Genomic DNA, 121449 nt, shown 5'->3' with positions numbered 1-121449 from the left:
TTATTATTATTATTATTATTATGTGTTATTGTAAACAAATATTATAAATGTTTAGACTTCAATAGACGCATTAATTGATACACAGTTATTTCAACAATACGTCATGAGTCATGACGTTATGTGAACGTCATAGGTATCTATTAAAATAATTAATAATGCCATTAATTATTATAGTTTTTATGTATTTTGAACTTTATATTGTACAAATATCGATTCAAGTTATTTAGTCTATGGTGTGCGGAGATGATCATTTTCTAATTTCTAGGTTGGGAAGGCTTCTATGCATAATTGACAGTTGTTTACTTATTTTAAAAACGAACTTCTCCTTTTGATTGAAGTTGTGAAATATTTAAAATTTTATCTTGATCATTCAGATTGATACGTGATGATAGATAACTGACACTGCTCGAAAACTGTTTGTGCTTAAAGAATATAATCAATATTATTTTACATTTTTAAATTTCTTAACAAGCTAGAAGTAAATTAAAATATATATATTTCTAGGTATATTTTTTATATTTATAAATTCAAAGGAATATTTGTTTAATTTTTGATTTATTCTAGTATTGTGACATTATACAATATCCATATAATTAAATAACAAGGAATAACTAACATCTCGAAAAGTATTTTTTAAGCAATGCTTTACGTTACATGATTATTCAAGATTATTTATCCGGTTTAAAAAACTTAAATAATTTTAATTTTTAGTTTTAGAGTAATATAATGTGATACCTGAAGAAATCAAAGAGATAAGATAATATTTTAAATTTATTTAACGGTAGGTGCCATCTTTCCTGATTTTTGATTTATTTTGAATAACCTTGTATAATACTTGTATAGTTTAAATTATGTATGTACATTAATATATAATATTATTATGTTGATTTTTTGTAGGATAAATATTGTAAATCATAATATAATATCTATAATATTGCCTAATTTAAATATTTTACCTAGATTAATATGTATGATGTAAAATAAATAAAATAATATATTATATAGGTAGTTACTGTACACAAATATATATTATGACGTCATGTGAATAGTATTTGTTATTTATTTTTAACAGTAACGATGATATTTACGTATTTATTATTTATAATATAAAATTATACATACATATTGTATTATTTTCCTGTATAATATGCATATATGTATATAATATATATATATATAAGATAAGTTATAAGGTCTAATGTTCATATGATATATCTTGATAATAATATTATGATACAACTTGTGTACCTAATAATCGGTAAAATACAATTGAGAACATTATTTTTGGTAGCACGATAGAGAACGCTCGAGTTTTTTTATTTTTTCCAACGTTGCCAAATGTAATCAATTGATAATAATATGAGCACACTATTACAATAATCGATTGATATTTATTGGACTTTCATCAGATTAGCCGAATGGCGGATATGCCGGATATTAATAGTAACTTAGATACCAAATACGAGAGAATGATATAATGGTCAATTTTACAGCTCTCATCCAACAATATAATATATAGTTATTAAAGTTCTAATTGAAACTCAAGCAAAAACAATATTGAAAATAGCTACGATACAAAGTAAAAAAAAGAAATGGCAAAATAACAAAAGGATAAAATACTTAATATTCATAGTAAATCTTTGTAGTATGTGGGAAATAAAAATACTAATAATTTATTAAATTATTTAGAGTATGTTGGCTTATGCTATTCCACTATAACTGATATATAGGTAATTAAGTTTTCATTACAAAATATTATGATTATTTTATTTTTATACATATATATTTCATAATTTTTATAAGTTTTGCATATTTTACATTTTTTATATATTTATATACTACACAGGTATTAGATATTTTTATGATTTCTACATATTTAAAATTTTTATTCTTATTATATATTATATATTATTAAGCGCTTATTTGTATACGATTATAGTTTTCAAGAATATTTATTTTATGTATATGGAATTTTCAAAAGCCAAATAAATGATATTATACGTACGCAACGTCGTACTTAAATACGTCTCAATCGTATTGTTTTTTGGGTTTTTTTTTGGGGGGGGGGGCAGCGGTGAGTTATTTATTAATTTGAAGTGTTCTCAATCGTTCAATTGCCCTAATATTATCATTATAAATAACCTATAAATAGATAGGATAGGATAATTAAATAATAAAAACTTAACACCGGATGTTACTGTTAATAATATTTTTTATTGGACTATATGATAAATGTTTACGGGTAGGTATTATGAAATCATCGAAATTTAAGTTTATATATCTAAAAAATACCAAGGTTATCGTAGTAATTTATCAAATAAATATGCAAAGTAATTTATCGCTTGAATTCTCTCATATTTTTTAAATTCAGTAGGTTGGATGCAGATGATAGTTATACTTATATACATCCTTCATTAAGTTATTATTCTTGTACATAATAAAATTTATTGAGAATTTGTACATTTTCCCGTTTAGTACTACATATTATTTAATATTAGCACTTCATTATTTAAGTTTCTTAGTGAATGAGCGATGAATGTATTGATTTTATAATAATGTATTTATTTTTTGTGTCTTATGAGTTATGATACTATTTTGAGCAAAATTTGCTGCTTCAATGTTCAACATAGAAGATGGAGTATAGTAGTAAATTTGATATATAGTTTGTATTTCGAAGGGTTAAAGTACCTACTTTCAAAAAATAAACTAAATAATTTAATGAGAAATGAGAATATTTACGTAGGTAACACCAGCTACATTTTACAAAAAAAAAAAAGATTTTATTTTTACTGTAATTCAATAAAAAATAACTGTGGAGACGAGAGACGAGATTTTCAACGAACCAATGTTTTATAAATATAAGATTTTTTTAAATGCTATAGAATTTAAAATTTTGAAATTTTTAATTCTAAAGTTCATATAAACTGCTAGTTTTTATTTGATAAATATTTTTGATTTTGATTTCTCATTTATTGTTTTTACACAAATTTATGAAAATTGAATAACGAAATGGTATTTTTTTATGGTTTTTCTTTGTTTAAATTTCAAAGTTAAGATATAGCTGTATTATTTTTTATTTTTTTATATATATTATGATAAGTATCTTAAGTGGTTTAATTATTTTAAATGTAATGTCACTAATTATAATAATATTTTAATTATATGATTATAAAAATTGTCATTATTCATATTCAATGTCATCAGTTTAATTTAATTTAATCTTATTTTAATTTAATATATTGTTATCTTTTTATATATTAAAATATATAATTTAAATTAATTTAGTTGACGAATTATTTATTTTTCTTTCAATTTTTAAACTATTGATTAGATTAGGTTAAATATGACCTTTTGAATATTTTCAATTTTGATTAATACTATATTATGTTTGTCCTATATAATTTTTTAACACCTGTAAAAACGATTTATTCTTCTTTTTTTTTTTTGTTGCAGGAAATGGAATTCGATTGGGATGAAAAAACCCAAGGATTAATATTAAGTTCATTCTTTTGGGGGTACGTTATCACGCAGATGCCAGGTGGCATGTTGGCCGATTTATACGGAGGCAAAGCCACGCTGGGCTTAGGAATGCTGTTTAGCAGTATCGGTACGATCATCACACCTTTTGTGGCCAGGAGTTATGGGCCATCAGAACTGATTATACTGCGATTGATCATTGGACTCGCTCAAGTATGGACTTCATATTTTTACAGATTATAATATTAATAATAGTCAGTAGCTTAGGTCATGCATAATAGTTAATAGTACAAAAGTAACGATTAATATATTCAAACAAAATATTTACAACATATTGATGAATTCATATGGAACACGTAGCCATGTAGGTAAAACTATATGGAATCAGGGGACAAGCATCCACCCACCAAATTATTTAACAATGCTTTATGTATTGACAATTAAAAAAAAAAACATGGATATCTTATCTCTAATAATCAAGTATTATTTAATTATAATATCTCTATGAGAAAATAAAAAAGTATACTCCTTAATCCAAACTTGGTTTACGTTTGACCGAGTAAAAACCATTACACATCATGTTGCGAACGTGATACCAGGGATGTTCCCATAGGGTATACTATATATACGCCGTATACTCTCAAGATTTTTTTTCAATATTATGGATGTAATACCTATACTCTCAAGTCTCAATCGATTTGCAATTTTAACTCTTAAAATATTTTTACAAAATTATGAGTATACTCAAATCATATACAAATGAAAAAATAAAAAAAAATTTAATTAAATAATTTTTCCATATTTACATTATTTACATATCTTAAATATTAATTTTAATATTTGAAAATATTGACGAAATAATATAAAGAGGATATTTAAAAAATCATATTTAAAACTTTTCCATTTTAAATAACATGCTCTTTACCGGCTTTACTTTTATAAACTATAAGAAAATATTTTTATTATATTAAATGTTTATATTTTGGTATTTGATAACTTAGTATACTCTCAAAAAAATTAATGGGAACACCTCTGCGTGATACGTATTATTTTTCATCATCACGTGAAAATATAATTGTCGAAGTATTATTTATATTAATTAAAACATTTAAAACTGTACAGTTGAGATTTAAATAGTTGAGTGTTATGGATAATAGTTATGGATTATGACTTAAAAATATATACATGTACATACAATTGCATAGGCCATTCTGTGATAATAGGAATAAAATGTTAAACTAGATTAAAAGTTCCTATTTGTGAAACTGGCTGTAATTATTATAAAAATATATTTAAAGCAACTCGCAAATCACAATCTCTAAATAAATTTTAAATTAATAATTGCTTTTTTTTTCATTCATTCATTTATAAAATAATTTCATAATAAAACTAGATAATTATGAGTTATTAGATTATAACTAAATCATAACCTATGTCCTTTTCGTAATTATTTATTTTTACATGGGTGATTAAAATAATATTAAGTACCTAGGTGCGTAGTAATGCAGTTTATGTTATGTGACTGTGCAACACTCATTAGTTACTTTAGTAAAAATTAGCGAATGAATACTTATAAAAGTTTAGGTATTCTAGTCTTTAGTCTATATTTCATTGTTTAAAAATAATTATACCTATAGGCAGTCGTAAACAATAAAACGTAGATAATATTAATACCCGAATACGATTTTTCTGTTTTACAATTCGTTTGTAGGTACCTATTCATTATAATACAACAAATTAGTATTTTGACGAATTAAATATCCAATTTTGTATTGGTTACTGTTAATAATGTTAATATGAATATGTTGTAAGAGTGAATTGACCTATTATCAAACTTAAAAATAATACCTGGTAAAAATAATAATTAATAATTATATTTTATACGTACCTATTGTTAAGTCGTAAGTAAGTGTAGACGTGTAGTATCTATTTAACCGTGGTTTCCATTTTTAATTAAGTCTACAGATAATTTTTAAATTGTAATATTTTACATAAAGTACTAAGCGGCTTATGATTTAAACATAAATCAAACGTTAAATAAATTATTTCGTTTTAGGAATTCAAATGGGGGTTGTACAGTATTGGGTATGTATTTAATGTAAAATACTAAAATAGTATAAGTAGCTAAAAGTTAATCTAAATATTAAAAAAAATAAAAATAATTTTGTATTGTAAATTATAATACATGAAATGACAAAAAGTTTCAAGTCCCTACACATAATACTTTTTAGATTATGATAAAATAACTAAAATCATTAATTTCATTAATACATCCAATTTTATCAAAATTTGAAATCCTAATATCTACTTAAAAATTAGAAAACGGTGCTTCATATTATGTATTATTGTGATTTTAATGATTCTGTAGTGAGAAACCCAGTATCAAGTCTTATTCATAAAAATTTTAAAAAAATATACATTTTTAAAAATTTAAAATTTTTACAATTTTGCTAAAACTTGATTTCAAATTAAAAAAAAAATGTTTGGTTATGTATTTTCTAAACTTTCAAAGTGCTACAAGAATAACTTACTACTTAGATATATATGATCTTTCATTATATTTTTAAGCTTTTAGACTATACTTAAAATATTGATCTTCATTCTGTAGAAAAAAAAACAAAGTACAAATACAAGAGTACAATATTAAAATAGTTATAAATAGAACAAAATTGGTTAATTATTTTGAAAATTTTATTGTTTATATAGAAAATGTTAATTTTAATAATAGTGTAATTTTACAAGTTTCTATAATTAATAATTTTCACTAACATTATAATTTATAACAAATCAAAAATCATTATTTAATGTGTCATTTATCCAATGTCATCAAGATTTTTGAAATTCAATCACTCTTAAAAAATGTGTATTGCTTTAAACTATTTTTTTTTATATATTAATTTAAAAAAATTACAAACAATATTGTAGCATATTTTAAAACCTTAGATAGATTATTAAAATTAAAAATTTTTTAATGCTAAATAGTTAATACCTACGCTTTTGAGATTTTAGTAAATATTATTCTTATATAGCTAGTGAACCTATTGATTATTATAAAAATTTAATAGGTACTTTAATTTTTATTTCAACATACAATTTTATAAATGCAAATAGTAAATATTGTTATTGTTTGTTAAGAATAGTATACTTACTTATTTTCATAAGCATCATAAAAACTTTCATAATTACCTATATCAAAGTTTTTGTTGTATAGATATAAAATAATTTATATTTTTTTTTACTGTTTATAAATGATTATCAGCAGTGTTTATTTATTTATCTAACTAAAATACATTTTTTTAGGGACCATTATATCCTGCAATGAGCAGGTTACTTGCCACATGGGTACCAATTGAAGAACGAGGTCGATTGGGATCTCTGGTATTTGCCGGTAGGTAGGCAACACACTCTTAGTTTTTGTTTGATATGAATATTTATTTTTACACGCATATTTGTTTATTTTTTTTAGGAGCACAAGTAGGTAACGTTGCTTCCATGCAGTTAGGCGGCTTTCTTATGCGGTATACTAATAGTTGGACTAGTGTATTCTATGCGTTTGGAATCTTTGGTATACTTTGGCTCATGTTTTGGTTTGTATTGATATACAATCATCCAAGTCGTCATCCATTTATCAGTGCAAAAGAAAAAGAGTATTTAAACACAGCTATTAACGCTGTTGATCCAGAAGAAGTTTGTATAATTATTATATTTTTAACAATAATAATAAATGAATTACATGTAATAATTTACTCAATATCCAGGGCAAGTTATCAATTCCATGGAAAAGTATTGCAACATCAGGACCAGTATGGGGATTAATTATTGTTCAAATAGGTCACGATTGGGGTTTGTTCACCATAATTACAGATCTGCCAAAGTATATGAAGTCAGTGCTGAGGTTTTCAGTAGTTGAAGTATAAAATATAATCAATAATGCAGTATTTCAATGTATATTGTTTAAATTTTTATTTTATTTTAGAATGGTTTATTGTCTGGCTTACCATACATAGTAATGTGGTTGGTAGCTATGGGTTCAGGTTTCATAGTAGACTCAATGCTATCATCAAAATATTTTACTGTGACTTGCATCCGTAAAACATTTGTAACCATAGGTAAATCAGTTTAATGATCAGAACTAAATAGTTAAAAACAAAATAAATAAAATATTATTATTACTTTTTAGCCAGTGTAGGGCCAGCACTTGGAATTATTGCAGCATCATATTCTGGATGTGATAAGGTTTTAGCAGTAACTAGCTTCACAATAGGCATGGGACTTATGGGTACTTTTGTGCCCAGTCTGAAAGTTAACGCCTTAGATCTCAGTCCAAACTTTGCCGGAACATTGATGGCCATCGTGGGTACAATTGGGTGTTTATCTGGAGTTATTGCACCTTACATTGTTGGCGTTATGGTTCCTAATGTATAACTATTAAATTAAAATTTAATTTTATATTATTGGGTTTAAAATAATTGTTATTGTTATTTTTGACTAATTTAGAGTTCTATGGAAGAATGGCGAGACGTATTTTGGCTGTCTGCTGCAATACTAATAGCCACCAACTTGTTATTTTTACAATATGGCTCAGGAAATGTACAACCATGGAATGAAAAGACAAACCGCCAGTATAAGAGTAGCGATATTAATAATGAAAATAATACAACATCAATACTAAAACCATTGTAAAATAATAATCCAATAAGTTTTGTACAGTTAAAACTTTAGTCTTATAATTTTTATACTAATTATACTTAAGACATAACATAATATTTGTAATAGTTGATTCACATTGTATCAAAAGAACAATAAATAATTTAAAATTCTGAAACAAATCTTAAAACTTTTCAAGAAGTCCTGGATACCAGTTAAATGTGAATGAAAGACTAGTTTATAATGTGAAATATATGGTTTAAATTTTGATGATTTCAACAACTTAAACCATATATTAGTTTCTTTTTTGAAAAATAAAAACCAAAAATAAACATTACATTTTTTTTAAATGTAATCATTAAAACAAATTCTTAGTTAATCATAACTTTTCAAATTTATTTTAAGGTTATTGGTATCCAGATCTTAAAATAAATACTTAGAATAAAATTGACAACATTTATGAATTAGCAAAATTTGTCATAAAATGAACGTATGTAGAATGTTAAATTCAATATTACTAAGTACATAAAATAGACACCTAAAATGCCATTCATCATAATTAGTGTCATGCACGAATAAAGAACAATAAATATAATATATAAATAGAATTAAGTATATATATATGAAATTAATGAACACCAGCTATTCCTTTTACAGCAATGTTATTGGCATTTTCTCGTTTCACTTTCCTTCTCCTACTTGGATTTTCTCTGTTATATTGCATATTGCGGTTGAGATCAATAGTATACATGATACCACAAATTAGTACATCAAATTTTGTAACATTAAGTTTGTAGCGATGTTCAATTTCTTCAGAAGTTCTTTTATCATATTGCCACCAGCCTAAAATATTTAACATGGAAAATCAATACTAAAGTAAGTGCATAATATTACTACGATTTTTGAAAAACAATTTAATACACACCATTTCTGCCTTCATAAAACCATTGGTAACCATCTTCAAATGTTTCTACTTCTTGGCGTTCAAGAATATCAGGATTTTTGTCAAAATCAACAGGTATATGCTGACGACACATTGGACACCTGTTAGCTTGTCGTGCTGCTCCTTTCACGCATAGGAAACAAAAGATGTGACCACATGGAGTACGAACAGGGAACACAACTGGTCCCAAGCATACAGGACACTCGTTAAATTCATTTTTTGATTCGGTCGGTGTGTCATCTATAATAATTTAACATCACATAACTAAGTTTTGATTCACATAAGTCCCAAAAATGGTTCTAACTGCAGACTAACCCTTTTTCATGGATTTTTTCGAGATAGATTTCTTTTTAATTTCTGATGTTGAGCCTTCCTCGTCGACATTAACATCAGTGCTTGTCAGCAAGGCAGAAGCAACAGATGAAAATGCATCTTCTGGCACTTCGGCTGCACATAAAAACAATGATGTAATAGTTAGTACAAAATTGTTTGTTTATTATAATTATATAGTTAATTGAATAGGTGAAACATACAACTATAAATATTATAAACATAGACTAACCATTTTTCTTGGATTTCTTTTTTGGCTTCACATCGTCCTCGGACTTAGTTGTTGATGCACAATCAGCAGACGACGAAGAAGGATCTTCTGACGATTCAGCTATATATAAAGATTCATAAGTACACAACAGTTGACCATCAGTATAGAATCGTTTGACAACAATTAAAACAATATAATTACTAGGAAATTTAAAATATTATACTTTACACCTGCATAATATTAAATATATTTAGTAAGAATAATAACATAGGTTATAATCATAGACATACTAATAAATGGTTAAAACGTCTAAAATAATTATAATTCATCTTACAATCGTATTCATTCTCCTCAGACGCGTTATCATCTTCGAGACGTTTCAGAGACGCGGCCATGTCTCAGAAACGACAGAGACTGTTATGTTTGACCGTACTCGACGAACGCTAGACGTAACGACTTTAATCCAAACCGATACGTAGTGGCGAGTGGCGGATTTGCTGAATGTTTACTATTCCCAAAATCGATAAAGTGAAATGTCGAATTATCAACAAATTTATTTAGACAATATAGAAAGTGGAAACCGTTTGTGTGTGATAATGGACGGTCGTTACCACAGACCATACGACCGTAACCGTGTATGTGTGTGTGGGTGATGGGTGTGTCGTCGATGTTGCGAGTTATTCACCGTTAGGAAGCGCTGGCGTCAACTGTCCGTCGCTCTGTAATGTTGATCCCGCGCACGGTACAGATCATATTATTATATAGTAATACGGATAAAATGATAATACGAATTAAATACAAATTTAATATTATACGTTATGGAAATTATTTTAATAGATGCATGTCGTGATTTCACAGTGCAACAGTGTCACGGGAACGCGGGAAATTGGTTTTTGATGGGCGCGATTGGTTTTTTTATAGTTCAAATCAATATAGTATTGCAACACTATATATAATATTTTCATCCATTTCATCCTGTACTCTGTCCTAAACCGCGGTATGGGAGATAACCTACTACCGGTACCGTGTTAAAATGACGAGAAAACAATTATTTGAAAATGATGACATTATCCAAGTGACTCACCCAGCGGCCAGCAGCTCAGCATGCTCAATCTCTTATTTTTTCATCAACAGTGTTAATACACAGTTAATAGTTATTAAAAATCTCCTTTCTTGTATTTCAAATACACTTGAAGATCGTGTTTTCAAATTTTTAAGATTGTTTATACTCCGTAAAAGTGTTCTATGAGATACGAACTTCTGTTTTTCAAATGAGGACTGTTATTTTTTACTGTATATTATTAAGCGGATATTTTTATTTTTAAAACGTTGATTCGCCTAGTTCGAGTATTATAACACATATATACTAGTAAGTACTTATATCGTCTGGTTCATACGTTTAGCTAGACCTATCGTTTATAGTACCTATAGCCGCCACTGGTTTCTAGTATTAGGATAATTAAATATATCGTCGTATAGCAGTGTTACAGCTAGGGATTTGGAGGTCTATCCGTTTATAAAATTGTTAATGTTAAATAACTTGGTGTCTTGAGAACTTTCTCGTGAAATTATTAGGCTTTAGGCTTTATTGGGATATAATTTATCTCCAGCACTCATGCAAGTTGCGGTACTGTTCTAGTGTTATGTAGGTATGTTATAATATCACAGTTAACACATATTACCTACCTATTATTTTGTAAAATCGTTTACTCTTAAAGTTGTATATTTATAAATAATTACTGTAATAGTAAAATATTTAAAATGAGAAAACACACTTTTTATTATTGTCGTATTAATTATTATTATAAGATATGAATATTACAGCTGTTATGATTCGATATTATAATGTGTGTGATGTAGGAATAAGGATATTTATAGGTAGGCATGTGAGATTTTCATTTTGATTTAAAAAAAGTAGGTAATAGGTACAGTTTAAAAAGAGCACAAGTATATACGAAATTAATTGTCTTGCTGTACAGTTAGTAAGAGTTGAGTATATCTAAATAATTGTTGAGTAGCTTGTTGCAGTGATGAATGAGTATAAATTAAATTCAATAATAGAAAAAATGATTTTGACATAAAAAAACTCAACATAGTAAAATCAATAGATTTATCACTACTCTAAAAATCTAAAATTTAATGTAAAATATATATATATACATTTAAATAAATATAGATTATGCTTAGGTAGATATCATTAAAATAATAATATTGCAAAAATTAAATAAATAGATTACTTGTTGTTCATTTTTGCTAAATACTCATGGAGTATGAGTATATGACAGTCATTGTATTAATCTTTATGTTTTCGATTGGCAAACCAATACAGTCTTAGTGTAAGGTAGTATCCGATCTCGACAAAAGACAGAACGCTACAACCAAGGAAAAATGACGCCGTACCTCCAAGGGAAACTGAAATATTTAATGCAAGTATACATTATTGTAATATAAAAAATATTTTTGAACTACAAATCTAAATATAGCTTTCGTTGTGTTGTATAACAATCAAAGTAATAAAAATGTATACATTTATGTGCAATTTATTGTGCAAGTGCTCATTTGAAAATTATTATACAAATAATATAATATATTGAATAAATATTGTATACGGGTATATCTACCTATTACTCAATCGTATATTCGTATTATTTGTATTATACTAGCTGTGTATTAGGTTCTACAGTAAATAATGAGTATACATAATATTTTATTTTATTGGACGAAATAGAACGTCAAGACGACCGTGATGTATACTTATTATAGATAACAGATGCATTATACTGCACGTCTTCATTGTTAGCTATAGGTATTATATTTATTTTGTGTTAAAAGCTATATTTTATGAAACTATAATAAAATTTGACGAATGGCTTGATTATATTTTATTCTACTTAAAATGGTTTATGATGTGTTTGAAATCATATATATACAATTTTTTTACAACCAAACGGTTTCTTATTATAGCCGCATAAGCGTATTATATTTTAACCTAACCTAACCTATGGCTATCCTTAGTCCTTACGGTATGTATATAATTTACAATAATACAATATTATATACACCTGCATTATATTATATTAATATCCACCGCCCTCATATTATTACGGTGATGTGCGCTCGAGTTTTACCGAGAAATACACTGTTACACACAAATTACATATTAATCATATTATACTCTGCATGATCAATAATTACGATCGGATTTATGTCCATCTGCGTATAAAACGATTTAGTAGATGAGGATTTATATAATATTAAATGTCTTCGTGCTGGGAAATTGTTGTCGGTACGATCTCTCGACATAGTGTTACGGAATTGAACAGACAAATGAAGAAAATGCTATACGCCTTTTTTATGACATGCACCTTAGTACAAATTAAAATTAGTATCTATTATTATTATTATTTTATAATATTCTGTATCATAACACCCATAGCAGCCATAACCATTAATATGTAAAATATTAGATTATTTTAATACACTACATATCGACGTTTATTATATTATCAAACTACCAAAGTTGTCACGGAATTTATTTTTGTATTTTAACCAGCAGTTCAACAGTAAATCGCTGCTGTAGTAGAGTTAAGAAGAACCAATTCATTTTCAACTATTTGATGTATAAATATAAATATTATTTTTTAAATTTTAGATACTTGTAATAAAAATAACTACAGTAGTATGATAACGTATCATTATTGATTATAAATAATAGTATTTATATTTTATAATTAATTATTGAGTGGTATAATCTAAGCAATTTCGGAAAATAAAAATATTATTAAAAAATTAAAAATTAAATTATATTTTAATAATTTAAATCATTAATAATTTACCAGTTTTTTTTCAAGTTATAATAGTTTCAAATGATAGCATTGAAAAGTGCTTTTTTAAATCAAATACTATTTGTTGTAATTATTATTATAGGTAGCTAGTATTGTTTAGTAAAATATTAAATATAGTTGTTTAATGTATTGCATTCGAACCGTGCAAAGTTTTCTTTGACGCTAACGTAATACCTAAGAATATAGTCGTGATAGTTATTATTCTCTAAATTCAAGTGATCATAATTCATGATCGCTATAATGGGAATAAATCGATCGACCTATGTAAATGGCAAATTTATATCTGCACGTGTGTAGTATCTGTATAACTATATAATAATAATAAATAATATATATATATATATATTATTCGTATGAGCATTGTATTTAAATGTTTTGTTTCTCAACAGTTTAATGCTCCCAAGTATAGGATACCTAAGACATGATACACACACGAAATGTCTACATAATATACCTACTATTATATATTTTATGTATAAAAACGTATTACAATTGGTATTCCAATAATACAGTTATAAAATGTTAACTACCCGTGTAATCGATGCAATAATGCGATTATGTGCGACTATCGGAATAATTTGTCCTGTTACGTTTCTCAAGAATAACTTACAAAAACCATATACGGCACAAAACATACACTATACACATTTATATACTATACAGGTATATGTGATATATATTGCATAATATAATATGTACTAGAGATATAATATAATATATTATGAAATGTAATAATCTTTAGGTTTATGTAAAATTAAATTAATTGATCTTTTAGTATTTTAAATATTTTAAATTATTAAACAATTATTAACTTAGATGATTAAAGCAAGAAATTATATTACATAAAAAGCCGTTTTTTGTTGTTGTGAACTCGTATAATAGAGTAATACCATGATTGGTTATTTTGAATTGCAGGTTCCTTAAATTTATTTTTTTAAATAATTTTGTGTTCATAACGTCTTTAGCGATTGATATCATCTTCAATCTTGAGGAATAACGAAACATTAGTTAACAAAAGTAATTTCTATTATTATAGATAGTTCCATTGATATTAAAAAAAAAAAAATAAAAAAAATTTGTAAAAAGAAGCAAAACAATTTAAAAATTACCAAGTAAATTAAAATTTCCAATTGATTTTATGATTTAATCATTTTGTCATGTTTAGTTCAATAAACTACATAAATAATAACAACATATTTTTCCATGAATATGTAATTAGAAAACATGTTTACATTTGTAGGTAGGTACTGTACCACTACAGTAAATTTCAAGCCAACTTTGACAGTAACATATTTTGTACATATCACGACTAAATAATAATAAATTAATATTAACAACAAATATATACCTAAGTAAAAATATCAAGTACGTATTTTTATACTTTGTTTTATTATATTAATTGGATAATGCAATGAATATTTTAAAAATAAATACCATTATTATTATTAATTAATTATTTTTAAAAATTGCTTTTTTATTTTTATAATGTTAGTTTATTTATCATCATCACTATTAATTGAAAATCCGTGATGCTTAAAGAAAAAAATACATATAGAACTGAAATAAGTTCCCAGATAACACAATAATACGTCTTATACGATGTTTAATATACCATGTGCCTTTGTATTGTCAATATTGTGTTTATTGTAGGTATAAGAAGAATACCGTTCATGATTGAATTGCAATGTATAGTGATGGTCCAAAGTAACAACGATAAAGATCATGCATTTTGAAAAACAATAAACTTACACACAAACACACTTACCCAATAAATCTTCAAAGCTGTAGATGACGTCGCGGCGCAATCGTGTCTTACTATATTTGACAATTGCCCAACGGTAACCGATGTCCCACTTCACTGGATTAGTCCTGTCATTTATAATATAACAACGAGAATAGCAATATTATGTGAGAAAATAGGTACGTGGCTTTAATTAATTTTAATTTTATTTGACCACGTCAAATGCGCGTGTAAGTATGTTACCATTCTCTTGCTGTATCTTCGTCCACAAACAGTTTAACATCTTCGCATTGCATCTGGCAATTGCATTCGATTGGCGTTCCATCATTTTTTTCTAATGTCATCAACATTTTGCTATGATTTGACAAACAATAAAGCCCTTTGATATTGCAAACTTTCATTTCACCTAAATCAGAATACTTACTATAATAGGGTTTTTTATTTTTGTTTATTTATCTAGAAGATAAAAGTCAAGTTTATGTTATTTAAAAGACAATATTCTTCTAATAAATCGAATAATACTAATAAAAAAAAAAAAAAATAGTCAAGTTTTAAATAACTGATTTTTTACATTATGATTAATTTATAACAATATTTCATAGGATTTGATATTTAAATACAGTATTGATATATTTGTTGCCTATATTAGTATTTGAGTAAATGTTTGCGTATTTAATCAATTTTATTTTATATAAATTATAAAATATAATGTACCTGGGTATGGATAAAAATGTGGAGTACATTTGCACATCTTCAGAGCCAGATTTCTTCTGCATATCATCCTACACACATTATAACTGTAAACAGGTATTGTGTCGTCCATTGGTTCGTCCATGAAACGACATCGACGTTGCGACGGGCTTAGCCGTCTCAATTCAAGAGCTGATGTCATCTCCAAAAATGTGAATGCCGTATCTCGTTCAAAATTATCTTGCACCGTGTAATATTTGTCTACTATATTTGGTACTTCTTTTGGATAATGCACGTAATACTGTAACGAAGATAATATGACAATAATTTAATTTTGGTATTTATATGTGAGCTATATTTATTTTACAATTTATAAACTACAGAGAAATTTAAAGCGAACAAGTTTAAATACATTCCTTATTCAATTTTTAGATAAAAAATATCGTATTTCTAATCATGTCAATTATGTATTTATGTGTTTAATGTATAATATATTAGACTTAAGTAAATATAATATATAGTATATACTATATATTATGATTTCTGTTAATTCTGCCTCATAAAATAAAATTATATTAATTATGATATTTTAAAAATAAATTATAAAAAATGTATAACTACCTATGATAAGTTTTTTTTAAAATGAATAACCATCAATGAGCATGCCATTATAGTAATTATAAAGTATAAACTATAAATCCATTAATGTCGTACAAAGATTTTTTTATAGTTACCAAAATACTTCGAGGTATTTCTTCTGTTTTTACGTAACATAATGAGTTGAGAAAGTTACACGATGGTGTTGGAGAGTTAGAATTTATGTTTTGCAGTTCACTACTATAATTATAAAAATAGATAATATAATATTTAGCAAAGAATTGATATATGGTGAAGGTATATAATTTAAGGTATGTAGTAATATTCATTGTTATCATTTTAATAAAAAGGTTTTATTTAGGTAAATCATAACATTGATTTTTAAATCATTATAAATAAATTATTTTTTTTTAAAACATTATTATGATTTTTAATACTCAGTCACTAGAATAATTAAAAAATAAACTGCTGAAATTTAAACATGAAGATATTATTTAGACGAATGCTTACTTTGGTGTTAAATAATTAGTTATTACTCCACTGAAAGTGTAACAGATACCCATTTCAGTTAATACTGGTTGAAAAGTTATATTTGCATAGTCATTACTAAATATTGTGGTTTTATAACGAAGCTTAGCGTGTACCTGTAAGATAATTACAGAATAATACAAATAAATGTTGACTATGTAATAAACAATGCTACACTTTAATCACTATACTGTAATAAGAATTAATTTAAAGAAATTATTTTAGTATTATTTTTCATTTTTATACCTAAGGCTTCAAAATTTAACTCAATGTTTCACGATAGTTACTTAAAGTTCAAATTTGCTAGGAATTTAAACGGAAAGTAATGAAATTTTGTAATAATTAAAAATCTATTACCTAAAAAGATTTAAAACTTAAAAATATCACATAAATTATCATTTTTTATCAGTTAAATAATAATTTTCAAAATAATTAAACTATTTTTAAGCTATTTATTTATTTATTTTATTTTTTGCTTTAATTTTAGCCACTGTACAGTACGCTGGTATAAATTTATAAGTCTTATGTGATATTTTTTGTAAAAATCGAGACTTACATTGTCTAACACACAATACTTGTGTTTTTCTATTTTTGGCTATCATTTATTACGTATTTATTATTTTCTTTAATAGTTATTAATAATAGGTAATACTTATAATGAGGTATATATTTTAAAAACCTTAAAAAAATTATAAATTTCAACAATACCTTTAAAATTAAGTCGATAATGTCAACATTAATTAATTTAGAATCATTGACAAAAGGTGCTAGATTGTCTAAGCTTTCATATGTAATATTTCCAATTTTTTTTACAAAATCCATGTAGTAATCAAATTTTTTGCCAGAATTTACTTTCCATTTGCTAGATAACGCAATGTTACAAATTAGATGAATATATGATTTTCAAAACATATCTCCACCCACCGTTGTACGTAATCTTTAGCAAAATTGATGTCCACGGGATTTACGTAACAGAATGTACTACTTGGAAACTGGAGGTACCAATATCGATAATCTTTTTGTACTGTTATAACAGTAGGATTTGTATTGTATCGTATCCAACTGTCATGCATCACTTTGTAAGATCCATAAATTGCTAATATTACACACAGAACCCAAAGAAGTCTGTATGAAAAAGGTCAGTATAATTTCAGTTTACATATTATGTTTATAAATAAAAAAAATATAAATTAGATTACTGATTAGTACCTATTTACCAATAACATAATATATATTTTTTTCGTATTGATACATAAATAAAAATGACAATATATTTGTATGTGGATATTTTTGAAAAAATAATATTGTTTATTGTAATCATATCATTTTTAAATGTATTTTGTTAATTCCTATTATTTATATTACTTACATTTCCATAAAATGTCTATTGGATAGGCCAATATGGCGTATACCATGCAGGGTTGTCGTCTCGGAGAACTCCTTAAGGTATAACAAACCGGACCTGAGAGGTCTCCACCAAACATTTATTTGTTTATTGTTTCTATTTTTTCTTTGTGTAGTATAATGCATGTTTGTCGTGTGACAGTATCAACGGACTGATGACATAGAAATTCGCATTTTTCCCACATCGCCATTGTCACGAAAGCGACCACTAATGCATGATACGCCGCCAGTTTTTTTTTAGATCTATGGTGATATCGTAATGTACGGTACTGTTATGCTGTTATTATCCTAATGGAAAAATTATTTCTAACTTTTATTTTTATTTTTTATACACGTTGAAAGTAAATTAAAGTAAAACTACAAATTATTTTTATGATTCATAAAATGTAATTTATTCGATATTGAAGTTGATATTTTTAGTTATAAAATAAATAGAAAAGTTTAGAAATAAGTATTACTATTTATTTCATACCTGAAATAGCTCAACAAATAAGTATAATAACTAAACCAAATATTTTATGCAGTAAAAAAACTACATTATACATGTATACAAATATACAAAAAAAAACCCTGTAATATGCGCAAAAATTAAATATAATAAAAAAAAGATATACTGTAATACGCATCTATTCTGCAATGCATGTAAAAATAACACCAAACAAAAATATTAACTATGTACAAACAATTCTCATCGTTAATAATGAATATTGATACTTATAATATATGAAGTAGGCAACATTCATTTATGACCAGTAATATAGTTCTCATGGCAATAAAATATTACTAAAGACGTCGCTATTACGATTACCAGTCTATAGATAAACTAAAAACTAAGGCGTTTGTTGTCCAAAATAAGATTGAATAAACAAAGTAAACCTTCATAGGACATTATTTAAAAATAGAAAATATGTAATTGTTTATTGTACGTAAAATACGCAAAATCTTATAAAAAGATTAAATAACTATTCACCTGATATGATGACAGTTAGAAACAAGTCTGGTACAGTGGTCATAGATTATAGAATTTATTTCTTGTAAAAAGGCGTTATATGTCATTATATCCACGAATCTGCAAAGTAAGAATTTCTTATGAAAAAAGGAAATGGATATAAATTTTCATAACTACATATTATGTAAATTGATATAACCCGCAGTCTAATAATAATATGAGTATCTCATAGATATACATATATGTATTAATACGATTAAAGTGTATTTTGTATTATGTTGCTTTTGATCAAAATTTAATCAGTGATTAACTACTAATGACATTATAGTGAAGATTATTTGGATTCTATTAACGGGTAATGATTCTGTAAAATACATTTTTAGTATTAACCTTTATTATTAGTTATAGATTTAATAAGGGTAAAATATGTTGAACATACCTACTATTACTGAAAAAAAGTATACAATGAATAAGAGAATAAATTATTTATAGTTAATTACACTTGAACATTACGTAATTTATTTTCGATGTTAGCTTAAAATTAAATAACTATGATAAAAATTAAATTAAATGTTTATAATAATAAAAATAAGTTTTTATTGTTATATCGTAAAAAACGATCTTATAAACCAGTAATCAAATGTTATCAAAGTAGCATTTTATGTATAGAATATTTACTATAATATAAATGTCGTTTATTTTAACAGTTTAATGTTGATTTATGTACATTTGTTACACTATATGCGTATTGTTTGTTAAGTATAAATTAATTTTTATTTGATTTTTTTTAAATCTATAAATATCTTACAAAAGTGTTCAATTATAGTGTTTATTACATAATTAAATGCTATTTAAAAACATGACTCATATTAGATAACCTGATTGAATTACATTAAAAAAATAAATATGTTTCAGAGAAAGTATGAAAATTGGAGAATCTATATGTTACACATAAAATATTACGAGTATCTATTTTGTTTCAACAGTCAAGAACAATCATTCTAGACTTAAAAATTTAGAGTAAGGATTATCAAAAATGGTCAGTGAAAATTATTTTTATGGATCTTGTAATACATTTACATACATTTCATTAAAAATGAATACCTCTACATATTATAATTTTTATACCTATTTATAAAATATTTTAAATAGGATAAGCGTTATCAATGGGTAACTTTTTTTCATTAAGCTATTCGTGGACAGCTTGTCTTAACCCATATATACTTTTATCGTTATACTCGCAGTTATAGATTATAAAACGAAAAAATGCTATTTTTAATTAAAGTTTCAGTTCACTTAAAATCTCAATTATTTGTATATAATTAGTTTAAAATTCCGAAGATTCTAAATAGAATCAGCTAATAAATAATATGTCTATAAACATATTATTTTAAGTAGAAATTTCCAAGTCTAACGAGTAACTTAATATCAAATGAACAGGCTTTCTTCCGTTTCCTCAAAAACTTACCAATCTAAACAAATAACCCTACCAAGTATAGTTTTAGCAACTCAAACGAAGTTATTCTAACACATCAACTTGATATTTTTATTGATGATTTTAAACTAATAAATATCCTTTGATTTCATTGCTCACTATGGTTATAGAAAAACTAATCCTAAAATATTTACCATAAAAATATTAAAATTCTAGCTAAATTATATACCTGTATTATAGAACACCAACGGTATTGTCAATGATGTAAAATATTGACTCTTACAGTGCTAAAATTAATCAATACCGTGGTTTGAAATGGCGCCTGAATCGTGCATGATTTAGAGACTTACTCAGAATATTTTCACTGACTATTTTATTTTATATAATATAACAACTCCCTATAACATAATATGAACAATAATTATTATTCTTTAAAGTTATATTTATTTATATATTTATTATAGTTAACGTTAAGTAGTCGTTTGCGGTTTGCCATCGAATAACATCAGTCGCTCAAGAGCAATAGCACGGGAATTGTCGTTGTTACAATTTATAGATAGATCTGAGAGTCCTGAGGTATAACCATGATCAAAAATCGATCGATAATCGCTATAAAGAAAAGTAACGTTCAATTTTCGTTTCGTACAAACGCGTTGGATATTCATATTCGCAGGACTGTTCCTATACCTATATAGGTACGAATAGTAAGATTATGCGCGTATTTTGATGTATGTTTACAAACAAGCACACTACACGTATATTGTGAATGAGAGAAACTGTCTTAGCCATCGTTTTAGTTTTGCCCTTAACTATACAAGAAGCGGCGTCAGCGGGTCGTGAGGATTCCCGTAATTTAATCAGACTCGTTTAAAGTGCACCGAAATACCATGCGATGGCGGTGCATATGAAAGAACTCGGATCAGATGGTACGTGACGCTCGTTAGGGACTGCCGCCGCCGCGGATTGTGTATACGACGTCGGGCCGCCACTGGCTCCCAGTGATACGCGCGGGGGGGGGGGGGCCCACTTCATAACATTATATAGGTGTACTTGTGTAAATAATAATCTGTCGCTACCACCGTGCGTCGCTGACGGTTCGAGTCCGTGGGACAGACAGACCTATGACGTATTACAAATAATTGTAATTTACAATGTATATATAATAGTATAAAGTTGGCAAATCGGTTTTAACAAATTTTGTCTACTATAAATATTATACCCATATGCTTTTAGCCGTCTAAGACTGAACAAATTTTTCGTTGATACGCCCGATTTTATTTCAGTCGGAAGTTTCATACATTTTATCTCATCACTCATCAGCCATCAGAAACGGATGGTGCATACTTATTCCCAACGTACTCGTATATATCACTACTGTTGTATATAGGTACCCACAATATACGAGCGCGTGTGTTTTCGCGTACCTATCTGTTGCAGCAGTCGTGTTTTGTGCACACGCAAAGTGATTATTATACGTACAATATTTCTCGCTACAAACACATTTCGATATAATGTCGCGCGTGTCATTGGATATCGCTGGAATTCACGGCAAACGTTTTCAAAACGTAAGTTTAACGGATGAAAAATTTCTATTATTCATTATACAATACAAAACAATGATCATTAATATACGTGATGTGATCTATAAGAGTTTGCTACAGTCTGCTGTATAGGTAAGTCCAATGTTGACATTATATTCTATTCCCAACTGAGATAATATGATTCGTGTACTACAGTGTTGACGGATGAGGTAAGGATTTTGGGGCAAATGTCAACGGGACTTTAGTCGTGTCTGTAGAAATTGAAAAAAAAAAAAATGTGTTTACTTACGGACCCATAGTTGCCGGGTGGAGAAAGCTCTCTTGAGATAATAAGGTAAAAAGGCCGGTGATTGTTATCGTTTCAGCAGTCTTCCCAAGCTGCTATAGGATCGACCTGCTCGGATCGAGAGCTGATCTCTTTGCCAAGTTGCCGCCGCTCAACGCCGTGTTTGTGTGCGTGCGAGAGAGCAGCTAATTTACGTGCCACGAACTGATGAATAGCTGCTTTTTGTAAAACCAGAACGACCGCGAATTTTACTCTTTTTCACGTGTCGGCAAAACGCGTTTACTATACACAAACACACATGCACACGCATGCACGCAAAAACCGTTCGCTTTTCCTCGTTTATTATTATCTCCAGGTCCAAACAGACTTACAATTTGTTTCCATGTATTTCGCGTAGTCTGAAACGTAAATTACTTGTTTTATTCATTTATTGGATGTCGGTCTGAGACTCAAAGTAAGCTTATGAGGGCAATATACACAGAATTACTTAAAAACTTAAATTAAATTTAACGTCTAGAGTGAGGATGAATGGCAATAAATCATGAAATGCAATTTAAATGTATTTAAAAACATAACTTCTATTATTACAAAAAAACCATAGGAAGTTAAAATATGATTTTTCTAAAGTATGCTATATAATATTTTATTTGCCAAATTATAATAAATATTATTTAACTATTTTTAATATTTTTATATATTCTACTAATTATATTATAAAGCTAGGATAAATTATTTTATAATTAGACCTCGAACCTTATATATATATTTCAGTTGTATTGTTGATTATACTAATATAACCTTAAAACGATTCTGTTCTGTTTATTTTATTATTATATTTGACTCATATTTTAAATTTTTAATAATAATATATGAGTAAATATTTAAAATTTAAAATATGATGATGTTAGGCTATGTTTATCTTTTTGGTCTTGTACAATTTTTTATGTTACAATAGGTTTTCAATCATTCTTTTCTGTCCTTTAATGATCTCAATATTTAGTACAAAACTGTTTATGCATAGGGAGATACCATATTTAAGAAAAATGTTTAACAAAATATTGATGGATGCTAAAATCCATTTTAATCTAAACTGTATGTAAACTTTACTAATGTACGTATGTTACTATCATACTAAAAATAATTTGATAGAATAATATCACGATGAATAATAAAAATTAATAAAAATAATTTTTAAAACCGTATAAGGACTTACCTAAAATTTTTTTAGTAAAACTCCCATGCACTGTTTATTAGATTAATATAATAATATTATATTTATAGTATAATTTGAAAATAAAAAAATGAAAAAAAACTTAAATGAGGAAATTAATAAACTTTTCAGTTTAAATTTGTCATTTAAATAGTTTAAAACAATAATAATTGTGTGTTTACACTTGACATAATATATTTTTTTAACATTACGTCATGTGCAGTAATGAAATTATCAACATTATATAAAATGTAAATCTTAACTATAATTTATTATATTGGTTCTTAAATACTTAAAAAAAATTTATGTGGAATTCACATACTATTAAATTGTTATTTGAAAGTGTAATAAATACCTGTAATTATACACAGATTTATAACGACGATTTGTATTTACTAGAAAATTAACAAATATAGATTTATGAAGTAATTTAAACTACCTGTCAAGTATTAAAAAATATTCATAAATTCCCGTTGGTTTAAAATTAATTCACATAAAGATGTATAAATATTAGCTGATAAAGCAATCAATTTTAAATATTGAATACATTTATTATTTTACACTTAAAATTTTTCATATTATCATTAATTTGTGTAATATAATTTGATTTCAGGAAATACGATAATACCAATATTTCGTATACCAGAAAACTATAAATTATTTTCAAACTGATGTATTTATAAATAAAAGTATAAACAAGTAAGAAAAATCAGACTTTATAATCGGATTATAGAGGTTTCTGATTTCTATGTTTGATTTATGAGTGAAATCTAATTTATAAGTTATAACCAAATAACATAAATATTATATGTTACGTCACCAAATCAAATATGTTAAAATTGACATTATGATAACATTAAGCGTGATATTATTCTAACTGTAATTATAATGTGATTTAAATACCAACTACACTTTATACCGAGTAGTGAGTATACTGTACTAACTTAGTAAAATAAAGTGTAATAAAACAATAATTATATATTTACATATACTTTTACATATTTTATACGTTTATTAATTTATTGTAATATGAGTCCGTGTAAAATAATATTATTACATTTTTTTTTTTATACATACGAAATCAACATTACGCAGCTTCGTGTCCGCATAAATACATAACGTTCTTAATCAATCCATCTGAATCAAATGCACAATGAATGTCACCAATCTATAACTCGTGTTGTCGACGGGTGACAACACTAACAACGTGACGACGGTCGGTATGTATACATATTATGTTACGGTAAATGACGTTATATTGGAGTTTAATATTTTTCAATATATATTTTATTTTTATTTTTTTAATATTTTTATTTTAATATTAGCCATTAATGTAATTTAGCTAAAAATATGGTGATTGCTGTAATTTTTAGGAAACCGCGTTAATAATTGTATGTGAATTAGGCAACGATTTTAATAACCAGATACGTTACATTTGGTGACTCCGGACTCGTTACTTAGCCTGGAAAGTAATATCCAGTAACAATTTTATTGATTCATGACATTTAATCTGATTAAAAAAAAAAAACCTGTACGAAAAATCAAAAATATCCAGCTAAAAAAACGTTCGGTATAAAAAATTAAAATATAATAAAATAACAATACAGATATATAGAATTTTTATTTTCAGTCATCTTTTATTTAATGTCTAGATAAAAATTTTAAATGTTATCTTTGAACTAAAAAAATAAAAATAAAAATATATTTAACCAATTATCTGTTATTATCTTTTCTAGACAATTTTTGGGTTATGTTTGTACAATAAATCACACATATTATATAACATTGCCAATGAATTACAACGCAACAGTAGACATGTACCCCGATACCCGTACAATATAATGCCACGGCCGGAAGACATCGACGTCAAGTGTGGATGGTAGACACCATAAAGTCATCTACGCAGTAGATATAGGTATGTAGTCTATAAAGCATATAGGATTTTGTACGCTGGAAAGCGCTGTGAAGCTTTTCACACGGTTAGTCGACTTCTTTTTTTTTTCGTCGGATATAAAATATAAGTTTTCAAAAAAAGCATTACGACCAGTCGCGTGGATACAAAACGATTCTGCCAGCAAAAGCATACCGAGCTTTGGCACGCACCCTCTTCCACTTCCTCTTACTGCAGACGAACGCTGCGCTTGCTCAGGAGGCCGAAAGTCCAATGAAATACCGAGACGCGCGTGGGGGAGGGTTCATAGGCATTACATTATGCGTAGCGCGTGGTATATTGCGCGCGTGCGTAATATATTATTTTAATGTACGTTGGCATCGGTGCAGAGAACGCACGGAGAATGAATAAAAAAGTATAAAAAAAAAAAAAAAACGTGAAAAATACCTCTTCTCACCGTAAGCTTGACCACGTGTGAATATCGTTAATTATAACCGCGTCGCCCTTGCCCGGCGAGTGTTCGCGAGCGCTCGTCGGCGCTCTCGCGCGTATCCGTCGCCGCGTCACCACATTATAGCCACCGCTCTGCAGCTCTTTCCACACGCTCATCGTATCACTATTACAGCGCTGCGGGTCGTTTGCATTATTTAAAAGAGAGAGAGAGTGGGAGAGAAAGAAAACGGAATCCTATCCGACTGATGATTATCTGCCGTGCGAATATATATTATATCGCAATATACACATATACACACATACACACACACACACGCACACACACACACTCGTGTATTATAATAATATACGTAAATCAGCTCGCAAGTTTAATTATTGATTCCCTTCTTCACCGCCGCCGCCGTGCCTAAGAGACCGGTCGACGACGCCAAAGAAGCGTATTTGTTCGGAGGGGTGCGGTTAATTGCGATTTATAAACACACACACACAGCAGAAGACTTCGTCGCGGTCGTATGACATATATACTTACATACTTGGATGTGTATACGTGCTTACATACGTACATACGTGTGGTGTACATGTATATCGCGTGTCCGCCGCCGCCGCCGCCACCGCGGGGATGGAGTAGCAACAGCAGCAGCAGCAGCAGCAATGCGGCTAAAACAACAGATCCGAATCTCACCTGCTGCACACCTGACGACGCGCGTCCTAATGAGACGGACACGCCATTATAATAGTAATAATAATAACGATAATAATGATAGTACGGTCGTCGTCTCCGCGTATATACGCGTATTGCAGTATGTGAGTGACCGCGTGGGCGACGACGACGACAACGATTGTTGCACCGCGAGACCGAGCGCGGGCTACCGGACGTGCGCTCGCGATCGCAGTGTGCCTTTGCAGTTTGCCGCCGAGTTCAAGACCATAGCGCATACATTGCAGTGCATAATTATATTATGATTTATGACGCTAAATTCTGTCGATATTCTATGGGCCATGGGATTTATGTTACACAGAATATATTTTGGATTTTCCACTCATCCGTCATTTGATCAATTACAGCTACCTGTATTCACTATATCGTCGTCGTATATACGTTTATATATACAATCGCGCGTCGTTATTATGGTTTTGATGGACTTGATTGTATTTATGTTTTTTTTTTTTTTTTTTTACGGAAGAGATGTGGGTCGTTTGATTTTATTCAAAACGATTTTTTTTTTAATTACATCACGTCCATTGTGTTGTTATACTTGTTGCCTGTTGGTATATAAGTCACTCAAAAATTTAAATGATAAAAAGCGGTCGAGTGCCGTATTGAGAAATTAATAATACCTATACATATACCATAAATACAGTGTTCTTGTATTGCTCATCTTCTCAGGTAAAGGTGCATACAGTGCAGTTTGTTTGGTTGCTTAATGAAACTGCATAATGCATCGTATCATATTTTTCTCAGTCAGCTATTAATATAATATTATAAACATAAATATTATGTATCACAATGCGATGAAAACTTGAAAACTACTAAATAGGCGCGATGATGCAGGCTTAAAACGTATATGCGTAATGATAATTTACGTGATTTTAAAATTTTACATATTATTTTCAACACGCTTTATTTCTTAATAACATCTTGTATAATACATGCAAGACGATTTTAACGAATGTTGTAATTTTAATGCATACACTTTTTTTTTAAATACACCTATATTTTTATAGACAGAGGTCAAGAATTCTTTCAAGATGAACCTGTATTTTTTTCATTCGTTTAATTGACTCGCCCAGTTCAAAACCCCCCACGCACCGATGTTGAAACACATGCAAGACGTCGGACAGTTTGATGACGAAAAGGATATTATGTATGTATCTAATCTCTAATTATTTCCTCGTATTCTTATCAATCCACATTTCTTTGGTACAGTCGTTAAAATGGTAATGTTGTCATAACGCATAAACAACTGTTCTAAATTTTCTTCGTGTATTACTTTTACTTGTAGCTAGAATTTACCTACACTCACGTACAATAAAAAATGCATAATATATACGGGGTGATTCACCAAGCAATTTCCCCCTTATTTATTCTAATTCTGATCTTTAGACATTTTTAAGTATATTTAAAAATCAAATTTTCGCATATTTAGATTTATTATATAATTGAATTGCATTCTTATTTGATACAAATTATGACAATTTATTGGCTCCTATTTTTACAGTAAATTTTTTTTTTTTAATTTTGATGTAATTAATTATTGAATTTCAATTATTATATAAGTACCAGTAATAACAGTCTATAATAAGAGCCATGATGATTTTAATATCAAATAATTAATATCTTATAATATTGTAAAGGTTGTCTCAGTAGATGCAATTAGTATTAGACTATATATTAAATATTATATTTTATATTTAATGAAAAAAATACTATTCTTAGGATCTATATCGAGTTTAATAATTTAAAAACTATTGTGAATTTCATTTGTATACATCAAAAATTATATAAAACATTAGCTTAAAAAAGATTTGTTCTCATTTAAAAAAAATAACGTATTCATTATGGAGCAAATTAGTTTATAAATGGCTTAAAAAATGAATATTTGAATAAATGATAATTAATATGTATAAATACATAAAAAAAAATTAAAATTAAATTTTATTATTAAAAAATAAAATTAGGGTTATGCATGGGTGAGTATGCATGATGAATCACCCTGTGCAAACTTTATTGTAGAAGTGCATTATACACACAAGACTAGTGCACATTTTATTTTAAATAGTTTTATTAATACCCGTTTCATTTCATACGATATGTATATATTTTAATTTAGTGCTGTTTGGTACCAACGTCATGAGCGAGTAATAAAATTATATTTTAACGGAGAAGTATGTACAGCGTGTATACACTATACGCATTCAACACGACCTCCGCAACATTCTTTTGGGTGGCGCGAAAAATCATTCATAACATTTACGCGAGGTCCCCAGACAGGCCAATCGTGCGAATTCTTATTGAATGTTCCGCTTATAAGATCCGTATAGACTATACACTGGGTCGTGAGATACACGCATATACATACATTATATCCGTTCAATGTTTCCATTATTGGTACGTAATCGTTTTAAGGATTATATTATACGTGAGGTTGTAAAATAAAAAGACATATAATCTCTATAAAAAATAATGCAATATATTGGTACGTATTATATTAAAAATATTGCAGGAATAAACATAAAACTCGAAAAAAACTTTTAATCATTTACTCACTTGACGGTAAAATGTAATTCTTTTTAGCCATTTATGTTGAGTACAAAATATAATACACGGTAAATATCCCATAATATATGTCGTATTAAAATTTATTTTTGCTACTTACTGTCCTAATATAAATGCTATAATATTATATTCTGTGGTTAAAATTGTATTAATATTTTGAAAATATTATATTCATATGTGGCTTTTATTTAAACATGTTATGTATGAAGTACCTACTATTTTTAATACGAAATTATTGAAGTGTGTTGTAAACGTTTTTTTCACCTGGAATACGGTTTATTATAAATGAATATGTGATATTGCTTTAGGTATATATCCTATACTTACATTTATAATAAACCATAACATAGAGCTAGTTTTAATGTATGTATGTATGTATTATTTTGTTAGGTATTTATTAGTCGTGCTGAATTGGTGATTTATGTATACAACAGAAATTTATAATTAAAGATTTTTAGCGCCGTTGCTTAACTTTAAAATTAATATACATTTATACTATATGTGATATACCTATTAGACAATGGTAAAAAATAATGTGATAATTTATAACAAAAATCGATAATGTTTATTTCGTTATCATAATATTTTATGTGATTACCTAAGTTTAATTTTTTTTTCAGCTAATATTGAGTTTAAATTTTTATCAGCTACACAATCGTCCTAAATTACATCTTTATAGTAAGTTACTAAAATAATTTTTATTATTAGTTACTAGATAAGTTAAGTCTTTCATAAGGTAAAACGCATATTATACTTAAATACCGTATTCGTATTTCCAATGACCGTTGTATGGCCAATTTCATGTAGCGTAGGTACATTTTACCACTAAATGAATTTTTCAGTAATCGCGTGCGTTACTTTCGGAAGTTACAGGTGATAAACAAAAACTTCACACCATTCTTATTTGTCATAATTCGCGTAAGTTATAATCATCTCCAAACGGCTTACATATTATGTTATTTTTTCGACATTAAGTTTCCCAAACGATGCAAGTCGACATTAATAAGTACCTACCAATTATACGAGGATTAAGGAACATGTACTTACCTAGATGTTAGATATATGGGAACTTTAAACTAACATGAACGTTACTTGTAACAAGTTATAATAATTAATAATGGTATGATTAATTGTATGTACCTAAATGTGCAAGGAATAGACAATACATTATTGAAAGATTAGAATTGTTACGTAAATAACCAATATTTTATAACTACAGCCGAAAAAAACTTGAGACAAATCTAGTGACCGATTGTTTTGTAGTTCGTATGCTTACATATTATAAATAAATATAAATAATTTTGCTATTCGCTAGAGTAGCCGTGAAAATACATAATGATGAGTAATTTACATGTTATTCAATAATACACACAAATATATTATGGGTGTATTACTACAGTTGATTATCAAAAATTCGAGTATTAAATACAATAAAACAATAAAATAAAATAAAAAACAGTAATAACTAGCATTTAGTTTACGTTTTTGAAATTTCGAAAAAATAATATTCTATAGAAAAGTTCATTGTATAATTCAAATTAAGTTCATTTTCCTCGAACTTTATTAAATTGACCTAATCTAACCTAACATATTGCGTACATTTAGGTCAAATATAACAATTATTCTCAAGTCGGCTATTATAAGTTCGTGGCTATAGCAGTGGTAACATACGTTGCAGGAAGTGAAGGATGTTGATGATGATGAGGTGAAAGAGGAGAAGAAGAAGGAGGAGGAGGAGGTTATGAAAGAACGAATATGGTATGTCGGTGTTTAGGAAGTAGCTGTGATGGAAGGAGGAAGACCTGGGTGGGCAGCGTCTAGGGAGGTGGCACTGCGGAAGGAGTGATGAGTCGGAAGAACAATGACCACGGGGCGAAGACGTCGCGACAGATAAGGAGGATTACGGAGAGGAAGAAGAAGACGAAGGAGAAGACAACTACGGCGGCTGCGGGAAGACGACACGGCGTGCGCGAGGTAGGAGTCGAAACCGGTCTGGTTCGGTTCTGGTTCCGTCTCGGGCAATCACACGTGCCCGGCGCGCTCAGTCCCATTATCACCGGCGATCCCGTCGCGGCCACAACGTACGCGCGATACTATCATCGCCGTCATCAGGCCAACGAAAACGACGACGTCGGACGCATCAAAGTTTATCCTTTTTAAAATTCCAATTTTTTTTTATCCGCACTTGAGATCGTTTTATGTGATTTCAGTAGATAACAGCATACCACTTTATAGGTGTTTCGTTTCGGAGGCGCCACCACCTAGATCGTAATAACATTTATACGAACACAATATATTCTAAAATAACGTATAATCGACCGCTGTTTTTGTCTTTTCGTTTTCCAAATCAGTATACCGTTTACCCGCGTAGCCGTTCATCCGATTTGTACATTTTATTTTTTTATTGTTTCACTATCTGTTTCGCGGCGTGCGATGGTCCGGTCGCGCGATCCGCCGGCAATCGGTTACAGGTGACGACGGGCAACCGTCAGCACACAGCATTCAAACGTCGCGCGTCCAACGATGACGACCGATGACGAACGTCGGACATGAACACTGGACCCGGTCAGGGTGCCCATGGGCCATTGTCTCTACCAAACTGGTGGCCCACCGACGCTCGTCACACCACTTCATCGACCTCGGATGTCGTAAGTACCTATACCTAAATACTACAGTTTTACTATGATTACACTTGATCCCGTTATCGTTAGTCGTCGGTATAAGGCATTCCTAGGTCATAGTTTTCGCATTATTGTCGATTGCAAGCATTTGGCCGTTTTTCTAAAACCCGAATACGCGGTCGAAACGATTCTGGGCGATCGTGCATAACAGCGCTGACATCGGTGCTATACATAAGTCACCCTGGTAAAATTCGTTGACTCGATTTCTTGGCATATCCACCGTACAATATTGCGGACTGCCGTGTAATAAAAATAAATATGAGTGATGATGGTTTTGGCCAGTGAATGTTGGATATTGATGGCACATTGGTTGCACAATAATATTGTTTAATGTCTCGCGTATAATTTTTATAAACAAAGATAGACTGCATAGATAATCTGAATTGTTAAATTCAACTATATTTTGGAAAAAAATTACTAGACAGATACGTATTATTTTAGCTAAGTTTAGTGCGCGATGGCCCACATGTAGCTAGAAATATAAACTATAATATTGTAAGAATTCGAGTAGAAACTAATAATTTTTTGGGAATAATTTAATAATCATAGTCACAGTATATTATGAAATAAATTAATCCGGAAGTTTACAAAATATTGATTTTCAACGATTTAAATTATTGGTGATAAATATAAAGAAGAATGGCAAATAATAAAAAAAAAAAATTCAGGAAAGACGAATTTACACACAGTATTGGGAATCAGTAGGCTTAAACGTCTTTGGCTTAAGGCCAATCGGGTTTGCACGAAGTAAGAAGATGAATAGCGTTTCTTTTATAATATAATTCAATAGAGACTGACAGAATGAATGAAATAACAACTGTATATAAAGAGAAAATGACGGGTTTCAAAGAACCCGAGAAACAGTGAAAAGTGGAAGAAAAAAAAGTCGCGAAGATGTAATACTTAAAAGTCGGACAAGTGGAATATACGGTAGACAAAAACACTTGTATTACAAATGTGTAATCGATCGTGGTTTGATATGCGTTTCTCGTTTATTTATTTATTTATTTATTTATTTATTTATTAGTTATTCTTTTTTTTTTCTCTCAGCATGCACATGTGCGCACAAATAATTTATTCACAGCATACCTGCAAAGCTGAACGGCGCCGAGAATCGCGAGTTTTTATATTTTATAATGAAAATAATTTTCTTATTTAATAAGTTAATAAAAATTATCGGTTGACAAATTCCAGTTATCTGTAAGATTCATAAATTATTTTAATTTTAAATGGTATTTCTTATTGTTCACATGTCCGTGACATTCAATTAAATCAGAGACTTATTATATCATATTCAATGACATAATTGTTTATATTATTTATTATAAAAACTTGATAAACGTATATAATATAATTAAAAATTTAATAGTAGAAATTTTTTATTATACAATTTTAATAAAATAGATTACGAAATGTATACATTGGAGTGAAGTCAACATCATTTCACAAATGTTCGATATTTTATATACAATTTTACTGAATATTTATGCATAAATATCCAAAAATGTAACGAATAGTTTACACAAAAATGTTTAAAGCAAAATAGCATGAAAATTATATGTAAATATTTAATCATGATGAAATAAAATTATTTATCTAACACAATTTTGATCCACCAAAAATATTTAAGATAAGTGTAAAATAAACAATATTTCTTAATAAAAGTATTTAAAAACTATTGGTTTATATTACAAACAATGATATATATATAAACAATGTTATTGATCAAAATATTTTTCGTAAGCAGCTTAATACCAATTTTAAAAATGATATGCACTAACAACCATACTATCACAAAATATAATATAAAAAGTATTACAATATGATAATTGGACAACTAACTTACTAAATTTTTATGGAAATTATATTTAAAAAATATACGTATCATATAAATATAATATTATATAATTATAGAAGATTTTATGAATAATAATTAAGCTATAAATGTTCTTATAATTTTAAGAAAATCTATTTTCTTTATATCATAAGTAAACATAAAATCAATATATTATATGTAGGTATTTAGGTATTTTGGATTTTTTTTTGTTTAAAATTTCATAAAATACCTTAATAACTCTTAAAATTATTTTAGTCATACTGTAAGGTTTAATTTATAAATTATTATGTTTACTATTTAAATAAAAAATAAAAACTAAGTCCCTAGTTTAAAATAATTGGAATACTTGGTATTACCATAATATTTAATTGTTATTTTTATTAGTCATGAAAGCATGAAAAGTATACTACTGCAATAGTTTAATTATTTTTGAATTTTTAGGACGATAATTTTATCTTATATTATACAAATATCAATAATATTTAATAAACTAATTCGAATTTTAGTATTTTTTTAAGTTTAAGTTTTAATATAAAAAAAAATAATATTTTTAAATTTGTTAAAGTATCGCAAAACAGTTTCCCTACTCATTATCTCATTAACCCATTTACTTATTCTATTTTAATTTTATGTACCAATAATTGTAAATATTATTTTTTTCTATAAAAAGTAATGATTAGAAAAAAAAATGTATGTAGTGTAATATATACATTAATATTGGCTTAAAATGTTTCAATTAGCATCATTATTAACTTATTTTCTTTGAATAATTCAAACTGTATGTAACCATTTGAATATATAAGTATATGTTATATTCTTGGAATATTCTTACCTTACTTTTAACAAATGGTTTCAAACTTAAAACTTAAACTTTTTATAAAATATTCTTTATCATTTTATTTTAATTTTCCAGAAATTAATAATAATTTAAAAGTTTTTTCATTGAGTACAAATTATTGAGTTTTCACATCTTTGCTCATTATAATACATAAAAAGAAAAAAATACTAATATATTTATTCTTTTGAATCGAAAACAATGGTTTTTTTTTTTTAAATACATTTTGTTATGAGTTATGACTGTATACTAATAGAGTCTAAGACAATATATTATGATGTGTTATATTTATAAAAACGCTAAAGTTTATAGTTATTAATAAAATATATATGTACATTTAATTAAAAAAATAATAGTATTATAATTATAATTTATCATACTTTTAAAACAAATATAAAATAAGAATATATATATATATATATACACTATAATAACATATAATAATATCTACATTCGAATTTTTAATGGTAACATGTTGATTATAATAAATTAAATAAATCAGTCAGTGAAATAAATTTAAAAAAAAAAAAAACGTGCGTACTTATATCTTTACGCGTATTAGCTTAAAAACTTATTATTTAACGATTGAAAATTTGAAAAAACTTTGTTTGCAATATTCGTTGAAAGAACGTGTATAATATACTACAATGTAGTAATATAAAACTATAAAACAATTAAAACTCAAACGTATTTTTTCATTACACGAAAACATGTTTGTTCGAAAGTAGCAAAGAGACATTATGATTGTACCATTTGTACCTATACGTATAATAACGAACGTTTTCATACGATTTAACGATTATGATGTGTACACGGAAAAATATGATCGTAAGGCCGGCCATTTCGGATGCTGTCAAAATTTCGTGTTGTAAACGTCGACGGGTTATGCGAAATGAGTATTTTTTTTACGGATTCACCTCCGCTATAAACGTCACCATCATCGTCGACGTCGTCGCCGACCCGCAAAATCAGTTTGTTATTAAGACGAATTGTGGAAATAATTACCCGATGTCAGAAATCCATTAGTACGATTTTAGGTGAAAGTCTGACGTGAATCACAAAAACGCAAAGACGCCGTGAATATTTATTTTATTTATTTATATTTCAAAACCACGCATTTAAATCCGTACGCGCGCGTGCTCATCTATGTTCGTGTATTTGTATATTATGTACGTTTTGTGCAGCAATATAATAACCGACCGCATTCGTATTTGTTTTAGAATAACAATTTCGTTTTATCTCTATTTATTCGTTTTTTTCTTTTTGTGAAACTAATTATTATAATCGTATGCGCGGGTACAAAGAAAACCGCTGCCGCTGCCGCCGAAGAAAACGTTCGTTTGTAGTCGTCAAATTATATCCGAACGAAATCGTTACGATTTGTTTGAAATGCGTAACTGTTTCGTATGAACGAACGAAACGATGACACGACAACGACTAAAACCGACCCGACTGTGTTTCGCTGTATAAAAATATATAGAATAATAATATAAAATATATCAAGTGTGTGATTTTTCGTCGGACGAGATTTTTTCTCCTGCATTAACCCGTCAGCAAGATTTTAATGTCTAAATATCTATTAAAAAAAAAAAAAACAACAACAACAACGATATATATATATAAATATAGTCTATTACATAAAGTATGATATAGATGAGTACGTAGACGCGCGACGGACGGTACACGGAAAAAAAATATAATAATAATTTAAATGATAAATGAAAAAAAAATGTACAGTAATAAGAAACGAGGCCAAAGTTCAACTCGGCATAAATAATAAGGACGTACGACGAGCTGCGCTGTATGCCTGTATACCTTTAATAGTAACTACACGGTTACATGCCTACCTAATATAATATCTATATATATATATATATATATATACATATTACATGTGTATGTATATTGGTGCCCGAAGATCCAACCGGAACACGACCACAGCCGCTCGCGTATTATAATAAACATATTATATATATATAAAATCCCCAACCGCCGCCGCCGCCTCCGACCGTATTATGGTATCATACAAATAGAGTCATAACAAGAGGGCATTTACATAATCCAATAATGGATTTACAAATGGTTCGCGTACACTTACACACGCACGCGTATTTATATATAATAATATTATAATATACAAGAGAGCAGACACCGGCCGGCAACGATATCAAAGACGGGTAGCTGATTATCATAATACAAGTACCTACGCCGCTGTAGCTATAGTTGTTGTGTATATATAGAGGTACACGACGCTGTCCGGTCAGAACACGAACGAGACGATATAATAATAATAATAATAATAATAATAATAATATCATAAAAATAAAATGGTGACAACAACGATAGTTAATTTATTTTTTTCGTACGATCGTGTCGCCATTATAACGCGTATCCATGGACAGGTATCCTTTACGTCCAGCCCAGACAACGTCGCCGCGATAAATTCGTTTACAATTAGTATATCCGGGCAGTTGCTGTTTGAGTCTTCTTTGAAATTCCTACGGTTCTTGGTGAGCAGCTAATACGATTTGCGAGGATTGCACGATAGAACACCTGTTTAGTGACAAAAGACGATCCGATAAACATAAAAAAGCGAAATATCGTATCCCGAGATGACATATCATATTTTATTATTGATAGACTGGAATATTATGATTTATTTTTGTGTGTGGATCGTCCTAAAGAAGTAAGTAAAGAGTGTGGTCAACAGAACCGGATTAAGAGTTTACCCGGCCTGGAGCCTAGTATTCCAAAGGGCCCTTAGTCCTTACAATATTTATTACCAATAGCTGAATTTTATTTATTTAAAAAAATGATACAATGTAAATTGCACACAAATATCTTTAATTTTTTTTAATATTTGTCAATAATTTTCATTAAGTACATGCTATTATACAATATTATTCATTAAATGTCAAAATATAAATATAAAATATAAAAACATAAAAATTAAAGTATATTATATTATATTTTATTTTAAAACTAACTTTACTATCTTATTTTCTCTTCTTTTTTTGAAACTCCACAATAATTTCGTCTGTATTAATAAATCTGTTTATCTGTTAATAAATGCTTGCATATCGAAAATGATCGTTCACAATTAACTGAAGTTATTGGGATGAATGTGAATTTAAAAAAGCTTAAAATCATTAGGTCTTGATATTAGGTCAGATTAATTTTTATAATATTTCTTACACATAGGATACACGGGATAGTAATAATTTTTTAAATAGCCAATAGCCTTACGTTATTTAGCAATATTTTCATACTTTCTTCTTTCTCTTTTTTAAGCTTTCGTTTAGCGGCTCCACTAGCATATTTTTGAGATATCATTTTGTAATCAGTATAATCACTAAATAAGTCAACTGTTGGGATTAAATCGTGAAAACCAAATGATGGTCGACGACAGACGTTCGTATGTTTCTAGCAAAAACAATCTAGATTGACTATATATAAATCAAAACCAAATCTACTAATAACAAAATATTGTCGAAAATAAGATAAGTAACGTAATATTCTAGTTGATGCATCGAATGCAAACAATTATTTCAATCCGATATTATCGCTCCGTCCGTTTGCGGATGGCATTCAGTACATGACGTAATAAAAATAATACAATGCAATTACGAAAATTAAAAAAATGTGTAACCAAAATAAAATTTGAACTTAAAATAAAATATTTTGAATTTGGTTTCAATATTTTAGGGCCTGGAGCCCGGGCTCCTAGGCTCCGTGCTTAATCCGGCCATGGTGGTCAACGCACCATGGTTTTATTTCTTTGACTCGTACACAACACATAAGACAATTTGGGTACAACAGAATCAATATCGTGTTGTTGCTTTGATATTAAAGTGAATTTACCTATTATCAAACTTAAAGTTAAGAACATTATTTGTGGTTTAAGATTGGCCTAATGATATTTAATATTAATTATATTTATTAAAAAGATATGAGCATTTTTAAATTGTAACACTTAACACATCCATGACTTGTATACAAAATTGAAATATTATAAAAGATAATAAAAATAAGGTTCTCAACTTTAAATTTGATAATAGGTCAATTCACTTAAATTTTAAAGCTAACAATATTAGATTGATTCTTCTGAACGAAAATGTGTTAATGATGTGCGTGAATTAGAAAAATAAATATTGCGCCGACATCTTCTTATTTTTCTTAATCGTTTTACTCTTGCTTAGTGATTTAATGTAGTTTATATAATACAAATAATAATACTATGCTTTTAACCTTTGTACTTCATATAGTAGTCTGAAAAGTTTATTATATAGATACTCTGATTTTATACATTGAAATCGTGTCTTTAAATTTTATAAAACATTTTACGAGACGCAGCATTTTTATATCGTGTATGTAACAAAGTAAAATTTATTACAAACATATTTTTTGAATTACTTATAATACGAACGCTGAGGATCGAATTGAACACATTTTATAAATTCTCTATTATAAATATTAAATTATTTTATTCATATACCTACGCTAACATGTAAACCAATTATATTGATTTTTTAAACCATAAAGCGTATGTCATTGTTTACTAGATTGACAACAAACAACAATTTGCTATTTATTATTATCATACTCAAAGATATCATTTCAAGTTTATATTGTTCTATAAAATTTGTCGATATTGATGTCGGTTCTGTTAACAATATAGGGGTTAAGTATTAAACACTCGGATGGCGGGATCCCAATCGGGTTAATAATACATATACTTATAAGAAGAAGTAACGAATGCATATACATGTAAGTGGCTTACAAGATTAATGACGTCAATAAAAAAATTAAAATAAGGTACGCACGCCAAGCCATCAGCATTATTAGGCCCGTGAGTCGGTGCTTTTTATTTTTATACACGTACAAAGTTAAACGTATATATACACACATATATGACAATTTAATATTTAGTGTTATGGGATGTTTACATCATACACGATACTATACAATGGACCAGTAGACTTGACCGCACGGGTTGGCATAGGTTAACTCTCTAATAAAATAAAATAAAAAATAAAGTAATATGTCAAGGGTCAATACGATCAAAATCTCCATACGGTACCTGCCTATACATACCTATCTAGCCATACAATATTTATAAATATATGTATTACGTATATATAAATAACTATACTTGTGCAATAGAATTTCAACGATATTGTTATACTGCTATTTTATTTTTAATGAACCGTATGTATAGGAATATAATAATATAAAAATAAAAGTAGGTTTTATGTGTCTCCGATGGCAATACAAATATATACGATGGCGATCGGAGAAGATCGGTGAATCTCGAAAGTCGCTGTGTACGGGTGAAGGAGTGGTCCGCTGCAGCAGATCATGTTCATATCCAATAAATTACACACACACACACACACACACACACATATATATAAAAGGATACGTTCGCGTATGTATATGTTTAATGATATTAATAATAATAATAATAATAATAATCTGTGGCAGATTCACCTCACCTTATCAATACTGCCCATCGAAACCAGCATCGGCATTATTTTATAGGTGTGTGAGTATGTGTAACTTGAATCATAACCATTTAAAATAAATACGGTAGTTATTATCCGGAGATTTTCATCTTCGCAACAAATGACACGCGGAGGGGGCCCGGCCGGTGTACCGGGATCACGGGAAGGTGGTCGGGTTGGCATCAAACTTTCAGATAGAACGAACGCGTCGTATGTGTGTCATTTTTATTTTATTTTTATTCATTATTATGCAAATTAATGGGATTTTAGACATTGCACAAGTAGATAAGGTGTATAGGTATATAATAAACGCCAAGTATTCAATAAAAATGAAGAAGAAGAAGAAGATCAATAATATACATAAATACCTGGCTTAAACAAACGTTTGCAGGACCATTAAAGTTTGTGATGGGTTAGGTCTTGTTTTTATTTTAATCGAGTTTTCGAACGGAGGTTACATTATCTTCGTGATAATAAAATATAAAATCTCGCGGATGAGTTTTTGTAACAGTTTAGCGTCATAAATAATGGTATATAACTATTAATTATATACGAAAACTGACTTGGATAATTTTAAGGATGCGGAGATTCTATAATTTCGCAATTGAAAAACACATTAATAACGTATGCAAATAATCGTTCGAGACGTTTATTTTTTTTTATTTAATTTAATAAAACACGAATTAAACGCGCGATAGTATAAAAATACGTATCGCGTTTTTGATCTCTCATTCTCATCGGGTTTTTCGAATCAGTAGAAATAATGTACAATGAACACAAACGATGGCGTAGCGTATTGCCGTATATATTTATAAATTTATAATTATATAAAATATATTTGGTACTGAAATTCTGTAGCATTATGTATGTATATGGCATATGCGTTGACATCGTCGCTGAACGCGGAAATTATTATAAGCTCTACACGTGCCTAATAACATATTATTATGTAATATAGTTTTATTTAATAAGTATATCGTATGCACATGTTATACTGTAATAACAATGCGCATATTTATTGAATCGTCGGCGGTTGTACACATTTTCAATCGAATTTATCATGTTTGCAGATGAGTCAGCTATGTCGTGTGTGCGGAGAACCAGCCGCCGGTTTTCATTTCGGAGCGTTTACGTGTGAAGGATGCAAGGTAATATTATCGTATTTTGTTCAATTACGATTTATACATATACCATATAATAATACTAATTTAATAATTAATAATAAAGTAATAAAAGACCGCTGTGGGTAGATATAATATGGGCACCTACAATATTATTAACTCGACTCAAAATCGACCGTGCGCTATTATAAAATGTATATTATACGTATACGCATTACATCGATAACCCCGCACGACCAATATTACCATTCGATATCCGTCTCGGACAGCGTCGTGTATCGACCGTTTTGTACACCGCAACGTTATAATACCCGCACACTATATTATGTATAATACATTCGCCAAAGTTTAATTAATTTACGTTTATATAGGCTGCCACAGCGACGAACAGCTGACCTTACCCGTTCGGTGCAATATAATATAATATCGTGTGTGAATCAATCTGGCCGGGATGAGAAATCCATTATGTCGATGACCAAAACCGTGTAATTATACATGATATTAGGTAGGTTACCCATTATTATTACGCGTTATATTATTATAACCGAATTTCCGATGGAAATACACAGTTTCGCGTGAGTCAAACGAATCGCGGTCGACGACGAACGATTCTTATTTAACCCTTCGCCTCGAAGTCGATGTCTCAACTTATAAAATATATAATTGTAATATGCAACTCAGACACATACCTTCTTACTGATATTTTTAATATAACGCCATTTTATTTTTTATCGTAAGTAATAATACTCAATAATACTGCAGGCTATATCTGTAAGTTAGGTCATCAATAAGTTAGAACTGTACATAGGGGAAAAAATAAAATACAAATTTTAAAATCGCTAAAAACGTAGTATGGTATTTTTTATAGTTAATTAATTAATTTCGGTTCTGGTTCCGGTTTAAGGACGCCTCCAGCTATCCGTCATTTAATTTGATTGATTCTGTTTGAAATTTTGGTTTTTAAAATGTTTACAATAAAAGACCTAGGTATATAGTATTATTTTAGTTCTATTTTTACATAATATAGGTATTTACTATTAAGGTCCCACAAATCCTGGTTCAAAATGTTAAAAAATAAAATAAAAAGTAGCAATTATCACGAATACCCACGACCCACCAAACACCATCACCGCTGGTGCTGCGGCGGTGATTTAAGAATATAATAATAATAATAACCGCATGCCCGTGTATAATCACGTCACCAAAGTTTTATGCGGCACGTATGACAGCATATTTTTTTGCACAAATAGGGTCATAAAAAAATTGCGCGTCAACCGTTTAATTAAAAAAAAAAAATTTTGTAACGAACGAATGTATCGTCCGGGTGGCTGCGAAATATAACGCGCGACACATTACGCGGGCACGATAGAACTAATCGAAATCCCATCACCGTCATATTGTGCGCATAATATTATTGTTGCGTTCGCGGACAAATGCGTTTGTCGTGTGTGTATTATACTTTTAGTTTTATCCATAATGTGTCACGTTAGATATAAATTATAATGATATCCGTCACGATGAACTATTAAAACGACAAGGTAACACGTTGTCGTTCACGGTTGTTTTCTTTTTTTAATTTGAAATCGAAGAAGAAGAAGAAGAAGAGTTAAAAGCGCATTCATCACACACACACACACACACACACACACACACACACACACACACACACATACACATACATACACACACATAGACTTCACATTGATCGAACATCACGAGCCTATTAGATCGTTCGATGTTAAAATAATAATACTAATATTATTATTGTATTACGGAGGGAATATTTCACAATCCGCGAACAATTAATAACGCGCTTACACGAATGAGGCACGGCGCAAAATGTTTAACGATCATAGATAATAATAATAATAATATGAGACTCACCCGTTCGACAACGCGGTTAATTTATGGTTTTGTATCTCTTACTCTTTCTCTGCCCAAGTCCGAGGCAATATAATTCGCTGATGCGTCGAATGAATAATATTTAAAAGACACTTTACACGATCTGTTCGATCGTTGTGCAACTACAATATTATTATAATAGTTTATATTTTATAGCAAGAGGTTTATAATACTTATTACATACGTCTTCATACATAGCGCGCGTTGCACCACAATTATTATAATATATTTTAATAACATTACGTACATTATTATGTTTTTTACCGTTTATCAGCGCTCGACCGATTGAATCGTTGTGGTGCTTTGGTCTGCAGAAATGGGAGGGGTAGTTTGTCGTTAAATGTTGTTTTTCATTTAAGTTTCCCTCAGATATCGCCATCGCATCGTGCCATAGCTGGTTGTGCGAGGATTTCAATAAACACATTTAGCTGGCTTGTCACGCAGTATTATTTCGTTCGTTGTATTGATAATAATAATAACAATAATAATAATAATAATAATAATTTTGATAATACTGCAGTCGACTGAACTCTCCTAATGCGGATTGCATCACTCCATTTCTAACAACATTGAAAACTTTTTTATCCGGTGTGTTGGTGCGATTATAGGTACTTATACAATATAATATTATACCTATATACACCAATACACCTCGATAGTAGGTATTTAGTTATTGCCGGATAAATCGACATTTATATTTAAATACAATATACATCTTCAAAAATGACGATTATCATACCACATTGCAATTGTGGTTATGTAATAATTCCTATTTCACACGCCCTCCATCTACCCACCGGTTAATTTGGGAGGAAAAAAAACGTAGTAGTTATACCTGTGTTTTATATCCTCTCGGAGTATTTCAAAGTCATATTGCAGGCCGCACCGATACAATACATAAATAAGTGCTTCCAGGAATCTCAATATAATAATACGCTCGTCTCCAATTACTGCGTCCGAACGGAAACCTATATTTTATTTTTTCTATAAGCGATTGACTCGGAGAAACAGACATTGGTGCAATATTAGATACGCAGCGACTCGCATAGGTCTTATATAAATTGTGATTTTCGACTACGTGAATTTACATAGGTCTAATAGACTGTCAATTTTTGTTAACTCGTTACGGCGAAGATTCGTTTTTATTCTATATACCTAATAAATATATATATATATATATATATACATGGTAGACCTCCGCCATGATCGCGGCACGTTGAAAATAGTTAGGAATATGATTAATGATTGTTCGGATCGGTCATCGTTTCTCTATAAAAATGATAATTTCCTATGATGATGGTCGGAAAAGGATTTATAATTTATATCATTTCAAGATAAACTGCGACGTTAAACGTGCAATAACTGTTTGTATACAATGCACGCATGTTTAAGAAGGTAATGTAGCTGTCGGTGGGAACGGTTCAATCGTCATCGTCATTCGTTTTCGTCGTCACCGTCATCATCGAGACCATACCAGATTATATTTTATAGTAATTTAAAAGTTAGAAGCGTGCCGAGTGCTGACAATGTAATATAGGTATACAGTATACAATATATTATACAATGTTGTTCAATATTTCTTATAGGTATATCTACTTTGTATTACTATTTATATTAACAATATTATAGTCACACATAAATCACAGGAGACTATAGACGCGCGAGATATAATTTAATCTAATAGATTTATAGTGAATTCATCTGATAATAAATAATGAAATAATAATTGTGATTTGTTCAATTTCGTTATTTATTCGAAAAAAAAATGTCAGAAACACTTAATGTTTTATAATATATTGTTTCAATTACTCGAAGTAAATTATTATAAGTCGTTTTGGGGTTGAAATAAAATATCACTATTCATTTTGTCAACCGTGTTAGAGAGAATAATATTATATTGGTTTTATTGAATGTGGGCTTACCAAAGAAAAAAATTATCCATTTGAATTCTTAAAAACAAGAGTGCATTACAAGTTGTGTATTTTTTTTTAACCAAAATCAAAAATATTTAAATTTTTACTAGAACAAATTAAAAACGAGTGGAAAGTAGGTAATTGATGTGCTAAGTCATTGTAGTGTATGTATAAACAACTTGAATTTAATGATAAATATTTGCATATTAAAAACAATTTTGAGCGACTATGGTTTGTCGGTCTTTAAATAATAAATTACTGAGTGTATTTTAGAACATATTTATGTTGCTATTTCAGTAAATTATTTTACATTAGTAATAAGGCAAATCGAATTATTTTTTTCGGAAAACATCGCATTTATTATAATTTGATTTATTATTATTGTTATTTACTTTTCAGGCGATACTGCTTCCGTAGCACGGTATGAATAATACCGTAAAATTAATCTTAACATTTTGAAATTGTCATTATGTATGAAAAATATAATAGTATACGTAAAAGTTTTGAGTCCTCACGATTTAACAATATGTTTGAAATACAGCAAAATGATTAAAATTGTTATATTATGCTTCGTTAAAATAATAACAATTTCATTTAAATTTTAACTTTGAATATCCATAAAAAAAATTATGTTCAAATTTTTTTCTAATCTAAGCTTTTTGATCGAGTGCAATTGTTTTAATGACATTTATTGAAAAAAAAAATCAAAAAATTTCATATGTCTCAGGAAAAGTAAAAATATTTTGATAACTATACCGTGTATAGGAAATGCGGCTGTTATAAATTTACGATCTGATTACGTGTGAAACTTCCTGTTTCTCGTTCTATGTTCGTTATTAAGTAACATACCTATATATTACATACTGAGAATACTTTTCACTGTAGACCTGTTAAACACCAAATAAGTTCACTTTCCTACCTTGAGATATAATGCGATAGATACAATCGTATATGCACTTTTAGTATTCCAAACAGCTGGTGACGACGGACACAAAAATAATCGAAAAACATATATGTTTCAGTCATTTTTCGGCCGGACCTACAACAATCTGAGCTCGATATCGGAGTGCAAGAACAACGGCGAGTGCGTGATCAACAAGAAGAACAGGACGTCGTGCAAGGCCTGCCGGCTGCGCAAATGTCTGGTGGTGGGCATGTCCAAGAGCGGGTCCCGGTACGGCCGGCGGTCCAACTGGTTCAAGATCCATTGCCTGCTCCAGGAACAGCAGCAGCAGCACCACCACCAGCAGCAGCACCAACAGCAACACCCGCACCAGCAGCAACACCAACAACACGCGCACCAGCAACAACAACACCGGCAGTCCGCGGGCCTGCATTTTCAGCATCAACAACAGCAGCAGTCGGCGGCGGCGGCCGGTTGCAGAGTGTCGCTGGACCGGGGCCGCACGCCGCCGCTTTCGCTTCCGCCGCTGTGGGCGGACGTCAAACACCACCTGCGCCTGGACGCGGACAACAACAACTCCGTGGCCGGTGACCTGAACAAAGAGTGCATCGGAGCCGGCGTCCGTGTTTATCGCCGCGGCCGCGGTCCGTCGGTAGCGCGTCCGACCGAACTGCTGCGTGGCCGCCGTTCTTCTCGGCGTTTCTTCCCGCCGCGCGCCGTCTTTCTGGCCTGCAGCAGCAGCAAGCAGCAACAGCAGCAACCAAGCAGCAGCAGCAGCGACAACAACAACAGTCGCCGCACCCGACGACGACGACGCCGCGCCGCGACCGCAGATGGTCACCGTCGCGAGTCCGTCGTACAGGTCGCCTGATCGGACGACGAGAGACAGACCGCGCGGACGACCACCTGGACGGGCCGCCGTCTTCCAGCGCTGGCCGTGCCGCGACTTGCCGCCGGTCCAGGGTCGCCGATGGATCCTGTCCGTGACCGCGGCCGCCGTCGCCCTCGGCCGCCGTCATTCGGTTTCCGTCGCTCGTCCGTACGTCGGCGCGCGGTCGCCGCCACAGCCGGACCGGTCGCGCTCGGCGCCGGCGGCGCGCGCAGGCGGATAAACGGTCGGCGAGACTTTGCTGGCACTCGCGCGACCGGACGTCCGGCTCGGACGACGATGCGCGGCGACCGGCGCGCCGGCGGCCGCGACCGAACGACGAATCGGCCGGACGGCCGGAAACGCGCCTCTGGACTTGACGCGCACCGTAGACGAAACATTACTAATATATATATTTGTCGTGCATTACGTGATAAACATGTTTTAGGTGTTTCTTTGCTTCTCATTCTCTCTATATATATATATTTATATTTTCCAGCGTTCATTTGTATTATTTTAATCGACAATTGTCGGCTAAAGATGCGCGCGGCATATATAGTATATCATCATTATTTCTACACATATTATATTATTAATATATTATTTATTATATATATATATAATATACAGTTATATATATAGTGTTATTGTTTGGTGTATCGATTGTGTTGCTGTAAACAAATTGACTAAACAATGCTGTAACTGATATGAGTATACGTGATAGGCTACTGACTCGACGTCTGCGTTTTTTTCCATACCGCTGATCCATATCTCCCAGAGATCACCAACGATGAGCTACTTTGTTTTTGTTTTATCAAGGGAGAAGGTATCAAATCTTAGATACGTTATCTGAAGAATATCAAATAAATAATTTTTATAATAATTCTTCCCTCGTCAGGCACATAAGTTCATCACAAGTGATCCCGCCGTTCCTATAATATCAGTGATATTTAGTTTCTTTGTTACATACATGCATTATGTTTACGTAAGATAAAATAATCTTGACGGAAGTAATGGATGCAGAGTACCGATGCCCGTTTTAAAATAGCTAATATATACTGACATTGTGTTTTAATCAAAGTTCAGTGACTGAAACTTATTTAACCTCATCAAAGTCTAAATATAATGATTGAGTACTGTAATACCTATTTTAATGTAAACGCAATTTACAACCTTAAAGAATGTCAAAATAAAGATAAGCGTTCGATTATTCGTTTGTCGTACATCAAAATAGTGACTATTATTATTAGCTGAAAATGGAGGTAAGGCTGTGTAATAGTATTTTATATACCACTTGATCTCGATGCAAAAGACATCTTGTACTTATTTCGAATGACCATTACCCGAGTGGGAACGGCGTAAATAATAATAAATAAGTATTTTTAATCAAAGAAAAATAATATTGTTTGGAAGAATATAATAAAAATACCAAGACGTGGGATCATGAGTATTTAGGTATATAGTCGAAGCAAATGTTTAGATTTGTATTTGTTTGTTCAACTTTACTTTTTAGTTTACATTACCGCAGGAAATTTACAAATAAATGACGCACAACAATTATCTGTAAGAACCATTAAATGAAAACGAAGTTTCAATTGATTTTTCAGCTGTCTCGTTCACAAATGGTGAGGATGTATAAGCAATCCTGCGTATAGCGTGATCATAGAAAATTATAACGCCAACGGATCGCCGTCCAAACTGTTAAATGTTATTATATACATACCAGGAGTTCAGATTTTACGCGAGTGTGTACACAAGTCCAGCATTATTATACCATAATGATCGAAACAACAATTTTATTTAGTGAACAATGGGCGGTCCTGCGCATCGTTATTCCGAGCCAACCAAACAGGCTGGGCGCATGTAAACTACCGACGACCTTTTAACTTTTTCATGAACTCCACCGGTACGTTTTTACTGAAAAATGTAAACTCCAAGTATATTTTTACCTGAAAATGTAAACTCCACTGAGTATGTTTTAAATTGTAAACAAGTCAATCTGATTAATAAGTTTACATAATGTGTGATTATCATTATATTTTATTAAGTATATAATTATTAATAATAATTAACAATAATTAAAAATCATAAAATCAAATATCAATAATAGAAAATTGAAAATATATAATTATTAATAATAATTAATAATAATTTAAAAATCATAAAATTGAATAAAATTTATTATTATATATATTATATTTAGATACTTATATTTTTACACAATATTAAAATAAATGATAATAATAATTAAGTGATCAATAGTCTCGATGTTTATACACAGTAAAATAAATGAATAAAAATAATTAATCAAAGAAAATTTAGTTTTAAAAATTTGGTTTTAAAATTAAGTTTAAATTGTTTGATAATGTTTAGATAATATTTGAAGATTGTATACTGGTAATATTGTTTGCTTAAATGACGAAAAATACGTATCAGGAGTTTTACATTTTCAGGTAAAAATGTATCGGTGGAATTTATACGTTATAAATCCAACTCAAAATCAACTCATACCTGTAAATCGGTGAGTTTAATAACGTTCCAGTCCTTTCCTAAACGCTTGTTTAAAAATGAAAACATTTTCAAGAAAAATATTGGCTCTGGGGTGCACTTCGCGTTTGGTATAGGATTACGATGGGATGTATCGGATTCGCACGTAAAACCATTAAAACCATTAGTGAGACAGACTTGGTTGCGGGATCACCTCTACACCCACACACACACACACACAAACAAACACACATACTACACACACAAGCACATTGTTTTTTATTAACATAGATTACGTCGTCGGTGCCGTGTCCATTTTGTAATGCGAACGGTAGCACAAACGTTGCGGTTACGACACGTGTGCCGAAGTCAATTGTTGGCGTAGGTAGCAGTCTATACGAGCCATTTGTTTACAATAAAAGTCTAAACACCGTCGTAACGCGTACTCGGTAATGGTTATGAAATCCGAAATCGACCGGTGTAATACAACTCGCTGCAGTGTATAGGAACGGCAGTGGCTTTCGTGTCCGGGGCGAAACGTGATGTTTCTGTTTTACGTGTGTAAAACGACAAACCGACGTGTAAAATCGGCCGAGGTACCTACGTAGGTATAATTACGAGGACGTTATCGTACATAATAATGTTTATGTCGGCTCATTATTTATTTGTCCAATAAATTATATCGTATCGTACGTGCGCAATAAAATGTTAGCAGTTCTCGCAAAATCATAAATGAAGATAATATTGTTCGAAAGTCGGGTGAAAAGTAATTTTCATGTGGTTGTGCACGCGTGCATAATTGTGTGTATGTTAAATAGGCGCACGCCGTAATTACGTATTATTCATCGTCGTAATCTCACAACGCGCCGTCCGCTGGAAAGGTTCCCAGAAAAGTCGGAAAACCATATAATATACGTACGCATGATATAATAACGATATAATGGTCGTATATTATGTGCGCGTTTAATAATAATTGACGTCCTATGGATAATACCTGAGTGTTGTTAATTAAATTAAACACTTATAACGTAGTAGTAAGTCATTTTTGTGTGATTTACGATCGGACAGTTAAACATATTATGTGAACACGTAATATAAAAAGAAAAATGATTAATATTATGTAATGTGTAACGACTTGAATAATGTCGAATCAAATATACCGCATTATCGCGGGTGAATAATTATTATAGAAATCAGTTTATCGACGACGTCTGCCGACTTTTCGACAATAACGACTACAGTACAACACCATTGTAGGTAATATTTTGGGTATGTACCTATAAAAATACAAGGTCCGCTAAACACATCATCCGTATAAAACTAGTCTTAAAATACTATAAGATATGATATTATCATTGTCATGTCCACCGCTAGTAGCCTGTACTGAATTTTCTTTTTTCTTTTAGAGAGGACCATCTGAATAATTAACAAAAACTTAGTTATATTTCTTGTTTTATAATCATTTGTCTCTAGTTTTTATTTGTGTGTATACAATCATTAAAATGCAACTTAATGCGGTAACTATATACTATATATATATATATACATATATTATGTACATCGGTTATCAACAGTAGCATATGTATTATGTACTATTATTATGTGTAAACACCGTATGAAAGCATTTGTGACATTTTTGTAACTGGTTATTGCGACTAATAAATACCTAACAGGTACACATGGCGATGATCACTCGATTTGTTATGTTTTTAATCGTAAATTTACCTATACATAACTATACATAATCAGTGAATCAAATACGGACGCTCCTTATAAATAAAAACGATTTACTTAAAATATTGTATTAACTAACGCATAAACTAAAGCTGGTTGTAAGCCACTTGTTTTTACTTGTTTTAAAATATTTTACATGTGTTCGTTTACTTTGTTACGTCTGAAAATAAACATTTCTTTATTAAATTATTATTACTATTTTCGTGTTTGTTTATACACGTTAAATAATTAATAAATATAAATTACTTATTTAAATCTCCGAGATTTCTTTGCAGTGTATATTTAATATTTAAACTGCCCATTTGTTCGTGTCATAAATGCTCAGTGCAGTCCGATGAGTGATAACAGAGATAATCGTGCTCGTTTCAGTGTATTTCTACGAAAAAACGTATCGGTGACTTCAGACTGCAGTCAATAAAAATAATGGAAATTCGAAGAAAATTTACTTTTTACTGATTAAGTATAATTTATAATTGCTAATGCGATACGTCTTAAAAATTGTATGTATCAAAATAATACAAATATTTTAATTCTACTAAAATAATATGCTATATAGACCATAAGGTCCTCGAACAACTTAAAGTTGGCTCTGGTGACGACCGATCAACAAATCTTGTGGCCAAGACGTAGCTGATCGTTTCGTGAGAGACGAATTTTACACAATGGCTTGAATAATAATGAGTAATGACCCATAAGTGTCGAAAAATCGTCAACTCGACTGCGCGACTTATCTGACCCGTAAGCATTGAACATGACGTTATCACGATATTATACCTACATAAAGTCGAGGCGTACAATGTGCCATATTATTACGCACGAAAATATTTCTCATTACGATTAGTCCATGGAAGTATGGAATACGCATCAATAATGTTCTACGGAATAGCATTGAGAAATCAAACAATCAAAGTAAGTCTGAAAACCAGAATGATTTACCGAATGGTTTAACAATCTATATCCCGGCACAGACTAACCATTAACTATCCCCGCACACTAACACTAACCGCTAACGGACCGCGGACGGTTGACGTTTGACGTTTGAAGTCATATAATAATACGATTAACCCAAGCCCAACGCGTATAAATTATTATTGTGATCGCTATTCTGCGTACAGCGTATACAATAATAATAATGTAATAAACGTTCACATGGTCATAAATATTATGTATAGGTACATAGGTACGCGGTACGTTTTCAAAAACGACAATATTACGGAGGTAACCACGGTCGGCTGATTTTCTATGAATATCTTCAATTTTATCTGCTGGTTCGTAACGCACGATAATATTAAGTCTTATTTTACTTTTAATTACACGACTACACTTTGACGGTAACGATACGATAATACCTACACGTGAATGTAGTTGTGTTGCGTGGGCGTTCTGTTTGACAATGCCAAGATTATATTTATTTTTTTCACGAAAACATCCGTTTTCAATAATTAATTAAAATTAATCGTTTGCGTTCGTTCGACCTTCATTCCGAGCGTAACAAATCGTACAAAAACAATAAATAATATTTATATTTTATTATTACAACCGAATTATTCCTATATCAGTCGATTATACAGATACAGAGATATTATATTATATCAGTAATCTGCAGTTGAGTTAGGTTATTGTACGTATGACATTGTTTGTCGTGATCACCGTTAGATTGAAATCAAAAACATTTTTTTGTAACAACCAAATATTGTATGCGTTCGAAATCATAATTCACATTATTATTACAAGTATAGTATTATGATCTAGAAATGTCTTGAGTTTAAGCGGCTGGCATAGAACGTACTAGGTACCCAAAATAATAACAGGCAGCACACTTTTGGTAGTATAATACGGTCTGTGTATAATATGCTTTGCAGATCTTTTATCGTTTACTGCTTGCTTTTTTTTGTCGTAACAGGCGTAATATTGAATCCAATCATTTTTCTGTTTAAATATCTTCAATGACAAACACAGACTGGTACCTACTCGGTTAAAAATATACCCGTATTAAATATCATAATTAAATAATATAACACGCGATATTTTAGTAATTTTTTTTTTAACCGTTTCATTTAACATGACTTTTATATTGTAATTACTTAATTTACATTGTTCTCTGTTTGATCTTGGTCATCATAATGCATTAAGCCATTTTTCCTGTTCATTACTCGTAATATTAATCTATTGTTTAATATTATACATTTATACCCTAAGGCTTGGGCTATTGGTAGTTATCAGATTCTCTACTGCTAACGATTAAAAAAGAAAAAAGTACTGTTTATCATATATATTTAAAGTAAATTGAACGGTTAAACATTTAATAACAATATTTTATATTAGTTTTATTTGTATGTTAATATATTATCTTTAGTCGGTATTTTTTTCTTTCGATAAAATATGTCCAATTTGTATTCATGGTAAAATGATTCTTAGTAAAATTATTTTTTTTTTTTAATAAATAAATTTGATTATAAAAATCCGTTTTTCCAAAAAAGTGTATCATATGACCATGTTGGCGATGTTTTCTACCTGTGCTGAGCCCATGTTAGATGGGATTTTATGCTATCTGAGGTCGCTTTAGTATATTGGTAGCATTCTATTGCTATACATGTTTAACTATTTTTTTTAACGCCGCGAGTTGTGCCACTGAAGAGGTTCCACTTTGGTAATTGAATGTCTATGTGTTGTGTATGTACTACTGAACTAACCAGAGACAGCTTATTATATTTTTTTTTTCATTAGACTCAGATTAGACCAGTCATCAAATTGTATTTTTGATTTCCTTGAGTTTCGTCTGTTGTCTCAACTAGTTCTGTGTTTGTTATTTTGTATTACGTTTTTATTATTTAGGTTTTGATTTCGGAGTCATATTTGATCTTTAGAAGTTATTGTTTGCGTGTGTCATTTCTATTGCTAACTAATCTGCCTCACCGTTTTATTTTTATATTATAACATTTATAATTTATAATTAAATACTTGTATAAATACTCGATGTCTCGATGTAACATATATTATTATGTATATTAGTATATTATTAAACTAAAGACAGGTTTAAAATTATTATGTTTTTTTTTTCTAACTGTAATCATCAAATTATACATTTGTACATTTTTGGTTAAATTACTATTTAATTGGTTTTCGCATTGTTGACATTTTTTAAAATTGGTTTTAATTCAAAAACAAATTTTATTTGTTTCAATATCGTCTTAAAAATTTAAAAGTAAAATTAATTTTTAATAGTTTTGGTTATTATCTCAGTATATTTAACAACTATATTCGTCGTTATATATATGTAGGTACAGAAAGTTGGCTTGATTTTTTCGAGTTATAACTTAAAATCTAAGCCTTAGATGCTCCACTACCAATCTACAAATAATATATCTAAACAGTAAATTTGAAAACATTTCGTACTATTTAAGTACACGAAAACTTTCTAGACAAATTGTGTGTACACATCATATATTAGTATATTACATTTATTAAATATTTAAATATAATAGAATATATGCGTAAAATCAACGGAATTTCGAGTAACACAAAAATTTTAAAAAATAATAAGAGAAAGTGATAAGTCTATCGTGGTCGCGGGGGAATGGCCAGTTAAATATATGATACCCAGAAGAGTCGTAGGACCCTATAGATATATTTAACCGTTGCTGGGAGTAGAGATGAATTAAAGGATCGTAAATATATTTAAATAACCACGGACTCAATGACAGTCATTATTAGTCTATAATTGATAGAAAACTTATAACATAGTACTCACATATGGTGTGATCTTCATATAATAAAAGGCTTTGTCGTAGTCCTACGGAGTCGTCCTTAAGTCGATGGTCTGATGTGAACCGCCTTCCTAATAATACTTCATGTGTGTTGGCCATAGGCCTTATGATTATATGTGTGGGTGTGTGTGTTAATATTAATGTATCGGTCAGCATTTAATCGTACATAAAATAAGATTCATATGAATAGGTGTATACATAGGTGCCATGCAACAACATATTATTTATAGGTATATTTATAATTGTTACAATAATTTTTTTTTTTTTTAATTTTCGTAAAGATTTTATTCGTATAAAAAGTCAAGTTGCAATAATGAAATATTACAATTTATGAATTATAATATATTATTGTTATTAAATACGCCAATTTATAATAAGTTTGTGGACAGCGCTGGACACTGCGGAACACTTATCATTTTATTTCAATTCGTTCTGTTATTCGGCACTAATGTATATTACACATAGGTAGGTATAGGTACATCATCGGATGTTTTTCATATATTATTTTATATGTTTAAATTATTTATGTACTTCCGATCGTTCGTTTATACGTGATTTTCATTTATATTTTACGACTGGCGACGTCCCGTATAATATAACGAGGATAATAATATATATATATATATATGTATATAGTGCCGTCTATATGTTATGAAATATTATGCTTTTGCATTTGACGTTATTTTTTCCCGTGCTTCGTCTGACGTCAATTAAACCGAAAAAACGCACAATAAAATATGATATATAATGTGTTATATTTATACTACATTATACGATATTCCAGACACCCTACGAATTTGTGACACACACACATTTAACATAATAATCATAACTCAACAGCGCGCGGCCGTCCACGAACCTATATCATTCGGTGGGATTATCTCTCGGCTCCGTATGTATATTTTTTATTATTAATACAACGGACGCAATATACCAAACACCTACGCTGCCGCCCGCAACTCCTCTCGCAATCAATTATTGATTTCCGCCGAAGCTCGTAAAACACGCAAAGCACGTTTGTTATAATAGCTACCCAACGCAAATGGACTACGTGTGAGCAAACAGCAGATAGGTACCTGTACGCGTGTGTGTACCTATATAATGTAACTTGGTTGTCCGTCGCGTCACTCATGATTCATGAACGAAACCCATCAATAACGCTATTATTATACGCTTTTTTGCGTTCGCGTTCGCGTAGCTAATGCCGTGAGTAGAAATTAAATTAAAACAAAACTAAAAAAAAAAAAAAAAAATAAAACCCTGTGTGTACAGACAGCGTATAACCTATTAACATTATTAATCGTACACAATATATTAATATAAATATTTCAGTATATAATATTATCTATACCGTAATGATATGTACATAATATATGCCGCCCTTAATTGGTCGGCGTTTCCGTTTTGAATGAACGACACGACGTGAAATCGGTTAGATTCCCGAAAAAAAAAAAATAAATAAAAATTAATTTCTACTCGCCGAATTCGTATTATCATACGAATAATATATTAGTATTATTATGAAGTATCGCGTTGATTTACAAATCGTTGCGTATTATATTATAGCTAGTGTGTATACCTATGCGTGCACGAGGCGGTGGTGATAGATGTGAAAGGAAATTAGTTTCTCGATCGTTTATACCCCGCGTGTGTGCCTTACAGCCCGTTCAGAATTAATAACGAACGCACAATGTGGCGTTAAAAAAAAAAAAAAAAATGGTCGAGATGAGAAAAAAAAAATTGATGAAGAAAAAGCGGCGGGTTCGTCGTATATTTGCATACGGTAATAACAGAATCGGACCTCCTGGGTGCGCGACCCGATTCATCAACCGGTATTGTTCCGTTTCGACCGAGCTGTGTGTAATGCGTTATAATAATATATGATAACACGTGCGTTTACCTATAACCTGCCTACATAATATATTACTATTCTCTGTATAAGATATTATAATATGTGTCGTCATGTTCTTGCGATTTTATGTGAAAACTTTGAAGATTTGATTTTGTAATTTGTACCCGTAGGAGACTTAACTATAGTACAATATTATATTGTGCGACTAATACAATATATATATATATTCATGTATGTGTGTGGTGCGTGTGCAGAATATAAGATTAGGATTAAGAATAATTTAGAATAAGCATACTGCAGGATTTAATCTAAATCAACTACTTGAACGTATAATAAATGGTTGACTGCTCGAGCAACCAGCATTTTCTTCTAGAAGAGACGGGCGGCTATTAACGCGCTTAACTATACTCTTAAGCTTAACTATAACATTGAAGAAGATGAGCTGTGATGAGTTACTTACCGTGTATAATAGTATTTAAGTGCAAGAGTATCTTAAGAGTTAAAAAAAAAAAAAAAAAAAAAATACATACAATTAACATCGATATTAGTGAATATAATGATATACCTACACATTATTTTGAAATTATTACATGCACATATTTTTTTTAGGTATAACATCATATTATGCAATATTCGAATTATTACTCGTACAAGTGTGAGTACTTTAATTGACACAGATAATTATGTTATAACTTCAAAAATCTTGTTTACCAGGGAAATTGATAAGAAGAAATTTCAGGAGGAGTACAATAATTTAAAGAAAACCTAAATATTTTTCCAGTGAAAGTATAACGTCCAGTGCAGAATATAATACATACACATTTCTCAAATTCGAAAATATATAATGATTGGGCTAAGACAGTTGTTTTTGTGCAGGCGACAATCGTTTAGACTTGGTAATTGTTATGATGACGCGGGTAGACAAAATCGGAATGAAGCGCGCTGTGATTTTACTTTTACTACTTGACGAGGCTATTATTGCCCATGCCGAAAATAGTGATGTGTATACGACTAAATAGAATCACCTGAGCAACTCAAATGGAAAATGGAAATTCATAAATTTCAATTTCCTACTAACATATCGCATTAATTTACGCGTGTGCTGGACGACGGTAAATTGTGCAGTGTGACTATTGACGCTGTAGACTTGAGTAGTGCGGGGAAGGATTGTGATCATATCATTCAAACGCATATCATAATAAACAGTATAGAATAATACACGTTACATAGATATGCGTACAGGACACGACTGCAGAGACCGTGTTGACGAGACTGCGCGAGTGTGTTTAAAAAAACATTATTTAAAGAGAGAGAGAGGAAAATCTTGTTTTTTTTTTCATCATACGCCGAGTGAATTTTAAACACTTTATCACGGGACGATTATATTAATTACGTGGCAAATTGAACGAGTTTCCGGCCGTACGCGTAGGTGGCCGCGAATATAGCAATTACTCGTTTGTTCGCATAAACAAACGTGAAAGATTTACAGCGATTTCAGTAAATTATTCTTGTGTATACGTATATATATATATATACATGTACGTGTGTACAATGTACATATTATATATTATAATACCTATAGTCGAGATGAAAAGTGCAATGCGATCTAATCGATTGGCGAGTGTATGATGATGTATTACATGTGTAGTACAGGTATTATATTATTATACCTATACACACGAAGAAAAATATCGCTCGTTCGATTTTTTCCCCTCGGTTCGCAAACTGTTCAAACCGTTGTGTATTTACAAAATGCATTAAACCATAAAACTAATAAGATAAATAAATACTATTTCATTCTAGACGCGGAACAAAATTATTCCATTTCGCGAAATCGAATTTAACACGTATACATATTTTAATAATGTTATTTATAAAATATAAAATATATGCAATTGCAGGTACAGTAGGTAGAGTAGAGACGTATTTATCATGGAAAAAAATTAAATGTTCAGCGAGATGATTAATTTTACTTGTTCATTAAAAACAATATATGTATATATATATTCTGCTTTTTAATTCCTATATATTTTAAGGCAATGCTATTATTTAATTTTGCAAAAACGAGGTTTTGGTTATGCGTAACTTGATTTATTTGTACCAATATATTTGTTTAGCATGATATGAAATCCGGGTAATACGAAAAGATTATAGGAGAGTTGAGTGGAATCAACTGAGTGGAATACTGGTTTAAGTGCCTTTAAAATATTTTGATATCGATGGAAATTTCGTCGCATTGGAAAAATAAAACTGAGTGGGAACTTGGCTTCCTATTCAAAAATTATAAACATTTCTGAGAAAAAACTGTTAGCTGAAGTCCTTTAACATAATTAAGCCGGTTAGTAAGTTCGGTAAGTTCGGTGCTAATGTAATGTTGTCTCGAAAATACACGTTGCGGAAATTATAACGATCCTGTCCTGTCAAATTTATCAATTTAGATTTTTTTTTTAATTTATACCTACAAGGTAATAAAGCTATAAATGTTTACAATATTAACCTATTTACGTATGTATATACATTAAACATATTATTACACACATAGTTTAATATTTTGTATTTTTACAGTTTTTTTTGTTGGTTTTTTTTTAATCAACATTCAGGTTTCAATTTAAATTCAATTAATAAAAAATCTGAATCGGATACCATCACACCAGACGGAGGACGTGTAACGTCTTCCAAGAAAAACCAAGGAAACCGCGTTCCGGTCGTGTTTTTAAATTTCTCGCAATTAAATAGTGGATTGAACGGTAATAATAATAATATACCGCTTAAGGTTCGGCCATAATTATTATTTATATTAATAACGCACAGACCACTAACTATATTATTTTCATGGCGTCAGTATTGATCGGTTGGCACTATGACGATTTTTATACAGGTACTATATTTTTTTTTTTTTAAAACGGTATCCGGGACGCGGTTTGTCTCGACACAAACCGCAAACATTAAATTAAAATATCGTATAATAATATTATGTATAATACACGATTGTGGACTTGACTTACCTATATTTAATGTAATAGCAATGATTATTTATAAATTATAATTTACAATCAATGATAATAATACATATATATATATGTGTGTGTGTGTGTGTGTGTGTGTGTGTGTGTGTGTACCTACCCATACACCCGCCGATGTCATTATAATCATTCGACAGCCCATCGTTTATAGAAATTACTATAATAATGCATAGGTGCCCGTAATGTGTCCTCTGTACTTTTCGCAGTACCTACACTCGCGTTTATTACGATTTAGCCGCAGTCCTCAATAATTGCTGTAACACATATTATTATAATTATATGAACCTATAATGTTTCATAATAATACGGTGTGCGGCGCTATGGACGTACCCACGTAAAATGTTTTTTTGTTACAAGTAAGTTCCATTGCTTTACGGCACGTCAGGAAAACTAATTTTTTTCCACTTCAAATACGTCACTCATTGCTTCACGATTGTCTGTACACTCCATACGCCTTCGTTATTACAATATACCTGCGATGTTCCACGACGTTCAATATACGATATGCGATCATTACAACCTAAGTCCTAAACGATATGGGTGCTCGTCGACAAGATACAGTAAAGTTATTAACAGGCGCGAGGATTTTGTCGTCGCATATTGTGATGAATTATTCGAGTCACAACTCATAATGTTGTGATTCTACTGCACGAACACACACGGTATATTATAAATACAATTATTAGATCTTGAAATTTATCGGGGGGGGGGGAAGTAATTTGAATGGCGCACTCGTATAAATTATATTTTCAATAAAACCACGTAAATAAATCACCGTCGGATTACTTAAAAAGTAATTTCGTTCCGGTATCTCGTTACTTAAGTTAATAGTTGTTAGCCAACACTGCTGCAGTATATTATATTATTATACTCGCGTGTATAACGCGCATCTCGTGCAATATATTAAACGACGTTTGCCATAAATAAACCCAATAAAATATGTCCACACGTCGTTCGCGCGGCGTGCCCAAAATATTAGGTACCTAGGTATTCACATCCGTCGGCATAGCTCGTCGGCTCGTGAGTATAGTATAGGCGCGCTATTGATATTTTAATATTTGTGGATGTTTTATGTTATTACACGCACTGGCAATATTATTATATTATGTGTTTGTCCAGTACTACGAACGCTCGAAACAGAAATGCGCTATTATGATATATATATATATATATATATATAATATATATGCACTTGGCGTGCCTCCTCGTACTCCGCTGCCAACGTCTACTCGAGTATAGAGTATATTATGTGTTATATATTATAATATATAAATTTCGTGTATTTAAAAAACGCTCGTAAAACACACACGACGGCCGCCGTAGTATTGGTAGTAATATATCGTGTATACTAAAGACTTAATCGATATGTCGCTGTAAAATCGATCGGCGATTATTATACCTATATAATGCTCGTAATAACGGGTCCTGCGTTGTAAATAATATATATATATATATATATATATGTGTGTGTGTAAGCGTAATATCCGTATATACCGGTTTATTTAATTTATAGTGACGCCGTCGTAACAGCTCAAGTACGAATTGCGCTCGAATGATGAATTTTTTTTTTTAAATATATTATATGCGTGTCAATGTGTCGACCATAACAGGTATATAGTTATAGGTTTAGCGATAGAGAGTAAAAAAAAAAAAAACCACTTTTATTCATTTGTATTGGAATAAAATCAATTTAAGCGTTCAAAAATATTATGATTGTAATACGTTATAATATCGTATATTATAATAGCGTTATAAATATGTTTATATGTAGATGAACCGTTTAAAATAATATATTCGCCTGAAATTCGATCGAAAAATCTCGTGCTGTAATATTCCATTTAAAATTAGGTATCTATACGTCCTATACGACTATACCATGTTATAATATCTGGAAACACACTTTGAGCTGCAACTTTAAAAAATAGATTTTTTAAAGTGACGTCCTTGTACAATACATCAATTTCACTAGAAATACACGTTTTAAATATTAATACTTAATAGTTAAAGTAAAAATTATTAGCAATCGAAAATATTTACTCGACCTTTTTGTTTTCATATCTTGGATTAGTTGTCGCAAATTGCCTCATAAAATGGATTACGATTATTTTTTTTTTATTTCTTGTATAAATGGGTGCAGTTTTCGTTATGTCACCTATCTGGCAGCGTAAAATAATAATAATCGTTAAAATTAAATTTTATTATATTCATAAAATTAAAATAATAGTTCTTTGGTTTTCAAAAGCTGGTCGAAAATACCTATTCACTATCTTTATTCGCGTTTTTGGCGCCTAACAAGGATATTAACCAACAGTCGCAAGCAAAAACGGTTAAAGATCGAAATCACTGCCGAGATTTATTATAGACCACTCATGTTGTATTGTCGTGAGCTACTCTTAACAGTCGTTTATTATACATTTATACGTAATATCAAACGTATATTATACTATATTATATTATTATTTATTAAACTGTATGTACACAATATAAATATAAATTATAAAATATTAAATCTTTATAATCACATGGCGTACACTGATATACAGGGCTTAGAGTTGAACAAAATGGTAATGAGAGGTATGTGATTTGTATTTTATTTTGAGCATTCCTCGTGTTCCATCATTAAGCGATAGGTAAGATAGGTTAATCATTGATTCTTAGAACATTCGTTTTTTTTTTAATATCAACACTGTCAATACAAACTCAAATTATATTATCCTAAAGGAAAATCATAAAACATTTTTCAATTTCGCCTCAGTTGATGATCATAATCATTTTTAAGTGCACTTACTGCAGTATAAACGACGGCGGTAGATCAACACTGAGATTCAAATTGAGAGTTAATGTTTGTCACACGGGCTATTTGAGCGAATGGCGAAAATATTTTTCTTATCAAACTGAAAAACGTATAAAATAACAATTATAATGATATTATATATAATAATAATAATAATGATCTAATTTTTAAAATAATTTTTTTTTTTAATAGGAGCGGAGAAGTTATTTTGATCAAACGTCGAGGTCACGGCGTACCTACTAGTAAATACTACTAACAAATACTAATTTTAATCAAATTCTTTACAAAGCATAATCAAAGGTAGATATAAGAAAATTGCTGAGTCTTACTGCGTGTTCTCCTCTTAAGCCTCCGTTTAGTATACATACATACACGTGCGCGGACGATATAAATAAATGTTCACTTATACCGTACACGTACATTTGTTGTGCATTAGAAAATAACCAATAATATTATATCTTTAATCTTTATATTATTTCACACTGTGAATTGATAATGTTCTGATACCAATTCATCCTCACGCTTGGGTGTTATCGTAGTACAATACGATAATACAAATAATTGCATTGTTTGAGTAGTACCTTTATAAATGTATACATTTTTTTTTTTTTTTTGATAAAAATTGTGCTGGTTATTAAGTGGCGATGAATACATTTTTTTTCCACGAACATATAATATATTATATTATTACAATCAGTAGTCCATTACTCATTTTTGTTCGGAAATCTCGTAAACGTTCTCGCTTCTCCGTAGGTACGCAGCTCTTAGCAGTATAATTATAATATTATTTTTACAGCGCCTTTCATGTGAACTGTGAGTAGGTGTGGATACTAGTTACCCATAATAATGATAATAATAAGGCAAATAGCTAAAAAAGATACGACGCATAATAAACCAAATACCGCAGCAGAATAATAATACATAGTACGCGCTGCACTTGTGCATTCGTACTAAAATATTATATCTGTGCGACTGTGCGTATAAACTAGCAGTAGAAGGACAGTATAGTCATCGCTTCGTGCGGTCTTCCGGACGGAAACGACTATAACATTCCATCGGAAGCACTTTTATATTACACTGCAATATAATTCTATTACACTCACACAGTCACGCCATTAGACGCGTTGGCAGAGCGAACGATTCTTAAATGTTTCGCCGTTTCGGTTACAATAGTAGGTACATAGAGAAATCATTGGGCTTTTCTTTACACAATTCTTTTCGTATTTAGTGCCGTGTTTTTCGATACAATCGTTTTTGGGGTTACAGGGCAAGATCTAGCTTACAATTTTTGGGACCAAGTACCTACATATGGTTTGATAATAACACCGTACCACGTATCTATATCCGATTATCCATAATAATATGATATAATAAAATCAATAAATTTACCCTTATCTTACGTACCCACGCTCTTATTAATTTAATATAATCGTAAATCACGTATGTTCTCAGTCGTGTGTTAGATCAACTATCGGTTCCGTACAAGCGAAATATATTATATTAAAAGTGAATTTTAAACTAAGTCTACCAAAGTCGTGTTGTTATTTAATACAAATCATTTTTGTCCACACAACATAAATAATATAACATCTCCTCAAATTTCGATTGCGTTTATTCTCGGGATGTCAACTGATCGCGCGTAGGTATGGAATGGGATAACGATCGGACCGTCGATATTGTGTCTGTCGCAGAGCACGCGGAACCGGCTACCTAGTAATAATTGACGTATATTATAATTTTATATGATTAAAATTTATGATGCTATTTTGTGGGGTCGTTTAAACATATGCGAGCCAGGTGATCAGACTCTGCAGGGTTTCGGTTATAGTATTATGAAATATGAAATATTTAATACTATTTTCACATTCTCATGAAATGCAATATAGCATCCAAATGTTTTGTGTTTTACGAAATCGATTTTCGAATAATTATACGCTAATTATTTAAGTACCGACTAAATATTTGAGGATGCAAAATATCATTATGTTTGAACGAATTGAAAAATATCTTATAATGTATCTCGTTCATTCTTTAACTCGACGAGTATATGCGTATAAATACACAATGTTTAACACGATCGTTATAATATAGCACGATGTGCTTACCTAGCTACGACAGGGATAACTTATATGTTAGGAAGAGAACTAAATCTATGTTATATCAAATTACGTATATTTAACGTGGTCTCGAAAAAGCTTCACAGAGAGACAGTTACACGAGTCTTGCAGTCGGTATGTGGTAGTTGTACAGCTATACATACTAATCGTAATCGTTTTTTACACATGTCTATACTCAAGGTTAATATACATATTTTACATAATAAACCAATTTAAAACGATTTTCATTACTGTACCATTACCATATATATAGATACAGTTTATAAAGCTATATAATGGATAGTATTATTAGATTTTTTTTTTTTTTTTGTTCATGGCGCGTATTGAGTTTAAATAAAAATAATAAATTTGTCATTAGTTATTTTTGTCTGCGCGGTCTTAATGATGACCACCTATTCGATAACTCTGGCACCTGAATAGGCATATTTTACGAGTGGCATGCAGATAACCGCTCGACGGGACATAATAATTTAGCTCGTCTTATATTTTTTTTTTTTTTAAGAAAAATTTAAAAATAGTTTTTCATTACGTATGAAAATTAAAACGCGTATATAAGTTTAATAGTTAATTTAATCAATACCATTCACACGGGCTTAAATTTTTAATTCTGGCGTATATTTTGTGTAATATATTACACTACGCGGGTAATATAAAATCGTGATTTATGAGTGAATTAAATGACACTACGGCTTTTAACACTACAAAAAATTACATTTATTCACACAGATTTGATATAATCATTATTTTTTAATGTATATTTCATGCCAACAAAAACTTCTCAAAAATAATATTATTTTAGAAGTATTCAATATTGCATAATAATAAACTAAATACTTTATTGTATGTTTTACACGTTTTATCAAATGAATAATATTATTATATAACTTTGAGGTATTTAAGTTTAAGATATTACATTCAACAACTAGATATAATTTAATGATTTTCACAGTTTTTCCTGTTTTTTAACAATTAATGTACGGATTAGTTCGATTCGTTCTAAAAGATTTTATCGGGACTCAGAAGTCAGTCCTGCAGGAAATCGGCGCAGACACTGCAGGTGTGTGCTTATCACTGTTTATTTATTTACTTTTAGTCCACAACCGTAATACAAATCGACACAATAATCTCTTTATAATATTCTGGGCCATATCCGATGTGTGTTTTGTATTAGATAAATAGGTAGGTTTACTATTAGGTACTTGTATTATAAACTTTTTTGTTTGCGCGTTTCGGGGTGTGTCAGTCGTGTACAATCGGAACGATATTATAATGTCATATTATCGGCGACCGGTTTGCGGTTGTGTTTGTTCTGAAATATGTCATTCATCGCGCGTAGACATGGATATTTATACATAAATATATATTATAATGTCTCCGGCACAAAAACGCGTCGTTGTTACGATGTTTTCGTATATACGTATATACACCCGGTGAGCGGTCTTTGGTTTTTTCGCGCCTCAACGGGTACCTGTATACAATATACGCATAAAAACACACACACATACTTACAATCTACCGTCAACTACAACAGCCGTCGTCTCGTCGATCTTCAACTTGACCACGCCGCCGCACCTATGTTTGCCCAGAGATGACGGGACACACTCAAAAAAAAAAAAAAACGTTTTAACAGGTACGGTTTCCTTTCTTGTTTGCACGGTTTAAATGACAGAGCACACATAATATTAAAATAATAAATATGACGACCACGACGTTCTGTTCTTCGCAAATAACCGTCGGCGGTGTTTTTCGAAAACTGTCGAAGACCGCGCGCTACGACGCCTCTGACGTTGCACACCTAAAGGACAGCAATACGTACAATATATTATAATATTATTTTGTTTACACCACCGCCGTATAATAATATGTACCAATAATATATTATGATATATACACTCTTAACAGTCTTAACGCAATCGTCGAAATCGTGCTCTGTCCGAAATAGTTTATGTGGCGTGACTAATCGGAGGACCGCGTCATATGCGCAGCTAGTGACTATAAATTATTAAGTCGCAAGCAGATATTATTTATAGACGCAAAGTCGGTGTACATCCGCTTTCTTTTGGTGTATGCGAATTATTACTGCAGAGTAACGATCTGTTTGACATTTCCGTCAAATAAATAAATGTATACGAAGATTTCGCTGACACCCATTACCGAATAGTAATTACGTACTTATAAATTATAAGTTATAACCAACTTTTTTAATACGATATTTATGATGTCTTGTTAAAATATTATTATTTACCGTAAAACCGATTGAATAAAAACACTAGATTGTTATCGTCAAAGTATCATGACCATTTTTCTGTTCGCGGACTACATTGATTATCAAAAATACGTCAGAATACTAGTCTCTTTAAATGCGTTCAAATTATTTGATGATCGATTATTCAAAGTACAGCACAAACACTCAAATGTTGGGACGTTAAATTAATAATCCGATTTTATTTCTATTTGCCCCCATTTTATGGATTTTTTAAAATGGATTTTTGATTTGCATATCGTTAAGTATTATTTTATACATAGCACATTATACGTAGTAATATTATTTTGTATGGTTGCTATTAATATTATAGGTCATCGACTGCAAAAAGTTTGTTGTAAACACCCTTGTAAATGATAAGTTGGAAATTCTAGTCAAGTTAATTTCGCAAACGATTACGATCGTAAAAATTTTATTCATAGTTAGGTTGTTTTTTTTTTATTTAAACATATTATGAGTATAATATATATATAAGTGTATTATAAAGTAACAGTACATATTATATATATATACACCTACCTACGTTTTTTATTTAACGCCCCGCATACGTGCGGATCAATGAGATCATCTGTTGCAGAATCATTTTATTTTTTATTATTATTTTTTTTTTTTTTAGGATCCGCTTCGATATATTACAAAATAATCGCGCGTTATTTACAACGAGATTATCGGTGACGAAAATAAATTTGCCAATGAAATAATTTAAAATCATATTATAATAATATGGCGCGTATTATTATACAACGAATGTTGGAATTGGTAAATTTATTATTAGATGAGCGTATAGTTCGCGGCCGCCGTGACTGGTTTAGTTATAATATTCGAATTTATTACTTGCGTGCGCGCGGGCGGTGTCATTCTGTATTTATAATATGTATGTATAAATTAATGAAATATATAGAAAAATCATGTATAATATGTACGCTGTTATAACAACATCGAGACGAAAAACTGCCGTTTATATTTTCAGTCGTATAATATTTATATATGCATATAATAATGTGCAAGATGATTCACCAAGCACCAAACATGCTTATCCTATCTCTTTTTATCCTTAACAATGTTTCCCTGTAAATTGTTAAGCATATGATTTCTATTTGAAAACATTGATGCGTTTTTTCATCATAATAATATAATTAAGAATTTACAATGAAAAAAAGAATAGTTAATAATTGTTTACCTATTTATTTCTACAGGATGCTCCTATTAAGTTCTTCAAATACTCGTAGTAGAAAAATACTAGCATTAAATACAGTATTTTACTTAAAAATGAGTATAATTAATATGAGGCGAGTATATCTGGCATACACCTTCAGTATATTATTAACTATTCTATGTATGTATATATATATATTAATATCAGATGGTTCATGTTTTAATAGTTATATTATGATATTACTATCTATTAAATAGCTGATTCCAACTAATCGGGTTAAAATTAATCTTTACTTCGTTTTTCATTTTTCTGCTATATAACATAACACTTGTAAAAATCCATTAAACTATTTCAAATCTATACGGACAGACGACTAAATATATAATCTGTGCGTGTTTCATTTACATGCAATATTATATATTTAATCGTATATGTCTGATAGTATAGAGTCAATTTTTAAAAATTATGCGGTAAACGATGTTTTTTATCACGCTGTTAGAAGAGTTTACGTATACATTTGTATGCGTGATTACTGTAGAACAGGCGGCATATTTATTGACCGTGAGAAAAGCAATATTTTTCCAAATAAACATCGCATTCCATGTTTATGTTTTATATCAAAAGACAAAAATTATATTCAACCATAATATTATTATACATAATTTATTTTCTGTAACCAATGGTATCTAACTCTATTATGTAAACAGTAAAAAATAAAAAATAAAATAGAAATGAAAAAATAATCGATTTTCGTGAGCCGAAACAAATTTTATGCGTGGGCCAACTATTAGGGTGGAATACCGGGATAAAAAGTAGTTTATAATATAGCCTCCGCAAGATTGTAAGGAAACACACTAAAAATAAATCAAAATCTGACCGGTAGATTTTAAGATTGCCTTGCACTAAAAATGCTTTTACAGTAGCATAATATTACATTAGTACCTACCTGTAGATATAGTATATATATATATATATACATTATATAGTATATGTTTACTCGTACCCGAAATAAGTCGTTTTAAATTGACAGTGAGCGTACATCATATACTACTAATCATATGTATATTATGTATATATACCCTCAATCCTACGTCATATATATATATATATATTATAAGTACTTACACACACGCGCGCATAACACATATGTATGGTAATATATACGGCGAACGATCGTGTCCGATGCGGTTTTGCTACCGCATGTAATCCCGTCGGCATATTTTTCATTTTTAGCGCCCACCAAAAAAAAATAAAAATAGAAAAATAAAAAAATAAGCTCACGCTCGGCCCCATCACTTCCCACCGCAATAATCGATCGATTAGCATAATGCGTCGGACCACGATATTATTATAATACCTACCTAATACGTACACACTACTGCAGCTATGCAGAGTACGCGTTAGGTTATCGTATGATATACTATATTATCGTTATTCGGCGGGACATTAACATCGAAATATTCATCATCGTCACAATAATATAATAATATAATGTATATGCGTGTACGTATATATGTATATATATAATATATATATAAATATATTAACGTGCGCGCATCACACATATTATGTTTCATTATAACACACCACGCGACGCCCGAAAGTTACGGTATTAGATTTATTTTTTTTTCGTGAATGAAAAATCGGCGGTCGTTGAGCATATAGGTATCTACTACACTTACACGAACACGAAATGGTGTGGGTGCGCGTAGTATATAGTACATGATATTATAATATCGTAATGTATACAGATGGGTATATTATATTACTGTGGATATATACCTAGTGATATTATCGTCCGCCGCAGCAACTGAACTACACATCCTCCGGGTGTCTGCTCGTGGTGCTGCTTCTGCTGTAGTTACCGCGTGTCCACTGCACGCCCATCAGAATATATTATATTGTTTATTCAATCACTGGTTTTTTTATTTTTTTTTTGTATATTTTTGTTATCTGCTGCAGCGGTCAGTGCTTCATGTGTATGCCTATATATATACAATCGTTATAAAATTCCTGTGACGCGAGAGTTATGATGTGATATTATTATTATTATTATTATTATTATAACTTATGCGTAAATTACCGTTCCGGTCTTCCGTTTATTACCCCGCGTGTCGCGTGCTACGGCGAAACGACAAATGCACACCACTACCCAATAGGTCGTAGGCACTTGGAAAGGATTTCCCTGTATGGGTGGTTGAAAAGGAGTTATTAAATGTAATTTTAAAAAAAATATATAAACGTTAAATTTACATTTAGTTGTATAATCCGAGAAAATATCGGTTGTCGAACCCTTAAAATCCTCTCGTACAGCCTAACGCATACATTCGGCTGCAGTGTACCGTGCGCTACTTACGCATAAAATATATCTATTATACCATAAAACTAGGGCTGAGGACTTCTAGTACTTAAAAATCTAAAAATATGCACTTAAAAATCAAAAACTATGCACTTGAAATATGCTCTGAAAAATTATTTTATTGCATTATTTTTTCTAATTATAATATTTATATAAAAAAAATTAATAAAAATTACATTATAATTAGTTTATTAATAAGTATACTTACTTGAAATTACATTTTTTGTCGTCTTGATCTTTTTGTTTTCTTTCTTCGTTTTTATCTCCTTCATTTTGAAATAAAAATATGATGGACAACTGAGGTTACTACCTATATACGCGTTTTGGTTTTATCGAATTTATCAGTCAGTTAATGAATATTACCTAACCAATAATAAAAATATTATTTTTCAATGAAAAATTTTACCGATTCATTTGTTTTTATCTAAGCTAATTTAAGAATTTGTTTCGAAAATTGCCAAATATGTTCTTAATTTTTCTAATATATGTATACTCATTACTCAAATATGTATTTATATGCAATAGTGATAAAATATGAAAAATAAAATTTTAAATTTGATCTCCTGGTGTCATGAAAATCACTTTTTGATTACTATAGAATTTTTCTACGATCTTTCTAAAAAAATATGAAAAAACTAGGAGTCTTCAGCTCCAATGATAACACACATATTCAACCGATAGCATGTATAATATTAATATGTTCATATATATTATAATATACGATGTGGGTTACATCGATTACCATGGGTCTACATTCATCTGGCTATATATGCTTTATTATTTATCAAGTCAATTTATGTGTTTTTGAAAAGAATATTTATTTTTTTTTTATTTAATTATACAGTATAATATCCATAAAACGATAGCACACTGCAGTCTTATAAAAAATAAAATAGAAATTACTGTTTCTATAATAGTAGGTACGTTTTTTTTAAATGTTCTCATTGACATCCTATAAAAACCGAAATACAGTTCAAATAATGTACTGTAGGTATATTAAAAACAGATATTTTAACAATTTGAGTGAGTGGATTATAAATTTTGTGGGTAATTTTTTTTAAATGTGTATCCTACATTCCTACAGCGGTATAGCTCAGATACGCACATCAAACAGTTCAAAGTATACATAAAAAAAAAAAAAAAAACATAATAATTTCTGTTTTGAAACCGCAAAGTTGAATAATTTTTCTAATGATTATAGCCAACTTAATGGGTATATATAGTTACATTGCTCAGTATCACATAGTATATATGCCTCTTTCGTCGATTCTTCATCGTCATCGTGAAATATACGATGAAATACCAGTATTATAATAGGTATTTATATACAGCGTTTGCAGTTTTATATGTAGTATAAAATAATATATCTAGGCATATAACAAGGCGCGGCTAATACGCGCGATAGCTCACTATAATCGGAAGAAGACGCGATCCGTACAAGTATATATATATATATAGATGCGCTTGTGTCAGTGTGCGTACAGCGTACTACACGTATGTACTATATGCGTACGTAAATGCGTATATGATATATATATATATATATATATATATATATAATGCGCGGTAGGTACTATTCGTTATTTTATACGTGTCGGCGTAAAGACGAAAAACATCAAAACTCAAATGAAAATCGTTCGTCTCCCGGCCGGTTATGGTGTACATGCGTATCTCATACACGGCGCATTATATTCGGTCGTATTCGTGTAGAAGAACATATTATAATATATTATTAAATTAAAAAGCGATACGTTAAAGGTACGCCAGGTAATCCTCGGCGCGGTCTCCATCACCCGCGTGCGGCCCGCGAAGTCACGCGGTTCGGAGAGGGCGTTATAGTCGCCGGTATAATGTACCTATACAAGTAACCGTATACGAACAAAATAAATTATGCAACTTATAAGTCTATAACTCTCTATTACATAATATTTTATATTGTCGTTGTTACGATTGCGAACGTCTGGTGATGACCGTCCTAACGTCGTCGTCGAAACCCGGCTCGATGTGGTTAGATAGCTGGAAAGGCGTGTGGGGCCGAATGGATGAAATAAAAATCAAGCACACACACGCGTAATATGTCTTATAAGTTATAATATTAATATATAACGATTATTTTATTAATATTATTATCGCGGTGTGTGTGTGTCGGAGGAGAAGGAGTAGGAGGAGAAGAAAGTGGGGAGGAAGAGGAGGAGGGGGATGACGAGGAAAATTATTCCCTAAGTGCGACGGAGGTCAATCGATCGGCGATTTATTACATACCACACTCTCGCGTATATGTTTTTAATTATTGGTATTGGTCGAAGCCGCGGTGGTGGAGCTACTCAGCCGCGGATCGGGCACGATACCGCACGTGACCAGCGTGCATATCGACACCCCCCGTGCGGTCCGCATTCGTTTTTTATACGCGCGCGCACACGCGCACGTACGTGCGTCGCAGGATTTTTTTTTCTTTTCGATTTTTTCAATCATTCCAATACCGTGTTAGATTTCAATTTTATTATTTCGACGTTATTATTATTATTATCATTATTAATAATAATAATCGAAATGGAAACGAGCCGCGGGTCAAACGTTCACGTAGTTTTTCTATTATATTATTAGCGCGTGCTCAGCGTGCTGAAGTGCAGTCTCCGGATATACATTTCCCATGTTATATTATTTATATGCGTACGATTTATACCTGCGTACGAGTGTACCTATAACGGATATAATATATCCAGCCGAATCATTCGCGATCGATCGTTTTGCCGAAATCGAATACAATATTTCGTCGTAAGTGCTCATCTTATAGAAACGCGTTTATGTGTATATAATGTATACAATATATGTGCGTATAATAAACAGTATTGGGCAGTATATAATATGTGCATACCGTATACTTCCAGCGCATACTTGTATGAATGTGTGTATTTATATAAACCGTCGCGTATACATATGGTTTTCATAAATTATGACTCGAAATAAACTGTTAACGGCCATTAGTATAATTGAAAGTTTACATTATTTTTTTTATTCATTATACGTATAATATACCTACTCGACGCGGGAGACTTTAACGAGTGTGTGAACATATTTCAAACGGAATTAACGAAACGAGATGGTTTTATTGCCATGCGTAATATTAAAATGGGTATACGTTTTGAAAAACGCGCGTTCAAACGACACGTTTCGTGAATAATATATTATACATTACGACCCGACGAGGTCTAAAGATTTCAAAATTCAAAATCAATATTTATTTTAAGTCCTCCGAATGTATGATTAACGTTTTTATAATACAAGGGCTTTGTGCATCCGAATCATTTATTGGGTTTCTGTTGCCAGATGTATTTCCTAACTGTAATAACAAATTTGAATACCTAAATGTTTTGGTGCTCTATTGATCTAATATGGTTATTAATCGGATTAATATTAATTAATACGATTGTTAAGTAGATAAGAAAAAATCTCAACTTAAAAAAAAAAGATACTAATTATCTTAGATTACAAGATGGTTCTTAAAATATTATTGACAGATGATATTACTCAACGAATAGATGAAGCGAATCATATACTAATAATATTGAGTATTTATAACAAGAAAACTTAATATTTCATAACAATTGGTAATTGATATTAAAACTATAATAATTATTAAGTACCTATATGGTACTTATAAAAAATCCAATTAGCTGTAAAAATAAAAGTATACGAAACACATATTATTGCAAGAAATGTGTGAAATAAAAATGTATTCGGGTTTTGGTGGAAATAGCAAGGATCATTTTACTTGGGTTTTGGTCAATTTTGGTGTTTTTAAGAAAACATTCGGATTGTATGGGTTTAGTTAGGTTTTTTTTTGGGGGGGGGAGGTGTTATGAGTTTTGATTAATTTAGATGTTTAATTTGGAATACTAATAGGCTATAGGTTTATTATAGATAAATTATCTATATACGTAAACCCAAGTAAATCATCATGTATGAAATCGATAATAATCTTGGAGTGTATCGCGTTTAATAATACTTGTGAAACTTATATGAAATAAAATGTTTTATTGTTGGTGTACACAAATAAATAACATTCAAAGTAAAATTAATAAATCAAATAAGATATATTTGTACAATTAATAATAATTTCAAAGAAGGAATTAAAAGTAATAATAAAATGATTTAAAATACTAAAACGTCTTGTTTATCAATAAAAAAATAATGTATTAATTATTAATAATATTCGATTAAATCGCAATATTGTGTATAAAAACATTGTACAGTATTAAGCAAGTATTAAAGTATCAGTTATTAATTATTTAATTTATGAAATCTCAAGCAGAGTTAATAAGTAATCATTTAGTTTGATTAAAATATTTCAATAAATTGAAATTTTAAATAAACCTAGTAATTATATTATCGATGATTATAAATTTAATTTAATTTAAACTGCACATATTATCATTGGTTTATTGCATACAATTTATTCAGATTAAAATTGTGAATGAAAAACATGCATTAAATAACAGTATGAATGAATAAAATATTTTTTTTTTTTTAAAGAGAACATAATTTTTAATTAGTAATAAATTATAATTAAAAATTAATTATTCATAAATCTATAGTGCAAGATACCTGGAAATAACTGCGATCATATTAAAACAGGTTTTAATATTAAAATCCACTTAAAAAAAAAATTACTTATTCTCTCATATATACTAATATGAAATAATTGTTTTACATATTATTATATGTATATATTTTTTTTTATTATGGCGGTATATATCATGTGATATATATAAATATATTTATGTATAATATTAATATGAACAATTTAAAATAAATTTAAAACATACATTATGCGTACTCCATACAAGTTGTAAAATACCTTAAAATGGAATTTCTGCACACAGTACATATTTTATACTCGTTCAATTAATAGCTGTAGTTCGTGTGGTGATAGAAAATATTCATTATTCATAAATGCATTGGTGCATATATTGTAATAATGTCATATAATATACAAAAGTATGTACGGTAAATTACATCAAGGTATAACGCTTATCAAAATGTAATCTCTACACAAACGTATCATATAGTGACTATATTATATAGTGTGACAATACTTCGGTTTTAATATATTTAACAAATTATTGTTTTAAATGTTGATTGGCCACAAACGGCCGTGTATAAAGGTTTTTTGTGAAATTGTACTGAATATGATATTATAATATTATTATCGTGGTTTTTTTTTTTTTTATTCTAAGATCTTATTTATACGATTACGCGCATTATATTATATTGTATATACCTGCAGCAGCTGTTGTAAATGGATCGGTAACTATATGGTCGTATCGTGTACGGAGATTCACACGCGTTTTCAAAACTCTGCGAAAACGACGATTTTTATGTAAGTTCTCATCGTGTAACTCGTTTAATATAACACGGTATAATACACGTATACCTATATAATATATACCCTGAAAACTGACGTTCTAATTTATATCTATATATATACATAGGAGGTAGGTACTCGGTATACGCAGTGCGCAATATCATAAATATTGTCCACCGCTGTTTCGAAGCAGATAACAGTATATATATATTATATATCCTACATCTATACCTAGATCTAATGCCTACTCATACATAAACACACGCATACACATACACACACACATATATATATGATAAAATATGTACGAATGGCCTTTATCTCGTTAATAACCATAAGAACGATCTATATACGTATGCGTAATGGCGTCATATATTGCAAAATAAAAACGTAGCGCGGTAGTATAATAATATAAGTATAGCTATAAGTATAATATACCTTCACCTGTGTGTCTGTGTACCTATACACATTATATGTATGTGGAAGTATCGGGTTGATATATAATGTACATCATTCTGTACACATTAATGCGAGTAATAACATAAATATATCATTGTATAGAACGGAGACGAGCGCACTAGTTTGTGAAAATAACGCGAGACGAATTACCGCCGACGGCACTGGAGCTGGATACATCGCACGGTGCCACGATGTGCTGTATATTACATATACACACATGCACATACACACACATATATTATAATGTCGACGTACGAGCATAAATCGATCGCTGGACTTATAATATTATTATTATTATTATTATTATTATTATCATCGTTACTATTTACTATTACTGTTTGTCGTAACACACACGACTTATTACACATGTCACAGCGTGTTTCGAGTCTGCGAAATATATAAATACCAACTTTTATAAAATAATATAACACGCAAGTCAGAGGCGTACTCAATATAATCTATATAATATCTATGAGTATATTAGGTGTACGTATATATGAATGACTGTAATCGGTTCCTTTCTCGTCGTGATATAATATATTATCATCGTTAAACATATTGTACAAAACGATGGACGGAAACTGATTTTCGCTCCGATATATATTATAATATTATAATATTAACTCCGTTAATTCTTCCTTTTTATTATTATAAACATTGAAAAGACTGCTTCAAAAACACGTGTTCGTATTGATTGTTATTCGTGAGAGGCTTCTATTTGCACCATCCAAAACTACCTACTATAACTTATTAATAACGAATATTCTATTATTATTATTGTTAAACACGTATAAACACCGGTGTATTGCGTAGACTGGGTAAGTGGAACCATTATTAAATATTACATATTTTGGGCACTTCCAAAGGCACTAATAATTAGGAACTTATCTACGACCTGTACCTATTTATAACAAAATCTATTTGTTCAATAATGACATGTAACTGAAACCGATTAAATTCACACATCATTTATTTTATTATGTTCTCATTTAGTAAAAAAAAAAAAAAAAAAAACGTGTCATTAAAATATAATTTTATGAATTAAAAAATAACTATGATATAATAATTTAATAACAACATGGAAAAAAAACAGATAGATTCTATTGGTTCCGCTCACCAAAGCGCAGGACAGCGGTATAATGTATACACTATATTATAATACACGCATACATAATGTAATTGTACCGTGTAATTATTTTTAGTTTAAACGATTACCCTCGAAAAGCGACGGGGTTCTTTGTACAGGTCTGGGGATTTATCCAAAAATGGTCAAGATATCCATGGAAACATAATTTAAAAAATCGGAAGGTTGCATACTATAATACGTATACGCATCTGTATAATAATATGACATGTATATAGTGAAATGTATTATTATATGAAACGATGGCGGACGTGCCGTACCTATAATATAATATTATTATGTTCGCCGACAGACGAGCGGATACGTATTGCAGTGCTTACCGCAATAATTATATTATACGCACTTTAGCCTAGGTGTAAAACGATTTCGAAGGTTTATTTCACTTTTTTTCCCTCTCATGTGCTCCGTAATTGAATTGCTTTTTTATGTCTTTGTTATGCATGCCGTTAAACATATACACGCGTACCTGTGTAATTACTAATTAATATCCTTGAGATAAAAAAAAATCAAAAAAAAAAAATCATAGATCAACCTGGATTGTGTTGCAACGAAATCGTGTAGAAATCTATGGTAGTTTCATCTTATATACATCATACACACATTCACGTGACACACATACATACACAAATATATGCGTATACACACACATTGTAATGTGCATCGCAGTAAAAACGATTAGTCATCTGTTTTTTTTTTCTTTTTGCACCGCGTGGTTTAGTCGTTTAGTGCAATTTCAGTGCAGTGTAATGAAGTTTACTATGCACTCGAGTGGAAAAAGTACACAGCGAACAAGTCTTCGACGTATGTATTAAGTACGACGAGTACATATTTAGACACATACACATACATGCACACTCACAACGCTCGTGGATACTATTATGAAGGGAAAATTATTCTATTATCGGTCGAACATAATATTATAATATATACAATATACATAGATACCGCGCGAAAGCAGAAAATAAGATGCGAGATGAAAAATCTTTAGTCGTATACCTATCTACCTACCGCTGCAGTGTGTTATTCGTATAGGTATAGTTTCTATGGCGATTATTAATTTATTCTCGGATATCACCATATCGGAGTCGAATGTATTATATTAATAATAAAGTATTTTTAAAACACACGAACGTATTTATTATGTACAAACGAGTACGTTTGTACAATAAATCTATCGAATGCCTATACGTACATACACGCGTGCAATAATATTATTATAAATACTGTGCCGAGAGCATATAGACGGAGACTTGTCCAGATTCGTTTTGATACCGGAACGAAATACAATCGCGTATACGAAGTATCATAATAATTTCACCGCCCAGTCGGAAAGCAAATAAATCAAGACCGATTAATACGCGCGTTCAAAACTGCCATTTTTTATTAGGTTAAATTATGATGACTAATAGGCAAATTAAGTGTGCAATTGCGGAGGATAATCATATTATTTATATAATGTAATTGTGAAATCGTCCATGTTCAGAATTGAATTATAGACATTTTTGTATTCTATGTCATAGCCCATGCCCCATAGGTATCCTATCCTACATAATATTATAATATAAAGAATTTATTATACATTTTATACGTGCTCAGGAGTACGAGCAGTTGAAGAGTTTAACATTCGAATAATTAAAAACACAGTGTACAATATACATATTATAATTTAATTCATACTATTATAGTAGTTATTATATTATTTATTTAATTTTATTTTTTGTTCATTAGAAAACATTTATGTTCTTGCAAAGTTATTATAAATTTTCTATATTTGAAAAAAACTTATTATTTAATTCTTATAAAAATAAATATTTTTTAAATAATATATTTGACCAACTCAGGAATTATTATTATTGTTTAGTTATTCTTATAAATCATAATGTAATTATATAAAAATGATTTTATTAATATTTATAATAAATTGTTTTTCAATACTATACTTAGTATTTAAAATAAACTTATTGTATTACAAGTTTTAATGATATAAAAATTGTTTTAGCGAGAACTTGGTTAATATCTCATTTGCTGGAAAAGGAAAAGAAACACTTTTGGCGGAAATGTGTTCTACCTGGAGTCAATAAGGATGATCTACGCTCTGATCATACTGAATATTCCGCCGTCGACATGTGCACGTGAAAAGTTCCAAAATTGTTGGATCTGCAATCTGCATCAAATTTACTGCTGCAGTGATTTAGCGACAAAGTCCGGTTCGTCTAATACAATTTATTTATGTTATTTACAAGTTGAAATTAGAAAATTTTACTCCATAATCTAGGGACGAATATCGACATAAATGAATAAAAAAAAAAAAAAAAATAAAATATTTAACTATAGCTGGATTTAAATAAAAATTTAATAAAATTATATTTAATGATATTATGCTAATAATTATGCAGATAAAAAAACAAAAGTAACTATCGTTTAATCAAAACTTTTGTGTAACGGTATAACTTTTTGACTCGTTTATATCAAACAGTGTCGATATTGTTTGTGCATCTGTGTAGATCAAGCATAAATGCGTATAATATAATATAATATATCGTATAGTTTATTACGCGAGTTTTTCCAGTTAGTTCGTTAAGTATGTGATATAATCGCGAGAATATCGTATTATTATAAAGTATGTGCATTTGTACTGCGAGTAAATCATTTCATTATCTGTAACGAACACACTCGGCACACGTGTTATCGTTAACAATGTACGCGTATTTATTATTTAGTTAAATATCTGCTATTATGTAACCGAGACGGATGTGTAGAAGATGAAAACGACGTGCTCATGCGTTTTATAATCTAGAGAATAGGAAATTACATGAGTATAGGAATATATTATATGTATAGTGATATACATACGTATGTATATATATATATATATTATAGTTAGGTAGGGACTAATATATCTACGGTGAGATATTATATATTTGGACAATAATTCACTCTCGGCTTTAAATCCGTCAAACCGCCAGCCGAGAGGTTGAAATATACACGTACATATTAAATTTATGGCCTGCAGCTTTTAAACGCGCGTATTTATGATAATTTTGTTTTACGAGTATTTAGATAGTTTCTGACAAATTACATATTTCATGTCGGTTGACGATTATTTAAAAGCCCTATTTATAGGCATAGTATAGTACTTACCTGTATATATATATATATATATTATGTGGTCTTCAATTTTTGTTCTGTTTCAACTATCGTCTGAGAATATGTATTTTGAATAACTATAATATGGTAACACATTTAAACACCTTAATGACGTGTTTGCGATGATACTTAATAACGCATGGCCGGCATAAATAAAAATGATAATTATATTTTTGAGTACCTACGCCTACGGTCGGTCGCATAACATTTGACGAATAAATAAAAAAGCAATCTAAAAGAATGTGCTGAAATCACAAAAGATTTGGTTCGGTAAATAATAATAATAATAATCATAATACTATTGAATATTTTCGGGGCTGTAGGCGTCACAACCACCGAGTAGATTTCGGTAAGGGGGTAGAAGAAGTAGGTATAGTGGTTGTGTTTACCAAAAATAAATAAATAAAGGTAAAACTTTGTGTGCGGCACATGACATCACACGTCGCAACCTTAAGCAAATAATTTATACTCGTATTATATTATTATATATTCCATATTGGGGTTGCAATCACAAAACGTATACACATATGATAATAATAATAATAATAATAATATAATATATTATGCGGTCATAAAATACGAGACGAGCGCAATATACCTACCGCAGCCTCCTGTATCTATAAATATATATAGCGACGGACAGTATATTATACGCGCACACAGACACCGTAATATTATGTAGGTATATAATATTTATATACTGCGCGGCGGCGCGTATTATGTATATATATTTCTTAGCAGTAGGTAATAATAATATATGACGAGAAACGCATTCGCACGTCGTGTAAATATGGTCCTTTTGTGCGACGAACACCAGAAACCATTTCACACGCGGTTATTTTTATTGGCACAATATAACAATAATAATAATAATAATAATCGCTGCGGCGGCGGTGGCGGTGGACAGTATAATAATATAATATGATGTGACTATATACCTAGCTATCTATATCTATCTGTATATTATTATTATTATTATTATTATTATTACGATGATGTGTTGGTTTCTGCGCCATTGACCGCCCCTGCAACGCCGCGTCATATGGTCATATGTATTATACACTTAGACCGTAAGTATATATATATTATACTATACGTTGCACAACTGCAGATTTACATTATTATTATTATTATTATTATTATTATGACTATAGTTTTTCTGCCAAAAAATAAAAAAAAAAAAACCATTTTAAAAGAAAAGTGACATGCGGGCATATAGGTTCCTGTATTATAGTATTATAGTAGGTATCGTAAAAACGCACCGAGTGTCATCAGATATCGCCGCGAAAACCGATTTCTGCAGTACAACAATGAGTCCGAGTCGGCTGCTGCTGCTGTTGCCGGTGCAAGCTGCAATAGCGGTTTGCACCGCGATTCGTCGTCGCGATACCACTCGCGATTACATTATTAAAATACTGTTGTGCTCCTCGCGTACACAACGATTATTCTTCTCTTTATTATCATTTATTTATATTATTTTATATGTAATAATATATTATTGTCATTTTATTTATTATCGTCGTTCGTAGGTATATATATATATATTATATCTACGTGGCGAACACCCAACACAAATCGTATAAAATATTATCTTGTACTAACAATATAATATATATATATATAAACACACATAAGTTTATACATAAAACGAGTATTATTTTTTTTTTTCGTATCGTGCTGTACCTGAAATTATCTAGCTGCACGCGGGCGGTGTATTTTAAACGTCAGGACTTAAACTGCCGCCGTTGTGCAGTAATAATACGATTTGAACGGTTGCGCCTTGCTCACGCAATAACGCATAATATAAATTATTATAAGATATACACGCGGAGATTGTTGTAACTTGAATTATACGTTATACGATCGAAAATAATAGTAAAATATAAATTTAGTTACAATAAAAATTCGCCGTTTGAAATTATATAAAATTATAGGTAAACAATCTGTGCGAACGATGATGACTGAATATGTCCTGAGTTTATAACGGTCGTAATTTTATTTATACGTTTATAATTTAAAATTGGTACATTTTGATAGATATGCATTCACTGAATTTATTTATATTATAATATGCTCCGGTTCGAGACGATGTATGTATTGTATATTATGATTAGTTATATTGATGGTAAAATCGTAAATTAGATTTTACACATGAAACATATAACAGTTCGTGAAATTAATCATAGTGTACGTCTAAAATTCATTTTGTTAAGCTTTATTCTTATTAATTATGAAATAGTTTTTGAATCATCACTATGATTTAATTGCCCTGCATATTATAGATACTGAAAAATTCGATGAGCATACCTATGTCTTAATGATTTATTTTTATTTTTACATTATAAATCATAGATAATTTTCAATGATCTTAAAATAAGATTCTTCAATGATTTTTATACTATTGGCGTAACATAATGGATCCTTGTTACATCTTTGTCATATCATAGAAATTTTTTGCCCAATAATGCAGATATTTTACGACCTGCGAGTACTAGCACCCGTCACAACTTATATAAATATTGTAGTGATTTAGCAGCTGCTTCCGAATGATACCATTAAAGATGATAATAATAATAATAATGTATAGGTATAATGCATATTATAATAAATGGTCAACCGTATATTATTACAAATGCTTACACGGATTATAGCCACACACACACGCATACACATTATTGTTATTATATAATATACAGTACGGACGGCGATCGAGCAAAACGGAACTATCGCAACACTACCGATGATGACGTAGTGTAGCTTAGTGATTTGTTGCTCTTGGTCGCACGTTTTGCGTCCGATTAATCATAATATTTTACTTGGCGCGTATTACGCGCGTCTGGAGAGAGATTTTATAACGATTTTTATGCTCCTTGACATACGCACCACGTTTATACTACTTGTACATATATATTAAATATATATATATATATAAATATATTATGTTTTATGTATTTACAAACAACGTCGAAATAACTTTGTGCCACGCGTACATATATATTATTATTATTATTATTATTATTATCATATTCGTACACGTGTACCCATTGCACCTATATACATAATAATATTATAAGCATGCGAGAAATTAATCTCATGATGTGCACATATTATCGTGCAGTCTTTGTACAGAATGTTCAGAGACATGATATGGCATAATCTAACAGTTTTATAGTTTTATATATCGCTGTATAAATATTAATGGATATAGAATTTCTGTTGTCTTTGAGCAATTATGCGCTTAGATGAAGAATAATCGTCGTAGGGAGATTGTGTCATCTGCGACAGAGCGTTTAAGTTTCTGCGAAACATACCCATTAAATTTCAGTATGTCAAATAATTGTGACAAAATTACCAAACCGCACCGTACGGAAATATTTTGAGCATCATATCCGTTTTCGATCAAAATCATACTCTCTCCATTTCAGCCAAATTAAAAAAGTTTAATATTTACTTTATATTATTCATACAAAATACCTACATAGTATCAAACATTTATCCATGGGCGCCCGGAGGGGAGGGGAAAGACGGGGCATTTGCCACCCCCTAGAATTCAACTATAATATTGAACATTATAGCTTTTATTTTGATTTAAATAAACATTTCATTGATATTTTTACTTAAGTATGTGGGGGTGGTCAATATAAAAATGAATGGTAAAAATGAAAGATAAAATTATTTAATTAAACGCTTGTTCGTCGTAATAACAATATATTAATTAATACAAAATAACACGTAGATAAGATGACCGATACACTTACGCACACGACGTCTAAAAATAAACCGAATGTACAATATTGTTATTTATTTTATTATGTTGGAAACTATTGTAATAAATAATAATATTGTGAAATTAAATTATTCGTCAACGCGCCGTCAACGGTGAAACACGGACCACGCTAAACTACGTATGTATTGTATTTATAATATGTTTAATATTTAATTTTATTGTGATTATGGACATTAGAATTTTTTTTTAAAAATCCAAGTTTTTTGATTCTCTTAATGAAGTCTTTACTAACTCTTACTTCAACTATTGAAATAAATAATACAGTCAATACAGAGTCGTCGGAATTGTGTGTAGTTGAAAGTTATTTAATATCGACTAAATACCATATCATTCTGACACATTTTGTAGTTTGCAATAAATATTTATTTTTTTAAATACTTTCTAGCGTTTGATATTATATAATTCTAAAACTTTTTGTAGTTTGCAAGGAATTAACTTTTTTTAATGTACTTTTTGATGTTTGATTTCATTATGCCCCTTCCTGATAAATTTCCTGCGGGCGCTCATGCATTTATCTAAAAATGAGAATGTTTAGAAATCGTAGAAAATACTGATAAGATAATTACCAACGAAAATCATATTATCATAGTATAACATTTATACAATTTATATTTTTAATATTTTTTTTTATAATAAAAAAAAAATGTGTTTATATATAATATATATGCTTCAAGGCAAAATAAACAAATAAAAAAGTTATACACAAAAATAAATAACTCTACTTACACAGACATTAATATACGTAAAACGAGAGGTCATTCAGTGATAGTATCCCACGTTAATAATTACAACATAAATTAAATACTTAAATTTTTAGTTTCGCCAAAACAGTAAGAGTATGTAAAAGGTATTATCCAATGTTGTATTATTTTGTGCAGAAAATTTCTGTTGTAGGATTGGGCTTATGTTTTTTTTTCTCTAATCAAGTTTTAGAAGTCAAATCAACCCGGCGCTGTTAAATCTAAAACACGTCAGTGATGTTCGTTCTATTTAGTATCGTGTAGTTATTTATTGTTATGGATTGCTTAGAACTGACTTTTAAAATTTATAGTTTTCGACGAATTCATAACGGTCAAATAAAGATAGTAGCTTGTGTTTTCCTCTAATCTATACGATCAACCATTTATTATAAATATATATGACGTAGTTGCGACGCGACGCGTTACGACTATTTCGTTTTAAAATAATATATTTGAATGCATAAATTATTATATTTTGGCAGAATGGAGAAAAACTGTGTTTATCAGATCACAATATATAATACCTACCAAATGTTTACGTGTAATATATTTATACGAACATATTATTACATTATTTTATACCTATTGCCTCCTTTGGTGAGAGATCTTCACAAAATCGTTGTGTAAATATTTTTGCGGACGATGATTTATTATGCAACCTCAAGTATTGTACATAATTTTGACGACGGCGCGCGCACACTTGGCATGATATAATATTGTAATGCCATCCTGCAGCCCGCGACCCGTCTGTGGGCACGCGAGGCGAACAAATTGAAATAAAATATCTACCGAATATAATCGATTTATATCGAGTTGCGCGTAGCCCCGGGTGCTCGACGTATACATTTTTACATATTTTATAGCATACATCATGACATACCGTTTACGCGTGTCCATACGCATATAAATATTGTTATGATAATATTATACGCGTACAACTCCTTCCCCGCACTCCGATTTTCGACGATGATAATGACGATAATAATCCGAAACGGCCGGACGACGCACGTCAAGATTCGAAAACAAAAAAAAAAAAAGTTCAAACATTCATCATCATATTATAATGATGATGATAATAATAATAATATAATATTATTGTACATTGCACATGCAATATTGTAATATATATTACGTTCGTGAGCTCGAATGTTCAAGTATGTATGTGTGTGTGTGTGTGTGTGTGTGTGACACGAAAACAACTGTTTGCAGCGATCCGAGCACATCTCGTCCTTGTCAGATCCTTGTACATACAAAAACGCATTGGTATATGTTTATATAGGTACGCCGTATGTACGACATCACACGCTAATGCACACACGTAACTACACGCGCAGAGATGATCTCCGGTGATACACAGCTGAGCGTATCTGACACGACAAATTACACGGGAATAATGTCAACGGTCAAGGAAACAAATCAAACGCGCGCATATGTGTATGTGTGTGTGTGTGTGTTTAAGTATGTTATACCTGTTATATACACATATACTTACTTCTATAAAACAAAATCGTACATCTTGTGCAGTTTATATACGCGGTTGTGCGCGCGTGAGAACTATACGCCTAAATCACAAATTATTAATTATAATTTATAAAAACATTGTAAGATAATCATTAGTAATATATTATCGTTTCGTGTTTCGTTTTAATAGTTTTTATTATTATTAGGGGATTGCGAATTGGGACGGTGCGTGAAAAAAAATCGTACATAATGTACAATAAAACACACGAAAACGAGCCTACACAAATGTGTCAGCCACGGTAACAGTAAAACAACAAAAAAAAAAAACTCCTTATGGACCTTATTATATTATCATAAACGTCTATCGCCTTTTTCTAGACGTAAACCTACGCTCGATTCTGTATGAATATACTATATATTATTATATTATTATAAATTATAATTATACGCCAGTTAAAAATCGCATTAATTTCAGTCGTCATTGTCATTGACCGTTGTTGATGCGCAATAAATATGACTCGATTGAAATTTTTAAATTATCATACTTCATACATATTACGAACCTATTATCATAAATACACAAAGTTAAATAACTTTTAAAATACTCATTTAAATTTCAATTAACATTTAACATACACAAACGGTTAAAAAAAATGATGACATCTTCTTAACAACTTACATTAAACGGATATTGTTTTCATTCAAAAAAAAGAAGTTTGTTTCACCAGTCACCACAGTTTATGAAAACATTTATAGCTATTTTAAAATATAGCACTTTATTAGATATACTGTATACAGTATACACAAATATTTCCAAGACTTAGAATTTGAATAAATTTACTGTTAAAGGATAAAATGGAGTCGAGCATGTTTGATGAATCATTCTGTACGTATAATATATATATATATATATATATATATATATATATAGACAATAAGGTGCAGCGGTGTTATTATTATAGTATACAAGTAAAGAAATAATAAGACGCTAATATAACGAACAGAAAATAATAACTGGACACCCACTCGATATACTATATGGTGTGCAATGTTATTATAATATCATGTAAAAAATATTGCCGTACGCGTATACCATAACTTAACAAGCAAAGCGAATGATGATAATTTATATTTCATTTATAATTGTTTTTTTATCTGTCGCTCGCTAAATATTCTAGTTGGAATTCACTGTACATAATATAATGTATACTCAACTTACTGACTGCATATTATAATGTGTGTACACACGCTGCAGTTATTGGTCCCTGACCGGAAGTATTGATGGCAAAAGTGATTTGAGAACATTCTTTGCGATCGTCAAAATAAATCGTATTTGCGCGAATCTCCGCGATTTATTTCGAATATCGTTTTAGAAAGTCGAACTCGTTCAATATATTTATGTCAAACTAACTATAGCAAGCTGCAGTGATCGCGATGCAATATATAGCTTAAAGTCGAGGACAACCGCTGGATCGTCGGCGCACACGACGTCTTCGTGCGTAGCCGACGTGCTGCACGTCTTCGAGTCTCGTGGAATCGCGGGCTTATATTGTTATTAAATACGTACAAAACTTCCTTTGTACATAAAAACTTGAACGATACGTCGTCGTGAAAATACGGGTATTCGATGTATAATGTTTATCGTACGCGCGTGCGGGAACGGAGAAAACATAATAATATATCGAACTGCAGTTTGGCTCGATGTTTGTTTAATTAGCAGACGTATACGTATTATATGTAGGTATATGTATATTATATACATATATATATATATATATATACTATGTGCATGCATAAAAATACACTATGGATGCATCTTCTTAACGAAGCTATATATATAATATGTACTCCGTTATTATTATTGTGTTGTGTATGTGTATATATACCTAATAAGTGCACACGATGTACTAACACAATAATGTTTTGTTTATTTTTTTCTAATTAAACCGTATATACGCAATACGTAAACAGTGTTATTATTATATATATATATATATATATATATATATTATACATCGCGGCCGTTGAATTCCTATCCCACGCTATCCGTTTTCGAAATGTATCTTAATAATAATACTTTCGACCATTGCGATTATGCTGCTGCAGTCTACATGCAGTATTGCAGTACGACACGGAACGCGTGTAAGATTTCTACGCTCATCTCGTCGGTATTATTTATAAATACGTATTAATAATAATAACATGTTGTATGTACACACACGTGCACAATATGTATATGCAGCGTCACGCGTACACGCACGCACGAAACTAGTTCAATTATTATTTTTCCATATCACGATAATAAATAATATCATGTACCTGCGAATGTATGCAATTTTATAATGTGCTCTATTGTGATTTCTCCGCGATCTTTGCTCACACGACGCTATTCTTCGCGCATATGCATTTTATTTCCATGTACATCTCTATTAAACCGTTAAGTTACACGAAATGGGATAGTGTAACGACAACACTTATTACAATAACAGTTATAGTTAAATACGCAGATAAACACTAAGCAATACATATTTTTTTCAAAATTTAAAACAGACAAAATATCATTGTTTTATTTATTCGTATGAAATGCTATTTATTGCGTAATTTGCAGTAACTCGGAAATAATATATACCTACAGACTAATAATTCTAAAACAAATATCACCAGTTTAGAATAAACATACTTGGGGAATTCGTCAAAAACAAATTTTCAAAATGATATATATTTATACATTTACCTTGAAGTGGTGATACTGCCATAATTTTATAATTATTCATTCCGGTTGCAGATATCTTTCAAAAATTATAAAATCTATATCTATAGTTTATGTTTATCTGTTAATATCTTCTGCTGTAATATCGATACACTTGCATCTACCTCTCCACATTGGCTAACATTTTCGATGTCTATGAAACTATAAAACAATGCGTCACATATTAAAATATAACTGTATGCCATTTCGGTGACTTAAATTGAAAAGGTTTAGTAAAATACCATATTTTAATATCACACATATATTTTTTTTAAACTTTAACTGTTATTTTATGATAAAATATTAAAAAATTTAGTAGTTGGCAACGGTAAAAAAATTCTGAAAAATTTTCAGCTACCTATATTTCATCAGGTATGTTCTGAAACACCGTAAAAAATAACTGTTAGAGTATTAGCGTTGTGTTGTACTGAAAATAATAGCTCGTCAAACTATAGTTACCTATAAATATGTATTATACGTATTATTAGTTAACATATAGCTTGTAGATGTATAACTCATGTGTGTGTATTGCCCTAATGGAATCCAATAGACGTATAATATAGACACTGCAGACTCAATAGCATTAATGGAGAGGGCTTGGGGGTGGCTAAGTCTCAAAAAGTTTGCAAGTACTACCCCTTTTAAAAACAAATTAAAAAAAGTTATCGTTATATTAATATTCTTTGCAAAATATTGTCCAAAATGTTCATTAAAAAAAATAACTTAGCATGTAAAATATTTATTTAGTAATAGCTGTAACAATTTTGAGTGAAAAATAAAATATTTAATTTCCTTGAAGTGCTTCGTGAACTGCAGCCGACTGTCAAATTAGTTTTTGAAAAAAAAAACTAAAAAACCACAGATTTCGATTCTGCTGTATATAGTTAGTTTAAATTCAATTAATTCAATAAATCATTGTTGGTACTAATAGGCGAGAACGCTTCTTTTAAAACTCTTAAATCAAATGAAATTGTGCAAACGTCTAAACGATATTTTTAAATGCTGTAAATACAACTTTGAAGAGATATTGTACCACATTTTTCAACTTCAGGTATTTAGATGGAGAATGTTGTGTAACTTCAAGTATAAAACAGTTATGTGGATTTTCGTGATTTTGAACGCCCGCTAAAAAAAAAATAATTTTGTTGAACTACCTAAAATGGGAGTTTAAGAACGGCCGAAGTTCGAGAAAATGGAATAAGATCGTTTTTTTTTTTTTTTTTGTAATTTAAGCGGTTGGCCCCCTCTCTCTTAATAATATCCAAATTTCGACTATATGGCTACAGTCACCGCGCAGTCCGGAAATCAGGATTGTCGGAATGTTTAAAATATATTATGCTCAACACGGTTCACACGACCACGTATATAGGTACACGTCATATCGCGTCCACTCGTAAAACGCGACTCGAGAACGTTACAAATTTACAGCAACAACAACTGCAACAACAATTATAATCACAATAATATATTATAATGACGTAGGTACGGAATAATAATACCTACGCGAATGCGCGTCTGTAGCGCTCGGCATCCGCGACCGGGACGACTTAGTTTCTCGCACGATGGTCGTCGCGCGCACGCCGGCTCAGCGGCGGCTCACGTCTTAATAATATAATCCACCCCGCGGGTGTCGATTCCGCGCTCGGCTACCAATATAATAATAATAATAATATTATGCGCGTACGATATTACATCATGTAGAGGTACACGGCGTTTATTATTATTGCGGCGGCGATCGTAAACCAAATACCTTATACCGGAGTCGTGATATCATATTTATATATAATACATATAAATTATAAATATATTTATAATATATTTATATCATAATTTATACGTACACGTTTTGTGCGCAAACATTAGGCATAGGTATATATGTGTGTAGAGGACACGATATCATATTATTATTGTATCGTGTATGATATATACGCGATAATATTATAATGACATAAATATAAAACACATTAATATGCGAGGAGTTATGATATTATATATACACGCTGCAGTTATAGCACGCTCGGCTATTAATTTATTTCGTTTGCATTATAAACGCGCGTACGTACACGGCGTATAATATGTAATAATATTATGTATAATACGTATATATTTTATATTTACTCCGGTAGCCAGCGGCTTGGGTATCGTGACTGCGGAGACCGATGTACCCGGCTAATTATTAAATTATTACCTAAACGCCGGTAAACGAAGACGAGATACTAATATAATATATATATATTATATTATAATATGTTAAGCAATAAACTGCACGCGTATATCAAGTCTTGCGACGCATCGGTCTGGCTCGCGTTCATGATATCTACATTATTTCGTTTGAGGATTTCGTCTTACGTGTTTATTGACGAGCATTTATTTTACGAACAGCGTTTTTCTTTACTTTTTACCCTATTGTTTGCCTTCAAATGAGTTTCTCGCGCATTTCTGATCTGGATTCGATGTGGTGTCTAATACATCATAGTATATCGATTTATTCTCTCGTGTCTTGGCCATTGCGGCTTGCGAGATACATTCCGTTAGCCTATTATATACGCGTTTCTTGGTATACATATAATTATATAATTCAGCGCAGTCGTCGCCTGCAGCTGTAGGCGGTGCACGCGTTTTTAGTCTTAATTAGGCGACTCAATAAACGTTTAACATTATTAATATTATCGTACGTTATATTCCGTCCTTGCTTATATTTTTGCCACAAATATACAAGAATTAGATTCGTTGAATATTATACCATTTATACCCCATTTGAGTGCTTTAATATTAATATGATGCGTTATATGACGCTACGTATATATAGATTCCAGTTACCAAAGAAAATAGTATAAATAGTACCTAATGTTCTAGTAATAGTAGTAATAGTAGTGGTAGTGGTGGTAATATGGGTAAAATGGCATCATGAATATTTATCCATAAAGGAAAATATCAAAGTTACCCTCACATAACCTAATCTTTTTTTATTATAAAGTAAATATTGATATTATTTTACAAAATCGGTTAACATTAATGTAACCGATAATATCAAATATTAAATATAAGTAGCCTACGTATACAATAAAACATTATCTATATTCAGTTTTCGTATTACGTACAAAAATACAACATGCATTTTGTTACCTACGTATATACTGACTTTTAGAGTAATTCAGTGAAATATACTTAATGCTAAATTAAATTCATTCAATTAATTATTCAATAATGATTGATTCAAATGTAAAAATATTTTTACATTTAAAAAAAAAAAAAAAAAAAATGATCCGCCTATCTCGAATCGTTTGGGGCAATTGTTCCCGAAAAATGTGTTTGTAACGCTATAAACGTACTATATACGTGGTAGTCACGCCGCCAATGAGCAGTCGCGTGTGCGCGTCGACACGATAAACGGGGAGGTGAACACGCGATACAACCCACCGCAAGATTATATATATAATATATATATATATATATATATATATATATATATATGCAGTTCAGACGCTACCGAATGCACTTGGCCAAGTACAGTAGTTGCGTGTGCGCATATCGCGTTACCAAGTCTGGTATAATATTATATATCATATAGTCTCGAACACTCATCAAACACACCGCATATACATCTACCTATTATTATTATTATTATTATTATTGTTGTTGTTGTTGCACACACGAATTCACCGACGACGGCCATGTATGTGTGTCAAAATGGACTTGCGAGAAAAAAATATGTGTATTATGTCTATATATAATTTATATATATATATATATATATAAATGACCGTGGATCTTCTGTTGCGGGATCACGCGCAAAGGTTTATGTCGAATCATTCACTTGTTTATAACACGATAAGTATTACGATTATACACACACACACATATGTGTATACTTATGAGGTAGTCCGGGTAAATTGTGCTGACGAAGACGATCCTACGGTCTTTGCGCAAGGCTTCGCGGGGCACTCAGTTTGGTTAGATGCAAGATGAATATTATATTTATATTCTCTGCTGATGTGTGGTCGAAAATAACCAATGAATATATTTTATATTAAAATAATAATATGTTACAGTGTTTATTTTTCTCGTTAGGTGGTATTTTGGTATTTAAACGGTTTTTCGATTTTCACTCCCCCCTTTACAAACAATACACACAATCGGTTTTAACAGGAATATTATTATAAAAATATACCAATATGGACGATATAGTAACTTGTTTTGTTCGTTTGAAATCTTCAGTCAAAGACTTGACATGGTAGTTTAACACTCAAAATTCAAATAAAATATAAACCTAATATTATGTTTATCTGAAAAGTCAGGTCTCCAAATTGAAAAAAAAAAAAATCTAAAATGTATTAATTTTAAAATGAATAAATAACTTTTTCTATGTATTTATTCTTGATAGTCGTTATATATAAGGTTACTGCAATATGATTGGTTCTTTTTTATCATCATCATAACTGAATTCTATTGAAACGTAGATATACGTTTGTGGTGATTAATAAATTTAAACGATTTGTCAACTGTTAAACTCTACCACGTGTAGTTTGATAATCGCATAATTTATTACAAAATTAAAACTAGGGAGGTCGCTCTGCAGTATAATTGTAGATTTCAATTGTATAGTATTTCATCACTGAGTAGGTTATATGCAATGTGTATAAATTACTTTTTAAACCGATGATATATTATCATTGCATTCAAAATTAGATTCCGTGTGGAGAAGGTCTGATAACGAATTTAACAGAAATATTGCGTATTATATTTTCTAATAATATAGTAATTATTAGAATATTGTATTATATATTATTATTATTATTATTAACTTACAAGTCAATGCCATATATATCTATAAAACTGTGTTAAATTGCGTCGAACTGTAGAACGATATAAATAGTTAATTAATCATGATATTGGAAGACCATTATTAAATTTCATTTTTTTCAGAAAATAATAATTTAAGTAAAGGTGGAAATGTAGAATGTTATACAATACTTTATCAAAAATCGTTTATTTTTTATGAATTACAGTTAAAACAACTTAGGAACCTGGTATGTATCAACTCATCAAGTTTTTTATCGAACATAAAAATAATAATTTTAATTTCAAAAAAAGTTATAATTGTCAAATGTTTATGAATGGTTTAAAATACCTAGTAAAATTATAATTTTGAAAATTATTCCATGTTGTAATAATTTTGTTATCCATAGTGATGATTATTGTGTTCCCAAATAGAAACCATCTTTGAAATATAAAATTGAAGCATTTATTTCTGATTTAGAGCCATAAATGGTGATTATCACGTAGGCACAAGCAACTAATAACGATTACGATAGTAATAAACACATTTATAGTTATAAAACCAAAAATATTGGTCACATCGTTCAAAATATATAATAAAACCTAAATTGTTTCGGTTTTTTTACGAGATAAAAATGTTTAAATACTACTATATTCAATATTGCTTATTTACAATCAGCATTAAAATTATAGTTGTATACTTGTTTATCATTATTATATGTATTATCATATTATGGCGGATTATTTATTATATCATTATGCTTGTATTTGATTATAATATAATATTTGTCTTTGTTTATATACATAATAGTCATTGGTGTTGTATATACTTCTAAATTTCAATTGAAAAATATTTATCTATATAATTTAAACACAAAATGAAATAACCTTGGATAAATAAAATGATGAATTAATATTATGTTTAGTTACCTACGTTTTATTGTGGTAATTTGGCAGGTGATCAAATCGTTTAGCGCTACATTATAATACGATATTAAATTATTAAATTTTTTTTTCACGTTTTTGTTTAATAGTTATAACTTATTTTATTATTTATATAAGTTCAATGAAAAAATATTTTATAAAAATATATTACTATTTTACGCGAGTTGATTGAAATCATTTTGGAATATTTATCATCGCGATACGTACATACGTAAGATAAGTGATGGCTCGGACTGTCACAAAGACACAATATATATTTTATTTCGGTACTTTATACGTGCAAATAATGAACAATAAATATTAATCGTTTTTACATCACCGAAATTAAAGTTCTATTTTAATAACACTATTCTTTTATAAATTTATGTATAAAATCATTGTATGAGTTGTTATAGAAAAAAATATATATTTAAATATTCTATTAAAGCTGAATAATGGTCGCTTGGCCAACTATTGTCTTAGGATTCATACTTTATGATCGCATGTAATATTCATATAGATATAATATAATATATATATTTATTTGTAATATATGACGTGGTTAATGGTTATTTGATGTTAAAATAATGTTTTTGTTTCGTTTTATTATTTCATGCGTTTTAAATTTTATATTAAAAAAGAAATGAAAGTACTTAAATTTAATCGCTTTTTATTAATTCGTAATATTATACTATTCTCACGATTTTAAACTTTTAATGTACAATAATATTATAGACGAATTAAACGATACTGTGACACCGCATAATATAGAATATAACATTAGTTCACACAGGTGTTTAATATATTTTCATTATTATACTATACTTATTTTATTTCAGATTTTATCTTTACTATACTTATGTATTTATAAAAATAATTTTTTAAATTGCTGTCATGTATATTATTTATAGATGGGTATGATACAAATATACCTACTTCTTATGAATTTTGATTATAACTTAGTATTTTTAAACCATTCTTTAAATAATACCAATTATATATTATGTAACTGGAAGAATAACAATTTATATCGAATACAATTTTAAAATTGATTATTTAAATGTTTCTTATTTTAATTTAGTTTTTACTATGTTTGGAGATTTAGAAAATATTCATCAATAATTATTGAATACATTAAATTCATTGAAGCTCTATATTTCTACATTAATAAGTTTTTTAATATTCTCTAGCTTTAATAAAATATAACAAATTATGTATAATAGTATTTTATAATATAATATATTAGTTTATTACATAGACGGAATGATTTATGTAGGTTTAACAATTTTACATTAATATTATATATTGAATGTGTCAGATATTGATAACAATGATAATTAACATCTGACATAATTATTGTAACCCAGAAAAGCTAAAAAAATTATATATTTTTTTTTTAACCAAATTATATTAATAGTTCTAATATAACAAATTATACCTATTATAGGTAATAATTTAATGAATGATTTTAAAACGCAGCATTTTAATAATTATAATACCTGTATTATGAATAATGATATTAAAATTGTTGTAATGAAAATAGAAAATTATAAAGTAATGGAAATATTATTATTTTATAGATTAGGTCATGTTATTTTAAGTGTTCACTGTTTAATTTAGTAAATCGTATTTGAGAGTCATGACAGGTTTTGGCATTTGAATATATTTAATTTGCCTAGAACTTTACCTATATACCTTTTCAAAATATTATACGTATTGTGATGATGATTTATTGTTGAATTCCATGCAAAGCGTTTGCTTTAATACAATATAATATTATGAACTACACTGAATAAGATAACCGTAAATTACGTCTATGAGGGAAAAAACGTTAAGGTTACATACAGTGGATGAACATTATAAATGTTTTTTCAAACGTTTGTACATATTATGATGATAAACGGATGAGTTTGTAAAGGGGAGAATTGGTATTGACAAAAATACGAATATCGGCTTTTATATAAAAATATATAATAGCAATAATAATATTATTATCATTATATGTATGTATCGCCGTTTATTCTGTATTATTACTTTCATTGATGCGCATGAGAACACTCACATGAAGACGGACTTCGAGAAAGGACGTTCGGTTATTAATCATTCTGACGTTTTGCCAGATTTTTTTGTATAAATATTGTGGAATCAGAATACAAGGAGGTGAATTGATTTTAAAATTTACGACACTTGGAAAAGTCAAAAGTGATAATCGATAAAAGTAGCTATGGTCGACGAATCCGTCGATCGAACACAAGACTCTAAAAATATTAACTATTAAAAAAATATATACATAAATACATTTATATACATACAATGTTTTCTGTGTATATATGGTTGCTTTATTCGAGGTTTTTGCTTAGTCACTTTGTATAAAAATATAATATACTATAAAAACTATATGGTTGCAGGTATATATCACAAAAATATATTATATACATGCATATAATATATGCATGATCCCTACATCTGCTGAGGTCAGCGAATGGTTGGAATTATTGAAATAAAATATTTAATAAAATCGTCTATATTTTTTTTTTTGTAAGTTTAACATTTGAAACGCGCACATATACATAAAATATAATAACATTATCTCAACATTTTTTTTTTTGCATTTTATAGAATAATACATTTGTTCGTGATTTTTTAAATCTATTTAATATTTAATACGTATTCTATTTTTCAATTAATTTATCTGAATAATTTTTTTTCATCAAAAGTCATAAATTCATAAACAATTTTTATAATTCATGAAATTATTTATTTCCAGTATTTATATTCACTCAGTTATAGTTGTTGAAAAAAAACAAACTCTTATTCGCTTAGTGAAGGGTTATCAAGATTACGTATATTATCAATAATTTAAAATTCATATTTTTCAATCAATTTTTCTTATTCATTGTATTTGTCAATATCTACATTATAATACAGATATGTACGTCAATAAAATATAATTATAATTTAAAATGTCGTTAATAACTATTAAAAAATAAAACTAAACAAAGCAAATCATATTATACATGATCAAGTGAATTCATTTAATACACGAGGTATGATTAATTTCACTTACTGGTATTTTTCATAGTTAGGTTATATTTTATATTAATATTTAAAATATTGATTGGAATACATTGTCCTAATACTTGAGTAACGAATATTGCGGACAAACTAAATTAATGTGATTTTATTGAAATTAATTATTTTTTAAACGGACACCGCACCCATATAAATGTATTAGAAAAAAAAACCGATTGGAGAAAGTCAACAACTGATAAAATGCTTGTTATTATAATTTACTCAACCACTCAAAACAAAAAAATCCATCATAACGCTTATTTAATATGAAGTCTTCTTGGAAAATCTTTCACTACGTAACTGGTTACCGCAATTCAATTGCATCTCAAAAAAATAAAATGTACGCATATGTATTCCACATTGCTGCCTTTGTGCGCTTAAGGGTGTCGAAGCGTATATTAAAACTGTAGTTTAAACTAAATATAGGGGACATATTGCAGTCTGCATGTTACATCACGTTGGTTTGGTCACTTAGGTTAAGTAAATAAGTATAATCATTTTTCAAAAATTTAAATTATTTTTTAACAATATTTTTGGATACTGTTATACGACGTAGACTATGTATACATACCTACCTAGTTGTTGTACACATTTAATAATCAAACATGCCATCTCAATCAGAAGGTCTGCAGGAGGTAAAATACGTTACATTTCATCATCGCGTATTTAAAATGATAATAATAATAATAAAATAAAAAAATGATAATAGGATATTTTTTTTTTTTTTTTGGATAGTCCGTACAAGTTCAGCGCCATCAATGTACGGCGCGGCACCCATATCGTGTTCCCCTCTCCCTTACCCACTGACAATACCGACATACCAGGACATCGAAGACGTGTTTGTCGCATAATATATGATGATACCGCAGTGACCAGAGATGGTTTGCTAGGGGAAATCTGCCGTGAACCACGTGAACAATAATCGTCGGTCGAATGACACTGGCGGACTGATAAACGCCGGTCAGCTCTGATAATAAATTACCCTTCGTGCGCGCACATTTGAGCTTGTGTGTAAGTTGAAAAAAACACCATCGCTGCGGCGCGCCGAAACGATTTCATGGGATTTCTTATTGAAAACGGTCGCGTATAGTATATTATATAATTTATGCTTGTCGCAGGTACAGTATAATAATATTATATATTATGTTATGCGGCTGTGCGATTGCGCAAAGCGGTTTTTTAAAGATAATAATAACATATACTTTTATTCGCCAAACGAATAGGGCGCGGAGGTAGGTCTTAAACATTTTACGGCGTTTATACTATACTTATGTGTGTATACCGCGGTTACGAATATTATATAGAAGATCTAGACGCATAGCTCATTGTACCCGCCGACAAATCATCCTTCTCGGGCCGGGCCCGTTTCAATATTATGGTTTATTGGTGATTTATAAACATCCCGTGCGCGCACGAGGAGACGTCTTCGTTTTTTATCGTGTAAATAACGTGAGCGGATGAAAAATTAATCGAATTTGGTCGTGGCGTATAGAAATGAAACAAAATAATGATAATAATAATAATAATAATGTGTAAAAGTCTACGGTTCTCGTCGCGTTGGACGCCAACGTGATATAAATTTAACCACATGCAATTAATATTACTTACTTATATTATACAGGGTGATTCAAACAAAGAATACTCGTCGTCTGTATTTTTTCTTTTAGTAATGAATTTCTTAAAATTCTGATCTTTGAAATTTTAAACATATACTTAAAAACTAGATATATTTCTTAAATTTTTTAAATTATTGAAATTTTTTGTATGTACTAATCAAAGAGTGTTCTATAAAAATACATACCTATGAACAAGAACCATTATTTTATAATATAAATTATTTAGTGTATAATTTATTTATTTATTTATTTTTTGATTCGATATAGGTACCTTATTCAAAGTTTCAACGAGTAATTTCTTTGTTATTAAAATGTTTATACTAAGGATAATAATCCTTAAAAATGGTTTAATATAGAGGTATCGAACATGTTTTGTAATATTGAACTCAATATTTGTTATAATTGGACAAATTTTATAAATTATAAGTCTGTAGATTTTACTATTATTACTCAAATCACCACAACGACTAATGATTTTAACTTATTAGCATGAACCTATTATCTTTAGTGTACAAATTTTAAATAACTTACAAACTACTCGTTGAAATTTTGATTTTGATATATCGAAATTTTCAAAAAAGATATTCGTTAAATAATTTGCATTATAAAACGCTGATTTCAGTTTGAAAAAACAGAAGTTTATATCCTTGGTCCCTAGATGACACTCTTTTAGCAGTACAAACAACTTAAGAATTTTAAAACGCAGAAATCGGATATATATTATATTTAATATGGGAATTTAAAAACTCATATTTTTAATAAATGCGTTATTTGAGGTAAAAAGTGATGAGCGTGTTCAGTGAATCACTCTGTATACTGCAGTTACGTGCATTCAGCGAAACTGCGTTTAATATGCGATTGAAACACATAAATCAGTGTATAATAATAATATAGTATATTACGTTGGTATACCGCTGTTTCTACATCATTATATATCTAGTGTATATTGGATCCATATATAGATCAGTCAACTGCGGCGCTAATTAGACGAGTTCAAAACATGAGTAGGTACATGCAATTTATACCTGTGCAATATGTATTATAGGTAATATATTATTATATGCATATAGGTACGCGTAATAATATTATGTAGACGACCAGCGACGGTAGATTCGACGAGACCACTAAAGCTACGACGGACTTATGGTTAATATGTAGTATAGGTACCTATAACACGCGAGTATTCCGACAACTTACGAGTCTCTCGCCCGTGTTGGCGATAGTTAATCGACTTAGCACGACACACTCACACACGCGTATAATCAGTATGTGTGTGCGATGTTGGCGCGACCGAGTCGGGTGATAATTTATTAAAATTAAAAGTGGCGTACGTGAAAGAATCTCTGCGGGCGGCGTCGTCGTCGTCGGTACCTATACATTATAATGCGCATGTACGGGTTATATTATTATAATAACGTTATTATTATTGTTTGCGTACAAATACTAATAATAATATATTTATATACGATCGCGGATACGACACACGCACAGACACACCGTGTCGTTATTCGTTTAATAATTTTATATTTTATTATCACCGTTCCTCCTCCTCACTCGCCACTGCCGCTGCCGTCGCCGCCGTCGCCGTTAAAGCCCTCTCGCGACGTCTTGATATTGTTATTATTATTTCATATTACTATATACTGTATTGGTACGTCCATAATATTTCCTGGGACTTACGTGAACGGGTCCGCGTCATGCGTATATTGCGGAACGAGTCCGTGGTGGATTGTCAATCATGGCCATGACGGTATAATAATAATAATATATTAATACACGTGCGTCCTATATATATATATATATATATATATATATGTATGTATTTACGTTTGTATGTGCGCGTGCGCGATGGTCTAAGTTTAGCGAACGAGGCCTCTGAGTGTGCAATTGGTACATAATGCACGATATTTTACGACCGAAGAATTCCAACGCTGCTAGAGCAGACGATGTTCTGTTGCCGTCCCCGGCTCAATCCTAGTTTCATTTCTTCTTTATCGCTTTTCATTGTATTTTAATAATACCAGTTATATAACCTAGAGAGACCATGTTATAAATATAGAAAAATGCAACAAACGATTTTGGCTCGGTTCTAAAAAATTTTCAAAAAATTGTAACGATTTTTATATTTTTGAGATAATTATTGGACGTTATATTTTGTAAAATCACCTTTGTTATGAGGGTTGAGTGATAATCGCTGATGATTGTTTATCGTAATTTCACGCGTTTATCACACAAAAACTGTTCTTCGTAGTTATTAAACATAAGCCATAGCTAATGACTTTGGTTTAGATAATAATTCAATACAAAACAGTAAAACTACCGTCTTTCTTTTCGCCACATTTTGTAGGTGAGTTAAAAATGGAACTATTTAGTTAAAAAACGGACTATATAGTATATACTAAATACGAGACAAAAAGCGTCCCGTTGCTAGTTTGTCGAGACAAGAGATCAAGCATTAAGAGATAAGCCACAAGATTTCCAGATGTTCCCTTTTTCATATTTAAACGCTTATATTATATTTAGGTATATTATAATGTAATTGATTATTATTGGTTGATATATGTATCATATTATGCTGTGAAAAGGCCGACGGCCGTGTAAATAAGAGTTTAGTCATGGATACTCGTAAGTCGTAACTCGTCGATTCACTAGTTTGTACGCTGTAGCAGTTTTCCCGTATAGTATTTTTATTTTGGTGGAGTGATGGGGGGATGATGTGTCATTTTCTTATTTAGACGACCATAAAAATACATAGTTGCACTTATTTCCGATTAACACTCTTAAATTATAATATAATATGTGTATAATATCTCGAAATCGCACGGTGACGATATCCCAACGCTGTAGATTGGTACCATCGATTACGTTAAGCCAAATCGTACTTATCCGAGTGCCGGTTATTCGATAATAGCCTTACACAATCTTGACAAGTTAAATTCATCAAGCACATTGCAGACTCATTTATATTTTAGCAGTATACAATTCACGCTCCCGATAATAATAATAATTATAGTGGGTGTAAATATATATATATATATATATATATGCGGTGACGATGAAAGATATTCCGTTTTCGGCCGACTCGAACCATATATAACAATAATATATTGCTATACGTATAATATATTATAATATGCTTAAACATTATGTATTGCCGCAGACATGCGCCGTGAACGGTACTTGCACATTATAACATACACGCTCGCGAAACAGCTACGCTTAATTGTTGATTAAATGTACATATTTCACGTTCGCGTATTATCATACATTACGTCACGGTCATGCTCGTATACATAATATAATAATAATAATAATATATAATATTATATTTATAATGTATGTACAATATCGTTCGGCGGGTCTCATTATTATTGCGTTTTAACAGTTTATAATATTTATTTATACACAATTAATGCCGACCGCCGTCCATCATATTCGTATGTACTTACCTATCTACCTACCTCCTATGTATGCGTCGCGCGTACTTAACAATGTAATTTATCACGGTCATCAATTATTATTAAAGTAACACTAAAGCCCGCGAGGCGCACGCGCGGCGGGACGACTTCGGGCTGCAAGTGCTACTTATCGACCAACAGAGACGAACGCATTATAATGGTAATATATCTTTTACCCGTGTAATAATATGCGCGGGGTGATTTATTTAAGCACGTATGCTCCATTTTTACGTTTAATCTATGTACACTTATCACCAGTTTTTGGAAGTTTTTAGTAAGTACTTGTCTGTACAATGTATATTTGAATCCAGTTCGTTTTCAAATATCTACTTACATTTATGTCATTTATAAACAGAATTGCAGTTACAAAGCGATAGAATGTTTTTTCTTCAAATCAAATATATTTCTTTTCAACAATTATTTTAGATTCTGAACGGAGTGATGAATGTATTGATTTTACAATGATGTGTGTATTTTTTTTTTTTGTCTGTGTACAGCATAAGTAGTTGAAATAATGCTTCAATTTCAAACTTCGGGGGTGGTTTCCGATGGCAAAGTGAATATCCTTGGTGCATTATACAGGTAAAAAATAAACATTTTCCAACAGTTTTCAAAAAAATCGAGAAAAACAAAAAAAAAAAATGACGGAAAAACGGAAATTTTTACGCAAAACCAGTATTCGACCAAATCGATTTTTTTATATGGTTCTAATTCAAAAACTAATCACTATAAATACTTGAAATTTTCACAAAATGTTTATGTTAGTGTTATCTATATACAGTTTACTTTTCAAAAAATTTTGACTTTTTTTGAGTTATTTATAGACCACTTAAATTATCGATTTTTATGAGAATTTTTTTTTGAAGTGTCGATAAGAAAATGTTGGATGACCAAAAAATGTTGGAAATTTAATACAAAGTTCCTTATGAGTCCTTATAGATTCAAAACTTATAAAAAGTATACAAAAACAAATACATTTTAATAACATTAAGTCTATGCCCCAAGTTCCAGTCCTAAATGCAGTATGGGAAGAAAATTAATCTAATTTTTAAACAAAAATCTTAATTCCAATGCAGTGTAGTATAACTAAAACATATCTATAATTTTTACCCCTATAGGGATATACAAATGTAAGATTTTCCTATCATGTCCATTGTTCGTGTAGTAACTTACATATGTACATACCCACATTTATGTATACCTTATAGTTATAATGTATATTTAGATGAGAAAATATACATTCAAACGAAACATTTACTAACCGATAACGATACATTATAATAGTTGTCCGATATGTTATATTATTATATTTTCATATATATATATATCTTTTGTATACACTATATACATATGGTATATATTTATATATATATAATAATAATATAATGATCCAATCAGTTCTATATAATCTCTGACCTCGTGCTTTTCTCACACGCGTCGATGGACGATCCCATGTACACTGTGTATACGTTCAACGCCTTAAAAGACGTCGTCGTTTATGTCGTGAGCTCTCAAATCAAACATTCAACGTGTCCTCCTCCTTAATGACAACCGTTGTTAAGCCGCTCATCTATTGATGTACCAATAAAAATAGGATTTATTATTTTCAATAGCCTTTCTCTTATAACCGAGTTTTCTTAGCTGGTGTGTGTACTATACTCATTATAAATGTAGGTATTTATAACAATAATATAAACCGAGTCTGACAAAAATTATTTTATTTGGGATCGTTTATTGTTATTGTAAAGTTATGTCGTAAATAAGTACATAAAATTTATTCATGTAATCTTAACATGAATTTTCATTTATTGCATTTAAATTTATTTAATATCAATATCTAGTATATTTGTATTATATTAAACACAATTTTATTGATTATTATTTTTAGGACACATATTTTTTTTCGTGATATTTCATACTGTAGATGCTTTTGGTAAAAAATTACTTACGGGTTACACAATTTTAAAACTAGAATCATAACGTATACTATAAAAAGTGTTCATGAATAAAAAAACGTTCATAAAACTTAAAATTCGAATTCATTGTAAAATTTATTTCAAATACATAAATTTAGAAGTAGTTTCGATGGATGCTCCTTTGTCTAATGTTTTACACATTTTGTACAGACGTTCACTAATTTTCTTATTAAATTAATCGTGTGTATACAGATGGCAAAAACATCTTTTGTAAAAAAAAAAAAAAAATACATAAATATAAATAAAATAATAAAATATGTTCAAAATTTTATATTCTATGCGAAACCATTTTTCGACTTTACTTGTGTGTGTGTATCATAATATTTATCATACGGCATACAAAACTACAATAAACATAATATAGTAGGTACACCAATGAGCTGATAGCGCCGGAATATGTAATAGTCACCGTCCATCGGCAGCCCAGTTCGTCGGAGCACGCGCACGATTGCAGTCACATACCGCACACAATATATCTCATCGCCTCTGTATACAGCGTATACCCGGGTATATACCACGTAAACCTATATATTATAATGTCGTTCACGATAGTTCACGCCGCACCACGCGGTACAATGCACATAATATTACAACAGTGCAATAGTATATAAACAGTATATTATTATAATACGACGGCCGCAATAACAATATAATATAATATAATGTATAAACGGTGTGTGCGTATTATATTCGCGTCGTGTGTTTGCGGAGGAGTGAATAATAATATAAACGGGGCGGCGCGGCGGCGGGAATTGAATAACGAGTCTCGCATATATACGTAATAATAATACACGGGCGCTAAAAAAATAAAAAAAATACGAGAAAAGAAAAAAAAATGCATCGCGTCTGTGCGCGCTCTCGCGCGATCTTTCGCGACCGGCATCGAATCGCGAGCCGATTTCTCGGGTCGTTCGCGCCTCTCGCTGAGGATCGCAATGGAGACGAGTGCGACGGAGAGAGAGAGAGAGAGAGAGTGATCGGCGTTTGCGGCGCGCGAGAGAGAGAGAGAAATGGAGAAGTAAAAATTGTAAAAAGATCGATCGCGATACCGGACTGGGGCCATAGATCACTGGCGGATAAAAACGCGGGCCGATGTTATTTTCTTCTTCTTTGTGTGTGGCTCGGTACCACCACCTACCACCGTCGCCACTGTCACCGACACCTGCACCGACACCGTCGCAGTCGTCGTCATCGTCGCGGTCGTCGTCGTCTCTAGCCCCGGTCGCACAAGCACACTGAAACACGGTATATAAATTATACCGGCAGCAATAACACATTATTATTATAATAATAATAATAATAATAATAATAAGGAAATCGTTTCGTGTCGCGCACATTGGTTTTCCTATACAATATTATGTCTGCATACTGCATAAACGTTTTATAGGTATTATAATATATATACGAGTAAATAATACGGACATAATAATTATGACATCTATATGTGTATAATGGCCCGCGAAATAAATCCAAGTCGACAACAAAAATGTACGATAATATATATATTTTATCAACGAGCAGTCCAACATTAATAACAATATAATTATCCTTCCGCAGTGACTCACCCGGGTCCGTGCGCTGCTCATTTCCGTCCGAGAGCGTCTTCATAAACCTTATTATAATATTATTAGTTATTGTTATTACAATACTAGCTGATCTCGCGCATCGTTTCCCGTGACGAAAATTAAATAATGTCAGTGGATTTACCCCGTTGATTATTGTGAACTACACGTCATATTTTTAACACAATAATGTGAACGGTTCTGACCACAAAATATATGAAATACAGAGGTAAAGCCGTATCCGATCGTTATAATTTGATTTTTAATCGAGTATAGTTCTAGAGTTTTATTCATTTTGAAATATTATCTTGGAAAAAATGTTGCTCAACTTCCGACACTTTCATCATTGATACTCTACTGTAATGAGTCATGGCACTATTTTATTTTGGGAATTAATTGTTTATTAGGTTGGAATTTATCAAAAGAGTTATTGTGTTGGTACCCGATGAGTGGGATAATTAAATATTATTCTGTACTACCAGAAAATCAGATCAATTTAAGTTATTGGCTATTATTAGTGTATTTATGACTGTTGTTTTGTTTTTTTTTAAATTTCTACTAAATTTATTTGTTGCAAGTGTTATATTGGTAATATGTATAAATTACAAGTGTTATTATTTTACTATTTTAACTTTGTACGTGTCCTTGCGTAGTCCATACTCTATGATATCATAATAGTAATAATATTCTTAGAAACAATCTGTCACGCCGATAGGTATTAATTTATTAATGACTCGGTTTCTTGTTCAGATATAATAATATACACTATGATTATTTATTAGTCGAATTTTTGACATAATTTTTTTTTATTGACTTTATGGGAAGTTTTAAAACGAATGTAAAATACTACGACATAGTTATTTGAATTGGAATTATTCGCTTCATCTTATTATCACATTATGTGACTTTTGATTTAGAAACAGTGAATATATTTTTGCTTTCATAATTCAACGGAAAATATTTTTTGAAAAAATGTTAATGTTTAAATTATGTCGATTATATTGTAAGAATAATTGATTCTTTTCCGTTCGTTTAGTTTCGATACGTACCATACTATATACGTTACATGTCAATCGTACACTCTTGTTCGAAAATAAACTCATAATTTTAAGCGCTGGTAATAAAATGGCTTTCGATTTTTCGTGAAATAATATAAATCCAGAAGAAAGTTTATACTCACACGTTTCAATATAAAGACGGCTCGTCGTTAAAACATTAAAAACCACCAAGCGTAATATGAACGTGTGTGCACTAAAGTACATAATAATCATATAACATGTGTAAGTTATGTTATAAGACGAAAATACGATAAAACATCGATAATTAAGATCACCGATTATTGTTGGCATTGCATGTATACCTTTATACGGTTTTTATTATTATACAGGTATCGTTTTGAACAGCAATCACCCCGCGTGACGGCTGTTAAAAACGCAATCGATTACGTATTATAATAACGTATAATTAAACACGCATAAAACAATTTAAAAACCGTAATTTGATCTTCGTATGATTTCGGGTAATCTGATCTCGGAGTCTTTGAAGTCGTATACTTTACAGTGTAATATCGGTAAACATTTCGTACCGAAAACGTGATACCTAATCATTATTCAATATCGAATTCAACAAATTATAGATGCAGGTATATATAAGTATATTATGTTTTACACGGCAACATAATATTATGGCTAATAACAATGTTTAATTCTAAATTTTTGCGACGCAAAAGTCGCACTAATGTCTATATACCGCTTAGCCACTGCGATATGAAATTTATCATTGCCTTAACACTTGAATAACCAAAGTGGCCACAATTCGGTCAAAACGTGACGCATTTATGGGTTATTCGATAGTTAAATAGTGCACACGAATGTCTGTAGGTAGTAAGTACAATGAGGTGCTTCCTTGTGCTTGCGTTAGAGTTTTTTTGTGCAGGAGATGCAGGACAGGTGATGAATGTCGATCTTTGCGGTATTTCGTCATTCGTTTCGTGAACATTTTATAGATCATACTAGTATATTATTATTGTATATGTTTTTTTTTATCTATAAACAATGCATCAACTTCTCGTTTTAGACGTACGTACGTACATATACGTATAATGATAACTTTTTTATTTCTTACTATTATTTTTTTTTTTTTTATCAATAATATAGGTACCGTACGACGCGATGAATAAAACAAAATATTGGTATGTATAATATAATATATTATATATTTTATTCATAAGTCAGTTGTTTACTGCTAAGACTACTGGGACCGCAAAATTGAATACGATTTACTGTAGGTAGTGATTTATGAACAGTTATATTCAACTTAAAATTATGGATAAATGTTTAAAAACAAGTGTTGGATTGTAGTTTATATCATGTAGGTATACTATGGTAAGTTTCCGCTGCATATCATATACGCACAATACACGGACGACCGTTGTTGGTGGCGTGTCATATTATACATTTAATATTATGAAATATATATATCGTAAATTTCCGTCATATAACGATGAATCACTGCTGCTAAAACCATTTTTCTCTTATTGTTTTATATCACGTTGTTGTTTCGATTGGTATAATATTAAAATAATTTATAAATAATTTGTCGTCACATATCAAAATCGAACACTGCAGCATATTGTGCAATAATAATAATATTTATACCTATTATAACAGCTTTCAATTAACGGAGTTATTGAATATTATATATGTAATTATATATACATTATTTACTTGTGCGCGAGTATAGTTTTCAACATGTTAAATTATTGTTTATCAATAAAATAATACCTAACTTTATGTGTACATTGTTAATTTATGATGCAATAAATACGTTCGTACCGTGGTACAAGTAAAATTTAATGTATTTTTTGAGCGAAATCGACATCAATATCTGTGGATATTGCAATAATATTATTGCGTGCCACTACGCAATTGAAAAATGAATATTTATGTTAAAATATATCTATCATACATCTTCGTGAGCAGACAAAACTCTCGGTATGTTGTTTTCACACGTAACGCCCGTAACCGTTTTCCAATAATAAATATCATTGTACGTTTAAAATAATAGACTTAAATCGATCCACTTTAACGATATCATATTTTATCGATAGCCCAAATAATAATAATTTCTATCGATTAACAGCGCATATACCGTATTTGGTATGTCACGTGTTAAATTCATGCCGACTTATTAAATAAGTACCTCGTGGATAATGCCCATTTATATTTTTTTACCTTCCTACGGACGAACAATTCTAAAGGAGCTTATAACAGCGTACGTGGCATATATCGTCGTATTTCCACGTCGTGTAGGCGAGTGAGATTGTCTTTTAGACATTTCGAACGATTTGTCAACCGTACAAAATGATTTAAACATTGTTTTACAAAGACCGTATATTATATTGTTATTTAGACCCGTTTAAATCACCATTTGGTACTTCATGAAATATTCATTGTGAGATATATACACACAGCGACAGTTGTGATTTCCTTTTTTTTGTATTGTCTCATGTTGGATAATATACAAAATTGCCATTCGGGAAATCACACGATTAACTCGACGTGAGAATAATTGAATTCAATAAAGTCGAGAATTAAATTCAACGCATGTGAGATATGCATGTATAGATGCGTTTATGCGGACTATATGGCATAAAAAATATGTATGACATAGATATAATACACCAGTTTATTGTTTTAATGATATACGCTACAGGTTATCTGCAGTACAAAAAAACTATCGTTTACAGAATAAATCAGGTAGGTATTTGATACTAGTAATTCGTTTAATTAAATAATTTATCATGGAATGATGTCATAGCAGATAAAAAAAAAAAAAAAAACACTTTTATAAAATCTAAAGAGTAATATAATTATATATGTGACTTTTTAGTTGCTTATAATAATAATAATAAAAAAAAAAAAATCAATCACAGTTATTGAATGTTGAACAATTTTAGTGATGCATTTTAACCATACGTTTAATACTATTATAATTTACATTATATCATATATATATAATTTACATATATATATATACAATTATATAATAAACCGACTTTAACCAGCTCTAATATAATATAATAACATAGTATATGTATTATAATATTACCTATACATGAATCGATGAAAAATAAAATAAATATAATAAGTCAAAACAATCAAGGTCATAACATTACATGAAAAATGCTATTTTTCAATAATTTGGTATAGGTTTTCTAAAAATGTAGAATCTATTTAAAACGCTTTCGCATAATACGATTTCCTTCGCTATACGCTCATTTTCACGAGTCCCTTGAGTTTGATAGCGGTTAACATGTAAATGACTCCGGATAAGACGCTCAAAGTCCATGATGTTATGTAGTATAAAATTAATAATCACAATTAATGTACAATATGATTATTGATTCAATAGGGCACCACAACTTAGTATACACTATAGTTCGTAGGTACATACCATACGATAAGGATGCGATTTTAATATATACTTCTAATCACTCGTTATTTGCTAGCAACAAATGCATTTGATTATGTACACGAACTAAGAAGATTAATAATTGTAACTTTTGACAACGCAGATGAAACACTACAAAATCTTAGTAAAATTGAAAACTTTCTCTACTTAAAAAATATTAAAAATGCAAAACAAATAAAAATTGATGATTTTTTTAACATAAAATAAAATATGTAATTTATAGCATATATAGGTATGTATAGGTATATGTAAATGTATGTTATAGACGATATGTAATTTGAAATAAAAAAACAAAATTTAATAATAAGTATGTATTATAGTATACTATTCTTGTAGTAATAATACAATATAAATGCAATCATAATAAAAAATTCAAAATTTTATGTACAATTTTTATTTATTAACTTTCTGATTTTCTTGCGTAATACGATTTATCGTTTAATACGTTATTTTTACCTGGTCCCTTGGAAAGTGTTTTAAACGGATTCTATTGTATTTAAATATAAGTTCCGTTTAGATGTTTGGTGTTCTAATAATAGTATCAATAAAGATTTGACTCGAAGGGTCTTGGTTCCTGAACCGTTGTTGTTCTTTTACGGTAAACGGTTCCAATTATCCGTGTAATACACCTACACATAAACTAGGTATACCTACTGCTTGCGAATTACACATTATAACATTATATTATTATATTATAAACAATAAGTTACTGCGGTACGCGGGTACCTATACTGTGGTTAAAATGTACACGACACCACATATGACCATAAAAAAATTCATAGGTAGGAATGCGATATATTCTGACCATCACGCACGCATCGATTTCACCTGCAGTGGGTGTGTATACCTACGTATCTACTCCAATATTATACATTTATACGTATTTATGTATAAGTATATCACACGTTACCAGTTACCACCACATCCTAATCCGGATCATGTTATAATAATATAATATACATAAATATATCGTTATATTATTAACACGTCTTACGCCATATGATTTTATATTATTTTCAAACCATATATAATAACGTGCGTATTAAATTTTCGTCGTGCCGTCCAATTATTCCAAATTCGCATCTCATAAAATGGGTTAATATAATATATGTTTATATAATTTACCTGCACTATAAATATATGTTATATATGTGAATGTATTTATTGGGTTTGTGGTCGAGCAAAAGTTTGCTGCGCACGTTGGAATGAACACACGTTCGATTTCAAAAAATTCTGACCAAGACGTAATACGTTTATACCTACACGTAATTTATAGTTCCGAAAAAACTTTCGATATTTTAGGTTATAATATTTAATTATAATATTGGACTTTATATACAACAGTTTTATATATTATTTGTGAGTTCGACGTTTAGAATAAAGATTAAAACATTGGACACCACGCCTAATAGCCACATGTACTACATAGCCCATACGAGCTTGTTAAGAATAACTTTATCTTCGGTATAGAAGGTAAACAATAACAAAGGGTATTACATTTTTTTACTATCAAAAAATTGTGTTTACTTTATTTCTTTAAAGATGTTGGATTTAACTGGTTTAAGAAGAAAAAATTGCCTTACAAGAGTATTTCTCATAGACAGATAACGATTTTTTATTTTTTTATTCAAAAGAATTTATGAGGATTGGTTTGCACTCTGACTTTAATAATTATATTTCGAAGGTTGAAGTTTATACATAAAATATTTTTAAATATTTTGTAAATATATTATACTGGCGTTAAAATCAATTCAAATATCAATTTAAATATGACCTGAATAAGGTTTTCAAACGAAAAATAATGATTGAAATCCAACAGTTCTGAGAGATGTGATCGTTTTTTTTTTGTAGTCATTTTTCACTGTTGAAATGGTTTGGTTTTCTTATAAGTACAGCTATTCGATAACTATCACCCCCACGTCACTAGAAATAATTTAATTTTCGGCCTCTTAATAAATGGCCGGTTCCTACAGCCCTAAAGCTGAAACAACAGTTTCTTTTAAACACCACCTTGGGATCAATCCTTCTTATAGTTGCGCCACAGCGGTAGACGGACATATTCATTTTTCTAAGCGCAGTTATGACAGTAGGCGTGTCACTAAAACTAAAATAATTAAAACTTATACACTATCGTGTTATTGTGGCACGCAATCGGATTCGTTCGAGAGTCATATAAAAAGGACAATAAAAACCCGGTTGTTTTATTTGTATTTTTTTTTTTTTAATAGCACCCGTTTTACGTCCTATTTTGTAATCTTATAATACATATAATACATTGTATAGGTACTTGGAACTTTGGCGTTGGTCACCGGTTCCTGAAAATCGTGAGTGTGCGCGTGTGATTCCCACAACGAAAAAAAACCCATTTCGGCTCATTACGGTTCTCATAAAACACACGTCCTACGCGCACGTCGTCGTCGCGTCAATATAACATATTATATATCGTAATAATGCTCGCCTATATACACGACGATTACATGTTGTAGGTTTTTGTGCTCGTGATGCAGCCATAGTGTACAATAATTATGTATACTCGACGGATTCCGACGCGTACGTTTGATTTTCGCACGTTTAATGCGCCCGTCCGATAATATTATTATTATTATTCGGGATTTACTCTGTTTAGCCGGAAGGAACACGATAGCTTTTCGTATATATTTCGTCTGTACTGTATCGAAAAAGAATAAAAATTCCCAAAAAATCGACGCGCATGTATATTATATTATAGACAGTATTACCGCGAGAGGTGTGTATAATACAATGCACGGTAATATATGTAATAATGAGAGAGGCGGCGACACTAACGATTTGTACGTGAGGCCTTGCAAGTTGCAATCAACAGCGGCGGCGGTTCTCGTCATACCGCGAGTACCTTCTTACCCTCCAAAACACTGTACATACACTATAATATACGTGATCGATATCGTCTTTGTCGTCGTAGTCTTCGGCTAGTCCAATGATCATAATATATGTACTGCTAGACACGCGTGGTCATAATAGTGTGGGGATCACACTGCGATGTGTTCCGAATGACATATTGTATCCCGATACAAAAGAGTACGCAAATCGTTTGAAATTCGCAAAGTGAACAGTAACTATGTTTGAATTATAGATGCAATATACTTACACGATAGTCGATAAGTAACACATTTTCCGACATCAGATATAGTGCGAAACTTTTTTCACTTATAAAAAACGAATTGTTATTAGATTTTAAGGATATTTAAACACACATTGTATTAGTGGTATAAATTTATACTTAAACTAAACTTAAAAATTTGTTATCTTTTGTTAGATTTGATAAAACAGAACTAAAATAACTACAACACACACATATCGGTACAGTGACTTATGGTAGCATACTAATGTATTATTATATTAATTATAATATTTGTTATGATATTTATGTTGAGATCTTACAATTATACACCCACCCGGACTTGGCTACTAACCCATCTATTTTAGACATGAAGCAATTGCTTCAAATAATCTTACATCCCACTGCCACGTATATATTATATAAATATTATGTAATATATATATACATTATTGAATGGCCGCAATTCGTACGTTATTTTGGGACTGGGCCGCAACTCACCAACACCGTTTTTTTTTTCATTGTCGATCGTGTTAGACAAATGATCCGAACGTGAATTTGATTCAACGAATTATTACTATCGGCCATGGTATTGATGGTATCATAATATATGTACGATATAAATCCGTGCGAGTATAATAATACATAAATTATGCACAAGCCTCGGCGATTGTATGCCAACCATCGTCATAATACGCACGATATATTGCATTTAACGTTCTTTCACGTACATCGATGTACGGCGGCGAGAATGTACCACGACGACGTTTTTTTTCCTTCCGGAATTCCAAGATTTCAGAATAATAATATATAGGTAATATCGTGTCTTTTTTTTTTTCTTGTATTCGAATCGCGTGGTGCGTTCGTGCACAGTGCAAGCGATCACGCTCCGACGATATTATTATAGTGGTATATAGGTACGTAGGTATATACCATATACCATAGGCACCTCACACTACTTAGTAGTAGTTATATGTTATGGTGTTGCGGCGGCGGCGGCGGCGGCGACGACGACGATTATGATGATGATGATGATGATGATGATGATGGCGGTGGCGGCGGTGGCGGCAATCGTATTAAAGACAATGGACAATCGGCGGAGGCGTTATAAATACTGCAGTTTTAATGCCGACGCGAGGCGGCGGCGGCGACAACGGGCAATCAATCACGTTCGGCGGTGGCTTACTTTTCTCCTCCGCACAAACACACATCATATAGACTTCTCGGTCCTTATAGTCTCGTTCAGATGATCGATCGTCGTCGTTTGTGTTTGCCGCAAAGTTTAATCGTCGTGCCTCACATATTAAAGTCGCGCACACGACGTATAATATGTATACAAATATAATAATATATACGTACTTTATGCGCTGATATAGTAAACATATAATATGATTCTACGCCTGTGCGTGTAAAAATACGCATAAAGTCTCGAGCCGAACACGACGACGTCATATTATTACACGGCGTACGAGCAAAACAACCGCCTTTCGAAGACTGCGGAGATGAACTCGGATACACACTCGTTATTATAATATATTACGTATTATACCTATATCGATATATATTATCATATACGGTGAGAATATGACGAGACGTGATTGTATTTACGGATATATTACGATTTCGCAAGTCGCCGAATCGTTTCGCACGAATTCGATATGACACTGATCGGGTGCAATAATATGTAAATATTATTTTATAATAAACACGCACACACATATATATAATAACATATTACATTTTAATTATCGTGTGTTAGCTTTCGTCCGAGGAAACTATAAAATGTACGGTCTCCATACATCGTTAAAATCATTGCACCGTTATTGGCGTGAACAACATACATAATATATTGTAACGTGGTCGGGGAAACCTTATTACGATATTTATTATCCGGGGAAGGTTTTCTATTCCTTATGGATAAGTTTTCCGTAGCTGCGGGGTTGGAATGCTATTGTGAGGTGTTTATCAATAATAGACACGTTTGATTAATATCTAATAAATATAGAATACAGTTTTTGGTAGATGGCTGTTAATTAATATATTGCTTGGTTTGCTCGCATTGATGGTCAGTGTCGAACTCGTATCGTGTATAATATATTAAATAATAATTTGGGACGAGTAAAATGTGTCGGAGTGTGTAAATTTTGTGCTAATGAATTATATCGTGTGTTTAATGCATGTAGGTATTTATATAGGATATAACGAACGTTACAATATACAGTAGACGCCGCTTATAAGACTCACTTTGGGACCAGCACAAAGTGAGTCTTATAACTGAATGAATCTTATAGGCGAAGTGGAAAAAAAAAAATTAATTACGTATTTATAAATTTTATTTTACTACATATTTTGCTTTGATTTTAATACATTAACACTTATTACATATTACATACTTTATTATTGAATAAATTTAATAATCCCGATAAAAAATACTAAAATTATAATCGTTATAATTATCGTTGCGATAAATGTGAACTTTTATCTGTTATAAAAATTATTATAGTGGCTTGGCGTGGTGCGTTGGCTGCTATCAGTCGCGGAATGCGACTGAGAGTAAGTAACGACCACAGCTACTAGCTCCCGGATGGGTGACCACTCGGGATCATAGTGGTTAAAAACCTTGCCACACATACACGTGTTTGTTATCAACCGTAACAATCGTAAAATACAACCTACCGTACCAACCTTACCCCTTACCATAGTTCATAACCCTTACAAACAGCTAATGGCCCTAGTTGCCGGGCTTAAGTTCAATTAAAAAAAAAAAAAAAAAAAATTATTATACGTTATAAGGTACCAACAGAAACTAAAAATAATCAACACGAATATTATTTCATTTTTCAAAACCAATTTATTTCTAAATTATAACCAAAAAAGTTTATTTTCTACTATTTATTTTACAAAATTTGAGTCTTATAATCGAAGTTTTGAGTCTTAAAACCGATTTTATTTTAATGTATTTGGATACGTCCGGACCGTTCCACACGATTTTAAGTCTAATAAGCGACTGAACCTTATATCCGTGAGTCTTATAAGCGGCGTCTACTGTATATGATCATAGGCGATCGCAGACTGAAAAATAGTTCAGCATATATATGTATTTTTTCACTATACATTAAATACTCTCTTCGGAATATTTTATTACTAAATGTGTGACAGCGACTCTGATAAAACGGTAACAAAGTTATTACATTTATACGAACATATAAGGCCATATAACATAAATTAAATTATTATTATTGATATTATTCTTATGACCAACTATTCGATTTGTTACTCTTCAAAGAGATTCAAATTTGGTGATTTAAATTATATATTTATGATAATATATGTATTACAACATATAACAAAATAATTAGTGGTTTTTAGTTTTTACCCCCATAATATATGAACACAAAATATTGTACCGATTAATTTTCAGACAAAAATATTAAAATGTGTCTTAATTTTCATTTCAGGCTTTATGTAAGCAATGCACATATTAAATGAGTTTGACACGAGTGAATCATGGATATATCCGTGTACCTAACAACAGTGTATGTTTTAGTAATCAAGACTTGTCTCATATGGCACACTAGTCTGGCGGCCAACATTATAACAAATTATTGTCTAAATAATATATGTATATACTGTACTGACGACGATTGGCTGTATGCTTGTATATCTAACGCTAAACACATGTTAATCCATCATCGAGTGAGGTGATTGACAAAAGTAAAAACGTTCGACTTCTCCGCCACATTAACCATCATAAATCAATCGCCGTTTCATTAACGAAATTACAACATCAACATCAACGTACGAATCGCCGTGTAGTTCACACGACGATTAGAATCGATTAGAACGTCTTCCTGGTCGGAAAAACGATCGGTTGTAAGAAGATTCATGCGCACATTAAATAGGATGTCAGTACACTATTTATTTTATCTGTCTGACTCACATTCAACATAGCAAATTTGCACTCAGCAAAACCAACCTTATATAATTAGCTCAGTTACGGTTGCTGGATGGGCCAATTAAAGTTTAATGGTCAAAGTTGTCGCATCAAATTCTCGTGGTCGAATTATAATGATGCCATTCACCGATGCTTATGGGAAAATAATACATATGTATTATATGTAGTTAGCGGTTTGACACACATTAATAATTACCTGTTGCGTTGATAATGTTGTTTATATTTTTATGGTCAGAGTGATGAACACAAATAAAATAAACATATTCTGGCTGTAAGTTTTCGAACACAGTAGTGGGCCTGTCACCAAGACATTAAATACAAATGTGTTCGAGGATATTTCGTTTAGTCGAGCACGACGGTTATCGGTTTCAATCATAATCATGTTGTACGTACGTGTACCATATCATTCAGTAAAAGTTGTAATGGTTGTGTTACTTGAAATACTTGGCCCTGCATTATCACGATATCATCAGTAGCATTACGATACGTTGAGCCAATACGAGTACGATGTTGGTTGAGGTACGATTTGTTTTACTGGAAAATACATACAGGTAATATTTTTGGTTTTTCATGTCATGCTAATAAGTCAAAGATAAACCTTCACACGAGCGGTCGTTCTAGTCGATATCGGATACTCCCACTGGTTCTAAGATTTATTTAGCCTGTCAGAGAAAGGTGTTGAAAGAACGACTTTAATTATGTTTCAACAAAGTCAGTTAGAATTGGAAGAATCTATTCCATATAAAACTAGGTTTAAATGTTATAAACTATAATTATTGAGTACCAAATGGGGTTTTTCTTACCAGAATTGCAAAAGGGTCATATTTCCAGCCAAAATAAATTGGGATAAATGATATAATTGACATTATTGCTGCAAAAATTATAAAAATACAATCATTCCAGTCCTTTATATTTGCATATGTACCATTATTACAGAGTATGATTTGTCAGATTTCAACAAATTGAGCGTGTACGAGGTGAAGTTTGTTGAGCCAAGTTGGGCTGAGAATTTGCGCCGTGATGGTCACCTCGTTCTAATAGCGCATACTATAAATACAGCCTGCGGCCTGTTGAAATGTGGCCTTGTTGCCGAAAATAAGAATGTTGGCAGCCCGTTTTGTTATACTGCACTCATTACAATAGGTATGTATTCAGCTTCAGCTTTTCAGCCCACAATCTCAAGGGTCATCGGTTAACATATCATCGGGAGAACGAGCGAAGTCGTCCAACAGGCCACGCTAATGACGCGTATTTACCTGGTTTCGAGCGGCAATGAATCAAAATATTAAAAACACTGCGTGAATAATACAGACACACGCGATACGGTTGGCGGTTCAAATGAGGACATAAAAATATGCACACAACCAACTTTTAAAAGAAAATGTTATCAAACGAATGTGGGGCCTCGTTACAGCACAGGTATCGTTTGCCGTTTGTGTCAACGCCAGGAGGATACGGTTATCACTGGAAGGGCCTGAAAAGGTCGCCAATCGGTCAGGTCATTTATTTTCGCCTGAAGGTCGCCTGAGCCGTAGTTGAGAACATTATCGCCATGCCGTTTGCCTGTCGTCTCAATATTATTACAACGTTATATTGGCTGATAATGAGCTTGTCATTACATAAATGTCGCCACGCTCGTCATGGTCGCCCTTCAGCGGCTTAAACTTCATTGTTCGCTGGCCCGGGTTGGCGGCCTGCCCACGACGAGCGAAAACGGTACCTGGCTTAATGTTGTGAATATGCCGTCAATGTATACGATTGAATTGATATGCATCAAATCATCATGCTGAATATTTCGTTAATTTTGCTTTTTAATAGTCAAATGTTTCATGGATAAATATTGTAGTTTCTGGTACTTAGATTAATAGGTCAATTAATAGAGTTTTGAACGATAGAGAGAATAATATTAATTGGTTTGCGCATGAAACTGATAATTAGTTTTTCATTAAAAATATTAATACAAATTACTGCATGAAACATTATCAAATTATCACAATAACAAATACAATCATAGCTGCATTATAAATATATAATATTTAATAGTTAAAGCTTTAATATTAAAACAAGAATAGACATATTTTTAGATTATTGTAATTGAAGGTACTAAATATAGGCTGATTGGTTTATCAATTACATAAAGTGTGCCTAAGGCTGTGTAGTTACTGCGTGAAACAGTGTTTGTCTATATTATATTATGCTATGGCGATCACAGGGCTGTGAATTAACGGGAACTTGTGTTATGACCATGCTATAAATGACACGATAAATGCGGTTAAGAACTAAAGTTGATTTGTTTAATAGAATTATAAACATAAATAAATAAAAATTAAAAATATTTATTTAAGTTTATTATTAATTGATGATTGTTCACTATTATTATATTGTATAGCTGGTATTGTAATAAAGAAGAGCTGATTCAGCAATGAACATTACGTAATATTTTGTGCTAAGATTTTCATCATTAATAAATTATTGACATAGTAATGTTATACATTTTCATAAATAAGTACCAGGTTTAGTAATTATAATGACTTCTTCAAAGCAAATCATTCATTCACTTAAAAAATTATGCATATTAAATATTAAAAATGTATTATGTATACTATATGGATAATTTGGTTTTTATAGTAAAGTTAAATTTTAATATTTTGTCTATCACTTTATTATATATTGAATTTTTAATTATTGGTGTAATAAATCTATGTCAGTCTCAACAGACGACTGAGTTATTAATATACGCGTATATATGAGACAACGAATACCAATGGTTAATAACGAGTCGAATATAAATAATAGTTATTTGTCACAATATTATCAATGACGGTTATATACTATCAAAAATTGTATGTGCTCGTCGATAACAGGAACGGTTAGTGATAAACCGCTTTGTCGTTGTAATACGCTTAGACCTGTGGATTTTTATCTACACCGTTCCACTTGCATTCTCATTCAATTTACTGTGACATTTATTTGCCTTGTGTCCCGGTTTGACATCGATAACAACTATAGTTAATTTTGTGCAATTTTGATAAATGCCAGTATTCGATCATTCAAAACAAATAACCGTCGATTGGTCGTAGTACGATTATTTGACAAATGGCTGTTATTTTACT

The 121449-nt window shown here is 30.4% G+C and overlaps 4 protein-coding genes across 4 annotated transcripts; 2 read left to right on the top strand and 2 right to left on the bottom strand.

Annotated features, from left to right (window-relative positions):
- Positions 1 to 3369: 3369 nt before the first annotated feature.
- LOC112603460 (putative inorganic phosphate cotransporter) lies at positions 3370 to 8302 on the top strand. Its single transcript, XM_025352014.1, has 7 exons — positions 3370 to 3690; positions 6778 to 6865; positions 6944 to 7164; positions 7236 to 7388; positions 7454 to 7586; positions 7658 to 7896; positions 7975 to 8302. The coding sequence occupies exons 1-7, from the start codon at positions 3385 to 3387 to the stop codon at positions 8158 to 8160; spliced, it is 1326 nt and encodes a 441-aa protein (XP_025207799.1). The 5' UTR covers positions 3370 to 3384; the 3' UTR covers positions 8161 to 8302.
- A 206-nt stretch (positions 8303 to 8508) lies between these two features.
- On the bottom strand, positions 8509 to 10198 carry LOC112603461 (E3 ubiquitin-protein ligase rnf146-like). The gene is made up of 5 exons (XM_025352015.1): positions 9943 to 10198; positions 9630 to 9728; positions 9383 to 9514; positions 9050 to 9307; positions 8509 to 8967 (listed from the first exon to the last, which is right to left on the bottom strand). Exons 1-5 carry the CDS (start codon positions 10001 to 10003, stop codon positions 8753 to 8755), a joined length of 765 nt encoding a protein of 254 aa, XP_025207800.1. The 5' UTR covers positions 10004 to 10198; the 3' UTR covers positions 8509 to 8752.
- A 1598-nt stretch (positions 10199 to 11796) lies between these two features.
- LOC112603464 (acid-sensing ion channel 4-A-like) lies at positions 11797 to 18539 on the bottom strand. Its single transcript, XM_025352019.1, has 9 exons — positions 18379 to 18539; positions 17934 to 18134; positions 17718 to 17871; positions 16992 to 17125; positions 16619 to 16721; positions 15909 to 16185; positions 15438 to 15600; positions 15219 to 15322; positions 11797 to 12020 (listed from the first exon to the last, which is right to left on the bottom strand). The coding sequence occupies exons 1-9, from the start codon at positions 18537 to 18539 to the stop codon at positions 11902 to 11904; spliced, it is 1416 nt and encodes a 471-aa protein (XP_025207804.1). The 3' UTR covers positions 11797 to 11901.
- Positions 18540 to 31080: 12541 nt separating this feature from the next.
- Positions 31081 to 79676, top strand: LOC112603456 (zygotic gap protein knirps-like). Its single transcript, XM_025352012.1, has 4 exons — positions 31081 to 32103; positions 41383 to 41460; positions 46271 to 46775; positions 79540 to 79676. The coding sequence occupies exons 1-4, from the start codon at positions 32005 to 32007 to the stop codon at positions 79674 to 79676; spliced, it is 819 nt and encodes a 272-aa protein (XP_025207797.1). The 5' UTR covers positions 31081 to 32004.
- The last annotated feature ends 41773 nt before the right edge of the window (positions 79677 to 121449 follow it).

This window comes from Melanaphis sacchari, unplaced genomic scaffold (genome assembly GCF_002803265.2).
Source record: "Melanaphis sacchari strain LSU unplaced genomic scaffold, SCAv2.0 Contig108_pilon_pilon, whole genome shotgun sequence".
NCBI lineage: Eukaryota > Metazoa > Arthropoda > Insecta > Hemiptera > Aphididae > Melanaphis > Melanaphis sacchari.
Note: the sequence above shows the minus strand (reverse complement) of the source record. Positions and strands in the feature narration are given on the sequence as shown.

Bases quoted from the DNA above. Each gene is read 5' to 3' on its own strand.
- LOC112603460 (XM_025352014.1), top strand. From the start codon at position 3,385: ATGTTTGTCCTATATAATTTTTTAACACCTGTAAAAACGATTTATTCT. The intron at 3,691-6,777 runs GTATGGACTTCA...ACATTTTTTTAG, and splicing joins TGATCATTGGACTCGCTCAA to GGACCATTATATCCTGCAAT. The intron at 7,897-7,974 runs GTATAACTATTA...TGACTAATTTAG, and splicing joins TTGGCGTTATGGTTCCTAAT to AGTTCTATGGAAGAATGGCG.
- LOC112603461 (XM_025352015.1), bottom strand. From the start codon at position 10,003: ATGGCCGCGTCTCTGAAACGTCTCGAAGATGATAACGCGTCTGAGGAG. The intron at 9,515-9,629 runs GTTAGTCTATGT...TTTTATGTGCAG, and splicing joins AAAGAAATCCAAGAAAAATG to CCGAAGTGCCAGAAGATGCA. The intron at 8,968-9,049 runs GTGTGTATTAAA...TAAATATTTTAG, and splicing joins GTTTTATGAAGGCAGAAATG to GCTGGTGGCAATATGATAAA.
- LOC112603464 (XM_025352019.1), bottom strand. From the start codon at position 18,539: ATGCATTATACTACACAAAGAAAAAATAGAAACAATAAACAAATAAAT. The intron at 18,135-18,378 runs GTAAGTAATATA...TTTTTCATACAG, and splicing joins AATAGACATTTTATGGAAAT to ACTTCTTTGGGTTCTGTGTG. The intron at 17,126-17,717 runs GTATTGTTGAAA...ATTATCTTACAG, and splicing joins TTATCGACTTAATTTTAAAG to GTACACGCTAAGCTTCGTTA.
- LOC112603456 (XM_025352012.1), top strand. From the start codon at position 32,005: ATGAACACTGGACCCGGTCAGGGTGCCCATGGGCCATTGTCTCTACCA. The intron at 41,461-46,270 runs GTAATATTATCG...TATATGTTTCAG, and splicing joins TTACGTGTGAAGGATGCAAG to TCATTTTTCGGCCGGACCTA. The intron at 46,776-79,539 runs GTGTTTATCGCC...AAATTGTTTTAG, and splicing joins GTGCATCGGAGCCGGCGTCC to CGAGAACTTGGTTAATATCT.